This window comes from Saimiri boliviensis, chromosome 1 (assembly GCF_048565385.1).
Source record: "Saimiri boliviensis isolate mSaiBol1 chromosome 1, mSaiBol1.pri, whole genome shotgun sequence".
NCBI lineage: Eukaryota > Metazoa > Chordata > Mammalia > Primates > Cebidae > Saimiri > Saimiri boliviensis.
Window position 1 is genome coordinate 31094370 of NC_133449.1, and position 144179 is coordinate 31238548.

General features: G+C 42.1%; 1 protein-coding gene across 2 annotated transcripts; it reads right to left on the reverse strand.

The window, feature by feature from the left end:
- Positions 1-10904: 10904 nt before the first annotated feature.
- Positions 10905-99384, reverse strand: XDH (xanthine dehydrogenase). Of its 2 annotated transcripts, XM_074395700.1 has the most exons (37): positions 99151-99384; positions 98874-98994; positions 90777-90834; positions 87946-88042; positions 86064-86172; positions 83569-83695; positions 82669-82730; positions 72240-72308; positions 71824-71910; positions 70514-70655; positions 67289-67381; positions 66512-66663; positions 65194-65287; positions 63441-63550; positions 60797-60981; positions 59123-59297; positions 57498-57581; positions 55881-56050; positions 52924-53047; positions 51123-51242; positions 50543-50639; positions 49472-49596; positions 48609-48742; positions 48090-48177; positions 46816-46902; positions 36434-36625; positions 36090-36235; positions 35263-35344; positions 34636-34731; positions 33881-34009; positions 33129-33203; positions 31046-31098; positions 28791-28905; positions 27951-28016; positions 26145-26333; positions 24274-24450; positions 10905-22373 (listed from the first exon to the last, which is right to left on the reverse strand). In XM_074395700.1, exons 2-37 carry the CDS (start codon positions 98913-98915, stop codon positions 22323-22325), a joined length of 4002 nt encoding a protein of 1333 aa, XP_074251801.1. In that variant the 5' UTR covers positions 98916-98994; positions 99151-99384; the 3' UTR covers positions 10905-22322. The 2 variants fall into 2 exon arrangements, with proteins under 2 accessions (XP_074251801.1, XP_003944028.1); XM_003943979.3 differs by having other exon boundaries at positions 98874-99384.
- Positions 99385-144179: the final 44795 nt, after the last annotated feature.

Here is a 144179-nt window from a genome sequence, read left to right on the forward strand (position 1 = left end):
GAGGAGCACAGAGATTTGAGTAGTTTCGCCTAGATTCGAGCTCTGATTCAGCTGCTCACTCACCCAGTACATGACTTGAGTGAATTTGTTAACCTCTCTGAGCCTACTTCCTTATCTGGATAATAGAATTAATGCTGACATCTTGGGATCATCTTGGGTAAACTAAAGTGATTAATTAAAAACAAAAGCATTCGTGAGGTATGAAAGCCTGCAGTGATATGGGATACGATAAAGGCGAAGAAGGTAGTATCTGAAGTTGAAGAACCCTGCACTTGGGTCCCAGCTACACTGATCACTAGTGTGGGGACCTTGAACAGATGCTGACACTTTTATTTTTAATATAGACTTTTTATTTTTGAGACAGGTTCTCATTCTGTCACCCAGACCAGAGTGCAGTGACGTGAACATGGCTCACTGCAGCTTTGACCTCTTGGGCTCAAGCAGTCCTCCTACCTTACCCTCCTGAGTAGCTGGGACCACAGGCATGTGCCACTACGCCTGGTTAATCTTTCAATTTCGTAGAGACAGGATCTTGCTGTGTTGCCCAGGCCAGTCTCAAACTCCTGGGCTCAAGCCATCCTCCAGCCTCAGCCCCGCAAAGTGCTGGGATTACCGGCATGAGCCATTGTGCCCAGCTAGACTTTAATTTTTAGAGCAGTATTAGGTTCACAAAAAAAATTGGGTTAAAAGTACAGAGGTTTCCCAGATACTATCCCCAGCCCCAGCTTCCTCCACTGTCAACATCCCACACTGAAGTGGTGCATTAATTACAATTGGTGAACCTACACTGGTCCGTCACTGTCATCCAAAGTTCATACTTCGCATCAGCGTTCACTCTTGGTGTACATTCTACAGGTTTGGACAAATGTATAATGATATGCACCGACCATTATAGTATAATGCTGAGTAGTTCCACTGCCCTAAAAATCCTCTGTTCTTCACCTATTCAACCTTTGCTGCCCCCGGACCTCTGACAACCACTGATTCTTCTACTGTCTCCACAGTTTTGCCTTTTTCATAATGCCATATAGTCGGAGTCATACAGTATGTAGCCTTTTCAGATTGGCTCTTTCACTTAGCAACATGCATTTAAGCTTCCTCCATGTTTTTTCATGGTTTGATAGCTCATCTTTTAGTGATGAATAAAACTCCATTGTCTGGATTTACCAGTTTATTTATCCATTCACCTACTGAGGGACATCTTGGTTGCTTCCACGTTTTGGCAATTACAAATAAAGCTGCTGTAAACAACCACGTGCAGTTTTTCGCATGGACATAAGTCCTCAACTCGGTTGGGCAAATACCAAGGAGCATGATCACTGGATCATATTCATTTTTCTGAGCCTCATTTTCTTCATTGGTAAAGTGGAAATAACAATAACCCCATAGGGTTATTGTGAACTTTAATTGAGATAATGCACATGAAACCCTTAGCAATGCACCCAGCACATAGGCAGTCCTCAATTAATGGTAGCCATCCTTGTTATCCTATTCAAGAGTGATGACAATACAAACGTGAGAGGTGTAAATTCAAGTACTGACCAAGGGATATGACGTGTGGAAGTGTCATAGTCACGCGTCATCTGTCCATCCTTCCAACAAGGCACAGGGCAACAAGAAATACTAGAAGACAGTTGGGACACCATTGCTGCCATTGAGGTGGGATCTGGTCATCTCCTAGGGCCCGTGACCCTGAGTCCTATAGTCCTGAGCAGCCTGAGCCAGGGTAGGGGAGGTGGACATAAACCCGTTGTCCCACAGTGAAGTTTGTCACAGGTTTAGCATACCAAGGTTTCCTCCCACTGTGCATTCCTCTCCTCCCCAAGCCTGCTCCTCCGGCGGCTCCCCACTCCTCGCTCCCCTCCTCCTTTTGACTCATGAGCCAAGCCCTGCCCATAACTAGAAGCTCAGAGGTGAGGAAAACAAAGTTTTTCCTCTCTTCACTTACTTCCTGTGAACTTGCTTCATTGTTCCCAGAATTACTAGGTCACCAGGAGGCTTTGGTACCTTGGGTTTTTTTCCCTTCTTCTTCCTTATGCTTCTCTGGAGACCACAAGGGTCACCTGGGGTCCAGCCTTGTGTGGCAAAGGTATGCTGATGGGATTTCTCTGGAATCCATTTCTGTGGTGTTTCTTGAGTGAAGGGAAGGACTGAATGGTCTGGGTGGTGTGTGGCTTTCAGAAGGCAATGCATTCTTTTCTGCAGAAGGAGCTAAAGACACATTCTCTGAGCTTCCAGTGACAGGCCATGTTCTCTGGAAATAATGATGGTGTTTCATTTGTTTCTGTCTTAGCCTTTCTTTTTCAGGTTGCCGTGGAATTATTAAATGGTCTGAGAATCAGGCCTAAGCCTTCTAGAAACCTTTCCTTAGACAGACACTGCTAGTAATGCTTTAGTTTGGCCTCTGACAAGTGTGTCTCATTACTCCATTTATATGCCCTTGGCCTCTGCTCCCATCCCCCTCTCTTGGACAAAAGCTTGGGGAGGTGTGAGAACTGCTTTGCCCTTTACCCTTGGAGCAGGGCCTTTCTCCAGGATGCAGAGCCCACGGGAAGCAGGCATATCTGCCCATGATACTTCTGATGTGTTGGGTGGAAAGCTGCCATCCGAGAGCCTGGTGTAGGTACCACTCCAGCAACATCAGCTGAGTGTCCCCCAGAATGTCACCTCCACAGTGAGGGTGTTGAAACTGATAACCTCTTTTCTCTCTTCTAGATCCATTTCTAAACATTTCTCCAAGTGGCTTTAGCACTGTCCAGTAGAGGTTTCTATGATGATGGGAATGTTTACTAAAAGCGATACTGTCCAATCAATAATGGCAGCCACTGGCCACATGTCACCTTTGAGCACTTGAAATGTGGATGGTACAGTAGCAACATGTTTATTTCATTTAATTTTAATTAATTTAAATTTCAGGAGCCGCAATGGGGTACGGGCTACCATTTTAGACAACACAGGCCTAGGCAACTGGATTCTGCATGTTTAAAACTGTATGTTTTGCTGATTCTATCTAAATTTATACCACACATCCACCCATGTCTCTTCATTTCCAGTTTCCACCCTAAGCTGAGCCACCAACATCTCTTTCCTAGGAAATGACAATATTTACCCCTTTGTTTTCTTTCTCTAACTTTAGCTCCCTCTGATCCGTTTACTACAGGGCAAAGTGAACTTAGAACAAAAATTGACCAAGTTACTCTTCTCCTCAAAATCCTTCAACAACTTCCTTACTGCAGTAAAACTGAAAACCCCTCATGAGGCCTGAAAGTGCTTGCACACTCTGAGCCCTGTTCCCTCAAGTATCTGCATAGCTGGAAGCCCTGTTCTCTCAAGTGACTGCACACTCTAAGCCTTGTTTCCTCAAATGCATGCACACTCTGAGCCCTGTTCCCTCAAGTGTCTGCATAGTCTGAAGCCCTGTTTCCTCAAGTGACTGCATACTCTGAGACTTGTTCCCTCAAATGCATGCACACTCTGAGCCCTGTTCCCTCAAGTGTCTGCATAGTCTGAAGCCCTGTTTCCTCAAGTAACTGCACACTCTAAGCCTTGTTTCCTCAAATGCATGCACACTCTGAGCCCTGTTCCCTCAAGTGCCTGCATAGTCTGAAGCCCTGTTTCCTCCAGTGACTGCATACTCTGAGCCTTGTTCCCTCAAATGCATGCACACTCTGAGCCCTGTTCCCTCAAGTGTCTGCATACTCTGAAGCCCTGTTTCCTCCAGTGACTGTATACTCTGAGCCCTGTTCCTTTCAGGCCTCACCCTGTCTCAGTCTCCCTGCTGTACCCACCACACATTAGGCTTCTGGAAGCCACCAAAGCCTTTTTCAGTTCAGGTCCTTTGCCTAAACTTTTTATTTGTTCTAGAGCTGTGCTGTCCAATACGGTGGCCACTAGCCACATGTGACTTTTAAGAAATATCTATTTTTTATTAATTAAAATTAAATAAAATTTAAGCTTTATGTCTCAGTCACACTAGATACATTTTAAGTGCTTGCTAATCACATGTGGCTGATGGTTACCATATTGGACAGCACAACACAGAACATTTCCATTATAACAGAAAGTTCTTTTGGACAGCACAGTTCTGGGACATTTTTCCCCACAATTGAGCTTAGCTAATTCCTACCCATCCTTCAAGTCTCACATTCCATAGAAGCCTTTGCTCACCCTCTAGTTTAAATTAGGGGTCCCGGCCGGGCGCGGTGGCTCAAGCCTGTAATCCCAGCACTTTGGGAGGCCAAGGCGGGTGGATCACGAGGTCGAGAGATCGAGACCATCCTGGTCAACATGGTGAAACCCCGTCTCTGCTAAAAATACAAAACATTAGCTGGGCATGGTGGCGCGTGCCTGTAATCCCAGCTACTCAGGAGGCTGAGGCAGGAGAATTGCCTGAACCCAGGAGGCGGAGGTTGCGGTGAGCCGAGATCGCGCCATTGCACTCCAGCCTGGGTAACAAGGGCGAAACTCCGTCTCAAAAAATAAATAAATAAATAAAAAATAAATTAGGGGTCCCACTTCCTTTCTCACAGGACCTGCAATTTTCCTTTTCAGTTCTTACAACTGTTTGCAAAGTTATAGGTACGTGCCTGGCTGTTTAATATTCATATTTCCCCTTAATATCTAAGGCAGAGTCTCTTTTGTTCACCTGTGTGTCCTCAGCCCCTGTCTCAGTGCTTGGCACTTACCAGGAGCTCATTCATGTTGAGTGAATGAATGAAATAATGAATACATGAATAGATGGGTATAATGACTGCATATCATTTACTTGCCTTAAGCAGCACAAAATAAAGAGTGAGCCCTTAGGGACCACATGGTCCTGAAATAAAATTCTGACTTCCATTCTCTTTCTAACCTTTGGGAGCTACTGTCTCCTCACATGTAAAAAGGGAATGTTATTGGCCTCTTAGGGTGCTGTGCTGAGGAGTGAATGGGCGAATATAGGCAAAGCCCTCGGGATATAGTAATAGGTGTCAGGTGTATGTGCCTTTCTTCCCCTTTATCCCCTCTGCCATGTCCTTCCATCCTTCTCCATGTTTCCCTCTCTTCCATGCTGCATCTCTGGCCTGGCCTCTGAGTCTCCCATGCCTCAGGCCCACCCCTCTCTAAGAGGTCTTTAGTTCCTGCCAAGCAATCACAACTCAAAGATTAAACTAAAAATTTCTCCAACATAGAGCACCCTCTATGTTTGGGCATTCTTCAGTAGCTTCCCTGTATGTGACTATAAACCAGCCTGATCCACCTTCTCACCCAGAACTCATAAAGGCAGACTCCAGTCCTGGAAATGCTCTCAGAATAGCAGGTGCTCTTAACACCTGGCAGAGAGTGGCCGCATTCTCCTTGGGCATTTTCCATCAGTTTGTATCTGTGGACCACACGCATCAGAATCCCCTCCAGGGCTTATTTAAAATGCAGATTTGTGGGTCTCACTCTAGACTTAATTAACCAGAATCTCTGCAAGGAGGGCCCTGAAGCTGCATTTTCAATAAGCAGCTCAGGTGATTCCGAGCTCCTGTTATGGCTTCTCGGGGTTTAACGTTTAATCCTGTGGAGCACTGGGAGGACGCTTCTGATAAGCCACTCACTGATTCTCCTTTAATGTGTGTATAATTTCATTTTTACATCAAAAGATCATTCACCAAACACCTACCTAGTGAATTATTGAGTTTATTACTATTGTTTGGAACTCATAAACTCACATGAGGAATTCTGCCAGCTTTAAAGGGGATGCCAGCCTATTGTTCTTCCCAGAGGTACCTGCAGAACCAAACCATCCTGCAGACTTCCATGGGGCTTTTGTGGCCACAAACGTCACTGAAAGTCCCCACTGGAAGTCATTTAGAAAAACTCAGGGTAATCAGAGGACGATTACTTTTGTCTTGAATGGGTCATGATTTTAAATTGCTGTTTTGTTCCTTAGTGATAATTTATATTTGGTTCATCGCTATTAATTTGTTTTCTATGGGTTATATGGCTCACCCTACAATACGTACGCATACAGGTTGGCATCAATACAAACCATGGCCTATGCATTCCCAATAACTAGAACTCAAGGCATGCAGCTTGCTGTTCAAATATAAATAACCTCAAAGCTAAAGCAGATGTGTGTATGTGTAATCCCTCCAAAATCTGCGTGAGATTGATATTTCATCATAGGAAGCATGTTCTTTTCCCACATGAAGTTGTAAAGGCAGTGGGTAGGATAGTGGTGCCAGCAGAGACATTTAAGTAACCCTGAGCCAGGCTCTGAGCAAAGCTATTGTCATTTTCCCCTTTTTTTGCTTTGGGAAGAAAAGAACATCTTCCCTTGGTATCCTAAGCCCACCTCCTTCAGGCAGAATTTCCCGTTCCTCTGGCCTCTGCCTCACCCCCTTCCAGAGTTCTCTCCACTTAACTCCACCCTCATCCACCCCGGGAGGGCACAGCCCAGCTGCACTGAGTTGAGGTTTTTCTGACCTTCAGAAATAGGCAGTTAGCAGCATCCCCAGCACCTATCTCCTTTCTGCTCTCCCCTGGGGCCCCTTGACTCACCACCAACCCACAGGAGAAACTACAGACCATAGCAGCCCAGTGCCAGCAGCACCTACCTGGAAAAGTTCCTGGAGGTTCAAGAATGGCTCCTGTATGTTGACTTCAGGTGTCATGCTGGACTTTTATAACCCGCACCACAGCGCAAGCCAGCAAGGTGGGACTTCATGCATGTGGGGGCCTGCAGGTCAGGGAAGTGTGGTGGCCACCCCCACCAAACCGAGCCTGCTCCCAGGAACTGCTCCCTTCACTGCCCCACGCTGGAGGGCAGTGCCCAGCCAGCTCCTCTCTGTGCCTCTTTTTTGTTTGTTTTGGTTTTTATTCCACCCAATCCCATTTATGCTAACGTGCATAAAAACAGCAAGATGTTGCTGGTTTGTAACTAGGATGTATTTGATTTTAAAAAAATATTGAGGATTATTTACACATAGTGAAATGCATAGCTCTTAAGTGAACCATTCAATGAGCTCTCAGGTGCAGCTGGACCAAGTTAATGACAAAGCAGTACACAGGGGTTCAGCTAGGAGGCTGGGATGAAGACACCAGGAAAGGGGCCACTCACCCTCACAGCTGTACCACCCCAAGTTCCCCTGTGCTTTCCCGCTGAGGACCTGCTGACATCCTGTTTAACATGACTGTCAAAACAACTCTTGTTATGCTGTCTCAGCCATGTTTATGATAGTAAAACAACTTGGGAGCAAGCCAAAGTTTCATTAAATAAAGTACCGTGCCACCCATAAAATAGAAAATGCCATTGAGAAAGAACATTAATAGACATGGAAAACTGTCTATTAAAGGCACCTTGCAAGACACCAGTGTTAACAGCTGTTCTCAGTGTCTGAATTATGGGCAATTATTATATTCTTCCTCTGATTTGCCAGTACTTTGTGCAACAAATATGTAACGGTAAAGAAACTGTATTTGTTGAAGGTGGTTGGCTCTACATTGTCATATCTGGAGGAACAGGGTGTACACAGGAAGTACAGAAATGCTACAACAGCAATCTCCCTGGCAGAACTGAGGTGAGCAGCAGGGAATTCCTACATGCCCTAGGGCAGGAATCTGTGGCTGCCTTTCTCTGGTTCAGAAGGTCTTACACTATGCAAGAGCTTGTACACATAGCTCACCATTTGGAGGAAACCGGCTGAATAGCACCCCAGAGAAGGCTGGCTGTTCTCACTGCCCCTTCCATGTGGTTCACTGCCTCCATGGTTTTGTTCTTCCCACTCCCTCTTGCTGAAGATCCCTTTGGCATGGCTCCGTGGATATAAAGTCTACTCATCCTTAGGAGGTAAGATAACGGCCCCTCCAAGATGCCCTAATTCCTGCATCTTTAAATATATCACGTTGCATTGCAAAAGAGACTGTAGATGTTGGCAGATGTAATTAAGGTTACAGAACTTAAAATAGCCAGAGTACGGCCTGGCATGGTGGCTCATGCCTGTAATCCTAGCACTTTGGGAGGCCGAGGCAGGCGGATCATTTGAGGTCAGGAGTTCAAGACCAGCCTGGACAACATGGTGAAACCCTGTCTCTACTGAAAATACAAAAATTAACCAGGCGTGGTGGTGCACACCTGTAATCCCAGCTACTTGGGAGGCTGAGGCACAAGAATTATTTGAATCCAGGAGGTGAAGGTTGCAGTGAGCTGAGATTGTGCCACTGCACTCCAGCCTGGGTGACAGAACGAGACTCTGTCTCAAAAAAAAAAAAAAAAAAAAAAAAAAATTAGCTAGTATAGCCCAGATCATCCAAGTGCACCCAATCTAATCACATGAGCCCTTAAAAACACAAACTTTCTCCAGCTGGAGTCAGAAGAGAAGTGGCAGAAATCAATAGAAAGATTGGAAGCATGAGAGGGGCTTGGTCCCCATTGCTGAAGGCTACATGGAAAGCATGAGGAGAAGGTGGGGCAGCCCCAGCTAACAGCCAGCAAGGAAGTGAGGATCTTAGACCTACAACTGTAAGGAAGTGAATCTGGCCAACAACATCGATGAGCTTAGAAGCAGTTTCATTCCCAGAATCTCCCAAAAGGAACACAGCCCTGCCAAAACCTTAATTTTGACCTGGTGAAACTCTAAGCAGTGGACCAAGCACAGCCACAAGGACCCACACTTCTGACCTACAGAACTGTGGAATCATAAAAATAGGTGTAATGTTAATCCATTAAATTTGTGGTAATTTGTTATGGCAGCAATGGAAAACAATACATCATCCTTCAGAATCAATGCAAATGCCACTTCTGTGAAACCTCCTCCAGTTCCTCCCTTCACATATGTGAGTGTTCCTTTCTCTGAACTCTCCAGCCACTCCACCCCAAGGCTTTTTAGCCCCACCACGGTCCACCTGGTCTTAGGGTTATTTGTGCACATGTTGTATTTCTCTTGCTAGATAGACTGTGAGCTACCGGGGCAGTATCTTAGGCTGGTTCATCTTTATTTTTCTTTTAGGGCATAGCACGGCACTTCATATGTAGCCAGAGCTAAATTTTTCTTGGAAGGATGTCTTTCTACCTGGATGTTTGTCTATTGTTTAATAAAATTAATCTCTGTGGCAATTAAAAATTAAAACAGGGACCCCAGAAATATTTACAAATATAGAAAAGAATAGCTGATGATGAATACTGACAGCATAAGAAAAACTAGAATGTGCAAAAGTAGGACATCTAAATCTTTTTGATGCTTGGAATCTGACTGCTCTGACAGTTGGTCCTAAGATGTACATTAATACAAAAAATAAACAGGATTACAAGAAGGAGTCTAAAATATAACTTCTTAAAACATTCAACTTCTGGCAACTTGGAGGTTTCAGGAAATGAATGTTCCTCTTCTGCTTCAAATAGATAGAGATGTGGTAGAAACGGTAATATAATTTTTTAACACTCAGCTGAGCTCAAAAGAAACAAAAGGAAACTCTTAGGTTCCAGAGAAGAGAAAATTCAAAGTCATACTGTCAAGAGCAACAGCTGAGCAGCCCAGTGGGCCTTGAGCCAGGACATCAATCCTCATGGCTTGGCTTAGGGATTTAACACCCACAAGTAAAGAGGAGGTGTTCTCAGGCTAATGGGGGTAGAAAGCTAAACTCCTATATAAAATAGTACCTATGGCATGATAAGAAACTTATATTTGGTCTTCATCCCTGGCTCCTGATAGAGAGTTCCTAAATCACTTGGAACATCCTAGATGATAGGAGTATCTTTTGTTCTTATGAGGTGACTCTTGGTGGGCTTCTAGACAGCTTCAGAATGGGGCTGGTTACCAAAAGGACCAAGCCTTGATGAGAAGTCTAGAACTTTCAGCATCACTCTATCCTCCAACACCATCCCATCCTCCCCAGGAAGGAAGAGGGGCTGGAGATTGAGTTAACAATAGAGCATGCCTATGTGATGCAACCTCCATCAGAAAACCTCTAAACGATGGGGTTCAGGAGCTTCTGGGTTGAACTCATCTATGTGCCAGGCGATGGGGGCACCTCAACTCGTGGAACAGAAGCTCCTGCACTTAGGACCCTTCAGACCTTTCCCTATGTGCCTCTTCATCTGGTTGCTCATTTGCAACCTTTATATTTAGCTGGTAAATGTAAGTAAAGTGCGTTCCTGAGTTCTGTGAGCTTTGCTGGCAAATTACCAAATATGAAGAGAAAGTCATGGGTACCCCTATTTATAGCCAGTTGGCCAGAAGTACAGAAGGCCTGGCACTGAAGCAGGGGCAGTCTTATGAGGCTGAGGCATTAGGCTGCGAAGTTTGTGCTAGCTCCAGGTAGCTACCATCAGAATTGATCTGAATTGTTGGATATTCTGGTGTCCAGGGAATCAGAGAACTGGTTGTAGTGCTGGAAATTACCATGGAGTGCTCATGAAGAAGGGAGAGAAAAAAACTGTTCATTAGCCTATGGAAGCAGCCAGAAAGCATCGTATCTACTCAGAGTTCTTGGGAAGAAAAGAAGACAAAAAGTTTATATGAAAAATCAAAACTCCACGTGTGGGGTCTATACTTACCCAGCACACATGGTAGGAGCTCGCCTATAAACTGATAAAAAGGCAGTGAAAGCACAGAAGTCACATTTGCTCTGTAGGGAATAGTTCCCCAACCCACAGAGCACAAGTTCCCCTCAGGAAACAGAACACCCATTGAGAATAAGTTTATAATGAAAAAAACATGAACTGTGTGAAGAAATACTCCACACTGAAGGAAAGAATTATACTATGAGAAACTGTAAAATCTGAGAAAAATAAATTGTGCTTAAAATGTTGGAAAACAATTTTGCAAAGTTCTTACTACATTGCAAGCATTGTTCTAAGCATTTCACTTGCATTAAAGAGATAAAAGAAGGAGCAGAACATAATGATCAAATATAATAAATAGAAAAGGAAGTAGTGTTGCTCATCGCATACTAAGCACTACCAAAATCCCCCGTGCACTGGCACTTGGCAGAGACATGACTTTTTCTGGCCAGTGATCTGTGGCAGGTGGTGCTGGGTGTTAATTCCAAGCTTGGCCATAGGATAGCTAATGTGACATCCTCAAGATGTCCTTTTCCCTGTTACAGACCCCCAGTAAGCCTTATATTTCAGTTAGTGCAATTGCTAGATGATGGAGCCCCTGTCGTCCTTGGTCTCTGAGTGACCATGTAAAACAGATCCCACCAAAATCCACTGGGTACAAAGGAGTAAGAAATAAACCATTGTTGTATTAGATCATGGAGATTTGAAGATTTGCCTGTACAAGAATAGCAACATTGACTAATCAGAGTGTTAAAACAAGGTGAAACTAAAACACTGGGTTATAACCACGTGGAAGAAGAGAGGGAAAATCATTTAATGTGTTCCAAGCTTCTCAGCTTCTCACACTGTTTGGTAACAACATAGAAATGTTAATTAAACATAAGCTTTGCTGAATCAAGTGTGCATGCTAAAAATATAGAGATTACCTCTGAAAGAACAGAAATAGGGTGTAGAACCATCAAACTAGTATAAAGAATGGAGTGGGGAGAATGGTGGAATAGGAGAAGGGCCAGGGAATGGGGTTGTTTGATTAAGCCAATGGCAAACAATGAGAAAAAAAGAAAGACAGAACATAGTCAGTAGTGATACACCAAATGAGACAATAGAAATAAGTCAAAATACATAATTAATCACAGTTAACATAAACACATTGTTTTGCCAGTTAAAAGATAAATATCCTTCGACTGCATTTAAACACACACACCCATCATACATGCTATTCATAAGAAACCAAATCACACACAAACTGTGTGTACTGTTTATAAGAGACTTGATAAAACATGACACAAACAGTTGAAAATAAAGAAATGGAGAAGGTATGCTCAGAAATCTGAGTGTGGACTACATGCTTTGGAGGAAAACTCTCATGCACTGCAGAAAGAAGCATGTTCCAAATTGTTGGCTACAGTGTTGTTCATCAAAAGGGAAGACGAGAAACAGCATAAACATCCAGTAGAAAGGGAATAAAAACTTAATGTTGGCATACACATGTAGCAAAGCACCATGTAACAGATAAATGGCTAAGTCAGATCAATTGGCCATGATGAATAAATATTAGAAGCATAATATTGAACAGAAAAAAGCAGTTGCAGAGGGATATCAAAATGTGGTATTATGAATGTAGGTTTTTTCTAAAGGAAACTTTTTATTGAAGAATGATATACATACATACATACATACATACAAAAAATGTACAAACATAATGTACAGTTTAATGAATTCTTAAAAAGTGACATGGCCTGATAACCTGCACTTAGATAAATAGCCCATGACCAAGACCTCCCAGAGACTCTCCCCAAGTACTGCATCCCTCCAAAGAGATCAAACTGCTAACCCTGGAGGTTGGTTTTGCCTGTTTTTGAAATATATGTATACGTGATCCTCCAGTGTGAACTCTTTGTGTCTGGATTTTTGGTTTTGGTTTTGTTTTAAGATGGATCTCCCTCTGTCACCCAGCCCCAGGCTAGAGTGAAGTGACATGAGCATGGCTCACTGCAGCTTCTACCTCCTGGGCTCAAGCAATCTTTCCACTTCAGCCTCCCAAGTAATTGTGACCACAAGTGTGAGACACCATGCCTGGCTAATTTAAAAAAATAAAAAATGTTTTTCAGCCAGGTGTGGTGGCTCACACCTGTAATCCCAGCACTTTGAAAGGCCAAGGCCAGGAGTTCAACACCAGCCCCTCAACATGGCAAAACTCTGTCTCTACTAAAAATACAAAAATTAGCCAGTCTTGGTGGCACACACCTGTAATTCCAGCTACTGGGGAGGCTGAGGCACGAGAATCGCTTGAACCCAGGAGGCAGAAGTTGCAGGTTGCTGAGATCTTACCATTGCACTTCAGCCTGGGCAATAGACTGAGACCTTGTCTCAAAATAATACTAATAATCATATAAAATAATTATATTTCTAGAAATGGGGTCCTGTTCTATTGGCCAGTCTGGTCTCAAGCTCCTGGGGTTAAGCAATCCTCTCACATCAGCCTCCCAAAATGCTGTTGCTGCAGGTGTAAGCCCCCATGCCCAGCTGTATCTGAGACTTGTTTAATTCCATATTATGTTTGTGAGATGCATCCCTATAGTATGAAGCTGTATTTTATTCATTTTCTTTGGTATGCTGGTATTCTATTGTATGCTGCAATTAATTTATGAACTCCATGGGTGATCTACATTTGGGAATTTTGTTGTTTGGGGTTATTACAAGCAGTGTTTCTATGATCAGTTTGGACTTTTCTCCTGGTGCATATGGGCAAGAATTTCTCTTGGGTATATACTCAGCGATTGTTGGGTTAGAAGGTATGCATACTTTCAGCTTTAGTAGAGACTCATAAACAGTTCTCCAAATTGGGCATACCATTTTACTACCTTAGCAGTGTGTAAGAGTTCCAGTTCCTTCACATCCTATTCACACTTGATATTTTTAGTCTTTTTAATGTTAGTCATTGTGGTGGTTAATGGGTGTGAATTTTAAAACACACACACTGTGCACTCCGTGGATATGTACACATGCATTAAAAGTATAAGAACATGAATGGGGACATTTTACCTCAAACTAAGGACAGTGAATATTTCAAGGCAGAAGGAAAGATCTCAGATTAGGGGGATAAAATGGGAAGCTTCAACTGTACTTATAACATGAACCTTGTAACATGGGGAAAAAATGTGGGCAAACAAACATTTTTAAAGAATCAGGTGGGAAGTATACATGTGGATTTTATCTTTCTCTATATTACTTATGTTTGATTCATCCAGAAATCTTTGTTTTTATTTAAGAAAAAAGTTTTTAAAGGCAAAAAATAGACTCTCCATAAAGAAGAAACAAATTCACAAGTGTCCCTCGTTATAAACACATTTGAAACATGACTAACAAACCAGATAGTCCACTCCTGGGTATAATTTTCCCAATACATAGAAAGATTTTAAGGAACTATAGTTCAAATAAAACATATAATTATGTGGTCTGATAAGGAATTTGAAGCAAATATCAAAGTTAAGTATCATCATTTATGATTCTTTTGCAGGGAGGTTCATTCACTATGCTGGCGTGGATATCATGTGAGTGTCCATTTAGAAATAAGAATTTCGTGGTGTATTCTTGCACTAGGAAATTTCTATTTTGTAGTGAGATTGCTATCACACACTACAAAGGACTGATGTTATCGTAATGAAAAACAAGATCAGCAGAAAGAATAGCTCAGGATTCTCGGTTTTTAATTCAGCCACAGCCGTCTCCAGAATCCTCAGTTACCTCCTCCCCAGCATCCAGGTGGTATCCTGGTAACCTGCACTTAGATAAACAGAGCTTTCTCCACCTCAGTTCTACTGACATTTTGGGCTGAATAATTCATTTTTGCAGTGGGCTGCCCTGTGCCACATAAGATGTTTCACAGCATCCCTGCACTCTAACTGCCTGATTCCAGGATCCACCACCCCTCCCCGAGTTGTGGCAACCAAAGAGATTTCCAGACATTGAAAGATCCCTAAAGGCAAAATCATCCCCAGCTGAGGACCACTGGGCTATTCCCCCTTGGGATTGTCCCTTCCAGCCCTAAAATGTTATGCTTCAGTTGTATCATTTGAGCAATACACATAGTTTTCTCAGAGCTTTGAAGAGCCAACAATGGCCAGGCAGACAACTCTGGTCACGTGGGTGGCTACTCAATTGCTATCTCAAGAAAAGAGAAGCATTCGATGTAGCAATAGAGGAAATTGACAATGCTTTGACCAGGGGATTTTATCTATTGTAAGAATGGGACAAGTGGCTATGGAAAATTATTGAGGCTCAGGAGAAACTGAAGGTGTTGTCAAGGTCAACCAAGCACACACACTTGACCTCACTACACTGGGTCTCAGCTCCCAATAGATTGGGAATTCCCGGCCACATATTACATTACAGCAGAGTGAGGATTCCCAGTTATGCAACACCCAGAAATTAGGGAGGCAAGAATGTGATGTGTTTGTAAATTATGCAAGCAGAAGATGGTATATATCCTGTCATAGGGTGGTTCCCAAGAAGCAAAGCTTAAAAGGTGGCATAAACTCTCAGGTGAGGGGGCTTCTGTTTTAGTTGAAGGTGATTCTCAACATAATAGGCAGATGTGTAACGTCAGCAGCCAACATTTAGAGGAACTAGTCACTCTCAGCCAAAGAAAAGGATTTGCAATAGTAACTACTACAAGTACACAGTATAAACATGTTTGGATGCTTAATTTACAAAATTATTGTACATAGGCTTGGAGAATCTTGGAACAGCAGGGGACTGACATTTACTGAGTACCTAACAACAGGTGGCAGATCCTGTGCTGAATGTCTTCATTTTCTTTTCTTTTCTTTCTTCCTTTTGAGACAGTCTCTCTCTGTTACCCAAGCTGAAGTGAAGTGGTGCAATTTGAGGTGCACTGCAGCCCCAAACACGTGGGCTCAAGAAGTCCTCCCACCTAAGCCTCCCGAGTAGCTAGAACTACAGGTGCATGCCACCGTGCTAATTAAAAAAAAAATTTTTTTTTAGAGACGAGGTGTTTCCCAGGCTGTACTGGGTGTCTTTCACTGACTATCCCATTTAACTTCACAACACTAACAAGAGTTGTTACACTTCTCCACTTATAAATGAGGAAACTGAGGCTCAGAGGGTGAGTAATGTTCCCAAGGGAAGAGACCTTTTTTTTGAGATGGAGTTTCGCTATTGTTACCCAGGCTGGAGTGCAATGGCGCCATCTCGGCTTACCGCAACCTCCGCCTCCTGGGTTCAGGCAATTCTACCTCAGCCTCATGAGTAGCTGGGATTACAGGCACGCGCCACCATGCCCAGCTAATTTTTTGTATTTTTAGTAGAGACGGGGTTTCACCATGTTGACCAGGGTGGTCTCGATCTCTTGACCTCGTGATCCACCCACCTCGGCCTCCCAAAGTGCTGGGATTACAGGTTTGAGCCACCGCGCCCGGCGAGAACTTTTTAAAATACTGAAGCTGAGTGGAGTGTTTGCTGGCAGCCCTTGCTCTCTCCACTTAAGCCCCTAGCTTAGCCCAGCATCTGGCCTTTTTTTTGAGATGGAGTTTTGCTCTTGTCACAGAGGCTGTAGTGCAATGGCATGATCTCAGGTCACTGCAAACTTCTTCTCCCAAGTTCAAGAGATTCTCCTACCTCAACCTCCCAAGTAGCTGGGGTTACAGGCACCTGCCACCAGGCCCAACTAATTTTTGTGTTTTTAGTAGAGACAGGATTCATCATGTTAGCCAGGCTCGTCTCGAACTCCTGACCTCAGGTAATCCACCTGCATCAGTCTCTCAAAGTGTTGAGACTACAGGCGTGAGCCACCACCTGGCCTCATCTAGCCTTTGTAAAGAAGCACATGGCAGATGTAGTTGAGGAAGGAGAAAACCTGATTTTGGGACTTAGGAACATGAATACCAAGTGCCTTGCAAGCCAATCTCCTCATTTGCTGAAGGCCACAAATTACCAACAGCCACATCTCCCAGAGTTGCCAGATTAAAGCAGTGCATAGGAGAGCCAAGAGCTACATACTACTCCAGAATCACCACGGGACTATTGTCACCAATCCACAAGGTCCTATGAAGTACATAGGGTCCTGGCAGGAAGCCCTTGGCCCACCTCCAAGAGGACAAATAATACTTCCACTTGATTTTTCCTAAGACCGATGGCTCTCAGGAAGATGGAGAAAGGGTCCAAGACCCCATACATTCTGTACCCTGGAAACGGCTTATCATTTAGGAACCATCAGGACTCTCTGGGGTGTGGAGGAAATGACCTTTGGCCATTATCAACAATGCCCCCCAACCCTCTACCCTTCTGGAGTTGCCTCCCACTCTGAAGTGGCTGTTCTGGGTTTGGAAAGAGACACAAGGAGTCTAATTCCTAAGGCAGGTGCTTTCCTACTGACAATGAGCCAGATATGTCCTTTCCCTTGGATTCTGAGACCGAGATGGAGGGATGGAAGAGAGTGAACAGGTAAAAAGATGGGTGTGATGGGTGTGTGTGTGTGTGTGTGTGTGTGTGTGTGTGTTTTCTCCAGGGATAGAAGCCAACTGAAGTGTGTAATGCAAAAAATTAAGAGCCAGCACCACCCCATTCGAAGAGCTGAAACTTTGGAATCTGGAGGCTTAGATTTAAGTCACTGCTGTCAGAAAGAAAATCCAAATGGAGATGGTTATGTCAGAAGTATCGAGAGCCAGGAAAGCATGAGGAGTTGGACCGCAGTCACATACACGCCCAGATGGAATCTGACCTATTAAACTGGGTCAAATGGTAAAACCAGCTGTATTTGATCTAAACTGTTTCTGCTGGACTTGATCATTAACCTCCTGGAGAAACAGCTATGCCAAACTGGATTGATCATCGAAGACATCCTAAGCTGTGACCAGCCATCAGCAATTAAAGACTCTGCCAAAACCTTTCAGATACATAAACTTATAGTAACCTTTATAAGCCCCTGCCCAACCTCACCTGGATGGTACACAATTTAGCTGGTTGCTCACAATTCCCAAGACCCCAATTAAAACATCTTCTCTTTTGTTTGCTGCTGTTCAGTGTTGGTTTTCTCATTAGGTGACACTGCTCAGACACTCACTCTATAAGAGAAGAAGCTTCTTGCCAGGCACTGGGTTTTGTGCCTTACCTGCATTTTCTGATGCCATCCTCTCCACAACTCCATGAGGGAACCACCATTATCTCATTCACAGACAAGGAAGTAGAAGTATAAAGATTCAAGCAATTTGCCCAAGATCACACAGCAGCTAAGTGGGAGACAAAGACTGAAACACATCAGTTGATTTCACAGCTAGTGCTCTGGTCTGCACCATCAACTTCTACCCTGAGCCTCAGTTTCCCTGTCTGTAGAGTGGATATGATTATAATACATAACTCGTAGGTTCATTGAAAGAATTGCATAAAGCATTGCAAGGGGGAGCGCCTTTCAAATTGCTATACAAATGCTGGTCGTTGTCATTGTCAGAAAAACTAAACAGCATGAATAACAAAAGAGAGTGACTTCCGCTTCTACACTTCTGATAAAGGCTTTGTGAAGATAGCTGGGCAAGGATGTTTGGGGGCTCCTCGTGGGCCACACTGGAGCAAGCCGGCCTGATGCTATTTTGATCCTGGGGCATCAGATGGTCCCTTTCTTTGTTGGGGTTCCATCACACCCTCCAGGAAGTCCTCCTGGGTTGTGGCTCTCTCCACTGTGGCAATACTGGTAACCCTGCCCTGTGGCTCTCATCCCCTTCCTCTCACTGCCTTAATGTCTCAGTCTAATCCAACCACAGCTTTCCAAGCACATGTCATTTACCATGAGACCCCCCTTTCCTTGCACACACACACACACACACACACACACACACACACACGCGTACTCTCCTGTTTGGCAGGGAGAATGCATGGCTTGCTAGCTCCAAAGAAAACCTCTCTTCCCAATCTCTCAAACTCTGTACTTCAATCTTTTATACTCTGGAGGTAGATGATGAGTTAATGGTGGCAAAATCAGTTTCCAGCCATCTCTTTACAAGTCTTGCAGAGATGATTTAGATTCAGCATCTCTTTGAAATGAGGGGATGATTTGCACTCACTGTTTTGTTTCCCATCTGCGGGGCTGAGGAAAGAATCCCATTTTAGCATCCTGTCACAGGAGCACTGGCAGATAGGCATATATAGGCATACAGGCATATCTTGGGCTCGAGCTAGCTCCGTCTTCTTCCCATCCGGTATAATTAGATTTCTATGATATACGCCAGCTCCCTGGCCCACAGGTTTCCCAATAGAAGGCTCAGTTGACTAATTAATGTATGGTTTAGTTTTAAAAAGCCTGGACCAGGAACCAGGCAGCCTTGCTGTAAGTCTGACTGTGCCACTAAAGGGCTGCAGGACCCTGGATAAGTCAGTTTCTCTCTGTGAGTTTATGCTTCTCCCCTCTAAAATACAGAGGTTAAGCCTGATGGACTTTCCAGCTCTGGGATGCTGGTGAGGGGGTGGGGAGGGTTGTACACACCAAAGGAGGGCAGTTCAAGGACACAGATGACGCCAGAATCCCTTTGGGCAGTGCCTGACATTTCCACTTCCATCAATGGGTTGCTTTGTTTCAGGTGACAAGATTGTCACAGGATTTGTCTCCTGCCTTAGGAACATATACTCCCCCACTTCAGGACAGAAACAAAACAAAAGGGCAGGCTCCTGGGCCTGGGGGGCACCAGGGTGACCTCATGCTTCACCAATTTAAGGAAGCTGCATGTCATGAATCGTCTTGTTCCACAATCCAAAACAGGCAGCAAATGGACAGGTTTCCAGGCTCCCCCTCCACAAAAGATAAAAATATCATGGGTTCAGGGATGTTCCCAGACATAAATCAATCAGCTAAGACTATTTCTGTCCTTATCCCCTGCCCAGAGTTCCTCCTACAACCTCTATCCTGCCTCCTGTCCCGGCCTCCTGGCCACCTAGCTCTGGAGTAGAGGGAGGCTCATCAGCTGTCCTGATGATAGCTCAGCAGCTTGGCTGTGCCAACAGGGTAATCCTCACCATGCCTATAAATGAAACGGTGGGCATTGTGGTGCCTCCATTGGTCTCCATGAGCCTGGCTAGCAAGTGTCCACTCTGACAGGCAGGCGAATCCCAATACACACCAGGCTTCCTGGCCTGCCAGGGAGCTGCCCACTGGTTGTGGTGGGCACTTAGGAGTAAATGTCTCTGAGTAAGCCCTCAGCATGGCAGGGGTAGGACCACTCCTTCATGTGGTTATAGGGATTAAAGGACCTACCTTGTAAAACCACTGGGAGGAGGAGGATTAAATGAGACCCTGTAGGTAAAGCATTCACCTTCTCCCCTGGCAAGTTGCAGATACTTCAAACATAAGAATTGCCTTCCCCCTGCTAGTCTTTCATCTAGAGCTCAGACTCCCTCCCACAGCTGACCCATGTCTTTGGAGAGCTCCTTTGAGACTTTTGTCAGTCTAAAACTCTAAGTCAGCTTTGAATTCAGCTCTTGGAGAAACCTCGGAGGACGTCTGGTCTACGCAGAGATCCTAAGTCAGTACCTAGTGGTTAACAGATGCGACCCTGCTGGGCCATCTGGAGAGTATGCCTCTAGTTCAATCTTCTGCTGCCCTCTGCAGGTTCCAGGCCATACTGCAGGCAGTGCTGACTGTGTTCCTTATGCAACACCGAAAAAACTAAGGCGTCTCACAGCAGAGACTCAAGGAACTTTAAGACTAAGACAATAGGGCAAGGCAAAGTGTCTGAGGCAGATGATGCCTCTGAAGAGCACAATGATTTCTAGTTCACAAAGCACTTGCTTGTTGGATTTTCATGACCTCTCTACTCTCACCTTGGTACCTAAGCACAGAAGGGAATTCTGAGTCATTGCTTAGCCCCAACAGCTTCACTAATAGCAAGTGACAGGTCCCAGGCCCTGCCCCAGAACATCCTCGAAAATCATCTGAAATTGACCTGGAGACTTGGATCTCAGTGTAAATTCTCTTAGTTTGTAAAGCTCTTCTACCTTGACCGTGTTATAAAACAATAAGCATATCTGGAATACTCTGGAAAAGAGAATTTTGTAAGAAAGTGTGTGTGTGTGTGTGTGTGTGTGTGTGTGTGTGTGTGTGTGCGTGTTTTCAAGAAATGAAGGCTGGCCAAGATACTGAAGATACTAGCATTTGGTGTGATGATAATTAATAATCATTTTTCACATGCCAACCAGTTGACAGTTTCATTTATTAGTGGCATCAACTGCCAGTTCAACTATATCATTTCCATTATTCTCCCTCCATAGCCAGAATCACAGATCTGTCTGGCTGAAGGTTGGATTTATTCAGCGAAGGAATGCGACAGTGACACATTGTCCACCCAGCACTATGTAGGGATTAAATCACCTGTTGGAGTAATAAAAGAGACGTTTGTTCTTCTCCTGTTCTCTTTACCAACCTCAGAAACTTGAGGGGATCTAAGCAGAGTTCATTAGACCAGGTATCATATGACAGTAGAAAAACCAAGCCTTAGATAGCTGCAGATCCCTTATGTAACTGGAGTTTTCAGGTCACATCTTTATCAGCTTTTAGAGCAGAATATGTGAGACAACGCTTTACTGCAACCCCTATGTTTGCAGTCAAATGGATCACAGGAAGGAGAAATGACAGACCAAGGTCACAAAGTAGAGACAGAAGAGACAGAGCTGGAATGAGGACCCAGGCTTCTTGGCTCTTCTACCTCTGGTTGATTTTGATAGCATTATTTCTTTTTTCATTTTTTTTTTTCTTCAGAGGCAAGATATTGCTCAGTCACTCAGGCAGGAGTGCAGTGGCAGAATCATAGCTCTTGGCAGCCTTCACCTCCTGAGCTCAAATGATCTCTACACCTCAGCCTCCCAAGTAGTTGGGACTACTAGGTATACACTACTAAGACCGACTAATGAAAAAAAATTTTTTAAGACAGAATCTCTCTGTGTTGCTCAGGCTGGTCTCAAACTGCTGGGCTTAAGCAATTCTCCTGTCTCAGCCTCCCAAATTGCTGCGATTACAGGTGTGAGCCACCATGCCAGGCCTGATAGCATCATTTCCAGGTGGAAATTACTTTGGCTGCAAATGTAAAGATTAAACACAATCTTTTTTTGTAAATACTCAAAGAGGAAGGGAAAGAAATCTAGAACATTGTAGCTGCTCAATAATTGAGTTGGTTGGAGTTTTGTGTTATAGAGTAATCTTGCTTTATGCAGATTAACAAAGCTAGATACAATTAACCTTGAATTTGTTTCATTCTTTATTTTAATGATTCAAAGATGGTCAGAGGTTTTAATCTTGCCACACTGCCTCATTGCAAAATTTGAGTATAGATTCAAGGTTATGCTTTGCTATTCACTGCTTTGAAGGCAAGGCTTTCAGAGGAAGGCACACGATTTAAAATAACTTTGGTTTAAGCTACTGGAGGTTTGTGGGAATCCTCTTCAAAGGACAGACACCACCAGAACTTGAGGTTATACAGGCTGTCTACTAAGTGGGGAGTAGGACAAACCCTTCCTGACCCTATTCCAAGTACATGATTAAAAGACAGAAAATGATCCTAATTGCATATTCACCATCTAGGCCTAAGAGTTTTGAATTTGCTTCTCATTATGTTTGCAAATTACATTTTTGATCAAAATCTTCCAATGCATTCACTTGTCTTCCAAATTCCATCCTGATGAATCACAGCTCTTTCTTTCTGTGACTTTTATAGATCCATGTTCTGTGGTGTGTTTCTCCTGCTCCATGGAAGCCCAAATACAGCACAAGAAGACTCTGATGGGGACTCTCTCTTCAGACCCTCACACACCAGGGTTTGCAGTTTTCTGGTACACCAGTGACACACTAGGAAGGAATGACAGTGTTCTCATTGCCAGGGTCTGCTGATCATGCTCCTCCACTCTCCTGCCTACATCACTTCCCAACACTGTCAACCACCATCGTAAGGCCAAAGCACCACTCTGCAGGCCCAGCCATGGAGAATGCCCCAGAGCAGGACTCCTTAATTTTCTTTTCTTTCTTTTTTTTTTTTTTTTTTTTTTGAGACAGTTTCACTCTTGTTACCCAGGCTGGAGTGCAATGGCACGATCTCGGCTCACCGTAACCTCCACCTCCTGGGTTCAGGCAATTCTCCTGCCTCAGCCTCCTGAGTAGCTGGGATTACAGGCACGCGTCGCCATGCCTAGCTAATTTTTTGTATTTTTAGTAGAGACGGGGTTTCACCATGTTTACCAGGATGGTTTCTATCTCTTGAGCTCATGATCCACCCACCTCAGCCTCCCAAAGTGCTGGGATTACAGGCTTGAGCCACCGCGCCTGGCCATGGACTCCTTAATTTTCTAGTCACTCATTTATTTTCATTGAGCACTTTCCATGTGGCAGGCATTCTAGTAGGCTTTGGAAGTATGGTGATGAACAATACAGATGTGATCCCTTTTAAAAACTCACAGTCCTTAAAAAGTTCATAGAATCAGCTGCTCATGCAAATGCATAGCAAGAATTTTTTAATTGCTGGTATATTGTAATATAGAAAAGCATCTTTGTTTTAGGTCTGGGGCCACAGAGAGGTTACTAAAATGATGGAGATCTGCATCAGGCTGTTTGCAAAGAGCTCATCTTATAACCTGTGGGAGCTTATTGGGAGCCAGGCAGCCCCAGTCCTCTCAAGGAAATGGTGTTTGGGTGACTGTCAGCATTGGAAGCCATGGTGGGAAGGTTCTGGGCTGTGGGTAGGTTACTGCACAGCTGTGGGCAACTTCACTGCCTGGGAGTGCCACACGGTCTGTGTAGTTCTCACTCCATAGCTAAAGCTCTTGGGGACCCACTGGCCTCCTTCATCTGCTGTGCCGAAGTCTGGAGATTTGCTTGCCCCTGGGGCTTTCCTGTGACCTCCCTACTCGGGGCCATGTGTAGCCACTTTACCTCTAAATCTAAAAGGCTTTTTGAATTTTAAAAAGAGGAAGCCCAACCTGAGTATCAGGAAGAATCCTGTCCTGCTAACCACAGAGGTTGCAGTTGCAAAGCAATTAAAGCCATGGTGCAGAGCCCACTTCAGCACCGCTCAGAGGGTAAGCTGGTTCCGATATCCCCAAAGTGGAAGCAACTGTCCTAGTAAAGTCTTCTTTTGCCAGGCATTGCTAACTACAAGCATCACATAGACGCTCCTTAAAGTGATTCCAATGACTATGGAATTCTTCCACTACTTTCTGCCACATACACCTTCAAGACGGTAATCAGTCACCCTTTAATGCAATCATCTGGTTTCCCAACATTGCAAAGTCCTCAAGGACAGCTGTGTGTCTCCAGTATCAGAATGGTACACCATAATCACAGGACAAATATGGTTGATCTAATTAATTGTTTCCTCTTTTTCCCTCCATCCTCCCAATATTCATACAGCGTCCTTAACATCAATTTTTAAAATGCTGGCAACTGACACTAAAGATTAGGCTCTCTGGAGTTTTATCCATCACCCTTATCTAGATGGAAAATAATAAAATCTGTGAGCTCTGACTGTGCACCACACAGTCCTCCCATCTCTAAGGAGGAGGCCCAGCTGCAAGCTACAGCTTTAAGGAGGTTTCTCATAATTCCCTCGTGCTTCATACCACGCACAGTGAAGGGTGGCCATTGATGCAAGGCTGTCCAGATAAGAGAGAGCCCACCACCTGTTGCCTGTGCAGGACCTTCCCTGTGGTTTGCCAGCCTATCCCTGGACTGAGTGGAAGCTGGAGGGGCATCATACCAGGGTGGTGAACTTGTCCACGCAGGCGTTGCGGATCTTCTCCGGGGTGGCAGGGCTGTCTAGCCGGAAGAGTTCCTTCATGTTATTACCTGTGTGCTGTGCTCGAGCTGCACGGATGGCATCTTTGATGGCAAAGAAGATGGAAGCAGCCAGGAACAGGGGTGGCTCTCCAACAGCCTGAACACAGACAGGGCACAGGGCTAGGGCTCAGGCACGCGGCCCAGCCTCCACATCATCACCATGTGGACCTAGGAGGCCAGGCAGTGCACTCTGCACCAGGAGGGCTGGTGGCACCAGGAAAGCACTGACAGGGCCGCACTAAATATGGCAGGAAGGCACAGTCAGAATTGATCAGGGGCTGAGAACAATCTAGCTAGTACATGGCTGAGCTTCATGGGCAGATTTCTTCAAACACTCATTGTGTAATTTTCTCTGATGACACCATGCAAATATAATGTACCATGTAAGGTTATACTCAATAATTGTATTTTACAGACCACAAAGTCTGACATAAGTTTTAACCTTTTCCTCACAGTCACTAGCTGAGGGGGAATAGTCTACCTGAAATTCTAATACCAACATTTACTGGCACCCATAGTCATATTTACAGCATCCGCAGGAATTATGGGCATAATAACGAACAAGAATTAAAACACCTTCTAGCATAGGTTGGTTTTTCTCCCCCCAAAGTATAGATCAGAAACCACCTATATCAGAATCACTAGATACTTGCCAAAAATGCACGTTCTAAGGCCCTAAGCCACATCTTTTGGAGCAAAATGTCTGGGAATGCGGCCCAGAAGTGCATTTTTATCATGAGCCCCAGTAATTCCCAAGCATGGTAAAGTATGACAGTCAATGGCAAGGGTCACAATATGTCCCAGTTTCCCCAGCCCCCTACAGAAAAGTCAACCACAAGAGTAGCAAATGGCTGTTTCTTTGGTTACCAGCGATTAGCTGCCCTCCTTCTTCAACCTAGGACTGTATCCATCAGCTAAGCCAATTTTCAACCATTTGTTCATACTTACTGGAGATAGTAAAGAAATAGAGGACACTTATTCACAATCCTCCAGGTATCGGACCAAGTTTTTTTGTTGTCGTTGTTGTTTTGTGAGACAGAGTCTCACTCTGTTGCCCAGGCTGGGGCGCAGTGGTGTGATAGCTCTGCAACTTCCGCCTCCCAGGTTCAAAAGATTCTTGTGCCCCAGCCTTCTGAGTAGCTGAGATTACAGGCACAATCCACCATGCCCAGCTATTTTTTTTTTTTTTTTTTTTTTTTTTTTTTTTTTTTTTTTTTTTTTTTAGTAGAGATAGGGTTCTGCCATGTTGCCCAGGCTGATCTCGAACTCCTGAGCTCAGGCAATCCACCCACCTTGGCCTCTCAAAGTGCATGAGCCACCACAACCAGCCTGATCATCTTAAGGTCAAGTATTGGCAACTGAAGGAGGTTAAAAGGTGGGTATAAAGATGCTACCCCATCTGCAGTGAATGTGCTGATTTTCCTTGGACTACAGCAATGCCGTACCTGTAAAATCATCTCTTAGGATCAAGCACCAGTGATGTATGCCTGGGATAGGGGTGTGGACCAGGATTTGAATGACAAGCTTTGATGAAGGAATCCCTCTAAAATCACCCAAAGAAGCAGGCTTCAGGCCACACTAAGGTGCTGTCCTCAACCCAATTCAACTGTTCGCAAGCAGGACTGCCCAACTTTCCCACTGCCCCTACCCAGGTCAGTGTCAAACCATCTTCCCTCTTCAAGATATGCCTTTTGAAGGCCCACCAGGTGGGTCACTGAGGCCTCTCCTCACCCACTGGGACCTCCCCAGGGCAGATCAGAAGAAGGCAGCACAGAGCCAGAGCAATGGTACCTTGGAAGCATAGATGGCCTTTTTGTTGGGGCAGTCGCGGAGCAGGGACACCCTGAACTCAATGGGGATGCTGCCAAATGCAGGGATCTTGTAGGTGCTAGGGCCACGGGTGTGCAGGCTCCCCTCAGGGGAGTAGTGTAGCTCCTCTAGGGTGAAGAGGCCAAGGCCCTGGACAAACGCCCCTTCCACCTGCAGGATGGATGGAGAACATGGTTACCTTGCCTCCCTCTTCCCTAAGGACAAATACCACTTGCCACAAAGGACACAAAACCCCACCTGTAGTGCAGCCTGGAATGTAGCTAAAACAGCCCTCTATTTCTTACCTGGCTCCTGCCCCAGCCCTGGAATAACCTGTCTGGACTTCTGCCAGGCTTTGGCTCGGGCAGAGCAAAGACATTAACACTGAAGGTCACGCTGCTGGATATGTTTCCCACTAAAACCTGCTGCAGTGCAGATGGAGACGTTCCTCCCACGTTGCTACTAGGGAAATGGTGAGCCTAAGCTAAGAAGTAAGCTCGCAGGAGGATGTATTTGATAGTAGATTCTTTGATACTTACCTCCATTGTGAACGCCCACCTCTGCCTGTCTCTGGGAGAAAGTGCCCCCACTGCAGCTCAGCTTACAGTTCTCTTCTAGGATAACTGCCATGCTAGACTGGCCCACACATCAGCTCTCCCAGCCCCCTGCTCAGAAGAGTGACATGGGGCACTACCATACCTCAGTGAGCATTCAGAAAAGAAACCAGCAGGAAATCACCTTTGGGTCTGCGGTGCCTGGCTCAGTGTCTAGCCACAGTAGGGGACCATAAATAGTTGTTCAATGAATTAATGAACAGATTGACTAATAGCCAGGTTTATGTATATTCAGTAATTGTCCATTTGTGAAAAGTACAATTTGTATTTTCTACCAGATGTTCAGTCTTAAATTCCTGATTTCTCCTCTGTTTTCTCCCATTTCACCTGTTCTTTGTTTGATTTTGTTTTTTGAGACTGAGTCTTGCTCTATTGCCCCAGGCTGGAGTGCAGTGGTGCGATCTCTGCTCACTGCAACCTCTGCCTCCCAAGTTCAAGCAATTCTCCTACCTCAGCCTCCCAAGTAGCTGGGATTACAGGCACCCGCCACCACACCAGCTAGTTTTTTTTATTTTTGGTAGAGATGGAGTTTCTTCATGTTGTCCAGGCTAGTCTTGAACTCCTGACCTCAGGTGATCCCCCCACTTCAGCCTCCCAAAGTGCTAGGACTGCAGGTGTCAGCCACAGCACCCAGCCTTAATTCACCTATTATTCCCAATAATTCCATATTCTCCTAAAATTATTTTCTCTGGGACCTTCCTTTACTACTTCTGCTGAAGCCTTTGTGTTTTGTTCCCAGGGCCTTTCACCACTCCACGTTCAGCAGCAACTACTTCCTGAGGTACAAAAGCTGTCCTGGGTAGAAGAGAAATGAGAAGACGAAAAACTCTTCTGACCTCAGGCCCCACTGTCTGGGCATTGATCCCAAACTCAATCTCCATTCTACAATGTGCTTGCTCTCAAACAGGGAGTGTGCGCATGCCCACACGTGCATGCTGTGTTTCCCCATTCCTCAGCTTGTTCTTTGTGTTGTGAGTGCCCTTCCCAAGTTAACGCACATAAATCTGCTTTCTGCCTTGAGAGTTGGTTGAACTATCACCAATCTGAATTCTACTTTGGGGGTTACTCCCTAGGTTCCATGTTTCAGCCTATTTGAAGGCAATTTTGGACAACATGGAGGGGACTGGGGCGCATTTGTCCGAGTCTGTCACCACCCTGGTCCCCTGAGCCTCACCTGTCCAATATCAATGGCGGGGTTTAGACTGGAGCCAACATCCATGACAATATCTGTGCGGAGGTTCTAGAGTAGACAGCAAAATACAAGCAGTTAGAGAAGAAAAACATGTTTGGGATATGATAGATGAGTCACTGTTACCCTCAGGCTACAAGTGCCAACCAGAGTACATTTCCAAGCAGAAAGCCCTGGGTATGCTCAGGTAGAAGCGCTAATGTTCCTACCAGATCTCTGCTGCCACCACCACTGCTGAAGTCTGAGTTTGCAGCAGCTGGGCAGGGGATGGGGAGCAGCAATGATCTCTCAGTAACTGCACACACATTCATATGGGAGTTGTCAGACAGTGTCCCAGAAACCTGGGGCTTTGAATCTGAGTCTGGGTAGATCATGTATAAAAGAGTCAATATACTATGTTCCATGGGCAAAATCCAACTCACCTCTGTTTTTGTAGGGCCTGTAGGCTAATAATTACATTATTAAATAACTATGAAAATAAAAGGAAGAATATTTTGTGACAAGTAAAAATTATATGAAATTCAATTCAAATTCAAATTTCAGTGTCTATAGATCATATTTTATTGGAACACAGTCACACTTATCTGTTTACAAACTGTCTATGGCTGCTGTCACACTTCAGTGGTACAGTTCAGTAGCTGAGGCAGAGACTGTATGGCCCACAAAACCTACAATACTCTGTGGCCCTTCATAGGATGTTTTCCTGTCCTTAACATAAGGCATTATTTTTCCAACCAGAAAGTTCCTCTCTATCAGCTCTTGGTGTTACAACTCAGTTGTTTCTCTTCTTTCCCACTAAGTATGAAAGTTTTGCAGACTTCTTACCTTATGATCTCCTGTTAAGCAGTCAATTTCTACTTCAGAGCAAGCCACCCCATAGGTGAAGTAGTGGAAGGGGTTCCCTGAGTTAGTCTCAAAGCTGTAGCCCAGATTGGGTGTCCTGGGAGAGAAAAGAGAAGATACTGCGTGTGTATTAACATGAACACACCCCCTTCCCTATGCACACACAGCTTGACCCACAAAATCTTTAAACCCTACAAGTTTTTTTATTCAGCTGTTTTCCAAAAACGTTCATGTGTTTTGAGCCATTTGAACCTGTTAATGAAACCCAGGTAATCCAGAGCATTTTGTCTCTGGCTCTCCCCCATTTTGCCAATAGCCATTCTGTCCTCTCTCTGTACAGCCTAGCAGTGTTTAGTACCATGTTGGCCTCCGCACAGCAGAAACAGAGGTGACAGATCTGTTTGGGCTCACAAAGGACACGAAAGTCACACTCCAAAGATGTACTGAATTAGAATCCAAGGTCTTCAGGACAGAAGGTTCTGCCTGTGGTGGCTCCTTAGACTGTTCACACAAGTCCACTTGCTCACCTTCTCAAGGTGAAAGCTAACAAGATCAGTATCTCATGCTAACCTGGGTGGACCTTTAAGCAGCCACTCCCCACCTGTGGGTCCCTTTGAAAGATCAACAGATGATTGGAGCGAAATGATACTAATAGAAACAAATGCTCCCTTATATATTTTTAAAATTTTCAATCTGAAGTACCTTACACAACTCCACTTTTGCATGAGTCATATAAATATAAGTGTGTAACTATGCATTTGTGTATGTGTATTCACACACCTACAGTTTATGGTACACTGACTCTATGTTATTCTATACACTACACAGGAATAACATGAGCTGATACGACCAGATCTGCACAAAAACAAAATCAATATGGGGCCGAGGGAAAAGGCTTCTCCCAGAAGAAACCACCACCAATGTCTTTGACCTCTGCCTTCACCATGCTCACCTGGGTTCACCTTTATAAAACCCTAGTTTCCTGAACTCCAGAAATATAACAGAAATTTATAAGAAAATGTGTTTATGTATGTGTAGGTCAGATATCAATAGCCTAGGAAGCATTATATATAACTTATATATGGCTAATATATATGTATAGATATTACACTGAATATATATGTCTTCACATATATATGTCTTAGACATATACATGTATAATACATATATATGGCAAAGAAATGTTTTATACATATATATGTCTAAGGCATATATATGTATAAACATATATATTCAGTGTAATATCTATACACATATATATTAGCATATATATATTCATATATATGACAGAAATATTTTGTGGGTATATATGTTTATACATATATATATACCTTATATACGTATATATATGCCCTATAGATATATAAACATATATATGCCTAATATATATGAATATATGAACACGTTCATATGAGCATACATATGTTCATATATATTCATATATATGGCAAATAAATATTTTATACAGAGAAATGTTTATACATATATATTTTACATATATATATTCATACATTCAGACAAGATATTTTAAAGAAACATTGAATTATTTTCCAAATATATTGATCTGTGAAAGAAAAGGTCTAAAGTTCCCAGAGATGGCTAAAACGTGATGACTGACAGTAAATATGATCATATCTTTTTATAACTGCTAAGTCAGATGGGCAGGGTCTCTAGCTATTCATGCTGCTACTGGATTTAAAGTTGCAGAAGACATACACTCTCTTGAAAAATCTCCCTGTATTAATAAGGTTCCACACTGTATGCTGCATTTTGTAACAAGACCACATGCTCTAAATCCTCTCATTGTATAAAAAGTATCCCACACACAGTACAAAGAAGCATTCATGGCTAACAGCAATGCCTGACTCATAACACCAGACACCCTCATTTCTGCAGGAGAACACTGAGGGAGGAAAGGTTAGGTGACTGGCCCCAATACGTGATAAATGAGGAAACAGGGGAACAGGTTCAGCAGGACCAATGACTTCCTCAGGCGAAGTCAGGTCTTCTGACACACAGCTGGTGCTTTTACTTCTTGGCGCACAGCCTGGCATGGCCATTCCACATATTTTGGAGCATCTTTAGACTGAAATTGCTGGAAGTCCATTGAAGAGGTAAGAGTTTCAGTGGAGCTGCTCTCTCCTGACCACAGCCTGGCAGGATTCGGTGCTGGCGGGGACCAGTGGGCTTAGGATGACATCACACTATGAGCTGGGCAAGGACAGCACCATACTCACTTATAAAACCCCGTGGCAGACAAGCTCACTGTGTCCATGTAGGCAGCTGTGACCTAAGGAGAGGAGATGGCTATCAGGCAGGGGAAGTGAGGTTTTCAGAAACCCTGACCCGCCACTAAGCTTTCAGGAGCTCACCACCGCTGGAAGCCAATCAACTCATTTTACAAGTGACTCCCACTTCCATACCTTACCTCACATTCTCCCTGGCACCATCTGCACCAGGCCCTCATTATCTGAAGCCTGGAACACTGTAGTCACCTCTTAACTGATCTTCCTGTCTCAAGTCATCTCCCCAAGCCCAGCCAAGTGGCCATCTTAACATACCACACTGCGCATGTCACTCCCCTACCCTAGAGCCTTCCATGGCCCTTATTGCCTGCAGAGTAAATGCCTGACATTATGCATCACAGTCTCTTTGGCCTTTTGTAGCACACCATGGTCACCCAGACACATTCAACAGCTAAATCTCTCTCAGTTCTCCCGTGTCCCATGCCTCTGCACCTTTATTAATGTGGTTCCTCTTCTATACATGAACAAATCCTTTTCTTCCCTCAACAACTACTTGAACTTGCCTCTCCAGACTCCCCTCCTTGGTGATTTCTCCCTACTTGGCCACTGTAAAAGCATCTTGCTATAATGCTCATGTGATCCTTAACATGTTCACCTCTTGCTTTTACATACGCTTTCCTGTTGATAAAACTATCCCTCCATCCCATTCCTTTGACTATATAATGTGCTTTTTTTGGTATCCCCAAACAGTAGCACACACTCAGATTTAAGTTGTGCTCGATGTAATTTATGTCCTCATCATTAGCAGCCACCAAGCTCTTTTCTATGTCACACACACTATTTAGCACTTCGCCTACATTATCTTACTTATATTCACTACAACCCTAGAAAATCTATACTATTATTAGTCTCATTTTACCAATAAAACTAAGGCTTAGAGATAAAGACTTGGGCCTAAAATCTGCACTAGTCATTTAACATAATGTGCGCGTGCATGTGTGTGAGTGTGCATGCATGTGTGCGTGTGTGTGCATGCGTGCATGCATGTGTATGTATGTGTTGTTGACTGTAGCTCATTTATTGGGGTTATCTGTTTACGAGGCACACTGGTCTACATGGCTGGTGGTTGAAGACAAAGCTCAGATTCACAGGTCAGATGCTACAGCATTGTTGTCAGGACTGTCACTAAAAACATTTTAACTGCCTGATAAATCCATGCTAAAACCCAACTACCAGAATCAAGCTACGTTCATGTGCTGTCGGTACATGTGGTCTGAAGAGGTCACAGGAGGCATAGTGAGATGAGTGAGTCTGAGAAAAACACGTGTTTTCTTTGAATCTACTGAGGAAGATTTGTAGTGAGCTGGTTTATGTGTGGTCACATTTGATGTGTTACTCTTCTGCCCAGTTCTAGCACTCCAATACTGAGAAAGGGTGCAGAGCTGCCATTGACATTTCTACCTGCTGGAGGAGCCACAGCCTCCCACCTGCGAGAGACTCCCTTGCAGCTTCCCTTTGAGGTTTCTGACATTCAGGCCACTGCTCTAGAAGTCAGAGAGTTGGGCTCATCGTATTACAGGTGCTGGTTCTGTCATTCCCCAAATCACAGGAAAGATAGAAGTCCTTGGGTGATATTTTCTCCCCACGCTCTCACAGAGGGAATCTCAGTGGATCCAGACTCAAGAGATGGAGATTTGAGGGAAACCAGGCTCATCTGGGACAAGCAGGGCATGGAAGTCACTCCAGTGAGCCAATACAACCCAACAAGTCATGTTCAGCAGGCCCCCATTCTCTCAGTTTCAGGCAGCGAAAACCCTGATCCCCACAAGGCTGTCAAGATCCTGGATCAAAAACCTCCTTCAAATGACCTCCCTCAGTGATGAAAGCTATGAAGAAAGGAGCCCAGCCAGCATGAGCATTTACTTGTCCTCTGAAATCACACAAATTGCCTCAACTTCTCTCTGCTGTTCTGACTAGATCATTGTCTCCTATTGCTTGTTTGGGGTCAGAACAGAGGCCCTGCTGTCAATTTCCCTCTCCTTTGCAAAAGTGACTTGGATCAGCTCAGACTTACCCAGTCTTCCCAGGAGCCATTGGGATTCTTCTTCTTGTAGGGTTCCAGCCTTTTCAGGATGGTCTGACAAGCTGCCTAAAATAAACACCCCCCACACCCCAGGCACATTACTCCTCTGTATTCTGTACCCAGGCAAAACTGAAGGGCCCCAGAAAGGTTACCTTCAAGTAATGCTATGCTTAGGGTGCTACTCAAACAGCCTTGCCACCCACTCCAGAATGATGGAGGCCCAGGGTAGAATCCACTGGACCTGGCCAACAGGGCCACCACTAGTCGCTGCTTGGAGAGTGCTTCCTGACCCAATTCTTAGGCTGACAGAGGGTGAAATGTTCAAGGGATCCCCAGGGAGGTGTCTTCTTCCCTCAAACTCCTTGTTCGAGTACATCCCCCAGATGGGAGAGGAGCAAGTGGGGCCAACCTGACTCTATAACCAAATTTCAGCTTCAGTCCATTGTCCTGTGGCCAGTTCCAGCACCAGGGAGAATTTCAAGAAGCCTCTGTTTTCCCTCAGCATCCTCATCTCCCCATCCTGTACTCATCCTTTCTGGCTTTGAGGGCAGTGATTATGATTCCCGGGCCTCTCTTTTAGCTTGAGACTTGGAGAAACAGCATCCTCCTGGATAAGGGAGCCAAAGGCCTGGCCAGAGCCAAAGAGCCTGCAAGGAACCCTTCTAGCTCCCACCCAGTGAGACTCTCCAGGCCCACAGACCTAGGCTGGCCCTCTGCTCTGCGGGCTCCCAAAGGCTCCTTACATAGATGGCCTGTCCATTGAGGTCAGCGCTGGCAGAGGCAGCTGTGGGAGAGGTGTTGGGCACAGTGTTAGTGCTTGTCTCGCTGATATAAATCTTAGAGGTGGGGATTTTCAGAGCTCTGCTGGCCACCTGCAAAAAGAGAAGACATTGCCCTCTAGGGAAGGGGATATCATGGGGCTTGGCTGCCTTCTCCCCAGGACAGGATTCACTTTCACTATTACAGGCAAGAAAACAATTTCGTAAGCTCTAATCCCATTGACTGGGATGTCCTCACACCTGGCTGAATTTGAAGGAGCACTTGATGGAGTGGTTTGGTTGGATTAAAAAAAATTATAAACTGACAAACAGTGCCTTTTTAAACTAACACTGACTTTTCACAAGATCCAATCTGGCCAGTGTCCATGCACCAAGCAGATGTGCTGAGTCTAATCCAGCTCATCGTCCTGGCTCCACTCCGAGGAGTCTTTTGGAGTGTGGGAAACTCATGACCTTTACACACACAGCGTGCCCACCTCACATGCTGAGAACATTGGTAATAGCCATGTCCTCAAGGGTCACCTGGGCAAATCCTTTGCACAGATGAGGAAACTGAGTTCAAGTGAGTGGGGGAAAAGGCTTGCCCAAGGCTACATGGGCATCAGTGACAGGGCCACCCAGACCCCGGGCCTGCTTCTGCTCTGGTAGGTCCCACTGCTCAATTTCTCACACTACTTCCACTCACAACAGACGCCACAGTGCCAGAGAGGGCTGCTCACCTGGACCATTTTGGTATGAAGGCCCTGGCCCATCTCAGTCCCCCCGTGGGTCAGCAGCACAGAGCCATCTGTGTACACATGAAGCAGGGCTCCTGCCTAGGGAAAGAGAAGGATGTCAGACACAAAATTCAGTAAATTCCAACTCAGTAAGATTTGGGACCAAAGGTATGGAGCCCGGAACAAGAAAACCAGCAGCATTTTGGGTGTAAATCTCAGATAAAAATTACGGCAGTTAAATCTCATGATATAATTATGTGACACTTCAGTAGTTTGCAGAAGGTTTTCATGTTTCTCTCTGTGTGTTTCTTGTTCTCAAAGGGAAGTAGGTCAAATATCTGTCCTCACTCTAAAAGTGAAGAAACAGAACAAGAAAAACAGAGTAGCTCTCTCCAGTCCGATAGCAAGGAAAGGTAAGAACTAGAGGTTAATCCCAGATCTCTGAGTCTCACTGCCCATGACATACTGGACAAATAGGACTGTACAAGTTCAACTTTCATTTAAACAGCAAATAGTTCCTCCAGTAAACCCTGTTACCAGTGATAATAAAATTTCCCTTGCAATACTGTAAACAAGGGGGAAATGGGGCCCCAGTCCAGGGAGATGGATACAATTCTTTAAAGCAATTACCTGATTCAGAAAAGGAAGTGTGAAGCTTATTCCAAACTTGGTGGGAATTATGCACAATCCTCTCTTTTTCCAACAATTCTCCCTGAAGAAAAACGAACATTCTGATAGAACCTTCTCTACCATATTGAGGTCATCAACATCTTTGGATTAAATCAAAACAGGACATCCTTGGGGTTACCCAGATAGTCCCGTAATAATGGAACTATGCCTCAATAATGTAGACAAAAATGAGAGTGGTCAGCTGGTGCACAGCCCGTCCCGGGAGTCTTGACTTTAAAGTGTTGATACTCTTCTTCCCTGAGTACCACTTGTATGGATCAGAGTGCCCTGGTGGTCTTGGACTGTCATCATCTCCAGGAGGCACTGTGCCTCACTGACAATAAGAAAGCTTTCTCTGTGCTTTATATTTAATTATCTGAGTAACTCTGTGAGGAAGACAGAGCTAGCACAATTATGCCCCCTTTTCAGATGAGGAAACTGAGGCCCAGGGAGATGTGGAGTAACTCCCAAATTCATATTTACAGATTAGTGTCAGAGGCAGGTGCATACTGTGGTGTGTCAGTCCTGGGTCAGCGTTCTTTATAATATGGTGTGCCCAGAAGGTGTACAAATGTGTAAAGATGAACCACAAGTGACAGGCTATGACACCGATTGCAGGCTGTGAGCCCACCTGCCCCGGGCTGGAGAGATGCCTATGAATGAGTTGGCAAACTCAGCAGTCTCATAAGTTATCCATGACATTATTAGCTTCCTATTTTGGAGTCAGCAGAAAGGCTGTGGGATATGAAACCCAGGAGAGCAACTGGACCCCTTCTCCCAATGCTTACTTGTTGAACTTGTCGATCCCACTCTTCCGAGCATGATACTGAGAGCTTGCTAGGCATTCTTCCCAGCACCTGGACAAGTTGAAACCCTCAAGCTTCTGGTTGAAGTGTGTCAGGTCCCCTTCTTTGTACAGGTTTTTCTTCCGCACCTTCCCAAGGAGAGAGACACAGGGGCCTTGTTGGTGGCAAGAGACTGGGGGCGGGGCACAAGCTAAAGTTAAGCTTTCAGCCCCCTCAGCGTCCCTTGCTTGCCATCTGCCCCCATGGGAGTTGCCCAAGATACAAAGCCGCTCTCCCCACAAGTAGGCTAACCCACTCTGGCTTATGCTATCAAATTCTTAGCTTACCTCCTCTGCAGGCAACCCACAGGTCACGGCGACTTCACTCATCCAATATTCGGCAATGAGCATCCCTTGGGGCCCCCCAAAGCCCCGGAAAGCCGTGTTGGAGGGCAGGTTGGTCTTGCACAGCCGCCCGGTGCCCCGGATATTGGGGATTTTATAGCAGTTGTCCATGTGGAATAGAGCTCGTTCCATAATCTGAAGCAGAGGAAACAAAAGTGGGAGAGAACAGTGTGCTGATTCCATCGGCTCCTCAAAGTAGGAACTTCAAGGACTGTATCCATTGCCTGCCTTTCCCTTCCGCACTACAGCTGCTCGTCTGCAGCACAAGTTATTTCTCCCCCGGGAGATTGCAGCAGCACCTTTTTCGTTTTGTTGTTTGTTTGTTTGTTTGTTTGAGACGAAGTCTCACTCTGCTGCCAGGCTGGAGTGCAGTGGCGCGATCTCGGTTCACTGTAACCTCCGCCCCCCGTGTTCAAGCGATTCTCCCGCCTCAGCCTTCCGAGTAGCTGGGACTACAGGCACAGCCACCACGCCCAGCTCCTTGTTGTATTTTTAATAGAAACAGGGTTTCACCATGTTGGCCAGGATGGTCTCGATCTCTTTACCTTGTGATCCGCCCGCCTCGGCCTCCCAAAGTGCTGGGATTACAGGCATGAGCCACCGCGCCGGCCTGCAGCAGCATCTTTACTGCACCTTACCGACCTGCTGGTCCCCTCATTCAGGCCCTCTGTGGAGAAGCCCTTCCCAGAGCCTCTAGTTGGAACTAATCACTTACCTCTTTTTGAAAATAGTTAACTTTTAAAAATTCATTGTTAATTAGTTTTTATTCCCATGAAACTTGTACTACAAATACTTTGAAGTGTCACGTAAGTCACGGTATGAAAAACAGTAGCCTCTTCCGCTTTCCTTCCTTGCAGTCTCCAGAAGCAACTACTCACAATTCTCATAGCTTATCCTTCATTAGCTATTTAACTTTCACATCTCTAGATAATGTGGCTACATTGCTATGTCTTGACTTTTTCAGTTTTAGACGTCTACATTGTCTTCCTTCTATGAAAAAGGAGAATTTTGTTTTGGCTTAGCCACCTCCCTCCAGCCCTCACCCTACCAGCTTCCTATTTCCCAGTATAGCTGTATTTTGATTGGATCAATAGTCAATTTAATATTATAACTCTGCAAACGTTACTTACAATTGAACCATGTAGTTACGTTATAATTTCTTCTCTCTTGATAATATTTCTTTTTACCCTGGAGTTACTAATTGTCTTTATTTTGTATCTGCTTCATTGTCTATGTACTTACTACTAATCCAACTTAAAGTTTTCCTCAATTCTAAAAATCTGCTCCTAATATATTTTCTCTTTTCCCTCCTGAGTCCTGCTTCCAACATGTTCAAACACATTTGATTTTCTATCCTAGAGCCATCTGGCCTACTCCAGTTTAAATTGGCTGCCCACTAGATCTGCTTCAGCTGCTACCTAAGGATTTAAATATTAAATCTCACAGTAGGATCCAAAAGGGTAGAGGGATTCAACCCAGGGATTTCCTTCAACCTCTCTCCATACTGAATCTCCTGTTCCCAGATTCCATGCCTTTCCCTTTTAAAATTTTACTCCCTCATTTTGTTGGAGTACATCCTTTAGTACCTTAATAAGAAAGGGGTACACAAAAGGGAACATCTTTGACACCTTGCATATCTGAAATGTCTTTATTCTACTTTCACCTTTAACTGATGATTCAGCTGTACATAGAATCCTAATTTGGAAGTAAGCTTTCCAGTTTTTCTCAGCAATTTGAAGGCATTTTACTAGTAAACCCTAGCTTCCTACTATTGAGATGTCCAGTCAACGCCTTCCTAATTCTTGAACAGAGTTCTGTTTTTTTCTTCCTGAAAATCGCAAAATCTTCTCTTTGTCCTCAGGTTTCTAAATTTCACAATGTTATAACTTGGCATAGGTCCATTCTCTTTCATTGTGCTGGTTATTGCATGGGCTGTTTTAATCCCAAAATGTATGCCCATCAGTTTTGGAAAATTTTTTGAATTATTGATAGCTTCCCCCTCTCTGTTTTTTCCATTCTTTCTTTCTGAAATGTCTATGATTTGGACCTCTTGAACTGATCCTCAAATTTTTTTTTTGGATTTTTTCTCCTATTTTTTCATGTTCTTTTCAATTTTTGGGAGATTTATCAAGTTTCTTTCAACCCTTCTGCTTTCATGGTGTCAGTTCATGAAAGCTAACTTTTATTCTTTGACTGTTCCATTTTAATAACATTCTGTTCTTTCTTTAAGTTGTAATATCTCATCTCTCTGGAAAGATCAATGCAGCTTTCATTTTTCTGTTGTCTGTTTTATGTTGGTTTTAGTTTATTTCCCTATGTGTACCCTCTCTCTCCCACAAGTTGCCCTATGTGTCTTTGATCATTTCAGTCTTAGTCATCCTAAATGATGTTTCTATGTCTCAATTAATTCTACTTTTGCTTTCCCTTAGTACTTTATCAACTCGTATTTCTTTTTCTTTCATCATCTATTTCCCTTGACATATTGTGAAGTTTTTGACGGCAGAAACAATGTCATATCCTTCTTTATGTAGCCCCCTGGGCACTTAATAAATATTTGCTGGATTGAATTTAAAATCTTGTAAGATGTCTAGGGACAAAGACTGTATGTTTTTCAACATGATTTTTCCCCTACCAAAAAGCATGTCTTATACGTGGTGAGAACACGAAATAAGAACACTTCTTGTTTTGAACGGTTTTAGCCCTAGATCTGAGGTGTGAAGTTTCCTCACTGAGCCAATTAGGTGATCCCTAGCAGAGAAAAGTGGGATCCAAAGAGAATGTAGGCTTTTCCTGAGAAGTTTACCTTATTTTTTAACTATTTATTTATTAATTATTTTTTTAAGACAGAGTATAACTCTGTTGTCCAGACTGGAGTGCAATGGTGTGATCTCAGTTCACTGCAACCTCCACCTCCCAGGTTCAAGTGATTCTCCTGCCTCAGCCTCCTGAGTAGCAGGGACTACAGGTGTGCACCACCATACTGAGCTAATTTTTGTTTTTTTAGTAGAGATGGGGTTGCCCCAAGTTGGTCAGGCTTGTCTCAAACTCCTGATCTCATGATCCACTCTCCTTGACCTCCCAAAGTGCTGAGATTACAGGAGTGAGCCACTGCACCTGGCCTATTTATTTATTTACTTAAGAGACGGGGTTTTGCCATGTTGGCCAGGCTGGTCTTGAACCCCTGACCTCAAGTGATCTGTCTATCTTGGCTCCCAAAGTACTGGGATTATAGGCATGAGCCACCATGCCCAGCTACCCCTTTTTTTTTTTTTTAAACCGGAATCTATACATATGTAACTAGTATGGTTATAAAATTAAGATTTAAAAAACTGAAAAGTGGTATCACCAAAGTAAATTTGTTAATTCTCACAATTGACTTTATTTCACCCAAGTCCTTTAGTTATTTTTCTCAACAACTCAATATTCCAAGTTCATCTGCCAAAGCTTTGACCACAATAATGAGGAGTGCATTAACTCCCACTTCTGGTCTTACCCTGGTCATTTATAATGTGACTGGAAGAGCAACAACTGAGACTAAATATGAAAGCACACCGTAATTACTGTTGACATTACTCAGGGTTGTATCTTGTGAGAAACTCAACATTAATGTACTGTATGGAGACTTTCGCTTCCATATTCCCACCAAGTACCACCAAAACTCTGGAATTCCATACATTTATTTAAAATCAGCTGCAACAACAATGTAAGAATACTCTGAAAAGTGGAGGGAAAAAAGGCAGTCCCAGTAGGGACTTTGCAATCCAAGGAATGACATGATGGTGAGTTCCAAGGGTTTCCTTTTGCCTCATACATCCCAGACTTGGGGTGGGAGCTGGCAATCCAGAAGTACCATTGATGATAGAGACCAAAAACTCACTCTATTTCCCAAATCCTTTTATCTCTAGCCAAAAGACCAGGAAAAGGGCAGCCTAGCAAAACTGAACGCTTTTAGATAATAAGTATCCCAACCAAACATCACAGAAAGAACAATACTATAGCCTCATCCCTACTCACGCCTGCAAAAGCTCAGTGGCAGCCTAGACTTTCACATTCATGAGGCTGTTATGAGATACTCCAACACTCCTGATGAGGTGGTGCCAGAGGAGGCCAGGTAGGGAGTTGAGACTTTCATTGCTGATGGCCAGTCATAAGGCTGTACCTACACCCTATAGAGTCATTGGAGAACACATTGACTTCCTCACCCACCTAACAAAGACACACCACTCTTTCCTTCCATTCTGGTGGTGTCAGAAGAGGTCTAGTGAAGAGTCAAGACTTTCAGCACAAGCCAATGGTAAAGAGGTCACCCACACCATGATGTCCATGGAGAACATGTGGAATGTAGATCTCCCACCTCTGCCCAGAAGTAAGAAGGAGTTGCTCCTACTCTGGGTATCAACAAAGGTCAAATGGAAGATCAAGACTTCTACCTCCACCTAGCAGTAATGAGGTTGGCATCCACCACTGCTAGAGCAAGGTCAGAAAAAGCCAATTAAAATAGAAGGCTTAAATAAGATTCAAGCTCTCAGAACATCATCATCATCATCACCACCATCATCTGTACATTAATGATGGGTTTTTTCCAAGTTTCAGTGAAAAATCACTTTTCATACCAAGTGACAGGCGGATCTCAAATTGAATAATAAAAGATAACTAATAGATGCCATCACTGAGGTGACAAAGATGTTAAAATTATCTGACAACAGTTTTAATGCAGGCATGAAAAAAATGCCTCCAAGATCAATTATGACCACACTTGACACAAATAAAATGTACAAAGCTTCCAGAAATAAAAGATAGTCTCAGCAAAAACAAGATATAAAGAAGAACCTAATGGGTCTTTAAGAATTGAAAATACAACCAAAATAAACAGTTTATTGCATGGATTCAGATTCAACAGCAGAAGAAGAGAGATAGGACATAGAAGACAATCAGTGAACAGAAGAATAGAATAAGACATATTATCTGGTCTGAACTGTATTGAGATTATGGAATGAAAAAAAATAACAGTTTCAAGGGCCTTTGGGACTATAACAAAAGCCCTTACATTCATGCCATTGGAGACCTGGAAGGAAAAGAGAAAAAGAGAAGAGCTTCAAAGTACTCAAAGCAATAATAACTGAAAAATTTCCAAGGTTTCAAGATCTATAAACTTACAGATTCAAGATGCTTAGTGATCTTGAAACAGGGTAAGACTCAAGAAATCCGTGATAAGTCATATCACAATTAAACTTGCCAAAACTAAAGACAAAAAAAAATTCTTTAAAGCAGCCAGAGAATATGACAACTTACCTATGGGGTGGGGAGGGAAGTGGGGTTGGCGCTAATTAGAATGACAAAGGATTTCTCATCAGAAGCCATGGAGACCAGAACAAAATGGTAGTTTTTCAGGTACTGAAAGAAATGAACTGTTAACTCAAAATTAATTGCCCAGTAAAATTATCCTTCAGGAACAAGGAAAAAAAATCAAGACATTCTCAGATGGAAAACTAAAAAAAATGTGTCCCCAGCAGACCCATAATAAAATAATGACTAAAGGAAGTTCTAAACAGAAAGAATAGGATAAAAAAAAGGAACTTTGGAAAATTAGAAGGAAGAAAAAATACTGCAAGCGAAAACGGGTACAAGCAGTAAGCTTTTCTTCTCCTCACTTTTTAAAACTGTCTGATAGTTAAAACAAAAATTAAAATACTGTCTTTATATGGTTCTAAATGGAAGTAAAGGAAATATTTAAAATAGAAATAACATAAATGGGAAAGGGCAGAGTCATAAAGGGAGGTAAGTTTTTTGTACTTCGCAAAAACCAGTAAAATGAGAACTTCAGTAGACTGTGATAAGTTGTGTATATATAACATAATACCTTGAGCAATAACTATAAAACTGTATGAGATACTTTTTAAAAGCACTGTAAATAAATCAAAATGGAATTCTAAAAAAATGTTGAAGTAACCCACAGCAAGGCATACAAAAGAATACAGAGAAATGAAAAGCTGGTAGAATAAACAGAAAACAAAAAATGAAGTGGCAGACTTATGCCTCAACACATCAGTAATTGTATTACATGTAAACATTATAAATACAATTAAAAGAGATTAGCTGAATGTATTTAAAAACATGACCTAACTACATACTATCTTCAAGAAAAATCACTTCAAATATAATAATGTAGGCAAGTTGAACGTAGAAGGAAGGAAGAAGATATACCATGCAAACATTAATCAAAAGAAAGCAAGCGTGGTTTTATTAACATCAGATAAAGTAGACTTCAGAGCAAATACAATTATCAGATTCAGAGAGAGGGAGATTATATAATGATAAAAGTGTCAATCCTTCCTAAAGACAGCAATACTAACTGTGTCTGCCCCAAACAACAGAGCTGAAAAATACAGGAAGTAAAGACTGGTACAACTAAAAGGAGAAATAGAAAAATCCACAATTACAGTTGGAGATTTCAAAGCTCCTCTTTCAAAATTGATAGAAAAAAAAAGTAGGCAGAAAATTAGGAAAGGTATAGAAGAACTCAATACCACCATCAAGATCTAGTGGATATTTATAGAACATTATACCAGCATTAGGAAAAAGAAATGCCCCTCCAGTGATATATTCACTTTCTTTCTTTTTTTGGGGGGGTGGGGGCAGTCTCACTCTGTCACCAGGGCTGGAGTGCAGTGGTTCCACTGCACTTGGCTCCTGGTTCAAGCGATTCCCCTGCCTCAGCCTCTCTAGTAGCTGGAATTATAGGTGCAACCTTCACCTCCTGGGTTCAAGCAACTCTCCTGCCTCAGCCTCTCCAGTGGCTGGAATTACAGGTGCCCGCCACTACACCCAGCAAATTTTTTGTATTTTTAGTAGAGACTGGGGATATATTCATTTTCCAATCATGGAACCTGTAAATACCACCTTATATGGTGAAATATGTGATAAAGTTAAGGATCTGGAGAGAAGTAGCTTATTCTTAACTATTGGAGAGGACTCTAAATGCAATCACATGTCTATAAGAGAGAAGTATAGGTAAACAAGAACAGACACACAGAGGAGAAGGGGATGGGAAGACAAAGACAGAGATTGGAATCATGCAACCTCAAGTCAAGGAGTGCCCCCAGCCATCAGAAGCTAGAAAAGACCAGGAATGGATCCTTCCCTAGAGCTTCCAGAGGGAATGCGGTCCTCCCAACACCTTGATTTCAGATTTCTGGCCTCCAGAACTGTGAGAAAATACATGTTCATTATTTTAAGCCACCGAATTTGTGGTGATTTGTTTTAACAGCCACAGGAAACTAATACACAGCCCATCAGCAGTAAAATACACATTCTGTTTAGGTATCCATGGAACTTCTATTGAAACAGACCATGTCCTGGGCCATGATATGAACCTCAACACATTTCAAAGAATTGAAATCATAAAGAATGTGTTCTTCAACTAAAATGGAATGAAACTCAAAATCAATAGAAAGCCTCAGGATAGAAAGATAACAGGAAAATCTCTAAACACTTGGAAACCAAACAGCATGCTTCTAAAGAATCAGGGATCAAAGAGAAAGTGTCAGGGAAATAAACAAACCAGCAGACCAAAAATACAAGAAAAAAATGAAATACAACATACTAAAACTTATGGGACCTGTCTAAAATAGTGCTGAGGGGAAACTTTATAGCACTAAACTGAATACATTAAAAAAAGAGGAAAACATTCTCAGATAGTTATTCTAAACTTTGAGCTTTCAACTCAAGAACCTAGAAAAAAAGAAACAAAATAAATCCAAAGCAAACAGAGTGAGGAAAATAGTAAGAGCCGAAATCAGTGAAATTGAAAACAAAAACAACAAAGAAAATCAATGAAACAAAAACCTCGTTTTTTAAAAAAAGGAATAATATTGGCAAACCTCTGGCAAGACAGAAAAACAAAGTGAAGCCACAAATTACCAATATCAGGATTGAAACAGGGGATATCACTACAGACCCTGAAGACATCAGAAGAGAAATAAGAACACACTATCAATGATTCTACACAGAAATATTTTTTGATAACTTAGACAAAATTAAATTGAACTCATGGAGATAAAGAGTGGAATGATGTTTACCAGAGGCTGGGTGGGGTAGTGGGCACAGGGGATTAAAGTGGGGATGGTTAATGTGTCCAAAAATAGTTAGAGAGAATGAGTAATACCTAGTATACAGTAGCACAACATGGTGACAACATGGTGTAATGTTTTAAAATATATAATAATTTATTGTATATTTAAAAATAAACAAGAGTAGAATTGAAATGTTTCCTAACATAGAAAAATAATAAATTCTTGAGGTGATGGATACTTACACTACCCTGATTTGTTTATCCTGATAACATTGTATACCTATATCAAAACATCATATATACCCTATAAATATATACAACTATTATGTACCATAATGATTAAAAACAAAACATTTAAAAATGAATATCTCAAAATAAAAAACTACCACTTCAATATAAGATAGATAATTTGAATAGTCTTAGAACTATTAAGGAAATTTAATCAGTCGTTTTAAGGCTATCAGAAAAGAAGTCTCCAGGTCCAAACGATTTCACTGGAAAATTTTAACATTTAAAGAATACTTAACACCAATTCTACACAATCTCTTCCAGAATTAGAAGAAGAATTCTAACTCATTTTATGAAACTAGTGTTATCCTGACACCAAACCCTAACCATGAAGGTATACTTTTAAAAGAAAAAACTACAGAGCAATATTTCTTATGAATATGGATTCAAAAATTCTTAACAAATTTTAGCAAATAAAATCCCACAATATATTAATTATACCATGACCAAGCTGTATTTATTTCAAGGACAGTGGTTGGTTCAGTCTTTTAAAAAATTGATGAATGTGATCCACCCATATTAACAAGCTAAAGAAGAAAATCACATGATCATATCAATCAATGCAGAGAAAGCATTTGACAAAATTCAACACCCATTCATGGCAAAGATGCTCAGTAATGGAAGGAAATTTCCATCAGATACACTAACAGAATGAAACTTCCTTAATCTGATCATGAGTATCTACAAAAAAAAAAAAAAAGCCTACCAATAACATATTTAACGATGAAAAATTGAATGCCTTCCCCCTAAGAATGAAAACAAGGCAAGGATATATGACCTAAAAGTTCTGGAAGGTCTGGCTAGCCAGCACAGTATGTAAAGAAAAGCAGATTAAAACATGCAGACTGGAAAAAAAGAAAAAAAAAACTGTCACTATTTGCAGATGATAATCATTATCTGCAGAGAACCACTGTCCTTGAAATAAATACAGCTTGGTCATGGTATAATTAATATATTGTGGGATTTTATTTGCTAAAATTTGTTAAGAATTTTTGAATCCATATTCATAAGAAATATTGCTCTGTAGTTTTTTCTTTTAAAATTATACCTTCATGGTTAGGGTTTGGTGTCAGGATAACACTAGTTTCATAAAATGAGTTAGAATTCTTCTTCTAATTCTGGAAGAGATTGTGTAGAATTGGTGTTAAGTATTCTTTAAATGTTAAAATTTTCCAGTGAAATCGTTTGGACCTGGAGACTTCTTTTCTGATAGCCTTAAAACGACTGATTAAATTTCCTTAATAGTTCTAAGACTATTCAAATTATCTATCTTATATTGAAGTGGTAGTTTTTTATTTTGAGATATTCATTTTTAAATGTTTTGTTTTTAATCATTATGGTACATAATAGTTGTATATATTTATAGGGTATATATGATGTTTTGATATAGGTATACAATGTTATCAGGATAAACAAATCAGGGTAGTGTAAGTATCCATCACCTCAAGAATTTATTATTTTTCTATGTTAGGAACATCACAGAAATGTGTAACATAGAAAATGACAGTGTGTATCCCTCTCAATACCATTCCAATCATTGTTAATAATTTGATCACTGTTAACAATGTGGTATGTGTTCCTTCAGACACTTTTCCATGCACGCTATAGATAGTAATATATATTAGTATTAGTTTATATATTAGTGTATATATATTACTGTTGCATGCATATACACACACACAATGTCACACACTATCCATAAAACATAGTAACTGACTTTGCTAGCTTGGCAAAATATCTTGAACAAGAAGGATGTGTTTTTAACCAGATAAATAATATGATCATCATGGTGCTTTAGAGATTAATCAAGGATGGGAAACCTGAAGGTGAGGACCCATTAGGAGACTGCTGCAACAGTGGCAGACAGGGCCTGGGGAGGCCTGCGCCTTGTGGGAACAGGCTGTGGGGCCCCCCCTTGGCCTCGAAGACAGCTCTGGGTGCAGGGGCGGTGGCAGATCCTACTCACACTCTGAGAGAGGTCCTGGGTGTTCCCCGCATTGCAGAAGTGATCCACCTCCAGAGCCACAACCTTCCCAGTCTTCATGAAGCCAACCTGATAAAACGAGAAAGGAGAGTGATTTAGCAGAAGTCCCATTTCCACCACCTCTCTTTCTGTCTCTGATCCTCCCTCCCACATATGCCACCTGGAGGAAATGAACAGAACACCACATCAACCTATGAGAAAAAGGTGACCTTCTGAAGTCACCAGAAGGTAGCAAGGGAAGAAAAGAGGAACTGCCCTCTCCCCAGTGGCACACACTTGGCTCTCCACCCCTGGACACCCTTGTCCCCAGACCCCTCCTTCCTGCTACCAGCTCCTGACTTCTGGTTCTAGGAGGGGAGTAAGGGGGTTGGAAAGAGAAAGTAGATCACGATAGGGCAGGGAGGGAAGCACAGGGAAGAGAAACTAGGAAAGAGACTGGACTGTCCTGCACAGCTTTTGGTCAGCAGACAAAAATTTGCATTTCACAGGAGCACGAACCTTCTTGACCTATGTACCCTGTTAGAATACCCTCTATAGGCCATTTTACAGGCACAGAAACTGGGACTCGAAAAGAAGGAACTCTCTTCAGGCCCACAAGAATTTTGGGCTAAGAGAAATATAATCCCTTGCTGGGAGTTAAACCATGAAACAAACTCAGAATAGGTCAAAGGCCATATTTAAGGCCAGTTCATGAAGAGAGGGCTCCCAAGTTTCTAGAGCTGGGCTAAGCCTGGTAAAGCTATGCTAATGTATACAGGGAAAGGGCGTATTAATCATTACAGAAACCCAGAAAAGGGACTGTCCCAGAGAGAAGTGTGGTCTGTGCGCAACCATAGTCTGAGAAAGCAAGTACCCATCCTAACATCTTGGGTCTGTCTAGGCCCCTGGGAAGTTTTATTTCTCACAGTATATTACTAAGCTATCATTCTAATTTTTACATCACACTACCCAGTGTGATGGGTTTATCCTGAGTATGCTGGTGGTGAATCATGTTTCGGAGCCTGACCAGATTCAGAACACAGCAAATTCACAGAAGTCATGAATGCCACCCTTGGGAGATGGGGTGTCAACCTCCCTCAGCTTTGCCTTTCTGTGTTGCTGTTGGCCTATTTGAATTTCCCTTCTTGCTATTTCTTATTTGAACTTCTACAGATAGGCAAAAAGTCAGAGTGCAGCCCAGGACACCTGGACATTTGGTCCCAGGTTTCCTTACAAAATGGCATTTCCCATCCCAGAACAGCCCCAACATCTAGAACCTTGTATCTGGCCAGGAAGGGATGTCTGCCACCAGTTATCAGCATGTCCTCATCACGGTCCAGCATGCAGCGCACAGGGCGGCCGGTCCTGGGGGTACCAAGAGGGTTAGAAGCCTGTGAGCCTTCAACAGCAGCTCAGCCTTCTGAGTCTCAGAATAAAAACAGCTGGGAAGCCACCTTTTCCACTCGCACACTGAGCAGACCTGTACTGGGCTGCTTTGCCATCTAGACACTGTGCTAGACAAGGTGAAAAATATAAGAACGTGAGGTATGTGCTCGCCTTTAGAGAGCTCACAGCCAAGTAGGGGAGATCAGATGTGGACACCTGTGCCAGATTACAAAGGAACAGGTAATGTTATCCTCCCCCTATGCCCACGGGTTCTAAAAACAGAGGGCTGTGAGAATTCAAAGCAGGAGGAAACTAATTCTAACAGGGGGAAGTCCAGAAGGCATTCCTGGCAGAGGCAGCCTCATTTTTCTTCCCAGAGCCAGATGGGAGAAACAGGCTTTGCAACTCACTTATATGCAGCCAGGGCCACTGCTGTGGACACCACGGTGCTTCGGGTTTCCTTCCCTCCAAAGCCTCCTCCCATTCTCTTCACTCGAACCACAATCCGGTTTGCTGGAACTCCCAACATTTTGGCAACAAAGCTCTATGGGTGAACGACAGAACACTCACACCGAATGCATTATTTGAACTTATTTCAGGCCTGGTAGACCTAATTGCTGCTGTGATTTCTGAAATTCCTTGATTCAAAATCCCCATGCAGCCTGCGGTTAGTGATGCTGAGGCTGCCAGACTGAAATCAGGCACTGTTTTTTAGCCAGAGGCCAAGTAGTTGGTCACGGAATACTTTTAGAAACTTGTTCTATCTGACCAGGTGACCAGGGACTGGTAGGTCACGAGAGTAGGACCAGCTGCCAAAAACATTGGCCACCAGTCACAGGCAGTAGAGAAATGAAAAATATTTGAGCTGCTGTAGATAATTTAGGGGTCCCTGTGGCTATGACTTAATCCAACACCTTCATTTTACATGTGAGGAAACTGAGGCAGGACATAACTTGACCAAGGCGATAGGTACTGAAATGATAACAGCCGACATGTACCAGACTTCAGTCTAAATATTAAAACTTGTCTAATAATTACAACAACTCACCCAGGCCCTATTTTATAGATGAGAAAACTGAGGCTGAGAAAGGTTATGGAACAAGGTCAGTGACACCAGCTTGTTGGTGAGAGTCTGGCTCCAGGACTATGACACTCGACAACCCTCTGGACCAGCCCACTTCTCCCTCTTCCCATTTCCCACATGGTCCTCCTGGTCTGCTAGGAGCTCCCCACTATCCTGCGGGCCCCTCGAGCTGACCCAAAAGGCATCTACCTGGGTCTTCATGGTGTTCTGTGTAGACACAAAAAGCTCCATCTCCCCTGCCTCGCCTTTTGGAACAGCAATGGTGCAGTGAGTCTCCAGGTAGAAATGCTCTTGGCCACCGATGTATAACACCCCTGGAGAAACAGTGAGATCCGTCACTGTGAGCCCGATGCTACAGAAGGGGCCAGTTTGCCTAAGGAGAGAGTATACTCTGCCAAGTGGCCTGGGCAGGAAGCAACTGATCACAGGGTTACCTGGGGGATAACCTCAAGGTTTCCTACTTGGGGTAGAAAAGGATCCCAAAGTCTTAGCTATCTGGGAGCTGAGTGCTCCACCCTCATCCCCACCCCCACAACAAAGAAACCAGAATGACACTGAAATGCATCCAGTGCAAAGTTCTCTTCTCACTGCAGCTTGTGGAAATCAAGGATTTCGGAAACTGTCACTGTAAAATTCTGGAAAAAGTAAAGCAGGGATTAATAGATGTGATTGAAACGCTGAAAACAAGAGCATCTTCCGGAACCTAAGCTACCAGGCCTAGTAGAGAGTTGGCTTCCTAGTAACTTCACGAAGCACAACAGCCAATGTAAAAATCAGTTCTGAAAGGGGTAGTCAGCTGCGTTGTCCTGGGGTGAAAGCAGTGGATTTGATTTCACAGTGTCAGAGACAGAGGTGAGAGGAGGGTAGAAGGAAGAGGCGGGAGGATGCTAGTTAAAGATGGGTAAAGACTGCCTTCAGGTGGGGGGAGAATGAGAGTCTATGTGGTTAGAGGCCTGGCAGACCTAAGGCCATCAGGCATCTATGGCCGTTATCTTCCCTAGATGACCTTCCAGATCAGAATACTCTAGAATCTCTTTAGAATCATTAGGTCCATCCTAGAAACAGGAGAGTAGAGATTAAGATGACTGAAGCTCTTCCCCAGCCAACTTGTCTACTATTTCGCTACATACATAAGAGGGAATCTTCTGTTAGGAAATGTCTGGGAATCACTTCCCTGCTTCAGGGTTCAATGCGTATCTCTTGAACTTTATTTGCAAACCAGGGCCGCCCCATTCCCACTGCTCTATGGAGCAGCTCTACCTGACACAACATTATCCGCTTCGGAAAACCCCTTCTTGAGGTCTCCTTTCTCAATCTTCAGCTCAGATCCATAAAAGGAGTTGTTCTTTATAGCATCCTGAGGATCAGAGAGAAGTTTCAGAAATGTGGCTTTTAGGAGGATGGGGAAGATGGGTTCTGGTTAGGGAAAGAGAAGCTCTCTGAATTGTTAACTCTCTCTTCTCATAAATAAATCTCTATATGCTTCACATACAGACTTGAAGTAAGCTCAGCTGTAGCCCAGGGAATCATATTCATCCCTTCCCTCAGCTTCAGATGGATAATCCTAGACCTTGAAGAAAAGCAAAGAATACCACAAGGACCAGATGGAGGTGAAATTGTGAAAAGAAGGAACTCAGTTTGGCTGTTGTTAGTGAACTGAGCCTAAGACCTAAAGGGGGAAGATTTCCTGGAGCCTAAAATCCCAGAGTTGAAAGGAATTTTAAAACCCATCTAGTCAAATCCCTAGCTGCTGCTCAAATCCCCTCTCCGGGATCCTAATAAATGCACATCCAGGGACGGGGAGCTCACTCCTCTACACAGGCAGCCCATTCTTAGTTACCTCAATTGTGATAATGGCTGGTAGTTCTTCATAGGTGATTTTCACCCCTTGGGCAGCTCTCTGTGCGTGTTCCGGGGTGTCAGCCACCACAGCACCAATGATATGCCCAACACAAGTAACCTAGGAACAAAGACAGATTGTTAAATAATGCAACCAGGCTACAGTGAAACGAATTATTTTTTGATTGTTCAAAAAGCCAAAAGAAGTCCCTGCCTTCATAATGAAAGCACATTTTAGGAATGCCCCGGGGCCTCTTAATTTCCTTATCTTACTGATATGGGGTCACTAGGATTAAGATGGCAAACAGATTTCATCTCAAGGGCCAATTCTGATTATTTAGTACTGGCAGACTATTGAGAGGCTCAACCAGATAGAATGTGGCAATTGATTACTCATTTGCCATGAGTAGAAAGGGGGATATTGCAGCACAAGTTTGTCCGTTAGGATCTCCTCCAACACCATTGGTCCTCTTATGGAGACTCAGGAGACAAGGCCACGATGGGCTAGTTACTATTAATAGATCATGACCAAATCCTAGGCCCTGACCCCCAGTTTTACTTTCTTTTCACCACACCACTGTGTTTTATCTTCTGTTTCCCAGATTTATTCCAAAAGCTTCTCAAAGGCTGTAAAGGCTGTAAGCATCAGTATAAGACACGTAAGACATATACTTACAATGAAGATATACTTCGTCTAATACCCAAAAGCAGTAGCTCTCAAATGCTGGTTCTTAGACTTGATAATCCATAAAAAGATTTAAAAATTTATATGGTAATGATTGCTGTTTTCTTTTCTTTAATAATTCAGTTTCATAAAAGCTTAATGGATCTCCTTCAGAGACCATTTTCATCCAACATCCCCCAAAAAGTAAACAACAAAAAATCTTTGTCCAGCACATCACTTTAGAAGATGAGGTTTCTGACAACAGGAATGAACAGTTAGGATGCATGTCTCTGAAAATTCTAATGGGTGATGTCCAGAAAGACTTCCTAGCAGAGGCAGCCTTATTCTTCTTCCCAAAGCCAGATAGAAGAAACATTTCCCAAATCAGTTATTGACTTATTTGATTAGCGCAATTGGCTAAATCTGGTTGACTCTCCCTAGCCATAATGCTAGCACTGCTCTGAGAAGCTCTTAAAATTCATAAAGAAATTTGTTCTTCTACAAAATGCTCTCCTCATGGAGTCCTTGTTCTCATATTTTTAGTTTTTTGTTTTCTCCTTCACTTTTACATCAGAAATAAGATGAATTTGCTCTTCAGAAATATTCATGTCTAATATTGATGTCTATTGCAATTAAAAAATGGCTGTCGAGAACTATCCTATAAAAAAAATATAAGGACTTAGTAGCAGCTGTCTTAAACATTTGAAAATTTTTGTTTGTTGTTACAGAGTTCCATATAGTCAAAATCAATAGATAAACTTTCATATTTACCAATTATCAATACACATCGTGGTGGTATTGTGATTTCCAGTTAGTTTGTTAAATGTATTCTTGTTTTATTTTAATTAAGGAGCTTACTGTTGTTTCTTAAGAACCCAATTGCTAGTTCAAATGCAATCACCAGCCTTAGTTTACTGTCACCTTGGCATAGAGACATCCTACTATGTACAAACAGCAGTCATCAATTAAATAAACAAGTAACATATTCTATCCCTCTGTGGATTGTGGCCATCCAGTTGATGGCCACAATCCATGCAAATGTACAACCTTTCCAGATCAGGGGTTTAGAGCAATGTACACAAATTAAAACTTCAATACTTATTCCATTTACCTCATAAAAAAAAAATCCAAAACCTACCTTATCCTTTGCAAAGACTGTCTCATCATTGCAAATTCCAGTTATGTTACTCCCAGGAATATCACCAGCAGAAATGAAGCAAACAAACCCTGGCACCTTCTTAGCTTCTGATATTTCTACGGACCTGCAAGAATGAGCAGTGTGAGAGGGGCCAGGCCAGCAAGCTGGAGCAGGGGACCCATCACCTGGTTGGACAACTCTGTTCTTATTTTGATGGGCTTGGCTTCATCCTAATTCCTCACTTCTCTGCTTCTTTTCTACCAGATTCTAATTCAATTATATTCTATTCTGCAAATGTCGATTAAATGCTCACCATGTTCAGGCCACTGTCTTGAATGCTGCTGGAGATACAAAGTGAATAAGCCAGCCAGGTTTACTTTGGCTCACACATGTAATCCCAATGCCTTGGCAGGTCGAAGTAGGAGGATCACTTGAGCCCAGCAGTTTGGGACTAGCCTGGGCAACATAACAAGATCCTATCTCCATTTAAAAATAAATAAAATGAATAAGGCAGGCCAGGCCTCTTTGGACCTTACATGATGCCCTGTCTGGTCTCCAAGTACAAGCGAGCCAAATCAGAGTGAGCAGCACTTACTCTGGAGAGCTCTGGCTAATGCACACATCACACTAACTCCCTTCCAAAATCAGCACAGGGGCCCTGCTGTGTCACTGATCCATGGCCCTGAACAGCTTCATACAGCTGGATTTCTCTACCCACATTCATGGTCCTATCCCAGCATGACAGGGCGTCCTACCGTAATTAGGCAACATGAACCTCTAAGGGAGAATTACTGAATATAGCATCAAGGATAACAGTCTCAACCATGTGCTGATCACACTGGCACATGTCCCATGGGGAAATAGGGCGACACATTTCATACAAAGGTGTGGAAACTGAACTGAAGTACTAACCGCCTTCCAAATGCTTAATCCTCATGAGAAACCCTGAAAGCACTTATCCTAATTCCCATTTTATGTCTGTGGAAAATCAAACTCGAGGAACTCAGGTAGTTTGTCCAAAGTCAGTAAGCCAGAAAGCAGTGTGACCGGGATTATTAGAACTGAGGTTAAGTTAGGAGGGTTAAGCTTTGCCCTGGCACACTCACTTCCAAGTGTATGCAGTCCAGGAAGGCCCCAACTGTTGCAGTCATGACAATGTTAACCCTTTCATCCTCTTCCATCCATTCACATTGCTTGGATGGAAGTGGTTTGAGTGTAGACAATGTGGGTCTATGGTATTGTCAACATGGGCTCAAGACAAGGAAAAAAAGGGAAAGAATGCATCTTATAGCTGGCAATCACAGGAACTTAAACACTTTTTTTTTTTTTCAGGGACCTGGACAGGTTTATTCATCTGTTAGATTTCACCTGTACCTGGTTCGCCATTCCTGGAGGGTGCCCATCTCCAAGCTAGGAGCAGCAGCAGAAAAAAGACCAATGACAAGGGAACCTGATCCCTAGTCCACTCAGTGAGCCCAAGGAAGGGTTTTTCCTAGCTATTCTGCTCAGCAGGCTACGTGTCTAACGCCCAACAGGAAATGAAGTTCACACTCTCTGGCTTGAACATCCAGAGGCGGCACAACACAGGTGCTCAGGTTGCTCAGCTTCAAACTCCAACTCTGCCACTTACCAACTGTGTGGCCTGGGGCAAGTTACATAGCCTGTTGTGCCTTAGCTTCCTCATCTGAAACAGAGAGATGATAATAGGACCTGCCTATAAGGTTGTTGTGAGGAGTAAACAAACTAATATATTTAAAGTGCTTTAAGCTAGGTTATGGCACTTTTGCTTTGCTTTCTTTTATTTTTCTTTCTTTTTTTTTTTTTTTTTTTGAGATGGAATCTTGCGTTGTCGCCCAAGACAGGGTGCAGTGGCATCATCTCAGCTCACTGAAACCTCTGCCTCCTGGGTTCAAGCAATTCTCCTGCCTCAGTCACCCGAGTAGCTGGGATTATAGGCGTGCACCACCATGCATGGCTAATTTTTTTTTATTTTTTGTGGAGACAGGGTTCTGCTATGTTGGCCAGGCTGGTCTCAAACTCCTGACCTCAGGTGATCTGCCTGCCTTGGCCTCTCAAAGTGCTGGGATTACAGGCATGAGCCACCACACCCGGCCACTTTTGCTTTCTAATACCTATTTATAAGAGCAATATTTGGCCATCTCAGCTGAGTTCATTTTATAACTGTGTCAAAACCTTAACATATATCACTGCTTAGGTCAAAATAAAACCTTCAATTATTATGAGTAAAAAAAACACCTAGATTGTAGCAAATATTAAGTGCTGTATATGAGCATTAGATGTTTTTTTATTATTATTATTATTATAGAAGTGATAATTTTTGCTATCTGAGGTCTCAGAGTTCAACAAACATCTACAAGTGACTGTTCTCTGCTAGGTGCTTTAAGGACAATATTGCTAATCCTTGAAGAAACACCTCACTACAGACGAGGAAACTGAGAGTTTAAGTACATGGGCCAAGGTCTCAGTTGATAGGCGCCAGAGCAGGAATGCAATCCCAGGACTGCCACACTCTAAGGCCATGTTCTTCCCATAAGTGCTAACTCAAGTTCTAATGAAATTCTGCATTTTAAACAAGCCTAGTATCCAAAATGCAGGTCTAACCAGATCCTGTCCAAAGCCTATCTGCAGCTTCTCAGTGTTTTTTAGGACAAGTGTCATCTCTCTGTTTAGGGCTCCAAGGCTTTCCTGATCTGGCCCCTGATGACCCCTCCCAGGAACAGAACTCCTCCAGGTGCCACCAGAGCCCGAACCCTTCCTGCTCCTCTCCAGACTGTGGTTTCTTCGAGGTGAGTTCCCATCTTCCCCTCTCTCTAGCCTAAGAGGTCCTGGAGGAACCTCATTATCTGTGCATCTCCATGACCTGGCGAGAAGTCTCGTGGGTACACCCAGTGGCCCCTCACAAAGTTCCACCAGCTCCTCCTGGTGGTGACACTCACTTGATCTTGGCATGGGCCCGGGTACTGGTGACCAGCCGGAGAGAGAGCTCATTCTCGTAGCGAGGGATGTCGTCACAATACACGGCCTCACCAGAGGCCTGCATGTTCGCTGCCAGGTGGGGCAGGGGCCGGCCTACCATGTCCTCCTCAGACTGACCCTTGGGCACATCCTGGAATGACAGGGTCATGAGTCAGCCTGAGCTGCCAAGGATACTGCCCCTCTACAGGCCCAAGGGACACTGGAGAGCTTCAGGCTACATGGCAAAGCACACCAAGAGGTAGGAATAAAGGATGCAGAGTGGCATGGGGCAGAGGGAACCGGAAGGTGCATAAGTAATGGCAAGGGTGGTCCTAGTGTTGTTATATAAAATAACAACAAGAAAAAGAGGGACCTAAATGTCCATTAATTGGAGACTGGCTAAATAAACTATGCAGCCCTCATACAACACAACAGTATGCAACCATTAAAACATACTTTTGAAGAAGTTTAATTAGAAGGATTGTTCATGCAAGCATGAAAACAGGATATGTGCTTGTGTTTCACAATAATTCAAATTCTGTAGGAAAAGATAACATATGTGATAAATATAGTACACATATGTCCGTATATGCATAGGAAATAATGAAAAGAATTAAACAAAAATGTAATAATAATTTGCTCTTGGAGGTGGAACTTTTGGTGATTTTTATTTTCTTTATATTTTTCTGTATTTTCTAAAATGTTTTACATTATTGATTTGATAATAAAGTTCTGTTTTTGTTTTACAAAGTAACCATAACAGTGGGTCATATTTATTGAGTGTTTCACCACATGCCAGGGACTATCTAAGCAATTTACTTTTATTAACACATTTAATCCTCAAAACTATCTTGTGAAACAGGTAGACCATTATCCACATTTGCAGGTGAATATAATTAACTTGCATAAGAGGCACACAGGAGGATAAATAACTTGTTCAAGGTTGCACAATTATGAAATGGCAGAGTTTAGATATAAATTCAGGCAGTCAGGCCCCAGAGCTCAGGCTTGGGACAACTACCCTCCAGTGTACAGGGGGCAGTCAATTGTGGCCTGGGTCCACTGCCTGTTTTTGTAAATAAAGTTTCATTGGAAGACAACACACTCATTCATTCATGTATTTTTGGTGGCTGCTTTTATTCTACAATGACAGAGTTGAGAAGTTGCAGTAGAAACCATCTGGCCCACAAAACCTAAGATGTTTTCAGGAAAAGTTTGCTGACCCTTTACCTAGCACCTCTCAAAAAGCTGGGGTAGATAGATGGTTTGTTTGTTTGTTTGTTTGTTTTAACATGCTCAATAATACTTCAGGCTTTGCACATTATTCTTCAAGTAAAACAAACAAACAAAAAATCTGTAAGGAACAGGTGCAGCTGGGAGTCTAATCCCAAGAGAGAAATGTAGGCAAACAAGAGAAAAATAGTGACATTAACATCTATATGATTCTCATTTTCTTCACGGGATATTTAAGCACAAGAGTAAGGAGCTTTATGCACCTACATACAATTCAAGTTCGTCGCCAGCCGATAGTCAGCCACTAGCCAACTGATGCGGCCTGTGCAGTCCCCTGATATTAGCCATGTACTGATTGGACTCACTTGGAAGAGCTGGACGTTGGCTGGGGGGTCTTTCTGAAAGAGTAAAGTTGCACTGGTGAAGGTGGGGTCCAGTTTACCACACTTCTGTGGAGACAAGGTAACAGAGGTGACCAGGATTATATTTCAATCATTGATCCCTTCCGTGGTTATCCCCAAACGACCACAGTAACAACTGATCCCCTCGTCTCATTTCTTCATTTTATGCCCCTTTGAGTGCAGGCTGGATCTCCAGCATCCAAACATGGGCTCTGAGAGTTCAGCATTTACGAACAGCCTCAGCTTCACTGCTAGCCCCACACTGTACCCTGTAGACTGAATGGTCTGTACCTCCTCCAACACTCTAACACTTCAAACTCTTTCCCTCCGTCTTGTATTTATGCCTGCTGCTGTCTCTGTTGGGAATATAGTTCTCCTCCAGCCTTCCTGGAAAATTCTTCCTTGCCCTCCTCAATTCCATGGGAAGCATTTAATGATATGGAAAATGTTCATAATATAATCCCAATGGAAACAAAGGAGGATTTAAAGCTTTATATGCAGTGTGGTCCCAAGTCTTTTGAAATATATCCACATTAAAAGATAGGAAGGTAGCAGGTATTGATAGATGGATGGAAGGACAAAGAGAAAGAGATGGGGCAGACAAACAGCATGACAGATGAACAGATAACTGCAGGAAAAAGATTGGAGGAATTAATCAAAATACTTAGCAGAGGTTTTCTCTGGGATTTGAGAGTAAGAGTAATTTTAGGTTTCACTGATCCAATCCTGTATTTTTGAAGTTTGTTTTTAAAAGAGGGTTTTAACTCTGCTGTTCTCTGCTGTTCTCTGCTTTGTGCTCCTCCACACCCATCTCTGCAGTTGTCTCCCAAGTGCAGCCTTTACCGTCCATGTTCTCCCCGACACTGGGCTGCCCCCTAGCACCTCGGGCAACTTGGCATAGGAGAGGGGCAAAACAAATTCTTGGTGAACATATTTCAGGAGCTGGGCCCCACCTCTGTCTGCACCCTCTCTTGAGGGCACATCCTGTGCATTCCATGGGCTCCTGGTTAGTGCAGCCCCACCTGACACTCCCATTCCACCCTACGTACTCATCACACTCTGCATTCCCTTTCTTTTTCTTTTTTTTTTTTTCTTTTTTTTTATTTTTAGTAGAGACAGGGTTTTACTACATTGGCCAGGCTGGTCTCAAACTTCTGACCTCAGGTGATCCACCCACCTCAGCCTCCCAAATTGCTGGGATTACTAGTGTGAGCCACCACTCCTGGCCTTCTGCATTCCCTATCTAACCTAAGAAACCACAGTTCTATCAGTGATACTGCTAGAAGGATTATCTGCTCCACCTGCCCCTTTTGCAGATTTTACAGCTGAGACAGGGAAAGTTGTGACTATTCAGGTTCTCAAGGCAAAACACCGTCAGGGCAAGAACTTGTGTCCCCAGTGCCAAGCCCAGTACTCTGCCTCCAAGCCATCTGGTCACTCCTGTTTCCATGGTTCCTGTGCTGTGACCCCAGTCCCTGCTATTCTGCCCTCAGATGTCCAGAGGAGAGGAGCAAATTTACTACCCAGACCAACTTCCTATATCCCCAGAAATGCTACAGAGAGCCTGTGCCTGGCCAGGCCCCACTCACATCTTCCGGGTTCTCTTGGCCCAGCTTCTGAAGCACTGTCAGGTAGAACTTGAAGAAGAAGCTGAGGGTGAGGGTGCGCCGGAAGTCCACCATGCCGCCAGGGGCGTCGGGGGGCAGGTGCAGCTCCTCAGCCAGGCCTGCACACACGTCCTGTAGCAGCTCCTCGTTCCATAGCCTGCCAGAGAGCAGAGCATGGGACAGCACTCCTGCCTAGCCCTCCGTGTCCCTTTGTATAGAGCTGTGTGCCCAGGGCCATGGAGCTGTATAAAGCTTGATTCAAAATTCAGCTTGGATACTTAGAGTTAGGTGACTTTAGGCCCCATGCTTAAATTAACCTCATTGAGCCTCTGTTTCCTCATGTTTAAAAATAGATACAATTTTTAAAGACCACCAAAGTAGTAATAGCTAAATCTATCAAGCCCTCACAATGTGCCAGGCAACATCTTAAGTGTTTTAGATGAATTGTCACTTTTAATTTAAATTTTAAAATGTCGTAGGGAAAATTCCTATACCCATTTACCAATGAGAAAACTGAGGCATTTGGAGGCTCAGTAACTTGATTTATGTTACCTATTTTGTAAATGACAGAGCCAGGAATTTTGGAACCAAGGAACCAAACTCCAAGTTAAGCTTTATTGATTCTATGTGGGTGCTATAAGGATTACACAGTATAATGCTAGCGAAGTGCTTGGTACAATTTCTGTTATATAATAACCATAGTAATAGTAATAGCAGTAGTAGTAGTAATCACAGCCATAGTGGTAGCAAAAGTAGTAGTAGCAGAGAAGTAGTAGTAGCATCAGCATCAATACTACTAGTAATAATACTCGCAACAGCAATAATAGTTGCAGTAGTGGTAACAATATAGATAGTAGTAGCAGAAGTAGCAATAGCATAAAAGCAGTAGTAATAGAAGCAACAGCAATAGTAGTAATCACAGTAGTAACAGAAGCAATGACAAAAGTAGTAGTCATAGCAGTAGCAGCATCAATAACAGCAGTAATGCTACTGTTAGTAGTAACAGTAGCAGCAGCAATACTAGTAGCAAGAGTAATAGTGGTAGTAGCAGTAACAGTAGTAGCAGTAATTTCAGTAGCAGTAATAGTAGCAGTAGTAATGCTATTAGGAAAATACTAGTATAACAGCAGTAATAGTAGTAGCAGTACTAATAGAATAAGTAATAGAAGAGGCAGCAATAGTAGTAGTAGCAATGGTAATAGTAATAACAGCAATAATACTAATCATAATAGTGATAGGAATTGCAGCAGTGATCATAAGTGTAGTGATAGTAGTAGCAACAGTAGTAATAGTAATAGCAATAATGAGTAACAGCTGTAATTGTAAAGTAGAAGTAGCTGGAGTAGTAGCAATCATAATGTTAATTATTGCTGCAGTAATAGTAGCAATAGTATAGTAGTAGCAGCAATGGTAATAGTATAGCAGTGGCAATACTCCTAGTAGTAATACTGGTAATAGCATTAGTAACAGTTGTAGTAGCAACTGTGGTTATAGTGGAAGTAGAAGTGGTAGCAATAGTAGCAGCAGTAGCAGTAGTTATAGTAGCAGTAGCAGCAATAGTAATACTACTGGTAGTCATAGTAGCAGCAACAGTACCAATGATACTATTAGTGGCAGCAACAGCAGCAGCAGTCTGATTCTGCTGTTAGCTCTTACTTGGAAAGTTGCCTCTGAGTAGTCTTGAGGGCCGAGATGGTTCTGTTGGCCATTCCACCATAGCAAAGGGCCAGCTCCTCTACCTCTGTGGTTCCTGGCTTGAATAAAACTCTCATTCCACTGGTTACCTTGGCAATGTCATCTTCTCTCCGGGAAGCCTGCTTGAATGCTGAGAAATACTCACCCTAAAAGAGAACAGAAAGGTGCCTGTGTTCCACCTTGCCCTGCAAGGGTTGCAAATGGCAGACCCAAATCGTACGGCTATGAAGTGAGGGGATAACACTATCACACAATAGTGGGGTAACTGGCCCCAGGAATCAAAGATCAAACGTAACTGATTACCACTTGTTTAGGAGAGGTTCCACGTAACATTCCCAGAAGCTGGAGAAAACCTGGATTTCTCCCTGCTAGTCAGAAAAGCTGACGGTCAGGGACAAAGTGGAACTGTGTGGTCTCCATTGAACAGCTGCAGGGCAGGAAGAGTGCTTTCGCAAAGGCTCCTCAAAGATACCTCAGCCCTCTTACCTTCCCCACCCTGGTGCCCACTCTCAGCACCCACCCGGCTTCTCTGGGAACTGAGGCTGTTTGGCCCTTGGCATCCTCTGCTTGTGGTCTCCACAGTGCTCTCTCCAACTTGTCCCTCCCACCAGTCTTTGGCATCATTCAGACATCTTGATGAAAGAGGTTGGGCACAGTGGCTTATGTCTATAATCCCAGAGGCCTAGGTGGAAGGAGTGCTTGAAGCCAAGTGTTCAAGACCAGCCTCGACAATATAGTGAGGACTTATCTCTTAAAAAAAAATTAGCCAGGTGTGGTTGTGCACACCTGTGGCCCCAGCTATTTGGGAGGGTGAGGTGGGAGGATCACTTGAGCCTGGGACATTGAGGCTGCAGTGAGCGGAGATCATGCCACTGCACTTCAGCCTGGGCCAGCAGGAAGAGTGAGATTCTGTCTCAAAACAAAAAAATAAGAAAAGAAAAGAAAGAAAGAAATCTTGCTAAAAGGAAGTATCACTATTACTCTATGCAGCAATCACTGCCCTTGTGCTTTAAACGCATTTTCCTTCATGAGTTTGAGTCAGGATCTATCTTTAAGTATGGGAGAACAGTATGAGCTACTTTCCAGGTAAGAGCCACCTGACTTCAAGCCCTTTCTGTGTCAGGTTCCTTTTGAGGTCTGTGCTCACTCTGGCACCACAAATTGTGTTGAACACCAAAAGTAGCAGGTTTAGGGAGAGGACAGCTATTGGAAAAAGCACCATGAGGCCTACAGTGGAGGCCACCAAATGGCCACAGGTTTTTCTCTGAAGAAGCTATGGAGCCCCCTCCTGATGGCAAAGCAGTTCAGATTGGATGTCAAGCATGGCTCTGGGGAACTGAGCCCAGAGTTTGACCTTTCTTCTGGAACAGAGGTCCCAGATGCTCACTCCCAGGACTGTGCCCATCCACGGGGACGTTCTCACTGGGGTACGGTAAACTGTCAGTGTCAGATTGACAATATCTTTTCTTGAGAGTCTTCTCATTCTGGGTATTAAAATCTCCTTTCTTAATGAAAGAATGTATTTTGTTAATGATCATACCTGGCTAATAAAAACTGAATAGAGCTATACCTGTTTCCCCTCCCTTTTATCGCTCATAATTTAAAAAAAAAATTACCAAACTGAAATTCAAAACTCTGGGAATCACTGCACAATATGGTCTATACAGACAAGCTAGAAAACCATTAAGAAACCACCTCAGGGATATAATTGCTTTAATTTAATTAGCGTTCTCATTAAGGAGGTCAAAATTACCAAGGGCAAAACATGCCTCAGAACACTAGCTAAAGCGCTAGCTGTGGGAAACCTTCACACTCTCCCTGACAGCGGCTCCCCACACCTCTCCAGATGCCTTTTCTGAAAAGCCCTTTTGGAATGTGTTCTGAGCTGGTAGCTCCTACAAAAGGAGAAACCCACACCAGCTCAAGACATCACAGGCCCCAGGGAACAAAGAGTACGGCAGCCAGTGGTACCCTGACCTGCCCCAGCAGGCCAGAAGAGCCACCCATGAAGCAGGAATCCATCCACACCAACCCACAGCCATCTCAGTGAAGCAATATCTCGTCAAGCCTCAGGTCAGCGTATGAGAGTCTGAGCCACAGGCAGCTTCTTCATGCAGCATGTGAACCCCACATTCTTCACCACAGGAAAGCAAATTTCCTCTGACGTGGGCAGGAATCCTTGATAGCTACATGCGTTCTTGGAATTCTGTCATTAGCTACTGGTCATCTCCACTGGCTTCTGGGCATCACCAGGAACCTTACGAATTATTTATTTTCAGTCCTTACAATAACCCATATGGTAAGTAACATGGTGCCCATTTTACATATGAGGAAGTTAGGGCTCAGAAAGGTGAAATGATTCTCAGGACCAAGTATCTAGCTATCTGGTTCCACAGTCCCTACCATGTGGACTCCTATCCTGCAACTTCTCATTGTCCAGAAAGGAATATGTTTGGTTGAATAGAGGCAATGTTTGGAGAGAAAAACCAATGTAAAAGTTGACAGATGCTCAGACTGGTGGAGGCAGACCCTGGTCTCTTTGTCTAGAGCCTGGCAGTAGGACTCATTTGAACAGAGCCTGGAACCAACACCCTCAACATCTCACCTCCCTGCTGTAGGGGATCTCTATGGAGAGGAGAATCTCCTCAGGGCTCAGTAGGGTCTTTCTGTAGCCGGGGAAGAAGGTGTGGTCCATCCGAACGGTTCTCCTGGTGCCTGTACAGAAGCAAGATGAAGAGGAGCCAACGTGAGGGAAAGGCTGGGAACCCCATGGGGAGCAAAGGACAACCATCAGTGGGATTCTTCATGCTGGTTTCCAGTGCCCACAGTCAGAGTGAATGACTGGCCCAATTGGGGCCAAATCCTCTGTCTGAAATCCTTAAGCATCCTTAAGCAATGGTGTGCTGGTGAATCTTTAACAACCAGTTTCACATAGCAGGGAAAAGCCCTAGTTTATAGCATTTGCCAATTTCTGTGGTGTAAATACTTCTGATAGCCAATTTCAGGCTACCAAAGTTGCATCACTGAATCTGAAGCTGGGAAGAGAGCAGAAATGTTAGCACAGCAACCCTGACTGCTGTCCTCTGTAGGGCCTGCTTACAGGGCTGGCCCTTGGGAACTTGTACTTCAGAAGGGTTCCCAGCACTCCATGATAGAGCAGCTCACTGTGCCTACATTATTTGTACAAACAATTAATATGCTGAACCCCTGCTTTCCTTCTGGGAGTCTAGACTTTGGGCACATGCCAGTAGAGGCTGCCTGTGTGACGAGCTCCCAAGAAAACCCCAGGTGCTGAGCCTCTAATAATCTTCCTTGGGAGCCAAGACCTCACTTGTGTTGTCACAATTCATTGCTGGAAGAATTAAACATGCACTGTGTGACTGCACTGGGAGAAGTCTCTGGAAGGTTGTGCCTGGTTCCCCCAGACTTTGTTCCCATGTATCTTTTCCCTTTGCTGATTTTGTGTCCTCCTGCTATAATAAGTCATAGCCAAGAGTATGACTGAATGCTGAATCCTCCCAGTGAATATCAGAGCCAAGGTGGTCTTGGGGACCCTCTGACAAAGCAGAGATGTACAGGAGCACATAATTCTAGAGCATGTCCACTGTACAGACAGAACAGATGCAAATAACTCCAAGAGGGCTGATAACAGTAAAATTAAGTAATTAGGAAGTGATTTATCTTGAGTATTTATTCCTTTTGTTTTGAATATAATTTATTTCATTGTAAGTTTACACACTCTTATTTTTATTTTTATTTTTGAAACTGGGTCTCTCTCTGTCACCCTGGAGTGACAGTGGTGCAATCTTGGCTTACTGCCTCTGATTCCCAGGTTCAAGTGGTTCTCCTGACTCAGCCTCCTGAGTAGCTGGGACTAAAGGTGCACACCACCATGCCCAGTTAATTTTTGTGTTTTTAGTAGAGATGGGGTTTCACTATGTTGACCAGGCTGGTCTTGAACTCCTGAACTGAAGTAATTCTCCTGCCTCGGCCTCCCAAAGTGCTGGGATTTTAGGCATAAGCCACCACTGTACCTAGCCTGATTTTTATGAATAACTCTGTTTCACAAATGACTCATAGAATTCCTGAAGATCCAACAGCAGGCTGTGGTGAGCCAGCTCATCCCAGCCCCATCACCCCACTAGGTAAGGCAGGCAGGTAGCAGTTCCTGCTGTGAAGTCTCCACAAAGAAAAGGTCCAGCTCTCCTGTCTCCCAAACCAGATGCATTCTTCCGTTTCCCTGGACCCAAACAGTAGGGAAAGCTAGGTCACTGAACTTCGAGCTCTGTTTCTCCAGAAAATGACTTGTCTGGTGAGACTTTCCCCCCCCAAGTCCTTCTTTCTGGACCTCTGCTTACCTTTGGACACAAGTGTCAGCTTAGCCCCACTGGCCATGAACACAGGGTTGAGGTCGGAGATGGGGCTGGCCGTGATGATGTTTCCTCCAATGGACTAAAACAAGCAGAGAGTATGCAGTGAGAGACCACTCCAGGAAACCCTTGCTCATGCAGCAGGCTCCTGAACACAGGGCAGTGGGATGACACTTGCTTTTGGGAGACCCCTGAGGACCTGTGCCTACTGTGGTCACAATACCAGCACTGTGACAATGTGGGCCTTCAGAAAAACGTACAAAACCTGAAATCAGAACTCTTAGGATTGGATCCCAACTCTGAAATCTAGCAGGCAAGCCCCTTTAAGTGTGTTTGTTTGTATGATTGATGATTTCACCCAACCTTTTCCTGAAAGGATTGAGGTGATTTGTCACAGAGGCCATGTAGAGTCAGTAAAATGAAGATAAAGATCAAGGAAAGAGAGGAGGAAGACTTCAGGTTGAATAATTTGCTCTATTTGGATCTGAACTTCCTGATAACATGGCAAAAAAAATGTAGGAAGAATCAGATATTGCAGTCATTATTAGAAAAACAGGAAGAAAATCAGTAGCACGATGAAAATAAAATTCTTCCTGGAAGTAGATTGTAGCAGAACTAGGGAACTCAGCAGAGTTTGAGTTTATGTCTCCTTATCTGTAATCAGAAGTGACAGGTACTTGGCGTGGGGGCTGAGAGGAATAGAAGTAGGCTGTTTGTTTTAATTTAAAAAATAATAATTTAAAAATGGAAGGGATAGCTTTTCTTCCAACACCATAAACTGTTGTGAAGAGCTTCCACTGGCACAGAATGTGTGAATGCCACCTGCAAACAGGGGATGTGGGGACTCGTCTGAAGGCTGACTGTGAACAATCAACAGGTGGATTCCTCCCTCCTGTCAGAGGGCTCTGTCTCTGAAAGGAAATTCCCCTCCCAATTTTGGCTTCTCCCTAGCGTATCTCTTATTCACCTACTACCAGGCTCTGCCAAGCTCAGGAAGCGGGAGGGAGGCAGGAAGCTCCACAGAATGAAGCCTACGAGTTGCGGAGTATGTTTCCCAGGGTGCCCACCGACCACCTTCATCAGAAGCACCTGAAGAGCTGGGCTACATCCCAGACCCATGTGTCAGAATCTCTGAGGGTGGGCCCAGGAATCTGCGTTTTAACAAGCACTGCTCCTCCCACCCCCAGGCAACTCTAAGCACTAAAGTTTGATGCCCACTGCGCTGATGTAAGTGAGAGTCTGGCCACCCTGCTTTGGGATGAAAGCTCCGTCCTGCGGGCCTCACTTGCCTCTGACCGCGACTCACCGCCACAGACTTGACCTGCTTCCCAGCAAACCAGCGCAGCTGCTCCAAGACCCCTCTGAACACCTCTGTCTTTTGGGCAGGAAGCTTAGCAATGGCATCAGCCAGGGTCTTTTCCACAATGGTCAGGGGGCAAGCAGCTCCAAAGGAGATACCTGGGAACACGCATTCGGAGTAATAGCAATCCTTCCCACGGTTCAGAAGAGGATTTCATCCACAACTCCGCTGAAGCTTTCCAACAAGCCCAGCAATGCTGAATCAGGACTCTCAGCTTCACATGGATAATTATGGCCCAGAGTGGCTGAGTGACTTAACCAATGTCACACAACTCATAAACGAGCCAGTACTCAAGCTTAGGCCTCTTGATCCTACAACCGATGTTCTTCCCTCTAAACCGGTAGCTCTGAACTCATTAAACTCATTGAACTCAGAATCTCTGGGGTGAAGTCCTAGCATTCTTTTCAAAAGCACTTAAGCACAGCCCCTACCTCCCCACCCCCACTTTAGAATCACATGAGTGATTCTGATGTGTAGCCAGAAATGAGAAAAATGACTGAAGATCCCATAGCCTCTTGTTGACTGGCACCCTACCATGGATGCTTAGCAGAGAAAAGGCAACGAATCGGGTCCCCTCCCACCTTTCCCTGTGCAAGGTGGGCTCCAGGAGAAGCAGGGGCAGCCAGAGCCAGTGAGGAGGCCACCCTGACACCTACCACTAACCTTGTGACCCATCCCCAGCCTCACAGCCCCTCCATGTGCTTGGAGTGAACCTCCCCTTACCCTCGGGTCCATGTTCTACTGAATTCAGCTCAGGGATCCAGGCTGGGCAGACAATCATAGGAAATAACATATTCTTAAACTTCATCTCGATACCTAGAAAGAAACAAGAAGCCCAGGTTGTAGGTCCATTGCTGTATCACCAGGGCAGGCCTTAGCAGCTTTTCCCACCATCTCACACAGGACACATGACACAGCCACAATCACAATATGCTCCCTGGTGACTGTAGGTGTTTGGTAATAGGAAACTCAGCAGAACATGGGTGGGATTAGTCTTTGGACTATCAGCCCGAAAACTATCTCAAAAAACTATCTGAATTCAAATGAAATGAGTTTGAATTCACTGAAGAGAGAGTGAGACAGAGAGAGAGAGAGAGAGAGAGAGAGAGAGAGAGTGTGTGTGTGTGTGTGTGTGTGTGTGTGTACAACATTAGAAAACACAAGAGGCCAGGCACAGTGGCTCACGCCTGTAATCCCAGCACTTTGGAAGGCCAAGGCGGGCAGATCACGAGGTCAGGAGTTTGAGACCAGCCTAACCAACATGGTGAAACCCCGCCTCTACTAAAAATACAAAAATTAGCTGGGTGTGGTGGTGTATGCCTGTAATCTCAGCTACTCAGGAGGCTGAGGCAAGAGAATCGCTTGAACCTGGGAAACAGAGGTTGCAGTGAGCCAAGATCAGGCTACTGCACTCCAGCCTGGGTGACAGAGCAAGACTCTGTCTCAAAAAAAAAAAAGAAAAAAAAGAAAAGAAAAGAAAACACAGGAAATCAAGGTATGTTAGGAACGCTTCTAAGCACTTTCCCTATTTTAACTTACTTCATCCTCACAACAACCCTATGAGGAACTCTGATTTTTCTGTTTACAGATGAAGATACAGAAAGATTAAGTTTCTCGCCCAAATCACACAGCTAAGAATAAGCAAATTTCACTACTGGAAGGATTATTCGTGTTGGGATATAATAGTAATAAAAACATGAAAGTTTAACATTAAAGCAGAAAGGGAAAATGGGTGGGAAAACTTCAAATCTGTCTTCCAGTCCCCACTATCTGCCTGAGTTCTTCAAGGTTTCTGGCTTGGTGGGGCCATACATCTGTGTGTGGTTTCTGGCCTTCCTGACTAAACGAGCCAGAAGCCTCCGTTAAACAAATGCGCCTCTGTTCCTTAGGCCTAGTTGGCTCAGCACCTCGCCCAGCCTTGCCAACAGAATATAGATGGAAAAGGTTAAAAAAGAAATACCTGTGACCTCCTTGCTCCACCCCCAACCCCAGGTGCTGCTCAGGATTTCTGAAGGGGGCCCTAGGCTTTGAGGGTCCCCAGATTGCAGAAATCCTCAAAGTTCCCTTCAGAAATCCTAAACAGCACCTGAATATCGGCTTCCAGGCCAAAGAATACAGATTGAGGCTGCAAGTCCTATCGTGATAAGGTTTTCTCTGTGTCTGCCTTCCCTCAACACCCTGCGTTGACTGGAGGTGGCTATGCTACTGGGGTATGCATAAGAGAGGAGGGAGTGGCACAGACAGAGGTGGTCTTGAGAAGTCATTCCTAATTGTGGAGCTTATGTAATCTTTGTAAATTCCTTTCTCTTGGAATCCAACTGGGCCCAGGCCATTGGATGACTCAGAGCAAGGAGCATGCAAGTGTGAAATGATCCCCTCCAGGCTGAGGTGGGGAACCCCTTGAGCCCATGAGTTTGAGGTGAGCTATGGTAGCATTGCACCACTGCACTTCAGCCTGGGCAACAGGGTGAGGCCTCGTCTTTGAGAAAAAAATGGAAGGACCTCCTAAGATTCCCCCAGCCACCTTAAATCAAGCTACACCTGGGCCACCCGAACCGTGAGTCCTGTTGAGCCATGGCCATCAAGATCACATTTCTTGAAGTGTGTCTCAGCCCACCCTGCTGTCTCAGTGTGTCACTAAACCACAGCTGGGGACTCTACCGTGTGTGTATGTGCTCACGAGGGCGGCGCCCACTCTGACTCCATAAGCACTGACCCAAGCCAGGCTCTCCTCTCTGTGGCTGAGGAGCCAACCAGAACCCAGGGCTTGGCAACTCCTTCAGGAACAAGGGCCAGGTGTCTCTGCCAAGCTGGACCTGACTGCTTAGAAGGATGGCATGCCCCCCGACAGCAGAAGTCCTCAGCTGGACTGTGGTTTCCTCCTTAGATCCTCACTAGGCTTGGGACCCAGCAAAGTAGAAATAGACCATGCCAGGTTTAGAAATCGATAGAGATTAGCAGAGGCCTGGGAACCTCTGCCATCTCTCCTCATCTCTTAAAGCACTGGGGCTGAGAGCTGCATATTCTGAGTCTCCCAGCATGTTTGAGTATTCTGGGCCTCACGTCCCAGGTGGTAGCACTGACAGGGCAGGTGGCCACAGTCCCAGGCAGCACAAACCGCCTACGATGACTGTTAGAGTCACACGTGATGGTGATAAAGTGGGTATAGGGGGGTGTACTTGAGATAGAGCTGCAAGCTGCAGATCATGTCCTTTGAAGAGAGCTCTCTTTGTTTGTTTGTTTGTTTGTTTGTTTCTTAAGTAAATGGATTGCTTAGAGAGGGAATAGGTTTCTTGGGGTGCTTATATATTAGATATAGCCAGGAGGTCAGCAAATGGTTATAGTGTAACTGCTATGCTACAGTCACACCTGGAGCTCTCCTCTTGTTTACCTTATCACATCATTCCCCAGAAGAAGTGGGATGGTAGGCTCAAGAAGATGACTTTTATGGAACCTCTAGTGTTCATCAGACACTAGCCTAGACACTGTGCTTGAATTACTTCTTCCTCCCTTAGACTAGAAGACCGTTGAGGGCAAGGAACCATGTCCAGTTGATCCTTGTCTCCCAAGCCCCTTCCAGAGTACCTGGCTTGGCACTCTAAAAAACTCAACTACATGCAAGAATCTCATTTTATACCCAAAACAATCCTTTAAGGAGTTATTAGTACCCCCATCTAAAAAACAGAACATGAGGGTAGACAAGGACAAGCAACTCTTTGGAGGTCACACATCCAGCAAGGAGCTGAGCCAGATCTGTGGGACTCCACAGCCAGAGGTCTTTGCAGGAACTGGAGTTTCCAGGGCTTTCTGGTGGGTTCCAGGTAGTCAGTGGGACAGAGGGATCGGGTGCAGAGGCAAGTAAGGACAGGGGGAGGTGAGGATGTGCAAGAGGACCTATCAACACCCCAGGCCCCTAGGCAGCCCCAGGGCAGCCTCCTCAGTCCTTACCAATCTCCGTGTTCCCCACCACCAGCTTGGCACCGGGGTACTCAGCCTTGAGGTCCAGCAGCTCCTTGAGGGTTGAGACCTGTATCCACGTCACACGCTCACCTTCAAATCGCAGCTGCTTCCGGGGAGTGTCTTTCAGCCTCTGGGAAATGTAGTTTTCTTACTACACTGTCTCCTCCTTCCTACTGTCATTCCCTTGATAAATTGCTTTAAGTCAGCAATGGGATGTTTTACTGACATTCAGAACAAAACTATCTATCAGGGAGAAGTAAGGGGAAGTAATATGTTCAGAGGCAGGAACTCAATTGGGACTATTAAATATATGCTTAGTCTTTACAAGACCTCCATGAAGGAGGCATTATAAGCCTCATTTTCACCGCTGAAAGAAGATCCTGAGGGTCAAGGAGGTTATGGGATCTGCTGAAGGTCACCTGCCATGAGGAGTCTCCAACAGACCTAGCTGAAAGCCCAGGCTTCTTGCAGTGCCCCATACTGTCTCCAGGGGTCACCAAGGACAAGGCATGAGAAGAGATGGAGGTCAGGAAGGTAGGAAGAAGTGTCTGTTACAAGGTGATGTCTAGGAAGGCTGGCTTTAGTGCTTGCAGGGTGACACTGGGCTGAACGAAGCCCTCAAATCAAACTGCTGGGTATTTTCAAAGTTTCACAGTCCAGAGAAAGATCTGCTGGTGGTTGGCTCCACAGCCATTCTCTCTGGCCTGTTGAAGCTACAAGGAAGTTTTCATGAGCACAACATCCTGAGAAGTGTGCACTTGAAAATTCCAAGTGGCTTGATTCTTTCACTCCCATAAATATTAGAGTGATGGTGATAAAGTGGGTGTGAGGGGGTGTCCTTAAGACAGAGCTGCAAGCCACAGGTCATGTCCTTTGAAGAGAGTTTTGTTTGTTTGTTTGTTTCTTAAATAAATGGATTGCTTATAGAAGGAATAGGTTTCTTGGGGTGCTTATATACTAGATATAGCCAGGAGGTCAACAAATGGTTATAGTATACCTGCTACACTACAGTGTGCCCAGAGAGCCAGTCCCTATCATCATGGGGCTTGCCATTTAGCAAGGAACACAGATATCAAATCAGTAACTGTAAGTGTGACACACATGAGCAGAAGTGCAGGGTCTGTGAGCACACGTAGCAGAGACTCAACCTAGTGGGGTGTCAGAAAATGGAAGGAAAATTTAAGCTGAAACCTAAAGGACAGGAAAGACACAAGTTCCCAGTGGGTATGAAAATAAAGCAGGTTTCCAGGGACTTGCAGTAGAGACTCTGCTGGACCTGTTCCTGAGGCATCACCTACCAGCAACTCAGGAGGAAAAATAGGCTCCTGGGTGGGATCCAGGGGCGTGAACTCCTCTGGTTTGAATAAAGATGGCGAGAGACTAACCTATGGGGAAAGAGAACAAGTAGGTGGTACAGTATCTCTTCCTTTCAAATGCCCAAGAGGACCAATTCAGCCTTTCCTTCCAGCAAGCTCGTTCCCAGCCCTACTGAAGGCTGCAAGAGGAGCAGGTAATCCCTGGGAAGCAGGAATGAGAGGGTCTCAGTTAGAGGACCCGGGGCTAACGTTCACTGTCACCATCCCCACAGTCTGCCATCACTGACTCACCATAGCATTCTTTTCCAGTCCCCACTGCCAGGGACATGAGCCTGTGCACCAACTTCTCTAAGTCTCAGATTACCCCCAAGCTTCCAGTGGGAGAAGAACTCACTTACCGAGTGGTCTTTCTTCTGGTTCATGCAGCAATTTGGATTGTTTCCATCTCCTCCGCAGCATCCACTATCCTAGAGAGACGATGAACATCTGCACAAGGGTATTTACAAAGAGTATTCACAGAAGCTAAGGAATCTAGATTATTAATATCTAGAGCACTCCAGCTCTGATGCCTGTCCCAGCATCAATAGCAGGAGTAACCTACCTGCCTATTGTGCAGAGTGGAGGCCTCCACTACATTCCCTCTTGCTTGGCTAACATAGATTAAACAACTCATGGATAAACAAATAGGAGGAACAAGGTCACTGGGTTTCAGGAACTTGTCTCCATAAAAACTAGGTCCTACTTTACCAAAACCTATCCTTTATGCCCATTTCTCTTCTTCAGTGCTGCTTCCTCAGGAAGCCTCTATGAGGGATATTCCCATTGGCTCTCTCAAGACTCAAGAAGCTTGACTTCTAGATCAGCAAGGTTCTAGGGGACTTGGCTGGTGTCTCCCAGTCTGGGGTCTCTGTGGGACTCTGCTGAGGATGTCCAAGATGGATGCTGGGCCCAGCTCCATGTCCAGCCAGTGTGCCCAATGGCCTCCCTGCTGCTTATTAGGCACTTCTTCCCAGAAAGGTAAACACTCTTCACACCTCACTGTGGGCCTGTTCTGGAGGAAGTATGCAGGTCACACCACCCAGCATCAGAGCACACACAGAGTCTAGAATCACTACCTCCCAGCACCGAGGCATTGCAGGGTGGTGGAGGACAGTGCTCAGCTGACTGATCTGCAGCTCAGGGCTTCAGGAGACCGAGTGCTGGAGTTGTGCTGAGATGAAAAAGTAGAGAAAACTTATAGGCTCTGCCCCAGGCACTCTTATGGGGCAGTCAATTTCTGAAAAAGCAGGCTGGGAGCAGTCCTTCTGCATTTGGCCACAGGAGACACCATGCCATGCTGGCATTTCCCAGAAGCTGTGTCACAACCCAATGTCTTTCCCAAGAAAGTGCTCACAGGGCTGGGACACTGGAAGTGTGATCTTGGACAACTTGTAAGCAGGCAGGAGATGGCATCAGGAGAGAAACCCTCCACCCCCCTCACCACCTGCACATGCATACTGCTCCATGTGCAGACTTCCTGCATTCATGGCTCCAGCACTGGGTGCCAGACCTGCTCCATCCATTCTGAGCCTCCCTACAGCCAGCAACCTTGCATTTCCATTCTATATTTAGACAGAAAGCAAGGAAAAAGGAGAGGTTTCTTAGTGCCTCTTCTCATCTTTCTTCTTGGAGAAGGAGTGAAACAGGGAAATGCCCCAGCCCTACCTGAAGTGGAAGGTCCTGCATCCCACTCACCTGGCCCTTCTGAGGAAGAACATATTTCACAGAAGGACCTTTTCCAGACAAAGTGCCGCCTCATTATCACCTAGATCTATTTTCTTGATAATTCATTGGTGCGTTAATGACATAAATTACTGTGATGTGCAATCATGCGTCACTGCCCTCAAGATCTATCGAGATTGGATAAGACTTAATTTTCTCATCCCCACCCTCCTGAGATTCCTAGTTTACTAAATAGAAGACTTCTGGGCTGGTGAATTTAAAAAAAAAAAAATTTTTTTTGAAAGTGGTTTAAGGTTCACAGAAAAAAACTCAGTGGAACATGTAGAGAATTCCCAAATATCCCCTATCCCAACACACACACACATACACACAATCTTCCTCACTTTAACATCATCAAAAGTGGACCCACACTGACACATCACTATCACCCAAAGTCCATAATTTACATGAAGATTCACTCTTGGTGTTGTACATTCTATTGGTTTTGACAAATGCATGATGAAACATGTCCACTCATGGTATCTTACGGAATAGAGTTATACTGCCCTAAAAGACTTCTGTGCCCTGCCTATTCATCCCTCTTTCCCCTAATTACTAGCAACCACTAATCTTTTTACTGCCTCCATAGTTTTGTCTTTTCTAGAATTTGATAGAATTCATATCATACAATATGTAGCTTTTTAAGATTGACTTCCCCCTAGACCCCCAATCCCCCAACAGACTCCAGTGTGTGATATTCCCTTCCCTGTGTCCATAGCGGGGGGTGGGGAGGTTTGGGAATGATAACATGGGGAGAAATGCCTGATGTAGGTGACAGGGGGATGGAGGCAGCAAACCACCATGGCGTGTGTGTACCTATGCAACAATCCTGCAAGTTTGCACATGTATCCCAGAACTTAAAGTATAATTTAAGAAAACAAAGAATAAGCAAAAACCGTATTAGTAAAGACAAGGGAATAAGTGAAGTCCTTACAGGAGATACTTTATTCCTGAGGTATTTGAGCTAAAATATCTAGATGAGAAAAGACCTTATTAAATTAACTTCATTTTTTAAAAATGTGCATGTAATTGCCTCAATGCATAGATTCACTTTTACTGGACCATACTTACCCATATAGAAAAAAATATATTATTTCTAAATCCATCCTTTTTATGTTTTAAGAAGCAAAACATTACCTCATTTCTGAAAGAGATGATATCAAATATTTTTAGCATACCATTGACTAGCATATGTTTTGACTGTTCTTGAAATGATTATATGTAGTTTTGTTATGAAGAATCATATACTTTTTAGCTTTACTTATTTTAGCACAATTGTTTAATACATTTGTGTTACATACAGCATAGGAAGTTTATTTTTTTACCTAGTATGTCTTAATCAAGTTAATGAAATAAAAGCCACTATTACAGATATATATGTATGATTCAAAAATGATTATAACTACAATAAACCAAACAATTAGGTATTATTTTAAAAATTGACTTCTTTTACTTAGTAATAGTAATTAAGGTTTGTCTATGTCTTTTTATAGGTTGACAGCTCCTTCCTTTTTGGCACTGAATAACATTCCATTATTTGGATGTTCTACAGCTCATCTATTCACCTATTGAAAGACATCTTGGTTGCATCTAAGTTTTGGCAATTATGAGTAAGGCTGTTTCAAGCATTTCTGTAGGGGTTTTCATGTGGCAGTAAGTCTTAAATTTATTTGAGTCAATTCCAAAGAGTGTGATTGCTGAGTTGCATGGTAAAACATGTTTAGTTTTGTAAGAAACTGCCAAACTGCCTTCCTCAGTGGTTGTGCCATTTGCATTCTCACAAGCAATGAATGAGAGTTCCTGTTGCTTCACATCCTCACCAGAATCTGATGTTGTCAGTGTTTTGAACTTGACCATTCTAATGAAGTGTGGTGGTATTTCGTTGTTCTTTTAATTTGCAATTCCCTAATGCCATATGATGTTGAACTTATATGCTCTCTGACAATCCATATAACTTCTTTGGTGAGGTAGCTGTGCAGGTCTTTTACCCATTTTTTAAATTGAGCTGTTCATTTTCTTATTGCCAAGTTTTCTAAGTTCTTTGTATATTTGGATAAGTTCTTTATAAGATGTGTCTTTTGCAATCATTTTTCTCCCAGTGTATGGCTTGTCTCCTCACTCTTCTCTTATTAAATTTTAATGAAGTCCAACTTATAATTATTTATTTTATGAATCATGCCTTTGGTGCTGCATCTAAAATGTCATTATCATTTCAAGGTCATCTAGGTTTTCTCCTATGTCATCTTCTAGGAGTTTTATTGTTTTACATTTAGGTTTATGATTCATTCTGAGTTAATTTTGAGAAGGCTATAAAGTCTGTGTCTAAATTCTTTTTTTTTTTTTTTTTTTTTTTTGTAGATGGATGTCCTGTTGTTGCAGCATCATTTGTTAAAAAGACTATCATTGCTCCATTGTATCACCTTTTCTTCTTTGTGAAAGATCAGTTGATTATATTTATATTGGTCTATTTCTGGGCTCTCTATCCTGTTCCATTGATCTCTTTTCAATTCCTTTACAGATACTACACTGTCTTGATAACTGCAGCTTTATAGTAAATCTTGACATTGGGTAGTGTCAGTCCTCTGACTTTGTTCTCTGTTCTCCATCAATATTGAGTTGGCTATTCTGTGTCTTTTTCCTCCCCATGTAAACTTTAGGATGAATTTGTTGATGGTCACAAAATAACTTACTGGGATTTTTATTGGGATTGCCCTGAGTCTACAGTTGGGAACAACTGATATCTTGACATATTCGGTTTCCTATCCATGAAAAAGAATGTCTCTTCATTTATTTAGTTCTTTGGTTTTGTTCATCAGAGTTTTTCTCACATAAATTTTGTATACACTTTTTAGATTTTTACGTAAGTATTTCATTTGTTGGGGAGTACTAATGTAAAACGTAAATGATAATGTGTTTTGAATTTCAAGTTCTACTTATTCATTGCTGTTATGTAGGAAAGTGATTAACTTTTGTATTACCTCTGATTCTATCTTCTGGAAGAGATTGTAGACAATTGGCATAATCTCTTTTTTAAATGTTTGGTAGGATTTACCAGTGAACCTATCTGGGCTTGGTGCTTTCTGTGTTAAAGCTATTAATTACTGATTTAATTTATTCAATAGTTATAGGCATATTCAGATTATCTATTTCTTTTGTATGAGTTTTGGTAGCTTACATCTTTCAAGGAATTGGTTTATGCCATCTAGGTTATCAGGTGTGTGAGCATAGAGCTGTTCTTAATATTCCTTTATTATCCATTTAATGTATGTGAGATCTATACTGAGATCCTGTTATTTTGATATTAGCAATTTGTATCTTCTCTTTTTTTCTTAGTTAGCCTAGCAAGAGGTTTATTAATTTTATTAATCTTTTTGAGGAACCAATTTTCAGTTATGTTGATTTTCTCTACTGATTGCATATTTTCAATGAAATTAATTTCTGCTCCAAATTTTATTTTTCTTCAGCTTACTTTGAATTTCATTTGCCTTTTTTTCTAGCTGTCTAAAGTGGGAGCCTAGATTACTGATTTTATTTTATATGGTGTTTTATTTTTATTTATTTATTTATTTTTTGAGATAGAGTCTCACTCTGTCACTCAGGCTGGAGTACAATAACACATTCTGGGCTCACTGCAACCTCCGCCTCCTGGGTTCAAGCAATTCTCCTGCCTCAGCTTCCTTAGTAGCTGGGATTACAGGATCATGCCACCACATCTGACTAATTTTTGTATTTTTAGTAGAGATGGGGTTTCACCATGTTGGTCAGGCTGGTCTCGAACTCCTGACCTTGTGATCTGCCTGCCATGGCCCCCCAGAGTGCTGGGATTACAGATGAGCCACTGACCCCAGTGGATTATAGATTTTAAATCTTCCTTTCTAATTTATGCACTCAATACTATACTTTCCCTCTAACCATTGTTTTCACTTCATCTTAGAAATTTTGATAAGTTTTTTTTTCAACTTCATTTAATTCAAAATATTTTAAAATTTCCCTCAAGATTTTCTCTTTGACCCTTGTGTTATTTTGAATTGTGTTGTTTAATCTTCAAGCATTTGGGGGTTTTCCAGCTATCTTTCTGTTATTTATGTCTAGTTTAATTTCATTTTCATTTGAAAGCAAACATTATATGATTTCTATTCATGTAATTTAAATTTGTAAATGTGTGTTTCATAGCACAGAATGTGGTCCACCCAGGTGAATGCTCCACGTGAGCTTGAAAAAAATGTCTTTTATGCTGTTTTTGGCTAAAGTAGTCTATAAATGTCAATTATATCCAATTAATTGATGTTGCCATTGAGTCCAGCTATGTTCCTACTGATTTTTGGCCTAGTACATCTGTCCATTTCTGATATAAGGGTGTTGAAATCTTCACATATAATAATAGATTCATCTGTTTGTCCCTGCAGTTCTATCGGATTTGTCTTATGTATTTTGAAGCTCTGTTGTTAGGTGCATACACATTAAGGATTGTTACGTCTTCTTGGAGTATTGATTCCTTTATTATTTTTAATGACCTTCTTTTTCCCTGATAACTATTCTTGATCTGAAATTTGCTCTGTCCAAAATTAATATGCTACTTCCACTTCCTTTTGATTAGTATATCATGATCTACTTTTCTTCATCTACTTAGTTTTAATCTATCTGTGTCTTTTTATTTAAAGTAGGTTTCTTGTAGACAACATATAGCTGAGTCTTGTTAGTTTCATCTCCTCTAACAATCTGTCTTTTAAAGGGTATATTTAGATCATTGACATTTAAGGTGATCATTGATACAGTTGGATTAGGATCTATCATAGTTGTTATTGTTTTCTATTTACTGCCCTTGTTCTTTGTTCCTAGTTTTGTCTTTCACACATTTTCTAACTTCTGTGGTTTCAACTGAGCATTGTATATAATTCCATCTCCTCTCTTTTCACAAAATGTCAATTATACTTCATTTTAAACTTTTTTTTCTGGTAGTTGCCCTAGGGTTTGCAGAATACATTTATAACTAATCCAAGTCTACTTTTAAATAACACTATGCCACTTCACAGATAGTGATAGTATCTTAACAATAACAAAGTATTTCTAATTTTCCTCTTGTTTATTTTATCATTGCTGTTATTCATTTTACTTATACATAAGCACATATACATACACATGCATACATAAACAAATACATTGTTGCTATGAATATCTTGAACAAATTTCTATCTGCTAGACCAATTAAGATTAAGGAAAATAAAAGATTTTATTTTACCTTTACTTATTCATTCTCTGATGCTCTTCCTTTCTTTATGTAGACCTGAGTTTCTGGCCTACATCATTTTCCTTCCCTTTGAAGAACTTCTTTTAACATTTCTTGCAAGACAGGTCTACTGGCAACAAATTCTCTCTAGTTTTGTTTATCTGAGAAAGTATTTCTCACTGGCTTTTGAGGATACTTTTGGAGGCAACAGAATTGTAGATGCTTTGGTTTTTTTCTTTCAATACATTAAGTACTTCACTCCATGCTTCTTGCTTGCATGGTTTCTGGGAAAAGTCAGACATAATTTTATGTTTGCTTTTCTATAGGTAAGGGGTGTTTTCCTCTGGCTTCTTTTAAGTCATTTTCTTTATCTTGATTTTTTGAAGTTTGAGCCCCACCTGGCCTGGGGCTCAGTTAACTGCATGTATGAGCACGCAGGCCTGGGGCTCAGTCAGCTCCTGCACGTTGAAAACCTTGGTCTCTGTTCCTCTCAGGTGTGATTCTGCCTGCAAAAACTAAAAACTTTACCTTCTTCTTCAAGCCTTTGACTCCTGGGATCTTCAGATAATTTGGGGAGTTTGGAACCCACCCTACTCTATTAGGGGGTGCTACGCTGCAGGTCTATTTTCATGCAGTCTCCCTGACCCAGGACGTTTTCGAGGATGAGACAAAGGAAAGTTTTTTGGGGGTTTTGTTTTTTGGTATTTATCCTGATTGCTGTTCTCTGAATTTCCTGGCTCTGTGGTTTAAAGTCTGACATTAATTTTGGGAAATTCTCAGTCATTATTATTTCAAATATTGCTTCTTTTTCTTTTTCTTCTTCTTCTGATATTTCCATTACATATATGTTATATCTTTTGTAGTTATCACACAGTGCTTATTTGTTTCTGTTCTGTTTCTATTCACTCCCTTTTCTCTTTTTTTTTTTTTTTTTTTGGTTTTGAAAGTTTGCATTGTCATATACTCAAGCTCAGAGCTTCTTTTCTCAGCCATGTCCAGTCTATTAATGAGCCCAACAAAGGTAGTCTTCAATTTGTTATAAGTATTTTCAATCTCTAGCATTTCTTTTTCATTCTTTCTCAGAATTTCCATTATCTGCTTACATTATACGTCTGTTCTAGTATGTTATCTATTTTTTCCATTAAAGCTCTTAGAATACTAACCATAGCTTTATGAAATTCCTCATTTGTAATTCCAATATTCCTGCCCTATCTGATTCTGGTTCTCCTGTTTGTTCAATCTCTTCAAATTTTGTTTGCCTTTGACTATGCCTTATAATTTGCGGTTGAAAGGTGGACACGATGTACTACCTAAAAGGACCTGATATAAATAGGCCTTTAGTTAATGTATTGGTAAGACATGAAGGAGAAGTATCCTGTAGTCCTAGGATTAGTCTCAGTCTTTTGGTGAGCTTGTGACCCTGGCCTGTGAACTTCACAAGTGCGTCTCAGGTTGTTGTTTTTTTTCCCTTCATTTGGTGGGACAGGATGGCTGGAGGCAGCTGGACTTGCGTATTTCCACAGGTGAAAGACTAGAGTCCTGAAGTTGCATATTTGCCCTTCCTGGGGCAGGTTAGGCTCTAATATAACCTCAGAAGTTTAGGCTGTGTTAAAATAATTTCTCCTGAGGGCAGGCCTTCTCAAGAAGAGCAGAATGCTCTGGCATATTTCAAAATGGTTTCTTTTCCCACTCCCTATCAGAAACACAAGGGGATTTTTCTCCAACATTTACTGTGAGGACCTAGTAGAACTCTTGGAGGTAAAACTCACAAAAGTGCAGAGCACCCCTTGCCTCCCCCTGGAGTTTATAGCCCTGTTATGCCTCCAGTAATTCATCAGTTAGTATTTACATTTCCTACCCTGGTAAAGGTTTCTGCAAAAGTTTCTGATTTTGTGTGTCTGCTCTGATATGTTGTGCTGTCTCTCACAATGAGTTGTCCTTGATCTCATTCCTCTAATGGATCTGAAGACAATTGTTGATTCTTCAGTTTGTTCAGCTTTTTTCTTCTTGTTTAGATGAAATAAAGACTCCTAAGCTGCTTACATGCCAGACCAGAAACTGGAAGTCTTGCTTGTTCCTGTTTAATAGCTCCTCCATTTCTTTCCTTGCTGCCAGATAAACATGGTCACTTCTTGCTGTGAGCAGTGTGCCCACCTCTAGCTGACCCTCCACATGCTTTCTAGTGTGTGCTATGGACAGGAAAACTAGACAATCGAGTTTGTTAGAGCTGTGTGTAAAATAACAGTAAAAAGGCTCTGAGGAAACATCTCGGGGACCTCTGATGAGTAACGTGCATTAGCTTCTGAGCACCTTTTGTGTGTCAGGCATTTTGGCTGCTCTGAGCTCTCAGCCTTGCTTTGCTCTATACTGCTGGGTAGCTGAATTGAGGGAGGTAAGTGCTGCATGATGAAATTGGGGAGCCATTTCAACATCAGGAAAGGAAGGCAATTGCTATACTCAAAAATCCTTCTGTTTTGAAAAACTAAGAGGACTGGTTACATTATATGACTTTTAGTAGGTTCTTATGAAGTAAATAGAGGCAAGATTAACAATCTTCGATTCTCAGAAAACACTGAGTAACTTATGAAGATTACATAGTGGCTAATGGAAGAAATGTATCAGCATTGTAATTTAAGGTTGCCATTTATTGAATAACTGAAATGTGTCAGGCATTGTTCTAAAAGCTTTACAAGAAGAACTTAATTTTTATAAACACAGTGAGGTAGACAGTCTAAGGTAATCACCTAATAAGATCACCATTTTATTAGGTTGGTGCAAAAGTAATTGCAGTTTTTCTTTTCATACTTTTAATGACAAAACCACAGTTACTTTTGCACCAACCTGATAGAAATAAGGAGACTTACCTAAGGTCATGCATCAATTAAGTAATGGAATGGAATTTGAACCCAGGTCTGCAGAATCTGAATTTGTACTTTCAGTCATTTTCATTTAAGTCCACTCTTGCTAATACTTCAGCAGCAGCAGCATTAATCAGAGTGTGGTGTTTTCCATACTTACAAGGTCCTGTCTCCATTTCCACCTCCCCCCACCCTTCTTGGATTATATGGACACAACTCTCTTTTGCATGATGTGCCAACCCTAAAGGTGAGTGAAAAGCAAAGGAGTCTGTAACTCCCCTGGACCCAGGATCAAATTGAAATGAGATGATTTGATCGGAGTCAGTATTAACTTGACGCAATTGGGAAGTCAGGTATAGCCTGGGGGGATATTAAGCCAAGAAAGGAGGTGCCAGCTTTCTGCCTTCCTTGCCAGATGCCAGGTGGGTGTCTGTGTTTATATAATCAATGCCCACACACCCAGCTGTGGCTTCTCACTCAGAGTTAATAGGAACACTGCAGGGGTTCACAAACTATCTGGAGGTCTAATTACTAGCTTCATAAGCCCAAAAGAGTGCCAACCACAGAAAGCAGCCAGGAGAGGGAAGGGGGAGAAATGCAAGTGCTAAGCAAGGCTGGGTTGTTAGTAAATGCTACATGCAGCACCTGTGCTGTGGGCTGAGCCTCCCGGTCTCCAAGGAAAGCTGCCAAGCCCAAAGGCACTGGAGGAAGCTAGTTCTCGGACGATGAACCTCTTCCAGGAAGCAGGTCTCCAGATCATTACTGGGAGAAAGTCCCATGCTATTCATAAGAACCCTTCCCTGAATAAGAATGGCAGACTCTACTCCCCATGCCAGATGTCCCCAGAGGGAAGACTTACTAACTGGCCGTCTTATCATCCTTGTTTGTAGACCAGAGGCCCTTGGTCTCCCTCCCGGCAGTGATTTCTGAGTGTTGCTGGTTTGGGAGCAGAGACACTGATGTTCTTGGGTCTCCACTTACCCTGGCAAAGGTCCGGAAGCCCTGGAGGATGGCTCTGTAGCCTGTACAGCGGCACAGATTTCCTGTGGGTCAAGGAAAAAGCTGCAATGTCAGTGCAGGCCCCTGGGATGGGTGAGGGGTTTGTGACTTTGCTCCCAGCCTAGTTGGGTGCTTTCTTTACCAGGCTACATTCTGTTACCTCTGTCTGGAGGGCCTCTTGACCTTCTCCTATCCTGACTTCAGAAGGCCTATCATGACTTCAGGGAGTCATTCCTAGAATGGAAACCTTCCTGGAATGCCCAGACTGAGCCAGGTGCCTCTCCCTAAGTGCTCCCACAGTGGTTGGTCATAGCTTTACCAGTTAGCCTATTGGACTACATTATAAACTCTCTTCTTCTTCAGACTGTGAACTTTTTGAGAGCAGAGACTATGTCTTTCATCCCAAAATAACTGAATACATGATGAAAATGGTGAATAGATAGGGAGGCTTCTCTATTCAATTCAGAGAAACAGAAACATAGGTGGTATTTGCCATGCAGAATCCTGTTTTGGTGAAAACTAAGAGGGAAGGAAGTCATATCATTAGCCCCTGAGGAGTTTTTCGAAGGACGTCTTCCTGCACCAGCCACACACTGCCAACCCCACTCCAATACTGGGGGCAGGCAGACAGACACCTCAAGAAGATTAACCCAAAGGCAAGAGACCCCAGGAGTTCTCCACAGCAACCAGGAGTTCTCCCAACTAAGAGAGGGTTGGCTTTCTAGCAGATCTTAGCCACCACATTGCGGGCGGCGGGGGGCGGGATTCTGAGTTCTTCCTCCAAAGGGTAGTCCCTCATGCTCCACTCCCTGGCACTGGTCCTGACCTCCGCAGGGCCTCGTTTGTCGTTCCACCTCCTAGGCTGTGCCTGAAGACCCATACCTTGGAAAGCATTCTCAATCTCCTCGATGGTGGGCTCAGGCTGATTCCGGAGCAGTGTGTACATGCTCATGACGATGCCGGGGGTGCAGAACCCGCACTGGGAGCCATGGCTTTTGGCAATTCTCTCCTAAAAGGAACAAAGGACATAGACACCTGGGATGGCAGAACCCTCCCAGGCTCCTCACAGGACTTGACTGGAGCCAGCCCATGTTGAGAGACAATGGTGGGGGTGGGGGGTAGCAGTCACCGCCCAGAGTCAAGCTCCAGTGTCATCATTGACCAACTGTGACCTTGGCCAGGTTCTCCCCCCATCTGCATGATGAGGATCATCCTCGTACTTACCTCTAGAGCTGTGATGAGGATTAACTGAGATAATTCATGTAAAACCCTTAACACTGTACCTGCATATAGCAGGCAGTCAGGCAATGTTAGCTATGTCTAGGAAGGTCCTTTCAAAGAACGGTGACTATCAGAACCAGAAGGCAGCTTCTGAATGGATTGGGTGTGACATATGAGAGAAACGCTCAAAGGCGATGTCTAGATTTTTGTCTTGAGCAATTGGGTGGATGGCTTTGCCATTGACTCAGATGGAAGAAGACTGGGGAAAGAAGCCATTAGGAGAAGAGTAGGGTTTTCTTAAGTTTGAGATTAGACATCCGTACTGAGATGTCAAGTAGGCAACTGGAAAAGTAAGTCCAACTTCTGAGGTGAGGTCAAAGCTGAAGTTGTAAATACAAGTGGCATTGGCATGTGAACAACATCAAACTCATGCAGGGAGAGTGTATGGATGAAGAAGCTCAAGGATCAGGGAACTGCAGTGACTAGAGACTGAGCAGAGAAGGAGCCAGCATGGAGAGAGAAGGAAAAGCCAGAACCACAGTGTCACAGAAACCAAGTAAAGCAACCAAATGGACAAGAAGTGGAAACTGGCTCTGCAGCATGTTTGTAGCCAAAATAAGAGCATTAGGAATAAGAACCTGTACCATTGGACAGGGAGATCTTAGGCTGATTATACAGATATGACCTGATATGGTTTGACTGTATCCTCACCCACATCTCATCTTGAATTGTAGCTCCCATAATTCCCACATGTTGGGAGAGAGACCCTGTGGGAGATAACTGAATCATGAGGGTGGTTTCCCCCATCCTGTTCTCATGGTAGTGAATAAGTCTTATGAGATCTGATGGGTTTCCATTTTTGCTTAGCTCTCATTTCTCTCTTATTTATCACCATGTAAGATGTGACTTTCAGCTTCTGCCATGATTGTGAGGCCTCCCCAGCCACGTGGAATTGAGTCCATTAAACTTCTTTTTCTTTATAAATTACCCAGTCTTGGGTATGTCTTTATCAATAGTGTGAGAATGGACTAACACCTGACTCCTGTGTTTAAACTATTCATTCTTTCTTTCATCTGTTGTTTCAAAGAAAATAACAAGCCTCAATTAACCTTCTCACATCTCTTTCAGGTTGGACAAGTTTGGTAATTTCCCCTTTTCCTGCCTAAGAAACAAATCTATAGATGGGAAGCAATGCCACCCACACCTAGTTGACCTCACACGACTGGCCCAAATGCCATTCCAAGGAATAGAATCTGCCACTCTGCAGGAGGATCTGGCTCCATGATGTCATGAAAGATGCCCAAGGAAGACATGATTGCCTGAATGACATGTTTCCTCAAATAATCAAGGGAGAATTAAGACCTGGACCAAGGTCTGGTAACTTCTATTATAATCTCCCAAAGAGCCCAAGTTTCCTCAAACAAAATGCTTTGGGGACAATGGCCTTTCCTTCCAACAGGGCTCTACTCTTCTTTCTTTCCACTTGGCCTAAGAGCATCCTGATTATCTCCCCAAACCCCCCAGATTATTACTGCCCACTCTTTCCAAAAGTGTTTCTGATTTCAATGCATTTTCAGGTGGTCTGATATCATCAAGGAAAAAGTCTTGCTCAGGCATTAAATCTCTGTTATCTTATTTAGCACTTGTTAACCTCCATTCTAACGAAGGTAAAGGCCTAGCAGTTCACAACTGGACTATCTGTGGGTGGGAGGTAAGGAGTGCAGAATTACCATTGCAGGGAGTAGATGAGCTTTTAAATAAGGGCACAGAGAATTAAAATTCAAATCTGGGGGAGGCTGGGGATTTTCTAAACACACTCTGGAACAAAGTGAGGAAGCTCTCATGCATCTCTTCCTCCAAGTTCTAATGCAAATGGCCTGGGCTAGCCACCAGATTCAGTTGACCTCTTGGGTCCCTTGAGACCATGCAATGTTATAACCAACCAGCTCACAGGAAGGAGCTTCAGGAGTGGGTGTTTCTCCTTTTCACCTCACAGTACCCAGAGGAGATAAGGAGGTGTCCAGGGTGCAAAGCCTCCTTAGATCAAGCAGTGACACTCTGCCAACAACCCAAAGCAAGTCTGCAGCCTTGGGATGAGCCTCCCTGTAGAAGAAACAGCCTGATCTTAAGAGCACAGCTCCCTTTCCTCTAGTTACCTGCACAGGATGCAGCCTTGTCTTGGTGCTTCCTATTCCTTCCACAGTTGTCACTGCCACATGGTGCAAGGAGCAGATGGGGGCCAGGCAGGCATTGGCAGGAAAGTGGCTAGAACCCCAGATTAAGGTCATTCCATTTATTGTTCACTCAGATAATTAGAATGGGCCTGACTGTGGGCTCTGGAGGACTTTGTGAGGCTTTATGTTATGTCTGTCTGTTCTCATTTATGTTCTTGTCTCTTTAACTGGAGGCTTCACCTCTCCACTGAAGACTCTGGGCAAGGAACAAAAGAAGCTCTCCTTGTAGGTAAAGCTGAGCCTCTTCAGAGTCCTGTGGGATCAGGCATCAGAACACCCTGAGGCTTTGAGCTGCAACAAGGGAGCCAGGATCACTTTCAGCTGCCTTTTACTCAGCCTGACCCTGGGGGCTGAGTCAAGAGGAAGTTTCTCAGGCAGGCTGCAGCCTTGAAGCATGCTCCTGCCTACAAGGCTCTTCCTTAGTCTCAGTGTCAGAACCTCCAATCACTTTGCTTCCCTGCTTTTCCTCACCTCTATTGTTTTCATTCCTCAGTGGGGAAACAGAGAAGAAATCCCCAGACAACATGAGACACCAACCCCTTAGCTAGAACTTCCTTGCATTCTTCTCTTATTCATCACTCATTCACTTACAATCAACATCAGCTACTGAGTGCCAACCATATGCCAGGCACTGTGCTGAGGGCTGGGGAAATGAAAATGAGTAAGATGGAAGCTCTGCCCTTCAATAGCTTGCAGTCAACCGAGAAAATTGAAGCCCAATGTGAAGGTGCAATTTAAATCATGTGAAAGTCAATTAAAATGGAGACCAGGTCTGAAGAATCTCTCAGCAGAGAAAATCAGTTATTCCTCATAAGTGACCTAAATGCCACTTGTTTTCAGGAGAAACTTAACTTGAACTACTTCTTATGAATATCTTTATGAAAAAAAGAACTAAGCCTTAAGAGATCAATCAATCAGAAGTAGTCAACAAACTTATAATTATAGAACTACGGACTTTCCAGTGGGATAGACCAAACAAGGCAACTGTAGAATTGTAATCAATCAAATAATTCTTTGCTTTATGCCTGTGTCCGTCCTACAAAAACCTCCTGCTTGCATTTCCCTGGTGGAGTTCCTGAACTGCTTCTAATTTGGAGCTGCTTGACTCATGAACTGTTGTTTTCTCAAATAAACTGTAAAAAAAAAAAAATAAATAAAAAAAAAAATTGTATCATTCCTCAGTTTACCTTGGGAATGTTGTGTACAGGGCACTATGGAACCAGCACAGACAAGGGGCACCTAACCCAGTCTTGAGAGATCAAGGATGGCTTCCTGGAGGCGGTAGTATTTTTGCCCAATTCTAACTAGCTAGTAAGAATTAACTGGTGGAGAAATCCTAGGAGAACTTCAGGACTTGGGAAACAGCTTGAACGAAGACCAAGCAATTAGTGGACCTGTATCATTGGTATTTCACAATGATCTCTGCTTAAGTGGCATGCTGGTCCCATGCTGAGAAAGAAAACTGGAGAAGAAACCTGGGGCATACTGTGCAGGGCTTTACTACTAAGCAAAGAGACTTTGTCCTAGGGGCAATGAAGAGATATTGAAGGATTTTATGGAATACAATATAAACCTGGATTTTAGAAAAGTCATTTTATCAGCAGTTTGGAGCCTGGTCAATGTTATAAGCCTAGCACATACTTGCTAAGAGATCATTCTACAATTTTTCCTTCCACAGATTCTCCTTAAAAACAGGGGCTCACACACATGTTCACATATACACACATACACTCATGTACTCCCTCACAAGCTGGTCCTGCATTGCAGCCCTCACATGGGCAGTCAGCCAGCAGGCAAAGGATACACGATCTTGTTCTGCAGACGGTCATACTTGGAGAGCATCACTGTGCAAGCCCCGCAGCCCCCCTCTCCACAGCCAAGCTTGGTTCCACTCAGTCCCACTGGGTGGTCAATAGTTAAGGAGAACGAACTCAGGGAGAGGAGTCTGCTGGGTTGCTAGGAAATGCCTGTGACGAGCCATGTGGGTAGAGCCATTGATTCCCACATGGGCTCAGGCCCCTCAACCCAGAAAAACAGCAGCCCCACAGGCCTCCTTATTCAGAGGGACTGTACTGCACCCCAGGGAGGCAGGGAACAGAGCCATATCCACTGCACAGAAGAGCAAAGGCATCAAGATCCCATCGACAGCACCCAAGCAGCATCTCTTGGGACATGAGTTTTAGGGTTGGTCAGTCCTAGAGCCTTCTCTTGGTGTTGAGGTCTTCTGTGAGGGAGGATATGGCACAGCTGTCACATCACTCCCAGCTAAGCACACCATGAAGCCGCTTGGGCCAAAATAAGATCTTATTTTAGTCTGTTTTGTAACCTCTAAGTTCTTGCTTTTCATTCTGAACTTTTTGGGCTGATAAATCCCCAAGAATCAAAATTAGAGCTAGACCAGAGGCTTTTGAATATTTGACCCAGGAAATATGTGAATGGAAATTAAAATAGTGATTTTTTTTCTTTTAGGTCAAGGACCAATACTGGGCCACATTCTTACATATATTTGCAGAAAGATCATCTGCTACTTTGAGTTTTTAAGGTGCCTAGGCAGTATGCTATTCCAGAGAACAGCTATTGTGGAGGTCACTTTCTCTGAGTCACATGGGCTCCAATGCTGCTTCTCACTCAGACCTGCAGGCCTCTAAGCCACCCACCACTACTGAGGATGGAGGGAACTGAGGAGTCACCTGGTCACTTCTCTCATTTTCAAGACAAGATTTAAAGACAATGATATAACATCTTACATTTGAAAAGCACTTGTACCTAGATATCTGTTTGACCTTCAGAATGATGTGGTTAGCAGGTAGGAAAGAAACTTCCTCACAGATTTTAAAAAGCAACAAACTGAGATCCAAGAGGTAACGTGGGCCACACAAGATGACACAGGAACTCATGTTTCCCTGCTGGTATGGGCCCCATCACAGCCATCTGACTCCAGATAGGGTGTGCTCCTTCACCATTGTCCTTCCTTCCCAGCACACCTGGTGAGGCTTTCTGTGTTCTACTCAGAATATATGCAGCTATCAGCAGGTTAAACAACTCTGGGGGCACCTGAAGATAAATGGTGGCTGGCAGTCCAAAGTCTAGCAATGTCTTCCTCCAGCCTGGAGATCTTTCTGGAAGCTAGGGTAAAAGTCAAGACTGGAGTTTCCTCCCCCACCTGGAACTCCCATAAATTGGCTCTGAGCACAGATAGCAATAGGCTGCAAGGATATCTGTTTGTGTGCCAAATTTCAATTTTGCTTTTCATTTGAGATGTGACACAGCCAATTGCTATGATAAAGAATTTCTGAGGCTTCTGGGCCTTCAAAACTACAATGGAAATGATTAAAAAGCTAAAATTAGTTGTATTATTAGAAAGCTAAAATTGATCTCAATAATCCTGAGAATGAGCTTCTCTTCCCAGACCTCCCAGGTAAATAGGGTGGAAATGGAGTTCCATGCATTCACCTGATCCAATGCGGTGACGCTTTCATTCCCCGACACCACCAGCTTTATCTTCTGTGACCTCCAGATATACCCACTTAAGATAAAAACTCCAGAACAAAGTACAGAAAGTCATCCACAGTACTGTCTGATAGGAGGGGAGCAAACCAGAGTGAAGGCCATGGGCTCCAGCTCACTTCTGCAGGTGCTGAAATAATCCTTGCTGTCCCCAAATATGTCACTGGAAAGACCCACTAGACAACCCCCTGGGAGAAGGAGGGTTTTGTTGCAGAGGTCAGGATGAGCATAGGCATGCCGACAGGTCCCCTGGAGAGTGTCCAGTGCAGGTCAGAGGTCAGGAATATGGCTCTAGGCTTTAGTGCAGGTTCTGTCACTATTTGCCCAGAACATACTAGCAAAAGGCAGGTTACGTCACACACCAGGGATTCAGTTCCTCCTCTGTGAAAAGGGAGTGTTACACTTCCATGGGATTCCTGTGGAGATTGAGGTGAGCTACACAAATCACTTTGAATCCTGCCTGTATATAGGAAGGGCTCATTAAATGTTAACTCCAATTATTATTATTGTTTTAGTTCCAGGGTCTCAGAATACTTCCATTACTCACAACTAATGGTATAGGGGCTCTTCCAGAAGCCCTCCCCACTTTGAGTGAAGAGCAGCACCCCAGTCCCTCTAGGGAGTTCCCCCACCCTCCATGGCTCCCTGTTTGTTGTTTTTATGGTGAATGCTACCTCTATGGTATTCCTATCTCAGGCATCCTTTTCCCAATAGACACACCTTCCCTTGCTTCCCTCCACCTAGGCAGAGCTGGAAATATGCCCCAGGAACTCCATTTGTGTATTAAGCAAATGTCACCTAAAAAAGTTCCCCTCTTACCATAGACAAATGACTATAAAGCTCACCAAGGCTAATGAGGGCCTTTCTACAGGCCTTGGATTAAACCTTGGCATTACTAGAGTCTTAGCTGGGAGACACCTCAAAGATCAGCACAAACAATCCTCTCATTCAGTAGCTGAGCGTTTCAGATTACAGCTGCAAATAAAATGCAAGTATCCCACGTCCTAATCCAGCACTCTTTCCTCCACAGCTCATGGCCACCCCACCAGTCACTAGGAAACGTGAGGCCTAGAGAATCAGTCACCATCGCACCCCTCCTCCATCACTCCCACTCTAAAGTCAGGATACGCTTTCTTCTCAGGTAGGCCAAAAGAGTTGTTTCTGGATCTGCATTTTTCTCCACCACCTATTAAAAAAAAAGAAAAGAAAAATATGACATAGGTATACTTAGTCATCCTTCTGCAATAAATTTCTTCCTTCAGTGTCTCACTCAAAAATTTGTAGAGTTGGTGGGATGGGTGATATAGTTTGGATGGTGCCCCTCTAAATCTCATGTTTCATTGTAATCCCCAATGTTGAAGGTAGGGCCTAGTGGGAGATGATATGATCATGGGGGTAGATTTCTCATGAATGGCTTAGTGCTATCCCCTTAGTAATGAATTAGTTCTCACAAGATCTTTGAAAGTGTGTGGCATCACCCCCTTCTCTCTCTCTTGCTCCTGCTCTGGCCATGTCATGTGCCTGCTCCCACTTTGCCTTCTGTCGTGAGTATAAGCTCCCTGAGGCCTTCCCAGAAGCTGAGCACATGCTGCTGCCATGTTTGTACAGCCTTCAGAACTGCAAGCCAATTAAATCTCTTTTATTATAAATTATACAGCTTTTGGTGTTTACAGCACTGCATGAATGGCCTAATACAAAGTGCTGAATAGATCTTGAAAACTAAGGTATTTTTATCCTCAATTCCATAAGAATGAACTTATAAACTACAGCCAGGCTATGTATATGCTCAAATCCTCAAATTCTAAAATTGTATCTCAGTGTTCAGCTTGGGACCCACCATAGAACATACAGGCATTGCACCTTCCATGCTGGGTCGATCAAGGCAAAGTCCCCTTCAAATCAAACCTGTCATCTCATTTCAACTGCTAAGTCACATCTGTGCATTCTTGGGACCTTGGAGAACAGGACATATAAATCTCTGGCTTTGCCTCTTTGAGTATACACTCTCAAACCCTGCATATGACTGTGGAAAGCCAGTCTGTTGGCCTGTGCTCAGAGCAGAGTGTTACATGTGATGGGTATTAGTTCACACTAACACATGTCAGCAATGAAAGAGAAATCTTAAACTAAAGATCCATCACTAGGTTCAATAAGGTGAAAAGAGTGGTCTAGAAAGTGCTATGCCAGTTCCTACTGTGAATCATCAAAGGAAATCTATGAAAACCCATTTCTGTACTCCTCACACATTACCAAAGCTTAAAAGGGTGTGGATTTTTGAAATAATAAAGGGAAAGAATTCATGATAAGGTTTTCTTTAGAGGGAACTATACTACCCATATCTTCCTAAAGGAGAAAGGGAAGAGTATCTGCTTCCTACCTCAAACTTAGTGAGGGGGCTTGCTTTGTGCTACATAGAAAGCTAATGTGCCACCTTTGCAGCATAGGGGAAGATAAAGACTTAACATGAAATTAATAACTGACAATGACAAGTTTAAACTCCTCTTTAAACTTAAGTTGGAGAAGTAGCTGTGCTGGGGTTGGTGCATACCCCCAGAGCTTGGTAGAGCAAAGAATGCGGAAGTGTTGGCTGTGGATGTAATGCAGGCCATTCATGAGATAAAAAGAGATGGCTTGGAGATCTTTCAATCATTTCCCAAAATATAGGAAGGAGCCTTCAGTAGAGAGAGACTCTGTGAAGTGGACTTCCCAAAACTGGAGGCTGATGGAGAACAGCAGCCTAAGAAAAGTGCATCACTCATGTCATGAGACATGCATGCAAATATTCCCTGTGGTGGCCCCTGAAGATCCTTGAAAGCCATCACAGAAGGAATGAAAGGGTCATCTCTAAACACCTTAAAGCCTCAGAAAGCCATAAGATATGTTAAAACAGCACCAATTAAAGGAGAGCTTTCTTACTGTCCTCACTACACCATCCTGAATTGAGACTGTTTGGCAAATTAAAAATAAGTTTTTTTTCATTGAGTAAGAGTAACAAAAAATTCATGAAACTGCCAGAATTTGCCATTTGAATAAGTTTAAAGGAAAGTAGATAAAATTAATTTTCTAATATGATTATACCCCATGACTCCAGCTTCCTCAATGTCCTGGTTACAAATCATAGAACAAATTATAAATGCACAAAATCGCAATCTTTATCACCTTTCTTATAGAGGCTGTTAGCTTACTACTACATTGTTTGTTTCTCCTGTATTGCAGTTCTGTTTTTATCACATCACATCAGTTCCCAGCTAGCTCAATGCCTTTCATGACCACTCACATAATCAAGGTAACATCCAAGTTCCTTAAGCTGTCTTTCAAGGCCCTTTACAATACATTCCCAATCTTCATTTTCAGTCTTTTTCCCTTCTACTTCTCTGCCGAGCTGGTCATCTTACTGCACTGATAATACATTTTATATCTTCTAACTCCTGTGCCTTTGATCCTGCCATTCCTCTTCCACCTGTATCTTGACTTATCAGAAGACCTCAAACAATTTCTTAGTAAAGACTTTCCATATCACTTCAGCCACAAGTGGATTGCTATAGAGAAGGCTGTGCCACCCTCAAGGTGTGGCAGCAGGATTACCAAGGTATGCTCCATTGAACACTCTCAACAGGATACTAATGAGTATCCAGAGGAAAAAACATTTTGTAGGCAAGTGAATTTAGGAAATGTTGAGTTAAGCAGATTGCTCTGGTAAAACTTGAGCATCAAAAGAAATAACAGCCATAATGGGCTATATTACATTAAATATAATTAAAATCTGAGTCCAAATTGATAGTCAACAAACAAACAAACAGAAGATACAGAAAAGCTCTTCCTGACAGAAGAATCATCTAATAAATATGATTGGCCATCTTGTAATCAGCACAGTAATTGATCCAGTTAAGAATCATCAATAGAAATTAGTACAACCACTATGGAGAACAGTTTGGAGGTTTCCCAAAAAACTAAGAGTAGAGTCATCACACAATCCAGCAATCCCACTGCTGGGTATGTACATAATAGAAAGGAAATCAGTATATAAAAGGGATATCTGCACTCCTATATTTTTTGCAGCACTATTCACAACAGCCAACATTTGGAAGCAACCTCGGTGTCCATGAACAGATGAATGGATAAAAAAAAAATGTGGTACACATACACACTGGAGTACTATTCAGCCATAAAAAAGAATGAGATCCTGTCATTTGCAACAACATGGATAAATGGAACTGGAGGTCATTATGTTAACTGAAATAAGTAAGGCACAGAAAGACAAACTTAACCTGTTCTCACTTATTTATGGGAGCTAAAATCAAAACAATCGAACTCATGGAGACAGAGTAGAAGGACGGTATCAGAGGCTGGGAAGAGTAGCAGGAGGCAGGAAGAAAGTAGGGATGGCCAAAGGGTACAAAAAATAGAAAGAACGAATAACACCTAGTGTTTGATAGCACAACAGAGTAACTATAGTCAATAATAATTTAATTGTACATTTAAAAATAACTTATAAAGTATAATTGGATCATTTATAACAAAGTATAAATGCTTCAGGAGATGAATACCACATTTTCTATCATGTAATTATTACACATTGCATGCCAACATCAAAGTACCTCATAAATAGGTAGATCTACTATGTACCCCCCAAAATTAAAAATTAAGGGGATTTCCATCTCCCCTTCTTTCTCCTTTCTTCTGGTTTTTATGAAAATGTTGCAATGAGCCATCAATGACTATGAGAACAAGTGTAATATGGAACTCTCAAAACTCAACAACTACAAAACCCAATTCAAAAATGGGCAAAGGACTTGAATAGACATTTCTCCAAAGAAGATATACAAATGGCCAACAAGTAAATTTAAAAAATGCTGAACATCACTAATCAAAACTATAATGAGATTCCACCTCATACCTGTTAGGATGGCTATGATCAACAAACAAACAGAAAATAAGTGTTGGTAAGGATGTGGAGGAACTGGAACACTTGTGCACTGTTGGTGAGAATGCCAAATGATACAGTCACTGTGGGAAAATAGTATGATGGTTCCACAAAAAGGTAAAAATATATATATCATATAATCCAGCAATTCCACTTCTGTTTTTATACCCAAAGTAATAGAAATCAGGGTGTCAGATATTTGTACACCCGAGTTCATGGCAATGCTATTCACAGTAGCCAAAATGTGAAGGCAACCAAAGTGTCTGTCAACAGACGAATCAATAAGCAAAATGGGGTACATCCCATACAATGAAATATTACCCAGCCTCAGAAAGGAAGAAATTTTTCACACATGCTACAACAGAGATGAACATTATGCTAAATAAAATAAGCTGGTCACAAAAAGACATGCTGTATGATTCCACTTAAATGAGGTACTTTAGTCAAATTCATAGACACAGAAAAAATGATGGTTTCCAGGGGCTGCGGGGAAGGTACAATAGGAAGTTGTTATGAATATATGTAATACCACTGAACTGTACACTTAAAAATAATTCAGATGGTAAATTTTATATATTTTACTACAATAAAAAATATTTTGAAAAGAATATCAATGGATACTCAAACTAGTGGGTAAAAATTTGATGAACAAGAATTTATATCATCCCAAAGTATCTTCTCACATAGTCTGTATTAATCATAAAAGTAAAGATAACTTTTCTTACAGTGAAGAAACTTGGTGAATAACACCTAGCCAAGTCATCAAAGTTTGCATCACAAAAAAGACCCAAAAACTGATGTTTAAAAAAATCCAAAAAACCTGATAATCGAATGCACTGAGAAAGACACATTACTTCTGTGGTCTACCTGCCCTCCAAATGTAGACTCTCACTCTAATTATAAAAAAGCATAACACAACTCAATATGAAGAACATTCTAAGAAATAACTGGCCTGTTCTTTACAGAAACACTTATGTCATGAAAGACAAAGGAAAGCTGAGGAGCTGTTCTAGATTAAAGGAGACTAAAGAGACATGACAACCAACTGCATGGTATAAGGCTGGATTCTGGGCCAGGCTAGAGAGTTATAAATGCCAGTGTTGGAAAAATTGAAATACATTTGCATAAAGCTAAGTTTCCTGATTTCTACAAATGGACTACAGTTTTGTTAGAATATATCTATTCTTAGGATAAGAGGTAAAGGAACATGATGTCTGAAACTTACTGTCAAATGGTTCAGAAAGAACATCTTATACTGTATGTTCATTTATATTAATTATGTACGGTAATACAGAAAATTATTTATGTACTTATAATACATACATGTGTATCTGTGTGTCCAGAGTGAGAAAGAGAGAATAATAAAGCAAATGTGGCAAAATGTTAACAGTTGGTGAAATACATAAAGGGTATTTAATATTTCCTTGTATTCTTCTTGTGATTTTTTAAAATATAAAATAATTGTTAAACACAAAGTTAGAGAAGTAATTTACTTAGTACAGGATTTCTCAAAGTTTTTAAAATTAATTCACTTATTCCATCCACATTAGTTGGACACCTACTGTATACCAAGCACTGTGCTAAATGGTTTAAGAATATCCAAGAAGAGCATCTCATGCCTCTAGTTTTCTGTAAAATACATTTCAGAATATATTACTTTGTCTAATTATAAATCATCTCTCCAACTAGTCTGTAGGCCCCAAAATGGCAAAATGCCTGGTCTTAAAGATCATATTCCTCCAGTGTGTGTCCCATTGTCTGAGGCCTCAGAAGCTTGATAAATGTTGACTATATGGAGAGTAAGCAAGTGAATGATGAGTCAGTGAGGGAAAGTCACTGTGAACCTCTCTGTAGCTGACACTCCTTGTGGGGATCACTCCTGGACACCTTCAGTCACACCCTACATGCCAAATCCTCCCAGATTCCCCCAGGTGCCACAATCTCCACTAGACAGGGAGTGACTATGCAGAAAAGATAGAATGCTGCCTTCCAAAAGGGCTGTCATTACAATAATAATAAAATACTGGACAGCTCTATTCCTTTGACTCTGACTCTAGAACAAAGAAGACGTGAAAACAGTAGTCATCAAGGCCGATCACCACCACAGAAGGCCCTAGAAGTGTTTAACTTTTTGCATCTAACACCTTCTGCAGGATCCCAGTTAGTGAAGACAGTCCTCGACGGCGGCACAAAACAAGGAGAGGAGGAGGCTCACATTTAAGAATGAGTCACTAAGTTCTTATGGCTTTTTTGATAACTACTTCACGCAATTCCTATAAAAAATGTTCTATAACATCTTGCGAATAAAAATGGGGAGAAACTTTCTCACAGCTGCCATTGCTTGCCCAGGAATTCCCTTGCTTGTTCTTGGTTTTATAGCATTGCTTTCACATGATTACTTTCTGCATTGCCCCTCCACCTTTCCTGCAGTTTCTGAAGATGCTACGTCTTTATAAATTACAAACATGGATATTCGTCACAGAAACTGTCAGTAGTAGAAGCTTCTAAAAATAACAGGGTTTGATGTGATGGTGCCACCTAAAAATTTAAAATTATTTCCCTAAAATGAAAGTAAAAATGCAAGGGAAAATAATTTTCTCCAAGCCAGATTTATCGTGAAATGCTTCTTTCTAGATTTAGTGCATAACAGCAAGCCATCCCTAAAGGGCAGAAACTTACACTTTCACACCTGAACCAATGGTTTGGTTTAATAAATAATAAAATCTTAGCGTAAGATATGACCTTGGAAGTAATTGAATTCAGCTGTTTACCCAATGTAAAAATTACTAATAAAAATTCCTGAGATGTCTTCGTGTAAGTAGCTCTCCTAGAAAGCCAATTGCACAATGGTTTTTTTAAGTTTCTACAATGTAATTGCTGAATCAAAGAAGTTCTTTGAAATGTTGGATGCAAAATCTTACTACTATCAACCTGAAAGCTTTGCCAGACTTTTTGGGTTGGTGCTAGGCTCCAACTCTGAAAAGGATGCAGCTCATAGAGGCAACTCTGAACCCAGAAGAATATGGCCGACCCCATTCCCCAGCACCTCCCAATGGCACCACTCAAACAGAACCCATCAATTTTTGGAGTACTGATGTTGAAACAGCTCATGAAATTTATTTTACAGTCACCGAAAGACATCCTGGAAATTTCAGACCTGGGAGTCCTGTGCAGCATGTTATTGTTCTTGAAAATTACACCAAAAGTCACTCAAAATTACATCAAAAATTTCTCAATTCAATGCAAAAGTGCCAACATAGCAAGACAAATAAAATTGCCCTTCTTTGGAGGCACACTGGGCACATTCATCACACACTGTCCACCCAGCCAGTTACAATGTGCTGGGCAAACATACCCCCCAACCTCATACACACATACAGAGGCCCGAATTCACTCGGGTCTACTCTTTCACCATCCTTTTCATTCCCAAGTGGAGAGTTGAACAGGTGTGAGCATCTCAATTGTAGGAGAGCAAATGGAGGCTGGAGACCATGTAATATGCTTGCTCCCTCTCTCCCTGCACCACATTAAAATGTACAAAGATTCTCACTCTTGTCCAAGGGCTGGTACCTGTGTCACCTTCTCTAAGTCTCTGTGCACCAATAAAGTAAATCCAAGTAGGTAAGAGATTTGCAACTTACATAAGTAGAACTAAGTGTGGGGGTGTGGAGAGTGGGGGGAATGCAGGAGATGCCCTTTATGAAAAAAAAAAAAAATTGTGGCTTGCCACAAGGTGTCAGTATACTTCCCCAAACAGTGAATCAGGACTGGCTGCTATACCTGCTACACACACACACACACACACACACACACACACACACACACACACACACACAATATATTAGATTCAAAGGCTGTGTACATCTTATATACTGATATTAGCAAGAAAATACATTCCTGTTCCTTCTCTCTGTAAAGAGAGCAACATAAATATTAGGATATATTTTATTAAACACAGAAATCGAAGTGTGGTGATGACCTCAAATCTCACCTAGAACCCAACTCCCCTTTCTCATTCTGTGCCAGTCTCCACTACTGCAGAGAATTGGCAGCTAGCTCACAGATGCCTCTCTTCTTGCCTCTTTCTCCCTTATTCCTTTGCCCTCTGAGTATCTTGTCTATGCTCTAGTCCTGAGAAAGTCTTCTTCCACACTGCTACCAAAATACAGCAACACCCTTGAAGGGAAAGAGAAAAACACAGGAGAACAGGAAAAAGAGAGAACCAGATACGGCTGTTTCAGAAGACACATGTCCCCCACCAGGGAGCAGGGACACCAGACCAAAGGTCAGATCCTACTTACCTTTCTGCCATTCACAAAGAAAACCAACTCATCCGCTGTCATTGTCACAGGTTGGGGTCCCTGAACTCCAGGCAACTCACTCCGAAAAGACACTGGCAGGTAATTATCACTGCTCTGCAACCTGAAAGATAACGCCTCCCAATAAAATAAAATGAGGTCCAATGGGAGGGAACCAGCTTGGAGCTTCAGGGCACGAAGAGTTCTTGGCAAAAGCCACTGGTTTACGTAATAAAGGAAAGCACAAACAATCAGACACAGCAAATTATAATCTCCACACCTGTGTCAAAGAGCACGGGAAAATACATCCATATATCAGTAGGGTCATTGTCTTCGCACCAGGTGACTCTGGGTCTTGGACATTGCTCTTATGGAAACTACTTCATCCTCCCACTTGCAGCAACACAGAGAAGGGGAAGACAGGAGGGGAAGGACCATTGTCAGAGTCACTGCTATTAGAGCTGATTCACACCTCCGTGTCTACACTTGTCATTTCACCATTCAGGTTTACAGCAACACAAACTGAGTGCATGAATGCAAGAGTCATTCTTTCACAGCCTGGTGGAGTAGAGAGGTCACAAGACGTGGAACCCAGTGAACCTGACTCAAATCCTGGTATCTGACCTCAGCATGTTACTTATTACCTTCAGGACTCAGTTGTTTTCATCCTGTACAGGATCATAGAAGGACACCAAGAATAGGAGGCTGAGGGACAAATGACATTTTGAAAGTGCCTTGTAAATTTGCAAAGAACGAAACAAAACATTTATTACTGTTGAAAAGACATCTTCAACAACTCAACAAATATAATCCTAATAGCGAACTATTTTTGAGATTTGTCTTTTATTTGCTTCTCTCAGGAAAATATCCTTGACAAGTTGTCAGAGTAACTCATAAAAGTATTTCAAAACACCAAAGAAATTAAAATGCTTATACCACATAGTCAGAGGCTACAGTAACACATAACTGAAAACCTTTCCTCATCCAATATTCATTAACTCCCAGTATAAACACAGATGTGCATGTCCACTGGAGCAGCACTAACAGGCTCACTGCAGTCCAGCCCCCTCCCAACCGCTCCTGCCAGCTCTTTATTTCAACATACACCCACTCCCACACACATACACACACACAGAGGCCAGCATTCACTGTGGTCTTCTTCTGTGTCACTCAGCTAGCCTTCCTTAAGCAGGGCACCTCCCCTACAACCCTAGCAGGCTACCTGAGGGGGAAGAAAGGAGTATTAGGCAGATGTGCTTGGTACAGTAAACAGCTTAGAGAAACTGAAGACTGCCAGGTTAACCACAAAATCAACACAATGCCTCTTCCCACTACAGCCTTAATTTAAGCAGGAGATAAAACCTTTACTTGCTGGTTGACCAAATATCCCAGTTTGCCCTGGACTATCCTAGTTTTAGCCTGGAATCCCTGACAAATGCCTCAGAGATTCTAGCAAATCCTTCAATCCAAGGCAAACTGAGATGACTGGTCACTATAAAACTGGTTGTTGGCAGGGTGCCGTGGCTCATGTCTGTAACCCAGCACTTTGGGAGGCCAACGTGGATGGATCACCAGAGGTCAGGAGTTCATGACCAGCCTGGCCAACATGGTGAAACTCCATCTCTACTAAAAACACAAAAATTAGCCAGGAGTAGTGGCCCGCCTGTTAATCCCAGCTACTCTGGAGACTGAGGCAGAAAAATTGCTTAAACCTAGGAGGTGGAAATTTGCAGTGAGTTGAGAGGGGGCCACTCCACTCCAGCCTGGACAACAGAGTTTTGAAACTCCATCTCAAAAACACAAACAAAAACAAAACTGGTTGCTAAATCTGGGAGATTCTCTACCCTAGAAGCCATTTGGCAATATCTGGGGATATATTTTGTGACAATTGAAGAGGGATGCTACTGGCATTTAATGGATGGAGGCCAGTAATACCACTAAACATCCTAAAAACCACAAGAGAACCCCACCCCAATAAAATGAACAACAATGAATTAGTCTTCCTAAAATGTCAATAGAGCCAAGCTGGAGAAATTCTGCCCTAAAGAAAGAAGGAAGGACTTCGGGAAAGAGATAGGTGCTTAGTCCGGGGCATGTTTTGCAATTAGTCAATTCATTCAAGCCCTCACACCTCTTTGATTGAAACGCTTTTCCTTTATGCACTAATATACTCAGTTTAACAAGCCCTCCCCTTCCTCCAAGGCAGTCCCCAGCCAATATCCCAGGAAAATCTAAAGGGAAGAGCTGAGGAAAGAGCTCAGGCTTTGGAGTCCATAGACTGGCTTGAATGTTAGTTCCACCACTCAGCCAGCCTTCCCTAAGTAGGATACCTCCCCTACAACCTTTGTAACAACCAACTCTTATGATAATGAAATAAAACATAGGTTAAATGTGTTGCCTGTAGGAGAAACTAATGTTGTTGTGCTTTTCCCCGCTCAGCAAATCTTCAACCCCTTCTCTTATCTAGCGGTGAAATTCCTCTCAATTACTATGGAGAATTGAAAGATAAAAGTGAAATACATTTTTAATAAGGATTTGTGTTATCAGGCAGAATTTTCAGCTCTGTAATGACCACCTGGAATCCCAAATACCGAAATTTGACAAAAACTTTGAATTAGTATGATTACTTATTATTTTGCAAAATATTTGTCACCATTTTATTTCTCTGTGATTTGATTTTATTTGATTTTTTATTAATAAATTAAAATTATACATATTTGTCATGTGTAATACAATGTTTTGAAGTACATATACATTGTTAAATAGCTCCATTGAACCAAATAACATACACATTATCTCACATATTTATCATTTCTTATGGTGAGTACACTCAGATTATCTTAAAGATTTTCAAAATATACGTCATTATCAAATTACAGTGACCATGTTGTACAATAGATCTCTTGAATTTATTCTTTCTGTCTTACTGGAATTTTGTATTAATTGACAAAAATCTCCCCAGTACCCTCCTTCTCTCAGGCCCTGGCAACCACCATTCTGCTCTCTACTTCTATGAATTCCACCTTTTCAGATTCCACATATAAGTGAGATCATTGAGTATTTATCTTTCTGTATGTGACTTATTTCATATAAATATTGTCCTCCAGGAACATCCATGTTGTGGCAAATAACTGAATTTTCTTCTTTTACAGGGATGAATAGTATTCATTATGCATATATGTCACATTTTCTTTACCCATTTATTTGTTGATGAACACTTAAGTTAATTCTGTATTTTAGCTAGTGACTAGTGCTGCAGTGAACGTGGAAATGCAGTTATCTCTTTGACATATTGACTTCATTTCCTTTGGATATATAACCTGTAATAGGATTGCTGAATCATATGGTAGCTCTATTTTTAATGTTTTTCAGGATTCTTCATACTGTTTTCCATAATGGTTGCCCTAATTTACATTCCCACCAGCAGCGTGCAAGGTTCCCTCTTCTCTACATCCTTGCCAAAACTTGTTATCATTCATCTTTTTGGTAATAGCCATTCCAGCAGGAGTGAGGTGATATCTCATTGTGCTTTTAAATTGCATTTTAGATATATGGCTTGCAAATATTTTTTTGTATTCCATAAGATGTCTCTTCACTCTGTTGATTGATTGTTTCCTTTGCTGTGCAGAAGCCTGTTAGTTTAATGTAATCTTATTTGTCTGTTTTTGCTTTTGTTGTCTCCACATCCTTGCCAACACTTTGTGTTGACATGATCATATGGTTTTCATTCCTCATTCTGGTCATTCTGATAATAGAATATATCATATTTATAGATTTGTGTATGTTGAAACATCCTTGCATTCCATGGATGAATTCCACTATGGCTTGGGGCCCATATCAAAAAATTATTGCCCAAATCAATGTCATTGTGCTTTTCCTTTATGTTTCTTTTAACTATTTTATCTAGTCTTATGTTTAAACCTTTATCCATTTTGAGTCGATTTTTGTATATAGTGTGAAATAAGGGTCCAATTTTATTCTTCTGCATGTGAATATCCAGTTTTTTCAATGTCATTTATTGAAGAAACTGTCCTTTTCTTATTGTGTGTTCTTAGTACATTTGTCAAAAATCAACTTATCATAAATGTGTAGATTTATTTCGGGGTTCTGTTCTGTTCAATTGAGCTATGTGTCTTTTTATGCTGGTATCATGCTGTTTTGAGTACTATGATGACTTCATAGTATATTTTCGAGTCACGTAGTGTGATGCTTCCAGTTTTGTTTTGCTTGTTTGTTTGCTCAAGATTGCTTTGTCTAAGTCTTTTGTGATTCCACACAAACTTTAGAATTACTGTTTCTATTTCTATGAAAAATATTATGGAAATGTTGATAGGGATTCAATTAAACCTATAGATCACTTTGGTTGATATGAACATTTTAACAATATTAATTCTTCCAATTCATGAATGTGGGGTTTTTTTAATCAATGTATTATACTTTGCATTATGTGTCTTTAAATTTACTCCTTAGGTTTTATGGTAGCTATTTTAAACAAAATTATTTTCCTGATTTCTTTTTTAGAGAGTTCATTGCTAGTATATGGAAATGCTACTGATTTTTGTATGGTAATTTTGTATACTGCAACTTTATTAGATTAATGTATTGGTTTTGATGGTTTTTTCATGAAATTTTTAGCGTTTTTTGTATATAATATTGTGTCATGTGTGAAGCGGGACATTTCAACTTCTTCCTTTTCAATTTGGATACCTTTTATTTCTTTCTCTTGGACAATTGCTCTGGCTAGGACTTCAAGTACTAACTTGAATAGGAGTGGCAAGAGTGAGCATCTTTGTCTTCTTCCTGATCTTAGAAAAAAAGCTCTCAATTTTCACCATCAAATGTAATATTAGCTGTTGGTTTGTCATATATGACCTTTATTGTGGTGAAGTACATTTAAGAGATGTTAAATTGTGTCAAATGCTTTTTCTGCAACTATTGAAATGATCATAGGATTTTCATCCTTCATTCTGTTAATACAATGTATCATGTTTATAGATTCATGTATATTGAACCATCCTTGCATTCCAAGGATAAATACCACTTGATCATGATGAATGATCCTTTTACTGTGCTGTTGAATTCTGTTTCACAGCATTTTGTTATTTTTGCATCCATGTTCATCAGAGATATTGGCCTGTAACTTTTTTTTCTTATAGTGTCCTTATCTGGTTTTGGTATCTAAGTAATGCTGGCCTCATAAAAATTTTAGAAATTATTGTTCCTAAATTTTTTGGAAAAATGGAAAGGTATTGTTATTAGATCTTATTTAAATGTTTGGTAGAATACAGCAATAAAGGCATCAGGTCCTGAGCTTTTTTTTTTTTTAATGGAAGTTTTTTTTTATTACTAATTTAATCTCCTTACTCATTATTGATCTGTTAAGATTTTCTACTTCTTCATGACTGAGTATTGCTTCATTATATATCCCTAGGAATTTATCCACTTCTTCTAAGTTATCCAATTTGTTGGTGTAGAATTGTTTATAGTAGTTTTATATGATAGGCATTTGTGTGATATCACTTGTGAGGTCTTCTCTGTCGTATCTGATTTTTTTTTTTTTTGTCTGAGCTTTCTTTTTTTCTTATTTAGTGTGGCTAAAAGTTTGTTAATTTATCTTTTTAAAAAATGAACTCAACTGATTTTTTTCTATTGCTTTTCTAGTCACTATTTTATTTATTTCTGTTCTGATATTTATTATTTCCTTCCCTCTGCTAACATTGGGTTTCGTTTTTTGTTTTTTTCTGGTGTCTTAAAGTATAACATTAGGTTGATTAAGATCTTTCTTATATTTTGATGTAGGCATATCTCACTATAAAATTCCCTCTTACAACCTGCTTTGGCTACATTTCATAGATTTTAGTATGTTGTGTTTTCATTTTCATTTGTCTCAAGATATTTTTAAATTTCTATTTTCATTTAATCATTGACCCATTAGTTGTTCAGGAGAATGTTACTTAATTTTCATCTATTTGTAAACTTTCTGAAATTCTTCTTATTGTTGATATCTAATTTAATACTATGGTAGGAAAAGATACTTGATATGATTTCTACCTTAAATTTGTTAAGACTTGTTTTGTGGCCTAACATGTGGTCCATCCTGTAGAATGTTCTACATACACATGAGTGTACTGCTGCTATTGAATGGAATGTTTGTATATGTGTGTTAGTTTTGTTAGTCTAAAGTGTAATTTAAATCTGATGTTTCCATATTGATTTCCTGCCTGGATGATCTGTCCATTACTAAAAGTGGGATATTAAAGTGCCTTACTATTACTGTATTGCAATCTATCTCTCCTTTTATGTTCATTAATACTCATTTTATATATTTAAGTGTCTCCATATTGGGTATATATGTATTCATGATTGTTACACCCTCTTGATAAATTGAGCCCATTTTCACTACATAATAATCTTTTTGCCTCATTTTGCAGTTTTTGACTTAAAGTGTATTTTATCTGATGTAAGTATAGCCAGCCTGATCTTTTTTGTTTTTTTATTTGGATGTATTTTTTTTCATCCCTTCACTTGTGGTCTATGTGTGTTTTAAATGTGATATGAGTCTCTTATATGCAGCATACAGTTGGGTCTTGTTTTACTTATTTTTTTCTATTCAGCCACTCTATGTCTTTTGATTAAAGAATTTAATCTATCTACTTTCAAGGTAATTATTGATAGGTAAAGACATTACTGTCATTTCTTTATTTTCTCGTTGTTTTATAGATTTTTTTGTTGTTTTTATCTTATTTTGTTGTCTTCCTTTGTGATTAAGTGATTTTCTCCACTGTTATGCTGTGATTGCTTACTTTTAATTTTATGGGCATCCACTATAGGTTTTTCCCTTATTGTTACCATGAGGCTTACATAAAGCATCTTACTATCAGGCCATTTAAAGCTGGTAACAACCTAACTTTGATTGCATACTCAACTCTAAACTTTTGCTCCATTATCCCTCACATTTTATGTTTATGATGCTGCAATTTACATCTTTTTATATTGTGTATCTCTTAAAAAATTATTGTAGTTATTATTTTTAATAGTTTTATCTCTTAACCTTAATACCTAATATATAAGCAATTTACACACTACCATTACAGAATTAGAGTGTTCTGGATTTGATTGTGTATTTACTTTTACTAGTGAGATTTATACTTTCATGTTTTTGTGTTACTAATTGGTGTTCTTGTCTTTAAGCTTGAAGAACTTCCTTTAGCATTTCTTGTAAGACAAGCTTAGCATTGTAAACTTCCTTCACAGCTTTTGTCTGGGAAAATGTTTATCTCTCCTTCATTTCTGAAGGGCAGCTTCTGAGGTACAATATTTTTGGTTGGCAGAGTTTTTTCTTCAGCATCCTGAATAAATCATACCACTATCCCTGGCCTGTACAGTCTCTGTTGATAAATCTGTTGCCAACCTTATTGGAACTATCTGGTATGTTATTTGCTTCTTTATTTTTGCTACTTTTAGGATCCTCTCTTTGGTTTTTAATGGTTGGATTATAATGTGTCTTGGTATCATTTTGTTTAATTGAAACTTAATCGAGACATTCGACCTTCTTTACCTGTGTTTTTGTATCCTTTTCCATATTTGTAGTTTTCTGCTATTATTTCTTTAAATAAGCTTTATACCCCCATTTTTTCTCTCTTCTTCTTCTTGAACTTATATGACTCAAAATTTGCACTTTTGAAGTTGTCCCATAAGATCCATAAGCTTTTTAAAAATGCCTTTTTATCATTTTTTTCTTCTTTGGCTGTACGTTTTCAAATAATCTGTCTTCAAGTTCAGAGATTCTTTCCTCTGCTTCATCAGTATGGCTTTTGATGCTATCTACTGCATTTTTTATATCATTCATTGTACTTTTCAGCTCTAGAATTCTTGTGCTTTTATATAATTTCAATATAATTGTTAAATTTTCCATTTTGATTGTGCATTGTTTTCCTGATTTCTTTGAATTTCTTTATATTTTCTCGAAGTTCACTGAACTTCCTTAAAATAATTATTTTGAAATCTTTGTCAAGCAGGTTGTATATCTCTATTTCCTTATATGATCTCTACTGGGAGATTATTCTTTTAGTGGTGTTCTATCTACCTGCTTTTTCATGTTTCTTTCTGTCTTCTGTTGACATCTGAGCATTTAAATAAGTAGTGACTTATTCAGTATTTGCAAACTGGCTTTGTCTGGGAAAGTTTTTTTTTACCAATTAACCCATCCAGAGATTTGGGGCAGGCTGTCTGATATAATCTGAGGGTGGCTTTCCATTGGAGTCTTCAGAGAAACTGGCCTGATGCCTAGTTCAGCAGGTGAGTGGGCCTAGAGCCAAGATCCACTGGGGTAGACATGTCAATTGAATCCAGTAGGCCTGGAACCTGAGTCTATGAGAGCAAGCCTGGAGCCTATTTCCACTGATGCTTGAAGTCTGGTTCTGTAGGCATGGACCTGGTGCTGAGATAAGTCTTGAACCTGAGTATGCAGGGGATGGCTCAGGGTGCTGAGGTTAAACATGAGACTGTGGGGTCCCACTTGGCACCAGAGTGGGTTTGGAGATTTAATCTACAAGTCCTAGCTTGGAGTCTGGGGCCATGGGGGCCTGGCACTGGGTTTTACTCTAGTGGACCCAGTGTTGGGTCCAAGGCAAAGTTCAGTGCTCACTTCCCTCTCCCTGGATATCTCCTTGGATATCTTGGAGAGATATCCAAGTGAAGAATAACTCTCTCAACTGTGCTGCCTAGGGTTGGGGAAGTGGTAACAGAGATAACGTAAAACTGTTCTTCCTACATGCTTCAATGCATCTTTTCTTATTTCTATGCTGTACCCAGGTGCTATAATCTCTTACCTGGTATTCGTAACTCTTGTAAAGGCTTTTTTCTTTCTTTCTTTTTTCTTTCTTTTTTTTTTTTTTTTTTTTTTTTTTTTTTTTTTTTTTTTTTTTTTTTGGCATAGATATTTGTTTAAATGGTTGTTTCTGCAAAAGAATGAATGTTAGAAAATCTTATTCCACCATCTTACTGACATTAGGCTCCTCTTTGGAACTTTTCAAAATAGTATAAAAGAAGGGAAAAAATCTAAAGTTAGAACTTTTTCCAAACTGAATATCTACTGTATATGCTTTTCTTTCGCATTAAGATGAATTCTGACTTTTTTTTTTATTGCATTTTAGGTTTTGGGGTACATGTGATGAACATGCAAGAAAATTCTGACATTTTGACTGAATTAATGGAATTTTACCACCTGGGACTAGACCAAATTGTAACTTACATGGTATTATGTTAACTTACCTTATTCTCCTAAGAAATGTCTTGGCTTTTAATATACACAGCATTGGCATGTGAGGTATTAAGATTCACAGAAAATCCAGATAAGCCCTGAGGACTCCTGGACACAGGCCTCTTCTCACTGCAAGCCACACTTTCAGGAAATCACAAGAGATAAGAAAAGTAAAAATGTTTCCAAGAGTCATAACTTATTTTTTGAAGAGTCAGCTCTCTCAAGGCCAAGTAATTCCTGGAGGAAAATTATTGAAGAAAGACTGTGGAGCATTCCCTAAAGGCCTGGTGAGAGCTGGGCCAACAGGTATGAAGTCTTCACTGCTTTTGAATTCATGCCCTGGCCCTCTGTGCTCTGGCTGTGTCTCTAGCTCCCTTTAGAAGTCACTGCTGGCCTTTATCCTGCCTCTGCAGCAGCTTCTTCGCCAGTCTGCTCTGTCCACTTATTTATTTATTTATTTATTTATTTATTTATTTATTTGAGACAGAGTCCCGCTCTGTTGCTCAGGCTGGAGTGAAGTGGTGCAATCTCGGCTCACTACAACCTCTGCCTCCTGGGTTCCATGTTCTGTCTTTTTCATTTCAACCAACTGAAGGGCATCTTTGCTCATTTCCTTTATTTACAACAACGTTTACTTTAAGAGAGAAAAAAAAATTTTCTTTTTCTTTTTTTTTTTATTGCATTTTAGGTTTTGGGGTACATGTGATGAACATGCAAGATTGTTGCATAGGTACACACATGGCAGTGTGGTTTGCTGCCTTCTGTCCCCTCACCTGTATCTGTCATTTCTCCCCATGCTATCTCTTCCCACCTCCCCACCCCCCACCCCTACCCCATTTCCCCCCAACGGACCCCAGTGTGTAGTGCTCCCCTCCCTGTGTCCATATGTTCTCATTGTTCAACACCCGCCTATGAGTGAGAATATACGGTGTTTGATTTTCTGCTCTTGTGTCAGTTTGCTGAGAATGATGGCTTCCAGGTTCATCCATGTCCCTACAAAGGACGTGAACTCATCGTTTTTGATGGCTGCGTAATATTCCATGGTGTATATGTACCACATTTACCCTATCCAGTCTATCATCGTTGGGCATTTGGGTTGGTTCCAGGTCTTTGCTATTGTAAACAGTGCTGCAATGAACATTCGTGTGCACGTGTCCTTGTAGTAGAATGATTTATAATCCTTTGGATATATACCCAGTAATGGGATTGCTGGGTCAAATGGGATTTCTATTTTTAGGTCCTTGAGGAATCGCCACACTGTCTTCCACAATGGTTGAATTAATTTACATTCCCACCAACAGTGTAAAAGTGTTCCTATTTCTCCACATCCTCTCCAGCATCTGTTGTTTCCCGATTTTTTAATGATCGCCATTCTAATTGGTGTGAGATGGTATCTCAATGTGGTTTTGATTTGCATTTCTCTGATGACCAGTGATGATGAGCATTTTTTCATATGTTTGTTGGCCTCCTGTATGTCTTCTTTTGTAAAGTATCTGTTCATATCCTTCGCCCATTTTTGAATGGGCTTGTTTGGTTTTTTCTTGTAGATCTGCTTTAGTTCTTTGTAAATTCTGGATATCAGCCCCTTGTCAGATGTGTAGGCTACAAAAATTTTTTCCCATTCTGTTGGTTGCCGATTCACTCTACTGACTGTTTCTTTTGCCGTGCAGAAGCTGTGGAGTTTGATTAGGTCCCATTTGTCTATTTTGGCTTTTGTTGCCATTGCTTTTGGCGTTTTGGTCATGAAGTCCTTGTCTACACCTATGTCCTGAATGCTTTTGCTTAGATTTTCTTCTAGGGTTTTTATGGTATTAGGTCTGATGTTTAAGTCTTTAATCCATCTGGAATTAATTTTGGTGTAAGGTGTCAGGAAGGGGTCCTATTTCTGCTTTCTGCACATGGCTAGCCGTTTTCGCAACACCATTTATTAAACAGGGAGTCCTTTCCCCATTGCTTGTTTTTGTCAGGTTTGTCGAAGATCAGATGGTTGTGGGTATGTTGTATTTCCTGTGAGGCCTCTGTTCTGTTCCATTGGTCTATATCTCTGTTTTGGTACCAGTACCATGCTGTTTTGATTACTGTAGCCTTGTAGTATAGTTTGAAGTCCGGTAGTGTGATGCCTCCTGCTTTGTTCTTTTTGCTTAGAATTGACTTGGCTATGCGGGCTCTCTTTTGGTTCCATATGAAGTTTAAGGTGTTTTTTTCCAGTTCTGTGAAGAAGGTCATTGGTAGCTTGATGGGAATAGCGTTGAATCTGTAAATTACTTTGGGCAGTATGGCCATTTTCACGATGTTGGTTCTTCCGAACCATGAACATGGAATGTTTCTCCATCTGTTTGTATCCTCTCTTATTTCGTTGAGCAATGGCTTGTAGTTCTCCTTGAAGAGGTCCTTTACGTTCCTTGTTAGTTGTATTCCTAGGTACTTTATTCTCTTTGTAGCAATTGTGAATAGCAGTTCGTTCTTGATTTGGCTCTCTTGAAGTCTATTACTGGTGTATAGGAATGCTTGTGATTTTTGCACGTTGATTTTGTATCCTGAGACTTTGCTGAAGTTGTTTATCAGTTTCAGGAGATTTTGGGCTGAGATGATGGGGTCTTCCAGATATACAATCATGTCATCTGCAAATAGAGACAGTTTTATTTCCTCCTTTCCAATTTGGATACCTTTTATTTCTTTTTCTTGCCTGATTGCTCTGGCTAGAACTTCCAGTACTATATTGAATTGGAGTGGTGAGAGAGGGCATCCTTGTCTAGTGCCAGATTTCAAAGGGAATGCTTCCAGTTTTTGCCCATTCAGTATGATATTGGCCGTTGGTTTGTCGTAAATAGCTTTTATTGTTTTGAGATACGTTCCGTCAATACCTAGTTTATTGAGGGTTTTTAGTATAAAGCGTTGTTGAATTTTGTCGAAAGCCTTCTCTGCATCAATTGAGATAATCATGTGGTTTTTGTCTTTGGTTCTGTTTATGTGGTGAATTACGTTTATGGACTTGCGTATGTTGAACCAGCCTTGCATCCACGGGATGAATCCTACTTGATCGTGGTGGATGAGCTTTTTGATATGCTGTTGCAATCGGTTTGCCAGTATTTTATTGAAGATTTTTGCGTCTATGTTCATCATGGATATTGGCCTGAAATTTTCTTTTCTTGTTGAGTCTCTGCCGGGTTTTGGTATCAGGATGATGTTGATCTCGTAAAATGATTTGGGAAGGATTCCCTCTTTTTGGATTGTCTGGAATAGTTTCAGAAGGAATGGTATCAGCTCCTCTTTGTATGTCTGGTAGAATTCAGCTGTGAACCCATCTGGACCTGGGCTTTTTTGGGGTGGTAGGCTCTTTATTGCTGCCTCGACTTCAGACCATGTTATTGGTCTATTCAGGGTTTCGGCTTCTTCCAGGTTTAGGCGTGGGAGGATGCAGGTGTCCAGGAATTTATCCATTTCTTCCAGGTTTACTAGTTTATGTGCATAGAGTTGCTTGTAATAATCTCTGATGATGGTTTGGATTTCTGTGGAATCTGTGGTGATATCCCCTTTATCGTTTTTTATTGCATCAATTTGGTTATTCTCTCTTTTCTTTTTTATTTATCTGGCTAGTGCTCTGTGGGGAACACTCCCGTGTGAGACCCCTAAAAGGCGTGAGTCTCACTATATGGTGAGTTTGATCCCAAACACAGTTTCCTACTGGAGGCAGTCGAGCTATCCGGAATATAGGAAGAAAGATGAATGATCAGTTTCTAATATCAACCACAATATCGTTTGGGCCTAAAATTATGCGTTGCTGCTAGACTGAGTAACCCCCTACCAGCAACCAGTTCCTGCTATGACCTTTCTATGACTTTAAGTTTTAACCTTTACTTACCTAACTGCCTTGTACCATAGATAATGGTTTAACTGTTGATATCTGCAAAGAAAAATGCCACCATAAGGGATGGCTTGGATTCCTGACTTAGAGATTCCTGGACAATGTTTTGATATAAACAAGTCTCCTGGATAATGTTTTGATATAAACAAGTCTCCTGGACAATGTTTTGATATAAACAAGTCTCCTGAATAATCTTTTGATATAAACAAGTCTCTTGGATGATGTTTAGATATAAACAAGCTTTGTGATTATAGAAAATTTTGTTACTTTTTACAACCATTGATCCCGTATCTGACTTCTCTATTGTATAGGCCATGTGAGGCATACATTTACATTCCTCTTACTATGATGTAGATCAAAGCCAAGAAAGTGTATTTATTCCTAGCATTTGAAAAATAAAATTTGCTGTTTAGGCACAGCCTATCAGCCCTCCAGACGCCTCGCTTTCTCTCTCTCTGTCTTTATTATTTTCTCAGGCGCACTCCCTCTTCCAGGTATTGGGACCCTCTTGCAGGTCGAGAGACCCCCGGGCAGACGTGCCTACCCGTCCGGATGGTCCACGACAGTGCTCTGTCTATTTTGTTGATCTTTTCAAAAAACCAGCTCCTGGATTTATTGATTTTTTGAAGAGTTTTTTGTGTCTCTATTTCCTTCAGTTCTGCTCTGATCTTAGTTATTTCCTGTCTTCTGCTAGGTTTTGAGTTTTTTTGATCTTGCCCTCTAGCTCTTTCAATTTTAATGATAGGGTGTCAATTTTAGATATCTCCTTTCTTCTCATGTGGGCACTCATTGCTATATATTTTCCTCTAGAGACTGCTTTAAATGTGTCCCAGAGATTCTGGTATGTTGTGTCTTCGTTCTCATTGGTTTCTAAGAACATCTTTATTTCTGCCTTCATTTCATTGTTTATCCAGTCAACATTCAAGAACAAGTTGTTCAGTTTCCATGAAGCTGTGTGGTTCTGAGTTAGTTTCTGCATTCTGAGTTCTAACTCGATTGCACTGTGGTCTGAGAGACTGTTTGTTATGATTTCTGTTCTTTTGCATTTGCTGAGGAGTGATTTATTGCCAATTATGTGGTCAATTTTAGAGTAGGTGTGATGTGGTGCTGAGAAGAATGTATATTCTGTGGATTTGGGGTGGAGAGTTCTTAAATGTCTATTAGGTTTGCTTGCTCCAGTTCTGAGTTCAGATTCTGGATATCCTTGTTGATTTTCTGTCTGGTTGATCTGTCTAATATTGACAATCGGGTGTTAAAGTCTCCCACTATTATTGTGTGGGAGTCTAAGTCTCTTTGTAAGTCATTAAGAACTTGCCTTATGTATCTGGGTGCTCCTGTATTGGGTGCGTATATATTTAGGATCGTTAGCTCTTCTGGTTGCAGTGATCCTCTTACCATTATGTAATGTCCTTCTTTGTCTCTTTTGATCTTTGTTGCTTTAAAGTCTATTTTATCGGAGATGAGAATTGCAACTCCTGCTTTTTTTTGCTCTCCATTTGCTTGGTAGATCTTCCTCCATCCCTTTATTTTGAGCCTTTGTGTATCCTTGCATGTAAGATGGGTTTCCTGGATACAGCACACTGATGGGTTTTGGCTTTTTATCCAATTTGCCAGTCTGTGTCTTTTGATTGGGGCATTTAGTCCATTGACATTTAGGGATAGTATTGTTATGTGTGAATTTGATACTGTCATTTTGATGCTACCTGGCTGTTTTGTTGGCTAGTTGATGCAGATTCTTGATTGTGTTGATGCTCTTTTACCATTTGGTGTATTTTTGGAGTGGCTGGTACTGGTTGTTCCTTTATATGTATAGAGCCTCTTTCAGGAGTTCTTGTAGAGCAGGTTTGGTGGTGATGAAATCTCTGAGTGCTTGCTTGTTCACAAAGGATTTTATTTTTCCTTCACTTATGAAGCTTAGTTTGGCTGGATAGGTGATTCTGGGTTGAAAGTTCTTTTCTTTAAGGATGTTGAATATTGGCCCCCAATCTCTTCTGGCTTGTAGGGTTTCTGCTGAGAGATCTGCTGTGAGTCTAATGGGCTTCCCTTTGTGGGTAACCCGACCTTTCTCTCTGGCTGCCCTTAGCATTTTCTCCTTCATTTCAACCCTGGTGAATCTGACGATTAGGTGCCTTGGGGTTGCTCTTCTTGAGGAATATCTTTGTGGTGTTCTCTGTATTTCCTGGATTTGAATATTGGTCTGCCTTGCTAGGTTGGGGAAGTTTTCCTGGATAATATCCTGAAGAGTATTTTCCAGCTTGGATTCATTCTCTTCATCACATTCAGGTACACCTATCAGACGTAGATTAGGTCTTTTCACATAGTCCCACATTTCTTGAAGATTTTGTTCATTCCTTTTTGCGTTTTTTTCTCTGTTCTTGCCTTCTCTTTTTATTTCATTGAGTTGATCTTCGACCTCTGATATCCTTTCTTCTGCTTGGTCAATTCGGCTGTTGAAGCTTGTGCATGCTTCACGAAGTTCTCGTGTTGCGTTTTTCAGCTCCATCAATTCACTTATACTCCTCTCTATGCTGTCCATTCTCGTCAGCAGTTCGTCCAATCTTTTTTCAAGGTTCCTCTTTTCTTTGCGTTCGGTTAGAACATGTTCTTTTAGCTCACTGTAGTTTCTTACTGCCCACCTTCTGAAGTCTGATTCTGTCATTTCATCACCCTCCTTCTCCATCCGGTCTGGTTCCCTTGCTGGTGAGGAGTTGTGATCCCTTTTAGGAGGAGAGGTGTTCTGGTTTCGGGAGTTTTCATCCTTTTTGCACTGGTTTCTTCCCATTTTTGTGGGTGTATCCACCTGTTGTCTGTCTCTGTCCCAGGGAGTTGGAGCTTTATGAGTTTCCGTTGCACTACTGCCTTTTTTGATTTTTCTTTCAGGTCTGACCCGCCCAGCTAGCAGCATGCCTAGCCACTGCTTGCCCGCAGGGGCTTTGCTGAGCTGCTGTGGGCTCCGCCCAGCTGCCCTGAGCTCTTCCCTGTAGTCCTTTTTATATGGGCGTAGTTAGAACTGTCTTGGCAATGGTGGCCCCGCCCCTGTTATGGCGAATTCTCTCTATTGTGGCAGGTTGCCTCGGCAACAGCGGGTTGCCTCGGCCAGGGCAGCCTGCCTCCGTAATGGTGGAGAGTCTCAGTAATGGCGGAAGCCCCTCCCCCACCGAGCCAGACCATCCCGGTTCAGCTGTGCTTGGTTTGAAGGGCTCAGCCCAGAGGGTTTCCAATTACTGTTTTTGTTTTCGTTGTTGTTGCGGGTGGAGGGGTGGGACCAACCGAGCCTGATCACCTGGCTCCCTGACTCAGAGTCTTTTCTTTTAAGTTGAACGACCCCGCGTTCCACTTGCTTGTTGAAAAGGCGCCGGGATCTCCCGTGCTGCGACTCACTGAGTCGGCTCGAACCGCGGCGCCGGCTCCTGGCGGATTTTTTGCCTAGGAATCTCCTGGCCTGGCTCGCTATTTCAGCTGAATGAGCAACTCTGCCGTCTCAGGGCTCTGCTCGCCAGCTAAGAGGGCTCCCAGACCAGTGGCTTTTGTACGGAGAACAGCATCAACAGGGAGTGGTCACAGCAGCCGCGAGGGCGGAATCAGCCCCACGGGGGCCAAAACAGCCGCACCGGCTGGGACTGCGACGCTCGCGACCCCTCTGCCTGGGTATCTCCTGGTCTGTGGGCAATAAGAGTTCATCTGGAAATGCGGCGTCCACTCACCCTCTGCACTTTCACTGGGAGCTGAAGTCCTGAGCTGTTCTTAGGCGGCCATCTTCCCAGCATCAAAAAAAATTTTTCAATATATTCCATTGTTCATATTTTTTTTAACCAAGACTGGTTTCACTCCTACATATGCTCCACTCTGGATGCAAGATTTTTGCCATATTCTCACAACATCACTACCCAACACCCAATACTCCTTTGTTCTCTCAGACATTCTAATAATATTAACTAATCCTAGGCTGGACGCGGTGGCTCATGCCTGTAATCCCAGCACTTTGGGAGGCCGAGTCTGGTGGATCACGAGGTCAAGAGATCCAGACTATCCTGGCCAATATGGTGAAACCCCGTCTCTACTACAAATGCAAAAACTAGCTGGGTGTGGTAGCATGTGCCTGTAGTCAGAGCTACTCAAGAGGCTGAGGCAGGAGAATTGCTTGAACCTATGTGGCGGAGGTTGCAGTGAGCCAAGGTCATGCCACTGCATTCCAGCCTGGTGCCTAGCAACAGAGTGAGACTCTCTCCAAAAAAAAAAGAAAAAAAAAATAGTTAACTAATCCTAATAATAGTTCTTGACATATGAATAACATTTCTTTCACACAACTTGATTTCATTTGATCCTCGTAATAGCCCTGTGAGGTAAATAGGGAAGTTATTATTATCTTCCCTCTTCAGACAAAGCAAGTGAGGGTCAGAGAGGTTGATGTGCCAACTGTTGCATGGCAAGCAAATGCCAGTTTCTACAACTGTCATCCATTTCCAGCAGAAAAAGTATCTCTTTGATGATTCTTCACTAGTAAAACCAGGATTGTTAGCATAGCACTTATGGCCCTTCTTAATCTGGCCTAAATCCAGCCTTCTGGTTGATAAAATGTCTTTCTCTCATGCCTAGATAGTGGGTCCCTGAGATTAGGAGCAGAGCTGTGTTTACCACTGTTTCACTGTGCCTAGCATAGAGCCAGATCTATAGAAGTATCAAAAAAAAAAAAAAAAAAAAAAAGCTTGTTGAATTGTGTCCACAATGCAAGGGATAAGCTATGTTTTCACAAATATCTAAGCACCTGCCTTTTACTAAACACAGAATTTTCTTCCATCATTTCATATATTCTTAGCATCATTTAACTTCCTTTATCAGTTCCTTTCTAACTAAACTTTTATTAGTTAACCAGTAGTATTCCTTAAGATAAAGGCCACATTACTTTATTACTATTGATGAAATCAATCAATCATATACCCATCTGTGAGAATCCTCTTATAATAAGGAAGATGGGATTATCAAAAAATGGACACAGTGGTCCTTTATAGGGACATAGATGAATCTGGAAACCATCGTTCTCAGCAAACTGACACAAGAACAGAAAATCAAACACCACATGTTCTAGTTCATAGGCAGGTAGTGAAGAAATGAGAACATGTGTACACAGGGAGGGGAGCATCATACACTGGGGTCTGTTGGGGGGCTACAGGAGGGACAGTTGGGGAGGTGGGGGAGGGATAATGGGGGGAGAAATGCCAGGTATAGGTGATGGGGGGATGGAGGCAGCAAACCACATTGCCATGTGTGTACCTATGCAACAATCCTGCATGATCTGCACATGTACCCCAGAACCTAAAGTACAATAAATAAAAAATGAAAGAAAGAAAAGAAAAAGAAAGAGTTGTGGTGGGAGTGATTGCTGGTTATTTTCTGGTACTCATCTTCCTCTTCTTCTCTAATAAAATAATTTTTAGCAGAGAAAAAAAATGGGCACAGAGTCAAAACTGAAAGCATGTAAACTTCAGCCTGGGTCTTCATTAAATACACAAAGGCCCAGGGAATAGAAAAGGCCCAGAAGCAAATGTAAACTCACTTTAATCTGTCTGCATCATCCTTCTGATTTTTGTAATTTTTTTTTCACCCAATAAACTCTGTCACCACAGAGTCGTGTGTGGCAATGACCATGTGGGTTTGGTGGCTAGATGGACACAGAGTTAAGTTTCTCTTTCCAATCTGAGCTGCCCTTGTGCAATTTTGAAAGAAAGTCCTTACCTCTTCACTTTTTCAAGGATCAGCTCACATGTGATCTGTAGACAATATAAACCAATGAATAGCCACTGGGGGAAAATTATTACCACAACTATTTGCACCCTTAATTCCCTCCCCTGGTTCATTTCTCCTATTATTATCTGAAATGCTACATAGTATACTCACTTATATGAGTATTGTCTGTCTTCCTGCACCCAATAAAATGTAAATGTGGCAGGAATGTCAATCTTCCAACCATTTATTCATGCTCTCCTTCTCTAATGAAGAGTTTCTGCTGGGAAGTCATTACCCAGCCAGGAGCTACATTTGCAGCTCTCTTATATATGACTAAAGCCACATGATTATATATTGACAAATGTAATATGGGTAAAAGTGATGTGTACAATGTTCAGGCTCCCGTTCTCTCTTTTCTACTGTTTGACAACTGACGTCAATGACTAGGGTGACTTTGGAAGTCATAAATTGAAGACAGCAGAGTTTTCAATAAATTCAAGTGCTTAAATGAATACAATGAGCTGAACATTTCCCCTTATGCTTGTTGCTTATTGACTTGACAGGAACAAAAAATTAATTTCTCTTGTGCTTGCTCACTGAGATTTCTGGGTTTATCTATTATAGCCTTTAGTATTACATTCACTAATACAATAAATTCCACAAAGGTAGAGATATTATCTGTTTTATTCAGTGCTCAACTCTGCCTGGACATGCATGGCATACTATTATACTCCGGAAGTATTTGTTGAATAACAAATGAATGAATGAAAACAATAACAGAATCAGGTCTTAGTTAAAGGCAAGAGATCATAGCTTGACTGTCTGGCTTGGCTGACATGCAAGGCTGTGTGTGCAAATGGTATCACTGGGGTTCGTAGACTCCTCAGAATTTGTTTTCATCTCCAGGTCTTCAACCTTAAGTGTCCTCCTTCCCATACTATGTTTTAAAGATGGATTCCAGAGCAACTTCTACACTAGGCAACATTTACACATCCATTTATTGATCAACCATAATGAGATTCTGCCATATGTCAGGCACTGTGCTGAGAGCTGAGTAAACTCTAGGGGCAAAGAGGCTTAAAGAGTATATCCTTACTGTAGCTTATCAAGTATACGTTGGCTCATGATCACCCTAGCCAGCATTGCAAAACATGCAAATATTGGCTCATGATCACCTGAGCCAAATTGCAAAAACTGAACCCAAGCTCTTTACTTGTCCTCCTAAACAATATGTTTTAGATAATTGTCACACCTAAATCTCGTGTTGAAATGCAGTCTTCAGTGTTGAAGGTGGGACCTGGTAGGAGTTATTTAGGTCATGGGGGCAGATCCCTCATGGCTTGGTGCTGTCCTGATAATAGCTAGTGAGTGCTCATGAGATCCAGCTTTTTAAAAACGTGTAGAGCCTCTCTCTGTCTCTCTCTCTCTCTCTCTCTCTCTCTCTCTCTCTCTCTCTCTCTCTGTTGCTCCTGCTCTCACTATGTGTCCTGCCTGCTCTCCTTATTCTTCTGTGATGATTAGAAGCTTCCTGAGTCCTCTCTAGAAGCTGAACGCATGCTGGCACCATGCTTCTGTACAGCCTGCAGAAACATGAGCCTATTAAGCCTCTTTTCTTTATCAATTAGCTAATCTTGGGTATTTCTTTGTAGTAATGCAAGAATGGCCTAACACAGATGCAAAATGCAGGCTGATATATTGATATATTTGAAATAGGCATAATATGAAAACTTGAGTGCTTCCTCCAGATCTCTTAAGCCAACTTCCTAGTTTTATTACAGTGGCCTCTAAGAAGTCAATTCAGAGCACAAAAGGCTACAGGAAGATCACCTGCTTTTCCTGTTCTAAATCTGTTCTTGTACTGGAACTCTTCACAGGAACTCAGTATTGCTAATCCTGTTATTTTCTTTGTTTTTCTTTTAAAAAGAAAATAACCCTTTTTCTCCTGCAAAAAGAAGTTAATTAAACTACTGTTTGCATCCCTAGGCATATAACCCCCCAAAGGAGCATTGTCCCCAAAGCAATCAGGGACAGAGAGCAAACTGACCACCTCAGATCTCTTCTCTAGAGTAAGTTTAGTTTTTCCAACACTCAAGGAGAGGAAATGGAAACTGAACTGATGTTCTCCACAGAGTCTTCCCTACTGCAGGAATCACTTGCTGGTGGTTTTATCCATGTTTGGACAATATTGTCTTCTACTAACGGGACCTTTCCTTTTATCCTTTTTCACACTCTTGGAAAATGTCTGTCCCTCTCTCCAAAGCTTTGAAAGGAAGTTGATATTTGGCATTTATGGGTTAATATTTGAGATTGTGGCTATTCATGAGTAATTCTGAAAGTTCATGACATGATATTTAGCATTTTATGAAACATAAATTTTATCTAATGAGCTGCAATAATACAGTTGCTTCTCAGCATGCTGAGTAAGCCTTGTTAAGAATTTTAAGGGGATTTCTTGTGTCATTAGCTTTATTTTAGTGCATTTTATGAGGACTGAGCAAATGAAGTCATTCATATCTCTTTATTGATCTAGCAAGTAACTTAAAGCTCTTTTAGGAGACTACAAATTCTTGCTTTCAATGCTTCCCCAGGAGGCCTCCAGCCTGCTAGTCAAGCCAAAATCACCTCCATAGTGAGAGACAGTTTGAGGAAGGCAAAATTTTGTGACGACGGTAATACGTGCCAGGCATTCCATACTTATCTTATTTACTTTTCAGAAAATTCTTGCGAGATAGATTTATTTTTTAATAAATGAGGAAACTGGCTGGGATCAGAGAAATTAAGTCACAAAAAGTCACATGGCTGGCAAGGGATAATCAAGTTTTGAACCCAAACCCTTGTGATACTAGAATCTTCTGACAGTAATAGAGAGCAGAGGCTAGGCTTTCCTAGCCGAACACCACCCAGAATGGCCCCTTTACACTTTATAGGAGTGGAAGGCAGAGGAAAAACCATCTTATTGAGTCTCACTAACACAGGGTTGGTAGCAGCAGTGAGAAAGTTTGGCCTTAAAAGAATTAGAGTGAGGAGGGTGGAGGATGAAACAGCATGTAATTTGACACAGCAGGCTCCAAGGCTTTCAGGCCTGTCTTAAAAAAACACACGGACTTGGTTTGTTTCTCTGCTTTTAATGTTATGATCACAATAAAGTGCTTTGAGGAAGGAAATCACCCAATGAACAAGAATCTTGTGAAATTCTGCAAACCCAAACTAAAATGCAGAATGTAAAACTGTCACAGGGAAAGAGAAGAACCAGACAGTGGGAAGTTAATAGAATCTTAGCTGCCACCCATTTGATAGTTTGGCTTCAGGGGACCTAGGTTCCAGGTCCACTCTCCCAGAAGGAGTGGACGAAACAGAACTTGTTAGCCATTGCCAACTCCCCCCAGTTCCCCAGAACCAGGATGTGCAGAGAAGGGTGAAGCTGTGACACTTGCTGGATCTGCCCAGTGCTTGAATTTGCCCCTCATTCTCTCAGGAAGACCAGAGACTTCTGGAAATCAGTGACCCCTGGTGGCTTGGAAGTTCCCTGGAACATGGAAGTAGCATGGAGCTGGATGGGGAGGGTTTTGACCCTCCATATGTCATTCTGTGGATCTGAGGAATTGATAGACTTAGCACATAAGGAGAGGAATGGGAAGGCAGAAAACCCAAATGAGGAGCAGCAGAGGAGAGGTGGGCACAAAGAATGGAAAACAGAGTGGTAACCATAGTCACCTCAGGGATCAGCTCATTGCCTCCTGGTCAAGCTTCCTCTTCCTGTGATTCTTGGCTGTCTCCCATCTGCAGCCGAGTAGCCAGACCAGAAGAGTCAATAATTCTAGTGATCTGGCAACTATGATTTTCTAGTCTTGATCACTATCTGTACTTTCATTGTATCGAACTTCCTCTATTCATCATCTCTATCTACTCATCATTACCATTCTGAGAATCCCATGTGGAAGTAGGAACTGGGGTGACAAGAATCTTGATGCTGGCTGCCCCCTGAATGCATGCCATGGCCCCATAGCTGTGACTGTGCTGCCAGTGAAGCAGCAGCTCCCTGGAAATACATGGGGTGACTTGCCTGAGGCTAAATGGGAGTCCTTCAATGGTGCGTTTGTGAACAAAGATTGTGAATGTGTTCAGGAACAAAAAAAAAAAAGAGGACTTTTTCTAGGAAAAATCTCATCAGCCTCTCCATGCCTTTGTTATAAACAGACAAAGGCACCATTTAACTGGTATAGAGAATTTTGGAATCAAACATGAGGTTGTGATGAAACCATGGAAAGAGTCCCAGTCTAGGAAAAGAGAGACTCAGGTGAAAGCCAAGGATCTGCTCCTCTCTTTGTCAGTTTTGGCAAGCCCCTTTCCCATCTGTAAAACTTCAAGGACCCTTCCAGCTCTGACACTTACGGGTATCATGGCATGAGATAACAGGTGTGTGTGTGTGTGTGTGTGTGTGTGTGTGTGTGTGTGTGTTTGCATCTTTCTTTCTGTTGACCTCTTTATTCACACCCTCTGTGCCTCACCCACTTCTGAGAAGGTTGTGTTCATGCTGCAGGATATTCCCAATTCTTGTCCAGCATTGGTATAGCTGGAATGTTAAGGAAAAGAGTATAATACTGAGAGAGGAGGCTCTTGGAGGCCCCCATTTCTTTGTCTTGCACCCTCCTAATAGAAGGGAGGGTAAGAGAAATAAAATACCAAGAGGTTGAAATCAGCAGTCAGGCCACTCACTGATGCCACTGGCTAGGCCACAGTGAGATCCAGGGGTTAGGAATGTAACTCCCTCCTGGGGTAACTAGTGTTTAAGTTATCTATAAACCTTGAAAATGTTGCAAAGAAAGCTATCCCTGCTGCCCAGAGCCCAGCACTGAATCACGTACTCCACATTTACACAACCCAGACCCCTTCCTGGAAATGCCTCTGCCAAGTGATGATTTAAGCCTTTGTCCAGGCCTTGTAAGCCACCCCCCTTGACCCTTCCCATGCATGCTAAATATGAACTAGCAAATCAGTGAAGCCAAAGACTGTGAGGTGAAATGCCCAGCCAATGGGCAATGACACAGTTTCACCTCAGTTTCTCCTTTAGAGTTTTAGACCTATAAAAAAGGGAAAGAAACTACTTTTGGGGGAGCTCAGTTCTTGAGACATAAGTCTGCTCAGGCTCCACGGCCAATTAATGGTCCTTTCCTTCCTCACTCCGGTGTCTGAGTGGCTTTGTTTGCAGTTTGTCCTGCTGCAATATCAGATTATGAAAGTGCTGTGGTCCATTTTGTGCTTTTAATTTTTTTTGCGGGGGGCGGGCAGGGGGATGGAGTCTCGCTCTGTCACCCAGGCTGAAGTGCAGTGGCGCAATCTCAGCTCACTGCAACCTCCACCTCCCAGGTTCAAGTGATTCTCCTACCTCAGCCTCCCGAGTAGCTGGGATTACAGACATGTGCAACTACACCCAGCTAATTTCTGTATTTTTGGTAGACACGGGGTTTCACTATGTTGGGCAGGCTGGTCTCAAACTCCTGACCTCAAGTGATGCGCCCACCTTAGCCTCCCAAAGTGATGAGATTCCAGGCGTGAGCCACCACACCCGGCCTGTGCTTGTCATTTTCATGTAACTGTTTGAACCAGTATTTCCTAATACAGAATATCCTTGAGTAATACACCTTTTTGTAACCCTCTGAAATTTTCTTGGTATTCTTGTAGCATGACAAAATACACTGTCATCCTGAGACTCTTGTCCACCAAGGGACAGAGTGCATTCTCTATCCACTGGGAAATGGAGGTGATAAAAATATTTCCTGCCGCCAAAGTCTGATGCTTCTACCAACTCAGCCCCATACCTCTGAGAGTGAACTCACCAAAGATAGAAGTGGCTCATCACAGCCCCAACCTGAGGCCCAGACAAGAGGTGGCTCTGCCCTGGGTCTGCTCTTTAGCAAGCTCTACTCTTGCATGCCTGTAGCTATGCCTCTCCCCACTGGGTGAGAAGTTCATTGGGCCTAAGGAACGTGACCATTCAGAGCATTCAGAGTCTACGTCACTTTCTTTTCACAACATGCCCATGGACCACGGCCCCTGCCCAGTGACGCCCAGCTCACTCCCAAGGCCCAGTCTGGCCATTTTCCTTGGTCTCTCCCCCATGAAGGGACCTGTGCTCCTAGTATGTCCACCACTTGGCTCCTAAGATGTGTATCTCTAGGCACCCTGGGGGTGACAACTGGGGCAGTGGGCATAGCTTAGGTATGTGGACCATGTTATCCATCCATGTGCTTGAGAGAGGATTGTCACAGAATGGGGCAAAACTAGGGATAGGAAATCAAAATAGGGAGAGGAGACAGTATGGTGGGGACAGAGGAAAACAGTTTCTGAAGAGTCTGAAAATGATCAATTATAACCTGATCTTCGGGGTGATTATGAAGCTATACTTGTCAAGTGAGGAGCATAGAACATTCTGATTTAACATTTTTTTTCTTTTTATTATACTTTAAGTTGCGGGGTACATGTACAGGTTTGTTACATAGGTATACACGTGCCATGGTGAGTGGTGGTTTGCTGCATCCATCGCCCCATCATCTACATTAGGTATTTCTCCTAATGCTATCGCTTCCCAATCCCCTCACCCCCTGCTATTCCTCTCCTAGTCCCCAACCCCCCAGGCCCCAGTGTGTGATGTTCCCTTATCTGTGTCTGTGTGTTCTCATTATTCAACACCCACTCTTGAGTGAGAACATATGGTGTTCTGTTTTCTGTTCCTCTGTCAGTTTGCTGAAAATGATGGTTTCCAGTTTCATCCATGTCCCTGCAAAGGACATTAATTCATCCTTTTTTGTGGCTGCATAGTATTCCATGGTGCATATGTGCCACATCTTCTTTATCCAGTCTATCATTGATGGGCATTTGGGTTGGTTCCAAGTCTGATTTAAAGTTTTTTAAAGTTAGTGTACAACTGTTAAGAATGGAAACATCTAGCAGGTAAGCCTCCATTTGTACCTTTGCCTTGAGCCCTGCAGCTGTGGGATTGGCCTAGAAAGTGGTGCTATTCCAACCGCTTGAATGTGTAATAAGGAGGAGGGAAAGTGGTTGAACAGTTGCAAAGATGCACAGTTTAGTGGAGAAATCCCTCCTAAAACTCAAAGCAATGCAAACAGAAAGACTCCAGGGGCTCTGAGGACTCACAGAGCCCAGCAAAGCCCCCCTGGGCTCAGCACACAAGGTTGTGCTCTCCGAACCCATCTGAACCTAGACTACCTTCCAGCCTCATTTCCCACTACTTCAGCCACACAAACCATCTTTGGCCACAATAGACTACTCTGCTCCCTGAACTGCAAACGCTGCCAGTTGTTGTACAGCTTAATGCTTTTGCCCAGGTCATTTACTCAGCCTAGAACTTCCTTTCCCTTAATAAAACCCTTTAAAGTTCAGTTTAAATGCAACCAGCTCTTGAAAGCCTATGGCCTTGGACTCCCCTCCCCGCAACCACACCTAGGGAAACTCATTAGTCTCTCATTCACGTCCATTGTTATTTTATACCTATGTCTATTATGTATATTACACAGAAACCCAGTCTTACTTGTTTTTGAATCCACAGTAACATGGAGTAGTGGTCAGTAAATATTTGCTCAATGACTTCTGCTCAAATAAAGAAAAGCCACCGATCCTTCTCTGCTGGATCTACCTAAGGTTGCTTCCCTCCCACCCGGAAGAGTAAGTCATCTTGTGCTTATTCTCCTCATCACTCTTCTTTTTTCTTCCTCTTTGCCGCTATAATGATCATGCACTATGGTTTAGGTTGTATTCTGGTTTATTTATAGACATCAATTCATGGCAGCTTCATATATATGCTATGATAAGTCCCATTTTCTCCTGAAGAAATAGGTGCTGAGGGTGACAAAGCAGCAGAACTTGCACTTGAAACCCACTTTTCATCCTTGAATCAGGGCTCCTTCCACTCCACTAGATCCCTGAGTTTCAGACCTGAGCCCCCAGCTGGGTCTCATGACTGAGCAGCTCACACAGGACCTGGTGAATCACCCACATAGAGATTTAATCAGCAGTGGATTGGCGCCAAGAAGGAAGAGTCATGAAGGAAATATCCAATGTTTAAAAAATAAAACCACAACAACCAACAATGAAGAGCCAAGGACAGGGAAGTGAGTTTCACCTAAATAAACCCCAATCATTGGACACGCTGGCTTAAATGAACTAGGACTTTCCAGAAAACGGGAGGTCACATGGGAGTAACTCAAGGTTTGGACCTCTGTCTTAGGTAATGATTGCTGGAAACTATCTCAGACGGAACATTTGTGAAAGGATTTGGAAAGAATGCTTGCTAAAAGAAGGAAGTAGTCCAGAAATGGACAAATGAATCCATAAGGAAGGGATGAGAAAGGGACAGGTGAGGAAAATGATCTGGGTGAGGATGAAAGAGGAAGTCAGAAAGTAGTTCAAAAGAGCCAATCTCAGGCAGAGGGAGGGTGAGCCAGGCACTCCTGCCCACCGCTTGGCCTTGTGGTCTCCTGAGGCGTGATGCCAACTTAATTCTACACCAAGTCAAGTTAGTCAGCTCTGGCAAGGAGTCACTAAGAATGGGCCAGACCATGGGCTTGTTTTCCCCAACTCCACCAAAAGCCTTGGAAAGTGAGATACTCTCTCTCACATCCCTGTCGAGAAAGGAAGAAGCCCCTCTGCCTGATGCTGAAGCACTGTCCCTTTCCCCTGCAAAGCTCTTCCCAGGTTTCCTCTCTGCCCCTTCAGAAAGCAAAGGCCTCACACTCAAGTCCCTTGCTGCTTCGACGTGCGGTAGGGCAGCTGTGATTCACTTTTATGTTGTGTTGGAAGCATGGTGCTGCATCAGCATTTGTAGAACCAGAGAAGGAATACCTACATTAATACCAACTGTGTCCATGAAGCCCAGTTTTCCAGAGCTAAAGAATAAGGCATGAGAATCAGATATCAACTGCAAAAATCAGTCATTTGTCTGACCTAAATTAAAAACTCATCTTCACATGCACAGAACCTGCCTTCTCCTTCAGTTAGGGCCTGGAGTCCCATTCCTTTCCTGCCAGCGCCCACTAAAAGGGGTGGAAACAGCAAGGAAGAGGTGGGGAGACACTACTTCTGTACAAAGCTTAACAGAACTCAGATGTGCCGTTCAAATTCCCACCAGGAACTTCAAGGCCCAACTATGAAAGGCCCTGAAATGCCCAGAAGAACTACAAGCTGGTAATTAGTCACCATCAAGAGCTGGTAGATCAGCTTGAGAAGAGACATCGCAGCAGCCAGCAGGCACAGTGGGTGGCACCGTCTAAGATGTGGGTGCCTGTGACTGCCCAAGCATGTCCCCCTAATTATGGTGTGCTCTTTGACTCAGGAGACATCATCCACAGTTAGTTTTGGGACATGCTCTGGGGAAAGGGGCCTGCAGCAGGCTTTTTCTCTTCTGCAGCACCTATGGTAAACAGATGGGCACTAGGTGATACCTACGAAGGTCTCAGGCCAGGAGCTCCAACCGAGCCCTAGGCGTCCCTGGTTTCTTATGTGGGCCTGAAGCTTGTTTTTGCTGGCACAACCTGTGCCCGGAGTAACTAACAGGATTTGGGAAAGAAGATTCTGCTGTTTTGACTCCCAAAGCTTGCCCCTCAGAGGTCTTCCATTACACTGGTAAGAACTAATTTTTGTCACAAAGGAAGTATTTTCAGGAGACTGAGAAATATCCTTTAATATCAGACCAGAAGGAAGAGCTTTCAAAGAAAAAGATCCTAGGGATGAGATTTAGAGAAGGAGATATTAGAGATTAGTAGTGGTCTCTGCATTGTCAGTAACATACAAAATGGAAGGGAGAGAGAGAAGCAGCAAGAATTCAAATATTCGTAAACTCCAGGTTCCAAACTCACTACCACTGTATCCATTGGCAAGATCTTTATACTCTCTGAACCTGTGTCCCCACCTATATAATGGAGACAGTAATAGGTTCCTTACCTGGTGGTTGCAAGAAGACAATGTTTGTTAATGCCAGGATTAGAGCAGGTATCAAGAAGTGTTTCTGAAAGCAGAAGTTGGAGCTTGACAGTGTTTTATATCATATTTTATGCCACTCTCCTAAAGCCTTTTTGGCCATGTGCATGTATCAATAAAGTAATGATGTCCTCTCAGCACTTTCTAAAGAAATGGTTCTGAATCCCACATTGAGACACACCAATGGCCACCAGCAGGGAGAGAGAGAGAGAGAGAGAGAGAGAGAGAGAGAGAGAGAGAGAGAGAGTATGAACTCCTCCTGTGAGGCCTACCTTGGGCCAAACTGTGGAAGTAAGTATTCCTTCATATCACTTGTGAACTTAGTGGTCTCAGCTATCCAGGGGTTCAGAACCCTTGCAGATCGGATCATATCCAAAAAAAATGCTGACCCAAAGGCCAGCAGTAAGGATTTGGGTTAGAGCATCAAAGCACAGCTGTATTCTTATTTTCTCTCTCTTTCCTAAGACATACATAGCTAACATGCTTAATGTTTTGTTTCAGATTCTTTACTGTCTCACTGCATTTGGGCCCAGAGGCCCTGACTTCTCAAGCCTGGAGAGACTCAACCAAGCTAAACCTGCCTGCAAGTGATCTCACATTTTGTTGGCAAAACCAGTCTCAGATAACTTTAAGGAGGTAAGTCAATCAGTCAGCTTAGATTGTGTTAAACTGTGGGAATCATCAACCCCGAAGTCTCAAGGGTTTACAGAAACAGTGATTTTTTTTTTTTCGTCTCTCATACATCCTATGGTCACCTAAAGCCCTGGGATCCACGCTGAAGGAGCAGCCTCTTTATGGAAAATGTCATTCTCCTTATAGATAGAAAAGAAAGTCTATAGACTAATGCAATGACTCTAATGCTTCTGCTCAGATGTGGCATACTTTACTTCTACTTACAGGCCAAAATGAGTCTCATGGCCAATATCTGATTCAGAGAAGCATAATTCTCCTATGTAGAGAGGCACCACCTCCCAAGTGGCCAAGACTGATGGCAAAGATAAGGAAGTAGAATAATCTTATTACACAGAGGGGCAGCAGTTACAGGGGCAAAACTTAATCTAACTCAGCAAGAAAGTATAATCCTATCTGTAACTCAAAGTAGAGGGGTATGGGATATTAGGGACACTACCATTAGTAGCACTATAAATGTAAACACAGAGGTCTATTGAATAGAACTTTCTGGGGGTAAACCATATACCCTGCCTGAAGGGGATTTGGAACAGTTACTTAGAAAAGTGACAACTGATTCAGGCCTGAGGTTGGAGAATTTATCATCTACCTCATACTCAACAACAAATTCATTCAACAAATAATTATTGAGCATTTACTAGGGGCCAGGAAGTATACCCACTGATATACAATGGTAAACAAAACAGGCCTTGTGGAGATTAAATATCTCTAGAGAAAGCTAACATTAAATGAATATATATTTATTGTAATAAACACACATATTTATTTGTAATCAACACACAATATAGATTTATTAATGCAAACTGGTCTACAGGTTACAGTTGGAAAGGCTGGGCTCTCAGAACTCTTTCAGAGACAGAATAGCAGAGAGGAGGCCACTTTGAGGAAGTATCATTGGAACTGAGTGCTGACTCAGAGTTAGCCAGGCAAAGGGTGGTGGAAAGAATGTTCCAGGGCAGAGTGAACAGGTTGTACAAACTCCCTGAGATGAAAAAAGTTTGGTGTGCCTGAGAGATCAGTGAGAAGAGGGACATTACTGAAGTGAGTGAGTAGAAAAGCAATTCAAGGGGAGGTTGGTGACGAAAGCCAAAGCATGCCTGAGCAATCTTGCATGTTCTTCACATGTACCCCAAAACATAAAATGCAATTTAAAAAAAGAGTTTTAGATTGTGTTTTACATGAAATAAGACATCGATAGTGTTCAGTGGCTGGGGGAGTTTGTGTGTGAGCATGAGACATTATCCTACATCCATTTGTTTAATTGCTCTGGCTACCACATGGAGAGTGGATTGAAGAGAGGCAGGAGTTGTTCAGGCATCAGTCAGGCAAAAGATGATATGGCTTGGGTTAGATCTGTGGAGGTGGACATGGACATGTGCATAATAATTTTAAGACATGTTGTAGAGGCAGAATTGATAGCAATTTGTAATGAATTAGAATATTTCAGGAGGAGCAATGAGTCAGAAGAAGGTAGCAAGAAAGATGGGGTTGGTTCTTCCTAAGTCCAGTTCACCCACAAGAGAAAGAATGATGAAGGGGTGAGAATAAGGGAATCAGAAGTGTTCTTGGGATATGTTTACTTTGAGATTTCTGTGAGCCCTCCAAGTTAGAAATACGGAATAAGTCATTGAAACTGAGAGTCTGGGGCCCAGAATAAAGATCTGGGCTACAAATATTTGTTTAAGGGCCAGAGTATATAGTAAAATCCAAAGTCATGGGAATGGGTGGAATGAGAATTTAAAGTGAGAAGAGAAGAGCATCGTGGACTGCTTGCTCCTTAAATAACTCAAATATTAGAGTTCACATGGGATATGGGGGGAGAGGACTGCTGGCAAAAGAGTCTGAGTATACCAGAAAGCTGGGAGAAAACTTGGGGGTCTGGTGTCATAGAAGCCAAGAGATGAAGCATGTTTCAGGAAAGAAGTGGTTAACAGCCTAGACTACCACAGAAAAGTCCAGTAAAATGAGGGCAGAGAAACTACCACTGGCTTTGGCAGCACGAAGTGCTCTTTGCAAAATCCATTTCTATGAAATGGAAGGGGCAGAAACTAAAATTTAATACAGTGAAGAACAAATGAGAGGTGAGGATGAGATTGCAGACAACTCTTGCAAGCAGCACAGTTAAGGGAGGCAGAGCATTGGGGATGATTAGGATAATGAGGGTGGTGTACAAATGTCTTAATATTTATTGGATAATTCCAACAGAGAGTAAAGATGGAAATGCTAACAACTGCAAAAAGGGGGTGGGATCAGAGCACAAATGGGGAGCCTGGCTTTGCAGAGGTAATGAAACCTCTTCCCAGAAACAGTAGAGAAGGAGAACAATTGGGTGGTGATGCCACCAGGTGTTTAAATTTGGTAGTGGGGAGAAACAGCTAGAGCTTCTATTTGTACACTGTGGGATTTGAGGTGAGGGTGGGGTGGTGTTGGTGTGTTTTGTTTTTAATTAATATGAGACAATGTTGTTAGCTGAGAGTAATACATGGTAGGATGAATGCAGCTGAAAAACTGGAGAATGTACAAATATTCCTTGAGGAGAGTCAAAGAATGGGCTTATCTCAGCTGTGTGGTGACTGGCAGCGCCAATTTCCCATTTGAGGTTGGAAATCATGAGCCTAGAGTAAGATTTGTAATCAGAGAAGTGAAAAATCACGTCAATCTACCCAATTTGGGGATTTTTGCCCAGTTTTAACTGCATGCAGGCAGGCATGGGAAAGGCAGTGAATAGGTTTATGCAGAATTGAGTTGCAACAGGTACACGTAATCGAAGGAAAGAGGTGAGAGTTGAGGGTATCTGCAAGGGAGGGCCTATAGTAATGGTCCATGGACCTGTACCTGAATAAGAGAGAAGTGAAGGCAAAATGAGGTGGTAGATACAGAAAAAGTGGCAGGTCATCAAAGTGGAGCACTTCATGAGGCCAAGGAGAGTGTAATTGGAGAATAGGATATTTGAGTTTGTGATTTAAGCATTGGTGCAATTATAAATGGCCACCTTGTAATAGAGTTCTTTCTTTTTATATTCATATACCATTAAATGCACAAATTTTAAGGATATGGTTCAATGATTTTTGACAAATGTTTACACTCATTTTACCTCCACCATTTGTGTCATTCTAGGGAATTATTTCATATCCTTTCCCTGTCCCCAACAGTAGCAGCTGCTGTTCTTATTTCTATCACAATAAATTACTTTTTTCTGTTTTAGAATTTCATATAAATGAAATCATACAGTATTTATTCTTTTGTATTTGGCTTCTTTCACTCAGCATGTTTTTGAGGTTCATTCATTTAGTAATTCATTCTTTTTTATTGCTGAATGGTATTGCATTGTAAAAATACACCACAATTTATTTACCCATTCTTCTGTAATGCTGAGTAACAGAATAGGTGTGTGTTTAACTTCATAAGAAATTTCTAGGTAGTCTTTCAAAGTGGACATAATATTTTATACTCTCTCTGTCAATGTATAAGAATTTTAGCTACTCCACATCCTGTCTAGTATTTATTGTCATCAATCTCTCCTTTTAACCATTTGAGTAGGTGTCAAGTAGTGTCTTGTGGTTTTTATGACTTCCCTGATTGTGAACATGTTTTCATGTGCTTATTAACCATTTCAGTCTCTACTTTTGTGCACTGTTTTAAACTGAGATTTTTGTCTGCATTATTGAGCTGTAAAAATTCTATATATATTCTGAATTCAAGTAGCTGCTTGAAGTAGACATACATCTTAAACATTTTTTCCCAGTCTGTCACTTGCCTATTCTCTTGCTTAAAGACGTTTCTTAATAAGATATTTTTAATTTTGTTTTAGCATGACTTATCAATTATTTTATGTTAATGGTTATTCTATTTAAGAAATTTTTTCTACACTAAGATAACAAAAATATTGTTTTCTTATAGAAGCCTTATAGTCTTAGCTTTTATATTTTGATATATGTATATAATCTATAACAAATTAATTTTTGTGTATGGTATGAGAAAAAGCTGAGGTTCATTTTTTTGAGTCTAAACATGTGGATCTATTTATGGACTCTCTAGTCTACTCCATTTGTCTATTTGTCATTTTAATGCCCAGGCTACATTATTTTAATTACTGTAGTTTTATAAGTCTTGAAGTTAGAAAGTAAAGGTTCTCCAACCCTGTTCTTTTTCAAGATTGTTTTGTATATTCTAGGTCTTTTGAATTTTTATGTCAATGTTAAAATCAGCTTATAAATTTCAACTGAGATTTTGTTTTAGATTATATTTCTATAGATCAATTTGGGGAGAACTGACATCTTAACAATATTAAGCCTTCTAATTCATGGACATGGTATATCTTCTCATTTACTTAGGTCTTTAATATCTCCACAATGTTATGTAATCTTCATGTAAAGGACTTAAACATCTTCAGTTAAATTTATTCCTAAGTACTTTATATTTTAGTGCTATTGTAAGTGGTATTGCTTTGAAAATTTTATTTCTCAATGCTTCATTGCTGATATATAGAAAAACAACTGATTTTTGCATACCCTCATAATCTATAACACTGGCAAATTCATTTGTCCCAGTAGTTTTTATTTGTTTGAGAATAGAGAGTTTTAAATATCTCCAATATTTATGCCTTCTATTTCTTTGCGATATCCACAACATTACACTGGTTAGAATCTCTGAAACAATGTTGAGAAGAAGTGGTGAGAGTAGACATCCTTGCCTTGTTCTCGCTCTTAGTGGGGGCAGAGTTATTTTTTATACCTGTCTGATTTCTCCTCCTAAACAGTAAGATTCTCCAGAGTAAAAATTACAAATTATTCATATTGTATTCTTCACCATTTCTGAGATAGAAAGGAGTGTGACATTTCAAAAGCATTTAGTAAATACTTATTGATATATTAAAGGAATTACACACAGCATAAGTTTTGATTCCTGGCCATATTTGGTGCTGATCCCTTAAAATTAAGTAGGAGCTCATAACTACATAGCCACTGATAAAAGAATTTTTTTAAGTCAGTAGTTTCAAATTCTGAGTTTTAGGCAAACATAATGTTAGAATGTCTAGACATGTGGAGTGGGGTGGGAAGTGGCCATTTTGACCAGGATGCTAAGTAAGCCACATGCATAATCTGATTCTTAGGTTCTGAGCATACAAAAAACTGTTAAAAGCAACCATAGGCTGGGTGCAGTGGCTCATGCCTGTATTCTTAGCACTTGGGGAAGCCAAGACAGCAGATTACTTGAGGTCAGGATTTTGAAACCAGCCTGGCCAACATGGTGAAACCCCATCTCTACAAAAACTATAAGAAATTTAGCCGGGCATGGAGGCAGGTAGGTGCCTTTAATTCCAGCTACTCAGGCGGCTGAGGCAGGAGTATCACTTGAATCCAGGAGGCAGAGTTTGCAGTGAGCTGAGATCGTGCCACTGCACTCCAGTCTGGGTGACAGAGTGAGACTCCATCTTAAAAAAAAAAAAAAAAAGTAATCATAGCATTTAGATTCACCAACCACAAGTCCCAAATATGCAAAACTATGAATTTGGCTAAAAAGAATAAAAAACTGGAAAACTAGGATTTGCGGGAAAATAGATTGATTCATTCAATACTCATCCACAAAGTACCATTACTTATCAATCACAGTGTTACTAAAGCTTGATCATCTGGTTCAGCAGCAACTATTGATTCAAAGCTTTTAGCAAAACGACAGGTAATGATAAGTGTGGTCAATTATTGAGAGATTATGCCAAGCATTGTGCTAAGAGCTTCAAATACCCTGTATCATATTATTCACCAATACTTGGATATAGACATTGCTTCTGCTTTATAGATGAGTAGACAGAGACTGCACAAATCATGCAATTTCTATGTGCTAGAAACAAGACACAACGAGAATTCCATCCAAAGTATGTAAACTTAATCACTAATCTATACCTCCAAATTCCATATCATGGTGAGGAGGTGTCATGAACATCTTTCTCCATCAGCCCTAAGACCTGGACTGTCAGTCCCATGAGATCAAGGACCAAATCTGTATGTCACCACTCTGATCCAAAGTCTGGAATAGTGCCTAGCACTAAACAGGCATTCAATCAAATTAAAAAGCTAACTGTCATGCATTATCAGTTAATCCTAACCACGCCCCAATATTTGTCTGTTTCACCTCCCCAAAATTGAACTTTTTAAAATTGAAATCCATCCGAGGCGGGTGGATCACAAGGTCAAGAGATCAAGACCATTCTGGCCAACATGGTGAAATCCTGTCTCTACTAAAAATACAAAAATTAGCTGGGTGTGGTGGTGCACGCATGTAGTCCCAGCTACTCAGGAGGCTGAGGCCTGAACCTGGGAGGCGGAGGTTGCAACAAGCCAAGACTGTGCCACTGCACTCCAGCCTGGTGCCTGGCAACAGAGTGAGACTCTGTCTCAAAAAAATAAAATAAAATAAAATAAAAAATAAAAAATAAATAAAACAATAAAATTTAAAAAATAAAATTGAAATCCTCCATTCTGATGCTGAATTTGCTCATTTCTCATGCTAATTCTAGATACCTTACCAATTTTTGCTTTATATTTTTGAATATGTTAAGGTATCTTTTAGATATTTAAGTTTTTTAAACATTATATAGAGACCTATTTACTCCTAAAGATGCTTTATGTCTTAAAGTCTATTTTATCTGAGATTAATATCTTACTGTCAGCTTTCTTTTGATTAGAATTTAGGTATTTTATCTTTTTCTATCCTTTTTACTCTTAACCTTTTCAGGTATGTTTTTTAAAAAGTACAGGGCAGAATTTTGTATTACTGTTTTCAAATCCAATCTAAGTTTATTTTAACTGGCATGTTTAACTGATTTTCATTTTACTGATTACTAAAATATGTGGGCTTGTTTCTACCATTCTACTTTGTTTTTTCTGTGATTTCTTTTTTCTTATTTTTAAAAATATTCCATTTGTGGAATGTTTGGTCTGGAAGTTTTATACTCTACTTCAATTCTTTTATTGATTGTCTTTTAATGTTACCACTTGTAGGTGTTTTTGAAATTTTACTTTGTTTTATTTAAATGTTCTGTTCACTTCTGAAATAGCTGAACTTTTAAAACTTTCACCTTTTCCAAAAACAATCTATCGAAAACCCAGCAACAAAAGTATGGCAAAAGAACAACATAAATGTTGTTATGTTAAGAAAAGTATTCTGTGAATATGAGAGATATAAATACTGTATGCAACTATATAATGAGAAAAAAAGGGTCAATTCAGCAAGAGGATGTAACAACTTTAAGTATATACGCAGTCAACACTGGAGTAACCAGTTAAAGAGAGAGATAGGCCTTTTTAATACCATAATAGCTGGAAACAACACCACCCCACTTTAAGCATTGGAAGAATCTTCCAAGCAGAAAATCAACAAAGAAATATCAGATTTAATCTGCACTACAGATAAAATAGACCTAGTAGGTATTTACAGAACATTTCATCCAAGAAATGCAGAATACACATTTTTTTCCCCTCAGGAGATGTATAGACCACGTGTTATGTCACAAAACAAATCCTCTTAAAACATTCAACAAAATTGAAATAATATCAGGCACAGTCTCTGACCACAATGGAATAAAACTAGAAATTAGTAACAAGAGGAATTTTGGAAACTATGCTAGCACATGGAAATTAAATAATATGTTCCTGAATGACCAGTGGTTCAATGGAGAAATTAAGAATGAAATTGAAAATTTTCTTGAAACAAATGATAATGGAAATACATCATACAAAAGCCTATCAGAAATAACAAAAGCAGTACCAAACTTCAAATGAACAATCTAATCATGCATCTTAAAGAACTAGAACAGAAAGAGTGAACCAAACTGAAAACTAGAAAAAGAAAAATAATAATAAAGATTGGAGCAAAAATAAATGTTATTAAAATGAAAAATCAATACAAAAGATCAACAAAACAAAAAATTGTGTTTCTTTTTTTTTTTATGAAGAAAAGAAGTTTAACTGGTGCATGGTTTTGCAGGCTTTATAGGAAGCATGGTGCCAATATCTGCTCTGCTTCTTGGGGGGCCTCAGGAAGCTTACAGTCATGATGGAAGGCAAACAGGGAGTAGGCGTATCATATGGTGAAAGCAAAAGCAAGAGAAGACTGTACAGGGGTGGGTGCCATATACTTTTAAACGACCAGATCTTGTGAGAAATCACTCACTATTGTGAAGACAACACCAAGTCATGAGGGAGCCACCCCTCTGACCAAAATACCTCAACCAGCCCCACCTCTTGCCTTGGGGATTACAATTCTATGTGAGATTTGGACAGGGACAGATATCCAAACTATATCTCATGGTGCCTGGAATATGATTCAATAAGAGAATTAATCAATAAATTTTCAATCTTTGTCTTTCTTATCTGAGATGTCTATCTTTAAAATCTACTTTATCAACTTTATAATATCCTTGAGGATGCAACAAAAGAGTTAATGAATTTGAGTATGTTTTATACAATCTACATTCCTCAATAAGACAATATGTAAGCTCTTGGATGAACTAAATCTTATACATCTGTTTATTTTATTTTATTTTTTAAACTTTTATTTTAGATTTGGAGGTACACATGAAGGTTTGTTATGTAGGCAAACACATGTCACTGGGATCTGTTGTACAGATTATTTCATCACCCATGTGTCAAGCTCAAAACCCAATAGTTTTCTTTTCTGCTTGATTTCCTCCTCCTCCCACCCTCCACTCTCAAGCAGACCCCAATGCCTGTTGTTCCCTTCTTTGCGGTCATGAGTTCTCATAATTTAGCTCTCATTTATAAGTGAGAACATGTGGTATTTGGTTTTCTGTTCTTGCATTAGTTTGCTAAGGATAATAGCTTCCAGCTCCATCCATGTTCCCACAAAAGACAAGATCTCATTCTTTTTTATGCCTGCATAGTTTTCCATGGTGTATATGTACATTATCCCACTGGCCATTAATGAACATTTAGGTTGATTCCATGTCTTTGTTATTGTGAATAGTGCTGCAATTGGCATTTACTTTCAAGTGTCTTTATGGTAGAATGATTTATATTCCTAGTAATGGGATTGCTGGATCAAATGGTAGTTCTGCTTTTAGCTCTTTGAGGAATCACCATATTGCTTTCCACATGATTGAACTAAACTCTCACCCATAGTATCACACCAGTCAGAATGGCTATTTCTAAAAAGTAAAAAAATAGCAGATGTTGGCAAGGTTGCAGAGAAAAGGAAACACCAACAACTTTTTGAGTCTGGGTAGACAGAGACTAGTCTTCTGATATCCAAAAGACAGGCAATAACAAATGCTGGTGAGGATGTAAAGAAAAGGGACCTCTTGCACACTGTTGGTGGGAATATAAATTATTACAACTACTCTGGGGAATAGTTTGGAGGTTTCTAAACTAAAAATTGTGCTACCATATGATCCAGCATCCCATGCAGGGCATAAACCCAAAAGAAAGGAAATCAGTGTATTAAAGACATTTACTGATCTATGTTTGTTGCAGCACTGTTTACAATGGTTAAGATTTGGAAGCAACCTAAGTGTCCATCAACGGGTGAATGGATAACGAAAATGTGGTACACATATACAATGGAGTAGTATTCATCCATAAAAAAAAAATGAGAACCGGGGGAATGCTGGGAAGATGGCCGCCTAAGAACAGCTCAGGACTTCAGCTCCCAGTGAAAGTGCAGAGGGTGAGTGAACGCCGTATTTACAGACGAACTCTTATTGCCCACAGACCAGGAGATACCCAGGCAGAGGGGTCGCCAGCGTCGCAGTCCCAGCCGGTGTGGCTGTTTTGGCCCCTGTGGGGCTGATTCCGCCCGCGCAGCTGCTGTGACCACTCCCTGTTGCTGCGGTTCTCCGTACAAAAACCACTGGTCTGGGAGCCCTCTTAGCTGGCGAGCAGAGCCCTGAGATGGCAGAATAGCCCATTCATCTGAAATAGCGAGTCAGGCCAGGAGATTCATAGGCAAAAAATCCACCAGGAGCCGGCGCCGCAGTTCGAGCCGACTCCGTGAGTCGCAGTACGGGAGATCCCGGCGCCTTTTCAACAAGCGACCGGAACTCAGGGTCGTTCAACTTAAAAGAAAAGACTCGGAGTCAGGGAGCCAGGTGATCAGGCTCCGTTGGTCCCAGCCTTCCACCCCCAACAACAACGAAAACAAAAACAGTAATTGGAAACCCTCTGGGTTGAGCCCTTCAAACCAAGCACAGCTGAACCTGGACGGCCCTGCTCCGTGGGGGAGGGGCTTCCGCCATTACTGAGACTCTCCACCGCTATGGAGGCAGGCCCCCGTTGCCGAGGCAACCCGCCGTTGCCGAGGCAACCTCCCACAACAGAGAGAGTCCACCATAACAGAGGCGGGGCCACGTTGCCGAGACAGTTCTAACTACGCCCATATAAAAAGGACTACAGGGAAGAGCTCAGGGCAGCTGGGCGGAGCCCACAGCAGCTCAGCAAAGCCCCTGTGGGCAGGCAGTGGCTAGGCGTGCTGCTAGCTGGGCGGGTCAGACCTGAAAGAAAAATCAAAAAAGGCAGTAGTGCAACGGAAACTCATAAAGCTCCAACTCCCTGGGACAGAGACAGACAACAGGTGGATAAACCCACAAATTTGGGAAGAAACCAGCGTAAAAAGGATGAAAACTCCCGAAACCAGAACACCTCTCCTCCTAAAAGAGATCACAACTCCTCACCAGCAAGGGAACCAGACTGGATGGAGAAGGAGAGTGATGAAATGACAGAATCAGACTTCAGAAGGTGGGTAGTAAGAAACTACAGCGAGCTAAAAGAACAAGTTCTAACCGCACGCAAAGAAAATAGGAACCTTGAAAAAAGATTGGACGAACTGCTGACGAGAATGGACAGCATAGAGAGGAGTATAAGTGAATTGATGGAGCTGAAAAACACAACGCGAGAACTTCGTGAAGCATGCACAAGCTTCAACAGCCGAATTGACCAAGCAGAAGAAAGGATATCAGAGGTCGAAGATCAACTCAATGAAATAAAAAGAGAAGGCAAGAACAGAGAAAAAAGCACAAAAAGGAATGAACAAAATCTTCAAGAAATGTGGGACTATGTGAAAAGACCTAATCTACGTCTGATAGGTGTACCTGAATGTGATGAAGAGAATGAATCCAAGCTGGAAAATACTCTTCAGGATATTATCCAGGAAAACTTCCCCAACCTAGCAAGGCAGACCAATATTCAAATCCAGGAAATACAGAGAACACCACAAAGATATTCCGCAAGAAGAGCAACCCCAAGGCACATAACCGTCAGATTCACAAAGGTTGAAATGAAAGAGAAAATGCTAAGGGCAGCCTGAGAGAAAGGTCGGGTTACCCACAAAGGGAAGCCCATTAGACTCACAGCAGATCTCTCAGCAGAAACCCTACAGGCCAGAAGAGATTGGGGGCCAATATTCAACATCCTTAAAGAAAAGAAATTTCAACCCAGAATCTCCTATCCAGCCAAACTAAGCTTCATAAGTGAAGGAAAAATAAAATCCTTTGTGAACAAGCAAGCGCTCAGAGATTTCATCACCACCAAACCTGCTCTACAAGAACTCCTGAAAGAGGCTCTACACTTATAAAGGAACAACCAGTACCAGGCACTCCAAAAACACACCAAATGGTAAAAGAGCATCAACACAATCAAGAATCTGCATCAACTAACCAACAAAACAGCCAGGTAGCATCAAAATGACAGCATCAAATTCACACATAACAATACTATCCCTAAATGTCAATGGACTAAATGCCCCAATCAAAAGACACAGACTGGCAAACTGGATAAAAAGCCAAAACCCATCAGTGTGCTGTATCCAGGAAACCCATCTTACATGCAAGGATACACAAAGGCTCAAAATAAAGGGATGGAGGAAGATCTACCAAGCAAATGGAGAGCAAAAAAAGGCAGGAGTTGCAATTCTCATCTCTGATAAAATAGACTTTAAAGCAACAAAGATCAAAAGAGACAAAGAAGGACATTACATAATGGTAAAAGGATCACTGCAACAAGAAGAGCTAACGATCCTAAATATATACGCACTCAATACAGGAGCACCCAGATACATAAGGCAAGTTCTTAATGACCTACAAAGAGACTTAGACTCCCACACAATAATAGTGGGAGACTTTAACACCCCACTGTCAATATTAGACAGATCATCCAGACAGAAAATCAACAAGGATATCCAGGACCTGAATACAGACCTGGAACAAGCAAACCTAATAGACATTTACAGAACTCTCCACCCCAAATCCACAGAATATACATTCTTCTCAGCACCACATCACACCTACTCTAAAATTGACCACATAATTGGCAGTAAATCACTCCTGAGCAAATGCAAAAGAACAGAAATCATAACAAACAGTCTCTCAGACCACAGTGCAATCGAGTTAGAACTCAGAATGCAGAAACTAACTCAGAATCACACAGCTTCATGGAAACTGAACAACTTGCTCTTGAATGTTGACTGGATAAACAATGAAATGAAGGCAGAAATAAAGATGTTCTTAGAAACCAATGAGAACGAAGACACAACATACCAGAATCTCTGGGACACATTTAAAGCAGTCTCTAGAGGAAAATATATAGCAATGAGTGCCCACATGAGAAGAAAGGAGAGGTCGAAAATTGACACCCTATCATCAAAATTGAAAGAGCTAGAGGAGCAAGATCAAAAAAACTCAAAACCTAGCAGAAGACAGGAAATAACTAAGATCAGAGCAGAACTGAAGGAAATAGAGACACAAAAAACTCTTCAAAAAATCAATAAATCCAGGAGCTGGTTTTTTGAAAAGATCAACAAAATAGACAGACCACTAGCCAGATTAATAAAAAAGAAAAGAGAGAATAACCAAATTGATGCAATAAAAAACGATAAAGGGGATATCACCACAGATTCCACAGAAATCCAAACCATCATCAGAGATTATTACAAACAACTCTATGCACATAAATTAGTAAACCTGGAAGAAATGGATAAATTCCTGGACACCTGCACCCTCCCAAGCCTAAACCTGGAAGAAGCCGAAACCCTGAATAGACCACTAACATGGTCTGAAGTCGAGGCAGCAATAAAGAGCCTACCACCCAAAAAAAGCCCAGGTCCAGATGGGTTCACAGCCGAATTCTACCAGACATACAAAGAGGAGCTGATACCATTCCTTCTGAAATTATTCCAGACAATCCAAAAAGAGGGAATCCTTCCCAAATCATTTTACGAGACAAACATCATCCTGATACCAAAACCCGGCAGAGATTTAACAAGAAAAGAAAATTTCAGGCCAATATCCATGATAAACATAGATGCAAAAATCTTCAATAAAATACTGGCAAACCGATTGCAACAGCATATCAAAAAGCTCATCCACCATGATCAAGTAGGATTCATCCCGGGGATGCAAGGCTGGTTCAACATACGCAAGTCCATAAACGTAATTCACCACATAAACAGAACCAAAGACAAAAACCACATGATTATCTCAATTGATGCAGAGAAGGCTTTTGACAAGATTCAACAACCCTTTATGCTAAAAACCCTCAATAAACTAGGTATTGATGGAACGTATCTCAAAACAATAAAAGCTATTTACGACAAACCAACAGCCAATATCATACTGAATGGGCAAAAACTGGAAGCATTCCCTTTGAAATCTGGCACTAGGCAAGGATGCCCTCTCTCACCACTCCTATTCAATATAGTACTGGAAGTTCTAGCCAGAGCAATCAGGCAAGAAAAAGAAATAAAGGGTATTCAAATTGGAAAGGAGGAAATCAAATTGTCTCTATTTGCAGATGACATGATTGTATATCTGGAAGACCCCATCATCTCAGCCCAAAATCTCCTGAAACTGATAAACAACTTCAGCAAAGTCTCAGGATACAAAATCAACGTGCAAAAATCACAAGCATTCCTGTACACCAGTAATAGACTTCAAGAGAGCCAAATCAAGAACGAACTGCCATTCACAATTGCTACAAAGAGAATAAAGTACCTAGGAATACAACTAACAAGGAACGTAAAGGACCTCTTCAAGGAGAACTACAAGCCATTGCTCAATGAAATAAGAGAGGATACAAACAGATGGAGAAACATTCCATGTTCATGGTTAGGAAGAATCAACATCGTGAAAATGGCCATACTGCCCAAAGTAATTTACAGATTCAACGCTATTCCCATCAAGCTACCAATGACCTTCTTCACAGAACTGGAAAAAAACACCTTAAACTTCATATGGAACCAAAAGAGAGCCCGCATAGCCAAGTCAACTCTAAGCAAAAAGAACAAAGCAGGAGGCATCACACTACCGGACTTCAAACTATACTACAAGGCTACAGTAATCAAAACAGCATGGTACTGGTACCAAAACAGAGATATAGACCAATGGAACAGAACAGAGGCCTCACAGGAAATACAACATACCCACAACCATCTGATCTTCGACAAACCTGACAAAAACAGGCAATGGGGAAAGGACTCCCTGTTTAATAAATGGTGTTGGGAAAACTGGCTAGCCATGTGCAGAAAGCAGAAACAGGACCCCTTCCTGACACCTTACACCAAAATTAACTCCAGATGGATTAAAGACTTAAACATCAGACCTAACACCATAAAAACCTTAGAGGAAAATCTAGGCAAAACCATTCAGGACATAGGTGTAGGCAAGGACTTCATGACCAAAACGCCAAAAGCAATGGCAACAAAAGCCAAAATAGACAAATGGGACCTAATCAAACTCCACAGCTTCTGCACGGCAAAAGAAACAGTCAGTAGAGTGAATCGGCAACCAACAGAATGGGAAAAAAATTTTTGCAGCCTACCCATCTGACAAGGGGCTGATATCCAGAATTTACAAAGAACTAAAGCAGATCTACAAGAAAAAAACAAACAAGCCCATTCAAAAATGGGCAAAGGACATGAACAGATACTTTACAAAAGAAGACATACAGGAGGCCAACAAACATATGAAAAAATGCTCATCATCACTGGTCATCAGAGAAATGCAAATCAAAACCACATTGAGATACCATCTCACACCAGTTAGAATGGCGATCATTAAAAAATCGGGAAACAACAGATGCTGGAGAGGATGTGGAGAAATAGGAACACTTCTACACTGTTGGTGGGAATGTAAATTAGTTCAACCATTGTGGAAGACAGTGTGGCGATTCCTCAAGGACCTAAAAATAGAAATCCCATTTGACCCAGCAATTTCATTACTGGGTATATATCCAAAGGATTATAAATCATTCTACTACAAGGACACGTGCACACGAATGTTCATTGCAGCACTGTTTACAATAGCAAAGACCTGGAACCAACCCAAATGCCCAAAGATGATAGACTGGATAGGGAAAATGTGGTACATATACACCATGGAATATTACGCAGCCATCAAAAAGGATGAGTTCACGTCCTTTGTAGGGACATGGATGAACCTGGAAACCATCATTCTCAGCAAACTGACACAAGAGCAGAAAATCAAACACCGTATATTCTCACTCATAGGCGGGTGCTGAACAATGAGAACACAAGGACACAGGGAGGGGAGCACTACACACTGGGGTCCGTTGGGGGGGAATGGGGGAGGGGCGGGGGGTGGGGAAGTGGGAAGAGATAGCATGGGGAGAAATGACAGATACAGGTGAGGGGACGGAAGGCAGCAAACCACACTGCCATGTGTGTACCTATGCAACAATCTTGCATGTTCATCACATGTACCCCGAAAGCTAAAATGCAATAAAATAAAATAAAATAAAATAAAATAAAA

Bases quoted from the DNA above. Each gene is read 5' to 3' on its own strand.
- XDH (XM_074395700.1), bottom strand. From the start codon at position 98,915: ATGACAGCGGATGAGTTGGTTTTCTTTGTGAATGGCAGAAAG. The intron at 53,048-55,880 runs GTGAGTGTCACC...TCATTCTTGCAG, and splicing joins CGGGCCCATGCCAAGATCAA to GTCCGTAGAAATATCAGAAG. The intron at 49,597-50,542 runs GTAGAGCTGCTC...CTGTTTCTCCAG, and splicing joins AGCGGATAATGTTGTGTCAG to GGGTGTTATACATCGGTGGC.